The sequence below is a fragment of the Nansenia antarctica genome (assembly GCF_963989245.1).
Source record: "Nansenia antarctica genome assembly, chromosome: 5".
In the NCBI taxonomy this organism is placed as follows: Eukaryota; Metazoa; Chordata; class Actinopteri; order Argentiniformes; family Microstomatidae; genus Nansenia; species Nansenia antarctica.
Genome location: NC_137690.1, coordinates 36,565,070 through 36,709,248, shown reverse-complemented (window position 1 = coordinate 36,709,248; position 144,179 = coordinate 36,565,070). Strand labels below are relative to the sequence as shown.

The window sequence follows — 144,179 nt, the reverse complement described above, 5'->3', positions numbered from 1 at the left end:
GCTCTGTATGCCATGTTTCTATTCCTCATCATCTTCCCCAGATGCCTTAGCCCTCTGGTTTACGGCCTGAGAGACCAGGCAGTGAAACGTGTCTTCATTCACCACATTACTTTTGGTATCAGCTGGTCAGTTAAGCCAATTATAATTGAGAAATAACATTAAGTATGGGAATGCTTTCTAATGAGTCACTCTGAAACAAAACAAAAAATCCATGATATGTTGTGTGTTCCTGAAATGTTGTACACCAGTAGGCCCTTAAGAGGCATGTTTCACATGTTTAACATTTGTATCTGAAAAAAACGTTTTGAGAATGATCCATCAAAGATTATATATTCACAGAATTAAAGGCATAGTGCATTGGAAATACAACTGTATATGACGTAGCGTGTGCCTTTTGCTGTGGTCAATTTACCAAGACATTTGATATTTAGTTCCCTTACTGAGATTCTTGATAGCCATGTTTTGTTGAGATAACATTGCTACAGTATTATGGTCTCAGTCATTCTGAAAATGTTACACTGATCCAACTCCTGTCACACGAATATGCCTCTCTGAATTGTGTCTGCTCTAGATGTGTGAAATGTCACTTTATTATGCTAAGGTAAATGAACATTCTTGCCTGTTAAATGTGATAAAATGTACATTTACATTTGGCACACTGGCACAAGATGGGTAAAAAATGATAAAAACATACATATAAAACACAAGACATGTAGAACACACAAGATGCATAAGATGTATGTGAAAAAAAGATGCAAGTTACTTTTTTCCCTCCCATCATAACACAATGATGATTTCTTTTTCAATGGCATGGTACTCATTCTGTAAATATAACTTTGTAAATATAAAATGTAAAATAATATATGATCAATAAATACAACTGCAATGTCCCATTGACGTCCCACGTTCTGTGATGAGATAGTTAGATGTCTTAGACTGTAAAAGGTGATAGTCAGACAAAATATTTTTCCATCAAATTTTATTCTAATATTTCATCGGAAATTCAGACTAGCTTGACAATTGTGTATTTGTGGCAACATAAATATACAGCTATAGATAGAGAGGAAGAAAGAGGGAGAGAGAAAAACAGAATCTTTAGCCCTATATTTTGCACTTGTACTGTAGGAATTTGGATTATATCAAAGACAAACCTAGGGGAGATTAAGGGGAGATTATTAGTGAGAGAGCTGCCACAGTATGAACCCGTTTCCCCATAACCTCAACAAAATCATAAATATTCCTGCAATCACTGACGCCAGCAGCTTTCAATGTTTAGTTACTGAGGCAAAGAGTCACCTATTCTTTCAGCATGTTTATAGTGTAGTACATAGATCTCAATGTTAAAAACACTATGGTAAAATGTCCTTTAAATTATAATTTAATAATCATTTTGGGCACGGGTCATTGATTAATTGATATTAATGTATATATGTTGGCTTCAGATGTTGAGGTGTTTCGAAACATTTACTTTACTCTCGACTCAAGCTTTTCCAAAAGTTATCAGTTTAGTATTTGACCATTCACTTGTCCAATGTATGATTGTATAGACAAACTAACTTTTTGTATAACAAACAAAACTATTTACATGTTTTACTTTAGGGCTCTGAAGCGTGCTGTCAAAATAAAGTTGCTCAATAAATTCCAAACAGTGATTGATTGACTGATTGATTGACTGATTGATTGGCAAGTAAAAACCTAGTTTGTTTGTTTAGATTCTGGCTGTGGAGAAGATCACTATGGGTAGGGTTGTCTCATACACAGTCCTCTGAGGTACGTAAAGGGGCCTTGCCTCAAATATAATTACTGGTCAACCAGAACACAGTCACCAGAAATCCAATGCAGATTTAGGGGATTCAGGCCCCTGGTTTGTTGTTTTTTTCCTTTGTGGTCAAAAGGGTTCTCAATAAGAATTTAAATACTATGTACTTAATTTGTCCACCTGGAATTATTAGGTGTACATCCTATAGCAATATTAATATATTTGCTTACACAGAGAATGTCATGTCATGAAAAGAGCCAGTGTAATGAAATCTTACCTTCCTGGAGTAGCCATCCACTGCACCAAAAAGTACAATGTTGGTGGGCACATAATAAAGGCTGAGCTGCCAAGTCTCACGCAATCGCCGTGAGACTCACGCATTTCAACCAGTTCTCACGCTCTCACGCCTGTTGTGTCCTGTTTATACCGCCAGTGGGCGCTAGTATGCTAGTGATGTATGCAGTTACGGAAGTGATGTATGCAGTTACGGAAGTGATGTATGCACTTCCGGATGTTAAGAAGAAGTTGAATAAACGTGCGAAGTGAACAGCAGCTGCGTGTCTCCCGGTCTCATTCTTTCCTAACTACTTTCTTACTACAGAATACCACATTTTTGGCGACGAGGATGGCTATTTCCGTACCCTTACCTACACCGTTCATGCCTGTGCCAGGCGAACCTGCTATTTCTTTTCCTACTTGGTTGAGAATGTTTGAAAATTACATGCTCGTAATTGATGCTACCGGAGAAAAATGGCCGGAGGAAAGAAAGCGCGCGGTTCTTCTCCATGCACTTGGGACCGAAGGACAAAGACTGTTCTACACTCTAAAGGATACGGGTGTTACCTACACTTCTGCCGTGGATGGACTGAATAAGTACTTTGTTCCTAAGGTGAATGTGATTGCAGAACGTCACACATTTCGACAGAGAGCTCAGGGTCCTGACGAGACGGTTAATCAGTTCCTTGCTTCATTACGCGAGCTAGCTGCAGCTTGTGAATTTGGTGCCATGGAGGAACAAATGATTCGTGATCAACTGATTGAGCGTGTTGCTAATACACGCATACGAGACAGACTTTTGCTTGAATCGGACTTGTCTCTGGACAAAGCTACTTCAATGGCCTTACAAATCGAGGCTGGACTACGGAACTCCAACGTTCTCTCTGGAGCTACAGCTTCGGTGAGAGCCATCGAGAAACAGCCGACGAGGAGGAGGTTCGACAAGGGCAAGAAGAAAGCTCAGACGACGACTGCACCTGCCACGGTCTACAGCCAGCCAGCTACAACTGGGAATCAGCGCGCCTGCTTCCGATGCGGATCCACAGGACACTTAGCTAACAAGCCTACATGCCCGGCGGTTAAGGTGACTTGCAATACATGCGGAAAAGTTGGACATTTTTCCAAGGTGTGTAGATCGGCTCAAAAAGAGGTGCGTGAGGTAGTGGTGAATGACGTTACTGTGCTTTACATGCAGGGGGCCGTCGTGAATGATAAAATTATGTGTACTGTACGAGTTGATGCAAATGATCATTCCCATGATGTTGAGCTGATAGTGGATACAGGCTCATCTGTTTCTATTATTCCAGAGAGTACTTACCAGACACTTTTCCATACATGTGTCCTTGCTGAGCCTACAGTGAATCTGCTTACTTACTCCAGAGAGAAAATTCCTGTTAAAGGTTGCATGCATGCTACAGTTGTTCATAATGGACATTCAGTTACAGGTTCATTGATAGTGGTTGAATCAGGAAATGCATTGCTGGGACTAGATTTATTTGTAGCATTGCAGATGTGCATTGAGGGTAACAAAATTATTACTGTTAGCTCTGCTAGCTCTCCTACTGTGCTCCGAGCACCTACTGTACAGAGTACCACTCCACAGACCGAACCAGAGGTTCTAGTACAGGAGTTAGGGTGTGCAAAAGGTTTTATGCACAAAATACAGGTTAAACCAGATGCTGTGCCAGTACAGCAGAAACTGAGGAGGCTTCCGTTCTCAGTGAGGCAGGCTGTGACCGACGAGCTCGCAGATCTACAGGAAAAAGGCGTTATAGAACGTATAGATGCATCTCCATGGGTTTCCCCTATAGTTGTGACCCAGAGAAAGGAGGGAGGAAAGCCTCGCCTGTGTGTTGACCTCAGAGAACCTAATAAGGCAATCATCAGTGACTGTCATCCCTTACCGCACATGGATGAACTGTTCGCTGAGCTCCGTGGAGCCACAGTCTTTTCTACTATAGACTTAGCCTCTGCTTATCACCAGTTGCCATTGCATCCAGATAGCCGTGATTTAACTGCGTTTATCACGCATGAGGGTCTCTTTCGTTTCTGCCGAGTGCCATTTGGCCTCGCTTCTGCTCCTTCAGCTTTTCAGAAAATGATGTCGACTGTACTGACAGGCCTGCCAGGCGTACAGGCCTACCTGGATGATGTGATTTGCTACGGCATCACACAGCAGGATCACGATGTCAGCCTACGGAGAGTGCTACATGCTCTAAATGAAGTGGGACTTAAACTGAACATGCACAAGTGTAAGTTCAACCAGAAAGCTCTGCGCTTCCTGGGCCACACTGTGTCCAAAGATGGTCTTCATCCTGACCAAGACGGGGTCAGTGCTGTGGCGAACGCGCCTGCCCCGCACGACACATCCTCCCTGCGGTCCTTCCTAGGACTTGCATCGTGGTATAGTAAATTCATACCTGACTTCTCTACTGTGGTGGAACCGCTACGTGCTACACTCAGGGAATCTACTGACACTAATTTTGAATGGACAGCGGATGCAGAGTCCAGTTTTACTGAGGTTAAGAGACTGATTACTGAGAGTCCTACCTTAGCATTATATGATCCTGAGTTACCTACTTATGTCACTACCGATGCTTCTAACTATGGATTGGGGGCTGTAATGAGCCAGATTCACCCAGACAGTACAGAGAGAACCATAGCTTTTGCGTCCAGGACACTTTCTCCTGCAGAGAGAAAGTACTCTACCGTCGAGCGTGAGGCGCTGGCATGCGTTTGGGCGGTGGAAAGGTGGAGAACCTACCTGTGGGGACATCGTTTTGTCCTACGCACAGACCACCAAGCGTTGACAACCCTACTCACTTCCAGGGGTACGGGTCGCGCAGGTCTGAGAATAGCGAGATGGTCTGCACGTCTACTATGCTTTACTTATGATGTCACTTACCATCCAGGGAAACGTAATGTGACTGCTGACTGCTTGTCCAGACTCCCTCTGCCTTCGACAGGAGAGGTGGAGGAGGAGCCAGACATGGTGGCTACTGTGTTCACAGGTTCCTCACATGCCATATCTGTGACCGAGTTCACTGCTGCCTGTGAGGCCTGTCCTGAACTGACTCAACTGAGACAGCAGATACAGAAAGGTGGGCCGAAATGCAGTAAGAATGTGACAAAGGAACTTGCTCCATATTTTAGAGTGAGAGATGAACTGGCTGTGGATGAACTACTTGTCATGAGAGGCCCCGACCGTGTGGTGGTTCCTACTACACTACGGTCTAAAGTTGTAAATTTAGCTCATGAAGCGCATCAGGGAATAGTGCGTACTAAACAGAGACTACGAGAGCTATATTGGTGGCCGCAAATGGACAGATGTGTCCAGACATTAGTAGGCTCATGTGTACCCTGTCAATACAATGACAAAACAGCCAAAACTGCGCCTGCACCACTTACCCCAGTGGAACTGCCAGGTGGACCATGGGAGAAGGTGGCCATTGACATTGTTGGTCCCTTTGACTGTGCGACATGGGACTGCCGTTATGCTATTACACTCACAGACTGTTATGAAGGCCCACAATTTAGAGCCAGTTGGTTTCCCCAGATCAGCCCTATTTTTGCCCCTGTTATTTCTTTAATTGTTTCCATGCTATTCATGTACGTTTCATGAAGGTGTATGTATTGTTATTGTAATGTTTATGTATATGTTAATGACGTGGTATATCCGGGGTGTGTCCGTGACCCGGATGCTGTGTCCGTGACCCGGATGTATGTTCGGTTGGTGTATATATAGCGACGGAAGTGGTCTGTGCGTCAGAGTGACGAGAGTTAGAGTGATGAGAGTAACGAGAGTGAGAAGGAGAAGCAGAAGGAACCGAATGTGGATCTAAGATGGCGGAGTCAGTAAAACGCACACCGTGCTGAAGCTGAAGACCTGAAGAGTGATTATTGAGTTTACCACTGTGACAGAGGGCAAACCTTACAGCAGCAATTCAACATCTCTCAACAGTCCACAAGGAGAACGGGAGACTCTGAGTGTCGGAGGAGACCTGCCTTTGGCATTGACTGTTAGTAGTGAATCACGGGCTACCCGCAGCACCGCGGGAGTTCGGAGTTCGTTGAGTTGGCAGCGCTAGCCCAGTTTAGCTGTGTCCCCGTTAGCCAGCCTTGCCAGCCGCCGGCTGCTAACGTTGGACCAAGCGAGACCCAAGCTGGACAGAACCGTCGCCTTCACGAGGTGGATTGCGACCGACCGTGGACCACCGGACCTGAGCCATTCACCCCTCGTCGTGGACTACGAAGAAGCCCCTTTCCCTTCGAGTTGCTACGTCACCCCCCCCCTTTGTCTGCTGCCTTCCTCGAAGCACATGCGAGCTCCAACCAGGCCTCAACGCGCTCCTTTCAGTCCGGGACTCTAAGCCTTTTCCAGGCCAGGCCCTGCGTGTGAGTGAGTGATTGAGTGTGTGTGTGGCCGGCTGGGAGGGAGTATATACGGGGATGTATATATCATCTGTCTAAATAAATGTGTTTGTTCATCTTTGCTACATTACTGTGTGTTTAGTTGTCTGTTAGCTAATGCTAATGCTAATGCTAATTCTAATGCTAATGCTAATGCTAGTACTGCTAGTCTAAAGGGTTGCTGGCGCCCCCTTGCCTCTATCCTCCTACACTGCCTATTTAGCTCAGAGTTAGTTAGATAACCAGCCCTTCCTAAATTCTACAGTCCTTTAGCTACTCCCTGGTTACACAGACTATTACAGTAAGTGGCCAGAGGTGGCGTTTGTCTCTACTGTAACTACAGAGGCGGTTATTAGCTTCTTGACTACAGTGTTTAGTCGTGAAGGTAACCCTTCCTTCCTGGTCTCTGACAACGGATGTCAGTTTACCTCCCATGCTTTTGCAAGCTTTCTGGGAGAGAGAGAGATAAAGCACCTGCGTTCCAGTGTTTATTATCCAAGAGCCAACGGGGCTATTGAGAGATTTAATCGAGTTCTCAAAGAGTGTATTCAGACGGCTGAGAGAAGGCACAAGCCATGGAAACATGCAGTAACAGAGTTCTTACTGAACTATCGCGCTACGCCGCATGCTACTACAGGAGCTACTCCCTTTGAGTTGCTGAGGAACAGAAAGATGCGTACAAAACTAAATGTCCTCCCTGTCTCACAACAAATTAAGTCACATGAGAAAGTGCAGGAGACAGTGAGACGCAAGCAACAGGAGAGTAAGGAGTACACAGACAGAATGAGGGGAGCGAAAGTGCCCATGTTCCAAGTGAATGACACCGTACGTGTCCGCAGACCGGAGCATGTAAAAAAAGGGATCATCAAGATTCACAGAACCGCTGACAGTAGTTAGTAAAGCAGGACAGAATACATACCTGCTCAGTGATGGTCGAAAATGGAATGCATCCAAGCTTACACGCTTCCCCAAGGATGCTCTGTCTGGCACCAGTGGTGAAAAGGAGATTGAGCTAGAGGAGTTCATGGTGCCCGAGTCAGAGAATGTGTTTAATGAACCAGGTCCAAGAAGGAACCTTAGAGTCAGAAACCCACCTAGGTGGCTGGTAGACTTTGTGCCGTAGAGAACGTACTAAAAGGGTAGGATAGAACACGGTTCTAACTTAGTAAAAAAAGGTCCTACAATGCAATGACAAAAGTGAATGTTCATTTCATGTTTCACTGTCATAAACTGTTTATTGTTGTTATTCATTCTGCTGATTCATTCATTTTCATTTCCTTAGTTTTCATTTTATTTCAATTGTACTGACACCAGTCTACAGAATATGGCATTCTTTGAGTACTGTAATTCCTTTAAGAAAGGGGGAAATGTTGTGTCCTGTTTATACCGCCAGTGGGCGCTAGTATGCTAGTGATGTATGCAGTTACGGAAGTGATGTATGCAGTTACGGAAGTGATGTATGCACTTCCGGATGTTAAGAAGAAGTTGAATAAACGTGCGAAGTGAACAGCAGCTGCGTGTCTCCCGGTCTCATTCTTTCCTAACTACTTTCTTACTACAGAATACCACAACGCCGCATCTCTATTTCTCACGGCGAGAAATAACAATTGTTTTACGGGACTTTTATTTTTGAAATTCCTTGAAAGAAAGCTACCGGACATGAGTTTCGTGGCATCTTTCTGCACGCACGTTAACTTGAGTCTGCAATCGAAGCGGCAGGCGAGCGCTGATGGAAGAACCTGTGTTCACGCGAGCTGCAAGAACGTAGCAAGCAGTGTTGCCAGATTGGGCTACTTTTGGTCACACTGGACGGGTGGATTCGGCAGCTTTTAGACTGGTTGGGCTGGACATTGTCAATTTCGTCTGGCAACCGTGGTAGCAAAATATGTGCATACATTACAACATCGTATCTGGTAGCCTACTGGACTGGGTTGCACCAATATGGCGTAAGTCATTACTAAATGCAGGCATGCAGTAGTTACTAAACCCCTAGTTGTTACTAGCTAGTTTCAAACTAGTTGTTTACTAATTTCGGTTGCACCACGCCAATCTTTTGCCAATCTTAGCTAGTAAATACTCAGTTTTGGTAACTGTTTTTTGTTTCTCTCCATGTACATTAATAATAATAATAATTATTAATAATTACAATTTACAATACAAATACAACAATTGGGGGTCCCTCAAAAAAAATTGATTTTGGCGCGCACAAAATCACCCACCAAGCCCTCATTCTGACCCAGGAAAAACCCTGGTATGTACTGTATAACATGATAGCCATCTATGAGCAATGCACTGTATATAAGATGATGACCACGGGTCTTTCTTCTGCTGACCAAGGGGCTGAGTCTTGATGATGGGGCCCAATGTTTCTTTTAGAGTCTGTAGGCTACTGTATTTGGTTATTAAGATTTCATAAATATGATATATTGTCTGAATTTTTTTCTTGTTTTATAAAATGTTAATTATTTTCATTTCTTGTGCTGGTTTATTATGAACAACATGTAAAATTGCAGGAAACTAGCACAAATAATTGGGTGGGAGAGAGGGGCCGCCGCTGCCAAAACGTGCACAGTTTTGGGTCGCTCCACCGCCAAAAAATCTGACTCCAAACTTTTGGTGAAACTTGGCAGCCCTGATAAAGGTCTACATTACTACTTGCAACCTGGATTTTGTATTCTAGAAATGTCATGGTAACGTCCTTATGCTTTAACTGTTATCAGTGTCTGCATCATAATATTTAACAAAAAGGTTTGAACAATCTGTCCAACAGTGGTTAGTGTCCACATGCCACAGTGAAAGGAGCCCACTGACAGAGTAAATTCTTCTCACAATGCAGCCCAATCCAGTCAGTCTGGAAAGAATCCCAAGCGAGTCAACTCGATGCATTGATGCAGTCACTCTCCTCCACTGGACGTGGATTCCCATGGACTTCAAACTCTCCTCGACCATCCAATAGCCTGCTTTTTTTTATGCGTTGGACTGCTTCCTCCTCGTCAGTAGCTTGGCTGTAGCTCTGTCTGGCGGAGAGACCAAACTCCCTCATCCGTCTATTGACAGTACTGGCTGAAACGCACAATAATGTTTGATGCAGTCCACAAACAGATTAATCTCCAAGCTCATTCATCTTTCAAGCTCTCTTCCACTATATCGTATCTGCGACTCCCCATCTCTCCAGCTACAGTTTCCACAGCAATACTGGTTTTCAGCAACTTCTGCCTTTTCAATGCGGTCCATCACCATTCTGAGGAACTCTTGTAAGGCCAGTACAACTTCTGGAGGGACATTTACATGCCTTGACAGTGCTTCCCAGAGGTACAGCTTTTGTCGACATGTGAATTCCAGGAAGTCCAAGTCAAGAGGCGCTCTTGAAAAGAGCTCTAATTTTGTGATCAGCCTGGATATAGTCTCACGTCTGTTGAACACCCTGTTGATATGGAAAACAACATTCAATAAAAACTTCTTTAAAATAAAGTTTTTAAAATAAAGTTTATATTGAAGACATACAGTATGTGTGGTGGCCTGGGAAAACCTGTCGGATGTCGCTGGCGTTCGTTTGTGGCAAAGAGCAAAAATAGATGGAAATGTCCTATTTCGGCGATTTTGATATTATGTGGTATTCTAGTACTTTGAACTCCATACTACCTTATGGTGAATAAACATTTTAAGAAAACAAAAGAGAAAGTACTTATTTTTATGTTTTTGTGGTGGGTAGTTTGCTAGCGAAACAACGTTACGTTGAACGTGTCTCATTCTCAGTTAAGCAACGCACGCACACATGAGCGAAAGGAGAGACGATACTTCCACCTGTGTTATTGCCAGTTTACTGATGCTCACAATAAGCATAAAGTAATACAATCTTAACTAGAAGACACACAAATGGATCTGTCCCTCGCATACCGACGAGGCGAGCAGACTAAAGGCCAATGCACACAGCGTGCGATTTCTGTTGCGCGACAACATTCCATTGCAACGCACACGGCGTGCGATGTGATTTTTGTTGCGCCGCAAAATTCCATTTTCAACTCACACCATTGAAGTCTATGAGAAAATCATAAAAAATCGCATCCCAATGCACACGGCGTGCGATGCAATTTCTGTTGCACCTCAACATTCCATTCTCAATTGTTACGTAGTCGGACCAGGCAGGCTGATTACAATAGGCTCTACCAATATTGCTTGCCTTGCTTCCACAATTTCTACAAGATACAACTGGACATATTGTGATAAAATATGTGGGTCCCCTGATTTAGGGGTATTGGTAAAATGTCAGGAGAGGGAGCGCACAAAACACACAGCCAAATCGTTAGACATAGGCGGTGGGCCGAAGCTGTCTATCTGCTTTCGTTTGTGAAATGATCGATCTACAACTACAGACTAGTTGATTTTTTCATATAAGCTAAATCGTTTTTTTGGGAACATGTTTCCGTCGGTTGGCAGCCGATTTTCGATCGACGTTTTATGAAAAGTAAACTTACGATCCATAAGTTAATAAGGAGAATGCTTGGGGCTACTATGCCGCTAACCAATCAAAACCTGTTAAAGCGTCACCTGACTTGACGTCTGCCAATGATTCCTTCAAAATACGGAACTAGGAAGTAAACAACTATTATCTGGAAAGACCAGAAGACTGAGTTGTTTCGCATAACTTTACTGTCAAGTAATGTTTCAGGTAAGATTTGCACGTCATACTAATTCATATCACATATTAATGAACAAGTCCATGTCATGTTGTGTCAATACAAACATGTTCTATATGCTATTTTAGTGAAAAATCATTAATTAATTAACAAGCTAGTTATCTAACTTTAAAGGGTACAATAGCTAAGTTACCAATGTCAACCATGTCTATTCTCAATTATTTCAGTAATAATTGTGCCAAATTGGGACCAGTAACATTAACTTGTGTGCAAGCATGTTTTTGATATTGTCAATCCTCTCACTTTTACGAGGTGAGCTGGTAAGACAAAACCCAGACTAAGTGTATCTTCACTTGCCTTGCCTATAATTGACGAGACTAGACAAAGATTCAAGTGTTAGAGAACATTTATAACACTAGTGTGTTTTCGCAGTGCAAACACAGACACATGTCTGTACATGGTAGGTTGTTAGATTTGCATGTGCATCTCCCTTTCACACATTTTGTTTTTTTGCAGGAGCAGTATACAAGCTCTAAAACTGCCACTGGGGCTGGGGGAAGTGACATCCAGTCAATCTCAAAGAAATCTCCCTCTATCTTCCAGCCATGGCTCATTGGCGGAGGGATGTCTGGCTGGCTCTTAAGGGACCTCCTGTATATGGCTGCCTGGTAGTTTGCCCGCTGAGTATGTTTGTGCAAGGCATCCTTATTTGGTGGTAGACTTCGGTCATTGCACTTCCCACTCTTAAACATTTGACACCTAGCTAAATGTACATCCCTACAGCCTTTGTGGTCGTAGAGGTCGCATGTAAATGCCTCAATTTCCTCATAAAGCTCTGTTGGCAGTTGAAAAGCTGTTCCCAACTTTTGGAAAGTAGCACAATGCTCTTTGTTGGACAGGAGTGTTTTTACGGCCTTCACTTTTCCATTGCCGTGCAGTGCACACACTGTATCACAGCCGGTGAAACAGTGAAATCCAATTAGCGCATCAGAGACTTCATCTCCAAGATGGCTGTGTATTCTCTGTACGTGTATGGTGCGTTTGTTTGTCCCTTTCCCTGTGTGGAAGTACAGGTTTGCTCCTATTTCCTTACAGAAAGCGATAGCCAGTACAAACACATCTGTGTCAGGACTGCTGATCACAACATGTGAGCTATACTGCGAGGCATGTGCACAGTGAAGCAACAGCCGGGTGTCTGCCTCCTCCTGTATTGAGAACAGTGTGAGCAGTGGTAAAACCTCAAGTTCTGTGCCACTGCTGTTGACTCTGATCACATGACACTCAGACCCATGTCCAACAATCAAAGTGATGTCTTGAATTTGGTCTTTCCTGGACTTGGACCATGTCTCAAAAAGAAACTGTTGTAGGTTTTCTTTGTTTTGGCCACAAGCCAAGAACTTGGACCAAAGTCTTCTGGTCAGCTGAATATATTGTTGTCAACTGACATCCTTTTGTTGCTCGTCGACCTCGTTCTGCATTCTTTATACTCAGTGTTTTGTAGGTGTCAGGGACAAAATGCACCACTTTAGATTTACTCACTTTGGCTGCATTGATCAGGTACATTAGTGCACTGTTGGCAAATCTTCCAAATGTATCTTGGGGTTTCATAGCCTGTACTAGTGCTATTGCATCCCACACCCAGGTTGAGCCATCAGGGATTTCAACTGTGGCTGGTGGATTTACTGATCCTTCTAGAAAGTGCATTAATTTGGCTTTGTCAGTTTTCACAAGAGAGCCATCTATGTTCGCAATTGCTGCAGGAAAGGGTCCCAGACTATACGTAGACCAGCATTTCCCCAATGTCTATCTTCCTCACTGTTCCCACAACAATAGTAAAAGTAGTAATGCTTCCAAAGTTATAGCCTAGTTTATTTAAAACTCTCCTAATCTGTTTACCAAGGTAACCCCAGATGCTCAGCCCTGGACTGCACTGCACATCTTCTGGACCTGACCTGGCAGGGCTGACCCTGACCCATTGATGCCTTGTTCATATCTTGTTCATGTCATATTTTAGCTTGTTTATATCATATTGTTAATAATGTTCATGTCATATCTTAGCTTGTTTATATCATCTTGTTCTTATAAATAACTTTTATACTTTTATACATTAGGGATGCAACCTCAGCAAATATGTTCAAGTCAAGACTAAAAACGCATCTTTTTAATATTGCCTTTAAATGACTAAATAATTAAATTAAGATTATAAAAACCCATGCTTTTAATATTGCATTTAAGTTACAAAATAATTAAATTAAGATGATATAATGATTAAAGCACTTTGAGCGGCAACGTTTGCAGGAAAAGCGCAATACAAATAAAGTTATTATTATTATTATTATATAGCATTGTCTTACAGCCCTTTCTGCAATTTGGCTTTCTGCAGTGTGAAGATTCACCCACTGTAGAGAACAATGTACAAATTTGGTCCATTTTGCATCTGAAAATGCTATAATATTGTCCGTTCGGTTTGTTAAATGCATACAACACTCCATAATTCATCACATCTCTTTATTTCCCCGCGGTTGCTAGGGTTAACATCCAGTCAGTTGCTAGGGTTAACAGCCAGTGTTTACATTTCGGGGTCCTAATGAAGCCGTACTCGAATTCTGATTGGTTTATCAACTAGAGCGACCAGCGATGTCCCTGAGCAGACAGACGATTAAAAAATAAGTTTGTGAAAATCTCAGACATAAATACAGCTGCCAACAAATTGTTATAGACTTAAGAGAATTACTTAATATCGTATGTAAGAGATCGTTTACTCTGTAGATGGAAAAAGATAAACTTCGCGATAAACGCGTTCGGCCCACCACCTAACAGGAACGGAAGACTTTAGTGGACGGAACGGAAGTAGTGTCGGTACGTCGTTGTTATCATTCCCCTTCTTTGGGTGATTCTTCCAGCAGACTTGTCTTATGTTGACATTTTTTAGTTAGTAATTCATCAAATACAAAGGTTCCATCTCACAAAACATAATGGAATGTAACAACTTTGACGCTCGATATCTCTGAACTGCCCTAAACGGAGATAGAACCATATCATTCTAAACGGAGATAGAACCATATCATTCTAAACGGAGATAGAAACCTTATCATTCTAAACTCACGACTTCGAGCTGTAACCGTTGACATCAGTGACACTTTTAACGTAACAGTTTTAGTTTGCAATAGACTAGACCACTGTCATACAACACAATTTCCGGTTCATCTTTGTTTTTTAATAAAACTAATACATTCACGAACTTTTACTAAACCCTTCATGTACCGTAGGTGTATGTACTATATCAGACCTTTTGGGTCAGACCTTCAGCCTTTAACTTCTTTCAAAAAAGGAGACAGTCAAAAATGTATGCTCCAGTCTCCCTCCCCGTTATGAGTGACTCAATTAATTTAGATAGACCAGTTGAAGTTTTCCCAATTGTCCCATTGTGATGCAATAATCCGTCGCAACACAAACTTTTACAACATGTGCAAAATTTGACAGTGCGACAAAACTCGCACGCCGTGTGCTTTGTCCCATTCAAAATGAATGGAATCGAATTTTCGCTGTGCGATTAAAATCGGGGCCGTGTGCGTTGGGATGCGATGTTCTCATAGACTTCCATTCAAACTTCAAAATGGAATGTTGACTCGCAACAGAAATCGCACGCTGTGTGCAGAGCCCTTAACACCGCATCACAAGCAGACAAACGAGACCGGCCGATCTGCATAGGCTCCTCCCCCGACCCGGAGGAGAAAGGGGTCGGGGGCAGCATGGGGGCAGCATTTCTCACCTTTCACTTTTTTTTACATGATACATTAAAATGCTCATAACTTTTTAAAATAAAGGGCTATCTCAGTCATTCAACCAGTTATGAATAGCTGAGAACTTCTAATTTATGGAAATATAAAAAAATGAAAATGTCAAAATGCCACCATGTGAAGGGTTTTCCCAGGCCACCACACATATAGTGCTGCTATGCTAACAGGACGGAGCCTTTCAGAGCAGTCAGGACAATGGAGCTGTGGACCGTAACTGTACATAGCTTACTACTATCCTGTCCTGTATATAGTGCTAACTACCATGCACTGTACTATCACATTTTATATCACTATTTGCACTTCTGGATACACAGTCTGATCATTTGAGATCTGTGACACAGTCTGATAATTTGGTCCAAATGTCGGCAACCAATCAAAATGTTTGGACTTTTCTTTTTAAACACGGAACTACGTTTCAACGTTGTTGAGAATCACAACACAAACTCAATAGTCAAGCCAAAATACTGCAAGGCAATGGATTTTGTGAGTAATCCCCACTGCTACCTAGTTAACTATAACACTACTTTACATTGTTAGCAGGCTCACAAAATAAGCTGTGTTAGTTGACTAGCGATGTGTCATTGATTTTCAACAATTGATGGCAGCTGCTGGACTGAAAAAATCAGGTGTAGTGCTGAGGCACAAACATGTACATTTCAAGCCTGCAAACTGTGACACTTTAAATAAATGTGAAATAATACTATTGTGCAATATGACAACCCTAGTCGTCTATCTGTACAGTATAGTACAGTGGATAGTGTACATAGCCTTTATTTATGTAAACCAGCTCCTTCCCTTCTTGTGATTTTTTTTTTTTTAAGTTTTTTTTTTTCCCCTTTCCTAACACCAGGGGAGCCACCCCTCCTAAATTTCGTTGTTTGGTACCTGTACTGTAGCAATGACAATAAAGTCCATTCATTCATTCATTCATTCATTCATTCATTCATTCAACAACACGGAAATGTATTCAAATTTTTCTAAAGAAAAGTCTGATCATTACATCAGATCCCGATATGAGGACCAAAGCATCAGTTGGCTAGCAAGATATTTCTTAACATTTAGTAAAATATAGTATGTTACCATACCATAGTTCTGAATTGAGCAGAGACATTTTGATACTTACCCAGATAAATGTCTTCTCTTCTTCTTCTCCTCTTCACTACTACTCCATGTGGCGGGCTAGGTAATAATAATAATAATAATAATATATTAGACTTATATAGCGCTTTTCTAGACACTCAAAGACGAGTAGTAATAATAAAAAGAAACAAAAGGTAAATGGAAGAAAGTATAGGGGCCTATTTACGGTAGTGCTGGGGACACATGGGAAGAGAGGGGGAGAGGGGGAGAGGGGGGAGAGGGTTAACTGAAAAGGCCCTATCACCTCAGGTCTGGAGCTTGGTCCTGGTGGTCTTAAGGGTGGTTTGGTCATCAGACCTGAGGCAACGGGAGGGAGTGTGGAGGGGGACGCGGTCGGCAAGGGAGGAGGGGGCCAGATTGTTGATGGCTTTGTAAGTGATGAGTAGGATTTTGATAATAAAAAGAAACAAAAGGTAAATGGAAGAAAGTATAGGGGCCTATTTAAGGTAGTGCTGGGGACACATGGGAAGAGAGGGGGAGAGGGGGGAGAGGGTTAACTGGTGAAGAGCTTGAAGAGGTGGGTTTTGAGGGCCTGTTTAAATGTTGGGAGGGTGTTGGCCTGTCTGATGTGGTTAGGGAGGGCATTCCAGAGGGACGGGGCTGCGGCTGAAAAGGCCCTATCACCTCAGGTCTGGAGCTTGGTCCTGGTGGTCTTAAGGGTGGTTTGGTCATCAGACCTGAGGCAACGGGAGGGGGTGTGGAGGGGGACGCGGTCGGCAAGGTAGGAGGGGGCCAGATTGTTGATGGCTTTGTAAGTGATGAGTAGGATTTTGAATTGGATCCTGTATTTGACCGGGAGCCAGTGTAGGTTTTGGAGGACAGGGGTGATGTGGTCACGGCGGCGAGTGGAGGTGAGCAGACGGGCAGCAGAGTTCTGGACACATTGGAATTTGTTTAGGATGCTATTAGGCAAACCGTAGAGCAGGGGTCGGCAACAGGCGGCCCGTGGGCCATTGCTGGCCCATCACCAATAATATTTGGCCCGGCAGATTATTGAATGAATGAATGAATGAATTAATTAATGGTCTTTATTGTCATTGCTATAGTACAGGTACCAAACAACGAAATTTGGGAGGGGTGGCTCCCCTGGTGCTAGGAAAGAAAAAAAGAACTAAAAAAAACAAGAAGGGAAAGGAGCTGGTTTACATAAATAAAGGCTATGTACACTATCCACTATACTATACTGTACAGATAAGACGACTAGGGTTGTCATATTGCACATAGTGTTATTGCACATTCATTTAAAGTGTCGCAGTTTGCAGGCTTGAAATGTACACATTTGTGCCTCAGCACTACACCTGATTTTTTCAATCCAGCAGCTGCCATCAATCCGTCCAGACTGTCCAGGGCCCAGAACCTATGTCTTTGCTGTGTTCAGGGCCTGGATGGCCCTGGGGTAGAAGCTGAGCTTAGATTATTTTGAGAATCCACTTTTTTTTTCTACAATATCAGACCGACAGTCCCACATATAGCGCCTATAATGTCCGAATAGAGAATCGACCTCCACCTTAATAATGCTTATTGTACTTTTATCCATGTTGAGAGTGAATGACACAGGGACAGACAATCAGGCAGCGAAGCGCACTAAGTAGGTGGACAACGCGTGGTGCTGAAATAGCCGACATGCGGTGTGTGGTTTGAAAGAAATAACACAAGCTCAGTAAACCATTCAAACGTAGTGTTTACGTATATGTGACTGCAACACACATATGAACAGTAACAAAGCAAATTCTGTTTAATTTTCTGAACATTGACAACAAAATCGGCGCAATCAAAAAGCAGAATCCGCTTGATCTTCGATCTACGCTCCTGAAACGACAGAGCAAACACGCTATTAGGGATAATAATTACAATGAGCTATTCATTCAAAATATACAAAATACAATTAGGTTATTAAATACAATAACGACAGGCTTGGTACTCACTTAATGTGAAAAGTGGCATCTCCCATCGGTCACTATTTGCTTGATATCTGGTGATATGGACGTCACTTTAATCCGCAGGCAGTTCTCAAGGTTTTTATGCATCAATCGATTCCTCTCGTGCGTCTTTATCGCATTCATTGACGAAAAGGACGACTTGCATGTATAGAAAGGGAACATTGTGAGCACGTAAAATGTGAGTCTCACAACGGCTTTGCATTGATGAAACCAGGTAGGATGAACGTATAGCTCGCTGTCCATTCCTCTTTAAATGCCTTGTTTTCACCGTCAACTTTCCTCTTTAGACCTTTGGAGAGTGACATTATGTTTCTCTTGCTAGCTAGCAGGTTAAATGTTTAGCTAACTTCACCCGACACGCAAACAACCAATCCAATAATAATGTGACCTTGTCTGGGAGGAGGGGGGAATAATTATCAGAACAAAAGTATGTTAAATAATTATTAGAATAAGTTAGGCTGCGCTACATTGTCAGTCCACACATTTATTGTTCTAAAATATGGAAAAGGGTGAAACTACGTTTCAACGTTGTTGAGAATCACAACACAAACTCGCTAGTCAAGCCAAAATACTGCAACGTAATGGATTGGACTGCTACCTAGTTTAACTAGAACACTACTTTACATTGTTAGCAGGCTCACAAAACAAGCTGTGTTAGTTGACTAGCGATGTGTACATTTTTCGAAAGAAAACTCAAAGCATTAGAACGTGTCACATTTTTAAACAATCAATTACTTATATTAGCCTTTGATTATGTTCGGGCCCGCCATCTAGTGGCTAAATTTTTTGGGGGCCCGAGGCCAAACTTAGTTGCCGACCCCTGCCGTAGAGGATGCTGTTGCAGTAGTTGAGTTGGGAAGTTATGAAGGCGTGGATGAGTGTTTCAGCAGCGGAAAAGGTCAGGGTGGGTCGGATGCGGGCAATGTTCCTGAGGTGGAAAAAAGCTGATTTAGTGACGTGATTGGCATGGGGAAGGAATGAGAGGGTGGGGTCAAAGATGATGCCGAGTTTGCGGACGTGGTTGGAGGGGGTTACGGTGAAGCCATCGATGTTGAGTGAGAATGTCTGGGTGGAACGAGTGAGGGACTTTGCGCCGATGATGAGGATTTCCGATTTATTGCAGTTGAGCTTCAGAAAATTCAGTTGCATCCATGATTGTATGTCGTTGAGGCAGGTAGTGAGAGTGGAGTGGGTGTTAGGGGAGATGGTTTTGGAGGAGAGGTAGAGTTGGGTGTCATCGGCATAGCAGTGGAAGTGGAGTCCGTGGCGGTGGAGGACCTGTCCAAGGGGAAGGATGTACAGGATGAAGAGGAGGGGGCACTGAACCCTGGGGGACACCGTGGGTGACTGGAGCAGTGGAGGATTTACAGTTATTTATTGAGATGTATTGATGTCTGTCTGAGAGATAGGACTTGAACCAGGAGAGGTCGGTGCCGGTTATGCCAATGTGTTGGAGACGGGTGAGGTTGATGGTGTCAAAGGCGGCTCTGTGGTCGAGGAGGATGAGGATGGTGAGGTGGCCAGAGTTAGCAGAGAGGAGTATGTCATTGGTGATTTTTAGTAGTGCTGTTTCAGTGCTGTGTTTGGAACAGAAGCCATATTGGAATGGTTCATACAGGTTATTGGAGTCGAGGTGGGATTTGAGTTGGGCAGCAATATCTTTCCCAAGGATTTTGGACAGGAAGGTAAGATTGGCAATGGGCCGGTAGTTGTTGGGGATGTCAGGGTCGAGACTGGGTTTTTTAAGTATGGGGGTAATAGCAGCAAGCTTTGTGATGAGTGGGGTGAGTGTGGGGAGACTAGGGAGGAGGGAATGGGGTCCAAGGCGAAGGTTGAGGACTTTGAATGCTGGTGACTGTGGAGGATAGGAGGGAAACAGTGATTGGACTGAAAGATGTAAGAGGATGACTTGGGGGTCGTGAGGGGTTGAAATGGGACCCACCCTGGGTACGAACACTTTACCAGGCTGCCCTCGAAAAGGCGGTTCAGGACCCTGGGCGCAAGGACAAACAGACTGAAGAACAGCTTCTACCACAGGGCCGTCCAGGCCCTGAACACAGCAAAGACCTAGGTTCTGGGCCCTGGACAGTCTGGACGGATTGATGGCAGCTGCTGGACTGAAAAAATCAGGTGTAGTGCTGAGGCACAAACATGTACATTTCAAGCCTGCAAACTGCGACACTTTAAATAAATGTGAAATAACACTACTGTGCAATATGATAACCCTAGTCGTCTATCTGTACAGTATAGTATAGTGGATAGTGTACATAGCCTTTATTTATGTAAACCAGCTCCTTCCCTTCTTGTGATTTTTTTAAAAGTTTTTTTTTTTTTCCCTTTCCTAACACCAGGGGAGCCACCCCTCCTAAATTTCGTTGTTTGGTACCTGTACTGTAGCAATGACAATAAAGACCATTCATTCATTCATTCATTCATTCATTCATTCATTCATTCATTCAAATGGGGGTCAGGGAGGGTGGTGGGAGAGGCAGCAGTCAACTGGTTGTGTATTGTGTAAATGTTGGTTTGAAAGAATGTTAGAAATAGGTTGCATTTGCTGGTGGTGAATGAGTTAGAGATAGTGTAACCTCCAGTAATTCCAGGTTCCCCTCAACAAAGAGGCGTCTTATAAAAAAGTTCAGGTTTATTACACAGTTGTAATAAAAGGTTGTTCTCAGTTAGCAGATCAGGTGCTGTGTGCTACGTGCTAGGTTATTAGCTCCAAGGAAACAGTGACATGGCTAATGAGATCTATTAGATCACAACAAACAACATTAGACATACTATTACGGCCACATTCCACAATACAAGACACTGACATTTCCCCATACGTACATCAATCCCGAATGTCTACGTTCCACAGATCAGCACATCACATCAGCACCTCTTATAACCCTCCAACCATACATAAACAATACAATACATCGAAATACATCAACATGTTCTACTCACAGATAGCCCCTGAACACACTGAACAAACAATGCGCTGTGACTGCTTCTCGGCGTGCACACCGAACTTCAGACTTCTCAAACTGGCGCTCCACTTCCTCCTTTTCACCCCCGGCCTCCTGTTAACCGTAATCCCTTGACTAGGAGCGCACGGGTCACATTCACCCCCCCCCCCCCATTACTGATCATCGTCCCGATGATCAACCCACTGATGTCCCCCCCCTCCCACTAGGGTCTACCCTGCAACTCCTACCTCTGCAATCAAACTTGACACTATGTCTTTTAATGCCATTAGGCAGAGACGGTTAGTGTGTGCGACAACACTAGATACTGCACCCTCCTCTACCCCTCACACTGCAGACCTCGGGAGATTGAAGGGATTTGTGTGCCTCCCTGCATTCTGCCTACAAGACCGCCGTGGTGAAGGCAGCGGTGCCGGCCATTCCTCCCCCGGTGGCTCGGACTCCGACCCCCTCTCCAGCTGTTCAGAGTCTGATTCCGTTTCCTGCTGTTCCACTTCGGACACTACACCATCCGCCGCATCCCCGCCTTCATGCAGCAGCTGGCTCACAGCTGGAGACGCCGTTCCAGGGCGCCTCACCCTGAACCAAGCTTCACTCTCTGAGTCCACGGCCTCCTGAGCCTCCTCGGGACCTGGGCTCTCGAGACCCGGGCACTCGGGACCCGCCCCCTCCGGTTCCTCTGGACCACATGGTCGAAGCTCCATCCGGTGGGTAGTCTTTGGGTCCTGGGACCCGTCCAGCAGGACCACGGTATAAACTGGTTTCTTGGCATCGGGTTGAGCCAACACCCGGAAAGACCCCGGCATCCACAGATCCTGAATCTTGAATGAATGAATGAATGGTCTTTATTGTCATTGCTACAGTACAGGTACCAAACAACGAAATTTAGGAGGGGTGGCTCCCCTGGTGTTAGGAAAGAAAGAAAAAAAAAGAAAAAAAAAAAAACACAAGAAGGGAAGGAGCTGGTTTACATAAATAAATGTTATGTACACTATCCACTATACTATACTGTACAGATAGACGACTAGGGTTGTCATATTGCACATAGTGTTATTGCACATTTATTTAAAGTGTCGCAGTTTGCAGGCTTGAAATGTACATATTTGTGCCTCAGCACTACACCTGATTTTTTTTCAGTCCAGCAGCTGCCATCAATCCGTCCAGACTGTCCAGGGCCCAGAACCTAGGTCTTTGCTGTGTTCAGGGCCTGGACGGCCCTGTGGTAGAAGCTGTTCTTCAGTCTGTTAGTCTTAGCGGCCAGGGTCCTGAACCGCCTTTTCGAGGGCAGCCTGGTAAAGTGTACGTACCCAGGGTGGGTCGGGTCCCTGGAGATCTTGGAGGCCTTCCTGAGACAGCGTGTGTTGTACAGCTCTTCCAGAGAGGGGAGGGGGGCGCCGGTGATCTTCTGTGCTGTTCTCACGACTCTCTGTAGCGCATTTCCCTCCGCTGTTGTGCAGCTGGAGAACCAGTTGCAGATGCCGTAGGTGAGGATGCTCTCCACTGCGCCGCGGTAAAAGGTCACCAGTATCTCCTGCTTGCTGTGTTCCTTCCTGAGGCATCTCAGGGTGTATAGCCACTGTTGTGCCCTCTTGATGGTGCCTTTTGTGTTGTCCTTCCAGGTCAGGTCATCCCGCATGTGCGTCCCCAGGAATCGGATGGTTGAGACTCTCTCCACGCTCTCTCCGTCGATGAGCAGGGGCTGGATCTCGGACTTTTTTCTCCTGAAGTCTACGATGATTTCCTGGGTCTTTGACTTGTTCAGCAGCAGGTTGTTAACCTTGCACAGCTTGCTCAGTTGCTCTACCTCATCCCTGTACGCCGCCTCGTCCCCCTCCGAGATACATCCCACCACGGTGGTGTCGGAATGTTATTGACTTGGCATGTAGCACAGATGATATTCATGATGAATTAGTGAGACCGGTTCACTCTGGTAGAATCAGGATTGAGGAAACTAATATATAGCTACTGTGAAATCTGGCAGGATCCAGGCTGCCCATTAGACAGCTCCAGACAGCTCCATAACATGAATGCACACAGTAGGACATAAGCTGCTTAGCAGGTTGTGAGGTAGGCTATCCTACATAAGGTTATTACGGTTTCTAGCTATCATTGTTAATCATTGCGTCCAAGCCATGGTGCTTGTTAAAGCTAAATTAATCCACACCAAAACACCCAAAGTAACGTTAACACCTCTATTATGAATACATATAACACTATAGCGTATAGGTGTGACGTAATCTGCTATAGCTAACGTGCTGTAATCTAACGTATTTATTCATAAGGAAGTAGTTTAAATAGCAGAAATATGCAACGCTAACGCTAATGTTAGCTTGTCAGCTACCAGTAACGGCACAAATGTTTTCGGTACAACCCCTGTATTTTAACTTGGAAAAGTCCGAACGAACCCCCTCCTTGTCAACGCCCACCTGGCTGGAGTGTGCCGATTCAAAGAGGAACAGAAAATAGAATTCTCTCGTATGACGTCACTGACAAGTCAATCCGTTTTCGTTTTCAAAAGGAATATCGAACTGACAAAACATACACGGACCCCCCCCCGCTCCACCACGTCCCAACGGTGTGTTTCTGTAACCATTTTCTCCTCCTTGTTGCATTAAAAAAAATCAACGATATATGCCAGATATATGTATGGTATATTATGGCAGTTTCTGGCGCCTGTCCCGTTCTGTTGTTCAAAGAATATTATATAAAACGCATCACATGTTTGTCATTGTGTGAAAACCTTGGTTCAATCTGGAGCTGATCAACTCCGGACTGCAATAGCACGTTGTGGGTGCAATTGTGCAAGAATAACACTATTTACAGCGCTGTCATTTATTGCTATATTTATTACTGTTATATATAAATGTGAACATTACAGATACCTGGTCAACACAGCTTGGGATTCCAAGGAAATTACATGGAACAATGTGTGAAAGGGACAACATTGCAATATATATTACAGTTCTTTTTTAATAATGATAATCAACTTTCATTCGTTAGTAATGAAAACTCCCGCAGTCTCGATCAATCTCCTAGATCAATCTCCTCTCCACTTACGATACATCTACAATGGCATGCATACGTTATTATATATATACATATATATACATATATACTGTATATATATGTTCCTTTTCAGCTGACTCTCTGCTCTGTCCCCACTTCTCTGGAACTTTATGCATTTTTAGAGGTAGTGTCTTGTCATTTTCTCTTCTTGTGTGACATCGCCATCCAGCGATTTTTGTGCGTCAGTACACACTCCCCCATTGTGAAGGGTGGTCATGTGATTCGACACCTCTTCGCGCTAAAAGTAGGTAAAAAATACTTCGCTGTTCTAGTGTCAATGATATAAAAAAGTCTTCAATCAGAATCAGAATTTATTTTACAGTACACAAGAATAAAAAACTTTGGCTTTGGTTTTTCTACATTAGCATTGCAGCAAGGTACATAATCACAATAATAAGTAAAGTAAGTAATGATAAGTAATACAGTTTTCTGAGGTGCTGTGGAGTCTGGTGGGCATGTGGTGTCTTTTGCCTCATCTGAACAGAATTCTCTGATCAAAAAGATACTTCAGTCTGGCCATGTCAAGTCCGAGTGGGCCTTGAACATGAAGATCACCTCCGGGGGGTTTGACATCAGTGATTTTCAGCCATAACCACGACAGGTTCCTTAGCATCAAAGCTGGAACAGATGGAAGACAATACATCGAATTATTGCCCACAGTAAATTAAATAATAATACCGCCATACCATGTTCATAAAATGAAAGAGGTAATACATGATAATGAATTACCTGAAGTGCTGGTAACTCAGACAATCAGGAGGTGGAGGGCTAGTGTCAAGGCAAGGCCATGCATGGTCCTCCAGACACCACAGCATGAAGTTGTTCTGACAGTAAAAACAAATCAAACACAGTTAGCTAGCTGTACATAGCATCAACAACACAACTTGTAAGAACAGCATAATGCTATGCGATTGTTTTAGAAAGTCTTAGGCACATAACTTGTAGCTAACGCGGCTAGCCCAACACAAGTAACAAAAGAAAAACAGTTAGCTAACTGTACACAGTACACAGTATCAACAACACAACTTATAAGAACAGCATAATGCTATGCGATTGTTTTAGAAAGTCTTAGGCAATACGACGATAGAACATACTAGCTAGCTAATGTTAGCTAGCTAACGCGGCTAACCCAAAACAAACAAACAAAGGCTACTCACCCAAAAGCAGAAAGCATTGCGGTATGGTGATCCCGTGAAATCCGTATGTTGTTCTAGTAAACATTAGTTTCTTGGGGACTTTCATTGTGCCTTCAGTCATTACTGAACAATTCATTGAGCTAAGCAGTTGAGCTAAGCATCACCACTAAGACTGTCAGAACCTGGCCAGCAGGATCCGCTCCACTGCAGATCTGCCTGAATGACACCTCATGGCAGGAATATGAGCATGAGGACCTGGAACAGTTCACGTCGTCGGTTCTGAACCACATAGTGAACTGCACCAACTCAGCCACCGTGGACAAACGTGTCCGGGTCTACCCCAACACGAAGCCATGGATGACTGTGAAGGTCCAAAAACTGCTCAAGGAGAGGGACAACGCCTTCTCAGCGAAGGACACACTGCTGTACAGCACCACCAGGGCTAACCTAAAGCGTGGCATCCGGGAGGCCAAGGCAGACCACAGAGAGAAGATTGAGGAATGCTTCCTGAGCAACGACTCCAGGTGGGTGTGGCAGGGGGTTCAGCACATGACAAACTTCAGAGCCAACAGGCTCACAGCCGCGGAGGACGACCCCCTGCTGGCGGAAAAGCTGAACTCCTTCTACGCCCGGTTCGACGAGGGGCGAACGGAGGTAACCACAACACAAACACCACTCTCTCCAGCTCTCAGCAGCCTCACCCTCACAGAGCATGAAGTGAGACGCGTGCTGAAGGCGGTGGACCCCAGGAAAGCCTCAGGGCCGGATGGCGTCCTGGGACGGGTGCTGAGGGACTGCGCCGACCAGCTGGCCGGGGTTTTCACCAACATCTTCAACCAGTCCCTGTCCCAGGCCACCATCCCACCCTGCCTGAAAACCTCAACTATCATCCCAGTCCCGAAGAAAAGCACGGTGAGCTGCCTAAACGACTACCGCCCGGTGGCACTCACACCAATCATCATGAAGTGCTTCGAGAAACTAGTCCGGGCCCACATAGTCACACGCCTCCCGCCCAACCTGGATCCATACCAGTTCGCAGTTCGCCTACAGAGCCCACAGGTCCACAGAGGACGCCATCGCGACGACTCTCCACTCCACTCTATCCCACCTGGAGAGGGGAAACAGCTACGCGAGACTGCTCTTGGACTTCAGCTCTGCCTTCAACACCATCCTTCCAGACAGGCTAGTGACCAAACTACTAGACCTGGGACTATCACACTCTATATGTGCATGGATCAAGGACTTCCTGTCTGACCGCCCCCAGAGGGGGCGGGTGGGCTCCCACACCTCCACAGCCCTCAGACTCAGCACTGGGTCCCCCCAGGGCTGCGTGCTAAGCCCCATCCTCTACAACCTCTACACCTACGACTTCACCCCCGTCCACCCCAGCAACTCCATCGTAAAGTTTGCAGACGACACCACCGTGGTGGGCTGCATCTCGGGGGGGGACGAGGCGGCGTACAGGGATGAGGTGGAGCAGCTGGGCAAGCTGTGCAAGGTTAACAACCTGCTGCTGAACCAGTCAAAGACCCAGGAAATCATCGTGGACTTCAGGAGGAAAAAATCTGAGGTCCAGCCCCTGCTCGTCGATGGAGGGAGCGTGGAGAGAGTCTCAACCCTCCGATTCCTGGGGGTGCACATACAGGATGACCTGTCCTGGAAGATCAACACAGCAGCCATCATCAAGAAGGCACAACAGCGGCTCTACTTCCTGAGAGTCCTCAGGAAAAACCACATCGGACAGGAGATGCTTGTGACCTTCTACCGCTGCGCAGTGGAGAGCATCCTCACCTACTGCATCTGCGTGTGGTTCTCCAGCTGCACAGCCGCAGAGAGGAATGCGCTACAGAGAGTCGTGAGATCGGCCCAGAAGATCACCGGCGCCCCCCTCCCCTCTCTGGAAGAGCTGTACAACACACGCTGCCTCAGGAAGGCCTCCAAGATCTCCAGAGACCCATCCCACCCTGGGAACGAACACTTTGCTCGGCTGCCCTCGGACAGGCGGTTCAGGACCATGTTCGCAAGGACAAACAGACTGAAGCTCAGCTTCTACCCCAGGGCCATTCAGGCCCTGAACACAGCAAAGACCTAGGTTCTAGGCCCTGGACAATCTAGACAATTTGATGGCAGCTACTAGATTGAAATCAAGTGCAATACTGAAACACAACTGTGAACATTTCAAACCTGCAAACTGCGACACTTTGAATGAATGTGCAATAACACTATGTGCAATATGACAACCCTCGGGTACATAAGGTTCAGAGATAGGAAATGTTAGAATAGGTATAGCATAGCATAGAGTACAGCACAGTGTTTTATTTGTATAGTATAGTATAGTGGATAGTGTACATAGCCTTTATTTATGTAAACCAGCTCTTTTCCCTTCTTGTTTTTAGTTTTTTTCCTAGCACCAGGGGAGCCCCCCCTCCCAAATGTCGTTGTTTGGTACCTGTACTATATCAATGACAATAAAGACCATTCATTCATTCATTCATTCATTCATTCATTCATTCATTCAGTGTTCGTCGATCTACAAACTCAAAATACATTCTCACTCACAGATTGAAAACATTGAATCACGCGCCCTTTGTCTCCCTCCCCCTTGAGCGACCTCAACAGCCAATCACACCCAAATGAAAGCATACATGTTATTTCAGCCCACCCCCTCAAGCGCATCGGAAAAAGCATGACAAACAAGCTCATTTTGTTGATAGATTATACTTATTTAAGGAACGTAAAACTGTTAGCGAGTGGGTACTTCAAAGCTTCAAGTTGAATGTTAGCAAAAAAAAAGAAAATCGGACTTTTAGGTCAGAAATAGTTTGAAGACTGATTTGATGTATTTCTGTTTTGCGCCTGGTAACTCCAAATACCATCGACCGTCACATATGGCTGGGGAACTTCAGCTGATGTTCGAGGTCCACCAACAGCTGACAGTCTCTTGCAGAGGTCAAGACGCCTGCAGATGTTTTCCTGGCAGGGGTTGGCTGCTCCCCAGCTCTGACAAAGGCGATGGTTTTCTTGGAGGGTCGGAACTGCTTTGCCCACTTGTCCTGCGCTGATGGCTTCAGCGATGGTCTTCAGGGCTTGGTCATGCAGTACAGCAGCTGAGGATGTGTTCCAGGGTTCCTCGCTTCGAACACAGTTGGCATGCTGGTGACTCTGCTATGCCCCATGTGTGCAGATTTGACGGGCTTGGAAGCACATCATAGACTGCCTGGATGAGGAATTTGACGCAGTGAGGCTCGGCTTTCCAAAGCTCAGCCCAGGTCACCTTCCTCTCAACGGCATTCTCCCATCTCGTCCAAGCTCCCTGATGCTTCATTCCCACTGCCTTGCAGGTTCTCGTCTCCTCCACTGCTGCTCTCACCTCCTCCTGAACAAGGCGGCGTCCTTCCTTCCCCCTGGTGTTCATTTAGGGAGTTGGAAAGGATCCAAGCCCAGCTCGACCTTGTGTGACCACTCCACCAAGCTCCTGTGACGCAGCCTCGCCTTTGCCTCTTGAACAGCTTCCTCTGCCCTCCACTTCCTGCTAGTCCTCACTTGGATCCCTGCATTAGCCACCTTCGGATCACTTGAGTCCCTGTACTGAACCACTTCTCTGGCTCTTGTCACCTTAAATTCCTCCTCCAAGGATTTGAAGGGCAGTTGCAGTTTGTTGGTGTTCCCGTAGAGTGCGGTGCTGCTCAAACTCCTTGGTAATCCAAGCCATCTCCGGAGGTGGTTGCTGACCCTCCTCTCTAAGGTCTCCACTGTTGAGATAGGGACTGCATAGACAAGGAGGGGCCACAGGATCCTGGGAAGAATGCCATGTTGGTAAACCCAGGCTTTAAACTTCCCGGGTAGGTCTGACTTTTCCACGGATTTCAGCCAGCCATCCAACTCATTGCAGGTCGACTGGATGGATATTGTCTCTCTCAGAGAGCAGTCAAAAACCTTGCCCAAGCTCTTGACTGGCTTCTCTGTGATAGTTGGGATGGCTGTGCCTGTGATGGTAAACCGGAACTTGTCCTCCACTTTCCCTTTCCTCAGCACCATTGATCTTGATCGATCGGTTTGAAACGCATCCGGGCCCACTCCACTAGCTTTTCAAGTCCCTTCAGAATCCACCGGCAGCCTGGGACTGATTCTGTCGTGACTGTGAGGTCATCCATGAATGCCCTGATGGGTGGTTGCCGTTGTCCGGAATTCGTTCGGGGCTCTCTGCACTCTGGCTCAGCAGACTTGGTGAGCATGTTCATGGCTAGGGAGAACAGTGTCACAGAGATAGTGCACCCTGTGATGATACCGATCTCCACCTTGTGCCAACTGGAGGTTTTTGCTCCTGAAGAGACCCTCATCCTGAAATTGCTGTAGTAATCAGCGATGAGGTCTCTACACCTGCTGGGGACATGATGTTTCGTCAAAGTGAGCTGAACCAGCTTGTGTGGAATGGAGCCGAATGCATTTGCCAGGTCAAGCCACAACACTGACAGGTTGCCTTTGTTCTCTCTGGCCTCCCGAATGAGCTGTGTCCCCACGCCGGTATGCTCCAGACATCCTGGCATTCCTGACACACCGCCCTTCTGGACGGATGTATCGATGTAGGTGTTCTTTGCCAGGTTGGTACACAGCCGTCTGGAAACAGTGCTGAAGAAAACCTTTGCCTCAACACACAACAGGGAGATGATGCGGAACTGGTCTAGCTGAGTGGAGTTTACCTCCTTCGGGATCCAAACCCCTTCAGCCACTCTCCATTGTTCAGGTATCCTCCCCCTTCTCCAGAAGACTCGCAGGATTTTCCCCAGACGCAGCAGGAGTGCCACTCGGTCCTGGAGCAGAGCTTGGAGCAGAGCTTGCCCTTGCTTTGCGGACAACCTCCCTGACTTCCTTCAGCTGCAACTCCGACATGTCGAACTGCTCTTCCGGTTCAGGGGGGTCTATGAGGATGTTACACTCTCCCAACTCCTGCTCTCTTGCGGGATCGCTGTACATCTGCTTCAGATGATGGTCTATCTCTTCCTGCGAGGAGGCCAGTTTGCCACTGCGCTTCTGCCCGAGCAAATCCTTCATGAACTTGAAGGGGTTGGCTATGAAAGCAGCACGTTTACGTGCCCTCTCACGCCGCCGCCTCCGATGCCACTCAGCCTGGTGGAGAATCCTGATGTTTTTCCGTGGGATGCAAATTAGCTGGGCCAGGCCAGTGCGTTCCTCCTCTCCTGCCACCTTGTACTGGGATTTCAGCGCTTTCATCTCCTGCCTGATGTTGTGGATCTTTGCAGCTCTTTGATTCTTTGCGTAAGATGTTCCAGAGCTTTTCTTCTCCTCCACGCCGAACCTTTCAGCTGCAATGCTGACAATGATTGTTGTCATCGCTTGTAGCTTCCTGTCAGCCTCGCCCTTCACCGTTGCCTCCAGAATTTGGTCGACATCGTCGTCGAACTGCTTCCACAGTGAAGTCATGCTAGCTGCTGGCCATTTGATCCGCCTCCGGTCGGACTTGATGCTCGAGGGGTTAGACTGCAACACTTGGAGGTTCTGGGGTGACTCCGGGCCTGGCACCTCCTGCGTCTCACCAGGTTGAACACCTGTGCGTTGTGTTGCTTCTTCTCCCAACAGGCATTTCATCCTCGCTCTGTGGATCTTCAAGCCATGGATGTTCTTGCAGACTTTACCGCATGTATACTGCTTGCTCATAGTCGTTTGTCCATTGCCTAAGTCTGTTGCCGTTGTGTCTGTCCAACTGGGGTGCTCATCCTCCCCCCCTCTCGGTTGTTTCATTTCAAATCCACTGTGACAAAATTATAGAAATTGTGTCATTGTCCAAATATTTACGGACCTAACTGTATCTCCTCCCCCTTGACCGATTTATGTGTCATCACCACATACATTTTCACTGTTACACTGACAACACCCAGTTATATATCTCATCCAAGCCCCCTTCCCCGACTGCCCCCCTGCCCCCAACATTCATCAACTGCCACCATCATATAAAGACCTGGATGGCCTCCAACTTTCTGAAATTCAACGGCAATAAAACAGAAGTCATGGTCATCGGCTCAAAAACCAAAAGCACCCAGTACCCCTGTCATACACATAGGTGGTGGGCCGAACGCGTTTATCGCGAAGTTTATCTTTTTCCATCTACAGAGTAAACGATCTCTTACATACGATATTAAGTCATTCTCTTAAGTCTATAACAATTTGTTGGCAGCTGTATTTATGTCGGAGATTTTCACAAACTTATTTTTTAATCGTCTGTCTGCTCAGGGACATCGCTGGTCGTTCTAGTTGATAAACCAATCAGAATTCGAGTACGGCTTCATTAGGACCCCGAAATGTAAACACTGGCTGTTAACCCTAGCAACTGACTGGATGTTAACCCTAGCAACCACGGGAAAATAACGAGATGTGATGAATTATGGAGTGTTGTATGCATTTAACAAACCGAACGGACAATATTATAGCATTTTCAGATGCAAGTTGGACCAAATTTGTACATTGTTCTCTACAGTGGGTAAATCTTCACACTGCAGAAAGCCAAATTGCAGAAAGGGCTGTAAAAAAATATAACCTAGTAGTAGACAGTTACATTCCAGATAAGGCAGCTAATATTGGCTACCATAGACAATGCTATATGCAGTATGCCAACATACGAAACATTGAAAGAGCCCGCAAGAGAAGGGAAAAATCAGTACAGGAGGCTGCAGGTGTGTTTTATAGCAATATAAGTTATTTATAAGAACAATATGATATAAACAAGCTAAGATTAATATGACATGATATGACATGAACATTATTAACAATATGATATAAACAAGCTAAGATATGACATGAACATTATTAACAATATGATATAAACAAGCTAAGATATGACATGAACAAGATATGAACAAGGCATCAATGGGTCAGGGTCAGCCCTGTCAGGTCAGGTCCAGAAGATATGCAGTGCAGTCCAGGGCTGAGCATCTGGGGTTACCTGGGGAAACAGATTAGGAGAGTTGTAAATGTGGCATACAGAAATTTTAGATACCTAGTCGTAACACAGTAATAACTGTTTGACAACGCCACCCTCACACTGTAGGGGTGAGGGACCCTCAAGTTCGTTAAGGCTAAGTTCCCCACTAGGACGGGTCCGGAATTAACTGAACCAGAGGCTGGTGTACCCAAAATACAATTAGTTTATTACAAGATTATAACAATAAACCAAGGCACAATAATCACTCTCAAATGGTGAAGGCCTATAAAAACAGGGCTACTAAAAAGGGGAAGGGGGACCTGTGGGTGGACTCTATCCTTAAAGGCAGACAAACGTGAACCGTTGCTTAAAAGGTGCATGCAAACACAGCAAATAGTGTAGGCTAGGAATTCTTAGTGGGCAATACACGGCACACAGTGAGTTCAAAAGACAACCATAAAATGAGGGCTCTAAGTATCACGGCACACAAGCAACCTTTAGTATAAAAGCACAGCAAACTGGGAAAAGTAGATAAGGGAACACGTCCGCTCTACACTCCAACAGGTCAGGGATAGTTCAATATCAAACTGCTCTAAAACCACTGCAAGACTAAAAACATAATGGCACAAGGGTAGGAAAAAAACAATGGATAGGACAAGGTAGCGTGGACCTCCTATAGAAAGCATAATATTACATTAGTCACATTAGTTAAACCCACAGCATATTACAATAACAATGGACTATAAATATACCTTTGAATTTAAACATACCTTGATACTCTGAGGCTCTATGCCTGAAGCATCAATAAAAGTTTGGCTGAGTGACCATGTGGCTTCCAAACAAATGGGTGCAGAGAATCCTTCCTCACCAACCACGACTAGGTCTGTGGGAAATACATTAGCACTTTAGACAGGATTCCTCCTCTAGTCATCAAACATTGTGTGAAAGGTTTGGATTAAAACATACCGCAATAATCTGGAAACAATGCTTGAAGCAGTGACCATGTGGCTTCCAAACAACAGGTGCAGCGAATGAGTCTGAGGTACCCACCGCCCTATATCTCCTTCCAGTCACCACTGGTGCTGGGTCCTAGTGCTATACTTGTCACACTCGCCCCCACTTTCTAAAGGTTACCGTCCCGGTAACCTGTAAATCTCCCTCCTCCAATCAGCTCCAGGGCCTGAACACTGCCTGCACTGACTGGGTTGACACCGTTTCCCTACCAGAAACTTGAGTTATGGTTCTAGGCAAGTTAAAGGGGTTGGGATGGTGGCCTGCTGTACTCCTAATGGTGCGTCGCACACCCAAGTGTGCATTTGAAGGCAAGGTACAAGTTTGTCTGGGGAGATGGTCTGTGTTGGTTCCCTGCGCTGATCGCATGAGACTGGATGCAGGGGGAGCACCAGGCACCTGGGGGTCATTTGCTGGAGTGTTAGCATTTGAGTGGTGGGTTAACGACTCCAACATGTACACGCTCTCAGAGTCACTGTCGTCATCTTCATTGACATTAAGCTTGTTAGCTGGTGGGCTTTGAGGTTCGTGGCCAGCCAAGGGCTGCTTGGCCAATGACGGGAGATCGGTTGCAGCACTGTCTAGGATTACTCTTAATTCTGACCTATGAATGTTCTTCTCTGGCCCCATTCCATCCCTAAGACGGGGTGTGTAAACTCGGCCATGGTCATCCAGTGTCTTCACCACCTCATAAACTGTTGAGTTCCAGACATCATGGATCTTATGACGTCCTAAGGGGTGACTTCTTCTGTAAACAAGGGTTCCGGGTGCCAGTATATCCGTTACTGTGGGATGGTGTTGATTGTTCCGCCGGTCTGCTGCTGCTTTCAGCTGCTCCCTTGCATGAAGGTACACAGAGTTCAGATGGTCCTGATGTTCGTTGACCCAGTCCTGCATTGGTCGGGAGCTAGGGTCCTCATCAGCAGTGCCTAGAAGAAGATCCACTGGTAGCTGGGCCTTTTGCCCAAACATCAACTCATATGGTGAATGGCCGGTTGACTGGTGTTCTGTGGTGTTGTAGGCAAATAACACCTGGGGTAGATGCTGTGGCCATTTCTTCTTCCTCTCTGGTGGGAGGGTACGCAGCAGGTCATGTAGGGTTCTGTTGAATCTTTCACATTGCCCGTTGCCCTCCGGGTGATATGGTGTTGTTCGACTCTTCTCGATACCATACAACTGGCACAGCCGCTTCAACAGATCTCCCTCAAAATTCCTTCCCTGGTCACTATGAATGCGCTTTGGGACACCATAGGTGTAGAACCACCTCTCTGTAAGTACCCGTGCAACAGTGCTGGCCTTTTGGTCTGGGGTAGGGTAGGCCTGGGTAAATTTGGAGAACACGTCTGTGACCACAAGCACGTTTTCTCTCCCATCACTGGCCTTGTCAAGTACTGTGAAATCTATGGCCACCACTTCCAGTGGTCTGGAGGCCATGAGGTTTCCCAGGAAGGTTCTGACCTTTGGCTGGACAGCTTTTGCGACGACACAGCGGTCACACTTTTGACAGTACTGTTCTATGTCACGTCTCATGTGTGGCCAAAAACATCTTTCTTTGACCAGGTTCGTTGTTCGTTCAATGCCTTGATGGACATGGTCATCATGAAGGCTCTTTAGCACTTCAGCTTGCAGGGACTGTGGTAGTAAAAGTTGTAAGATCTCCCTGCCCTCACCAGGAGGATGTATGCGGCGATACAAAACACCCTCTTTCGACTGGATCTTGGCCCATTGTTGGACCAGCTTGCGAACGTCTAGACGCTCCATGGCCTGTTCTTGTTTTGAAGGGGGCCTCCCTCTCCTCCAATAGTGCAGGAAGGAATGGATGATGGGGTCTGCATTCTGCAGAGCTTTCAGATCAGCCTTTTCTCGTGCTGGAAGGGCATCAATGGCATGGCTAGTGACTGGGGGCTGATTGAGTCTTGCAGTCTCTCTCTCCCCTCGTAAGACTATGTCACCTGGGATAGTGATACCAGATGACACTGCAGAGATGGAGAGTGGGGTTGGCAACCGGGAGAGTGCATCGGCATTGCGGTTAGCCGTGCCTGGGCGGTACTTGATTTCAAAATCAAAGAGGGACAATTCTGAGGCCCAGCGTTGCTCCACAGCCCCAAGTTTTGCCGTCTGTAGGTAACTGAGCGGGTTATTATCTGTGTACACAGCAAACTTGGGTCCAAGCAAGTACTCTCTGAACTTTTCTGTTATTGACCATTTCAGTGCTAGTAATTCAAGCTTCCTTGAGCTGTAGTTAGACATGTTCTTCTCTGTGGGCCGAAGACCTCTGCTGGCAAAAGCAATGGGTTTGCGCTGTCCCTCCTGGTCTTGTGATAAGACTGCCCCCAGACCTGCATTGCTTGCATCTATCTCTAAGATGAATGGCTTCAAAAAATGTGCATATCCCAGAACTGGGGAGCTGACCAGTAGACTTCTAAGGGTTTGAAACCCTTGTTCGCACTGTTCACTCCAACGGTCACCCAGCACTCCCTTCCCAAAGATCTTGGGCTTCTTCCGGCTGCCCTCAACTTCTGCGACTAGGTGATGCAATGGGGCTGCATGTTTTGCAAAGCCTTTGACAAAGCGGCGATAGTATGAAGCAAACTCAAGAAAGGACCGAAGCTCCTTGGTGGTGGTAGGTCGTTTCCATTCAGCCACTGCGCTGATCTTGTCTGGGTCAGTGGCTACCCCTGCTGCAGAGATGACATGGCCCAGGTACTTCACCTCTTGCTGAAAGAAATGACATTTCTTGAACTTCAACTTTAAGTTCTGCTGTTGGAGGCGTGTAAAGACTAATTCAAGGCGCTGCAGGTGTTCTTCGAAGGAGGATGAAAAGATGACTATGTCGTCCAGGTACAGAAGCAGGGACTGGAAGCTTTGATCTCCAAAGATGCGCTCCATCAGCCTCTGGAAGGTGCCAGGCGCATTACAAAGGCCAAACGGCATGCGATTGAACTCAAATAGTCCAAAAGGAGTACAGAAAGCCGTCTTTGCCTTGTCCTTTTCAGCCATAGGTACTTGATTGTACCCACTGGCAAGGTCAAGGGTTGTGAACCATTGTGCGCCACTAAGAGCATCCAGTGACTCTTCAATCCGTGGAAGGGGATATGCATCTTTCCTCGTCTTAGCATTCAGCAGGCGGTAATCAATGCACAGTCGCATCTCCCCATCCTTCTTCTGTACCACAACGATCGGAGAAGAATAAGGGCTACAACTCTGCCAAACAATACCCCTATCCGATAGTTCCTGAATATGTGCCTTGACTTGTTCATACTGGGAGGGGGGAAGGTGCCGGTATCGTTGCCTGACAGGGATATCATCCAGTAAAGGAATCTCATGTTGCACTAATGTGGCACAGCCCAAGTCTCCCTCGTCTTGACTAAACACTGTCCTGTACTTTTCAAGGAGATCTTTACTTTGCTGCTCCTGGCCTGGAAGGAGGTCAGGCCAAGAAAGAGAGGAAAGGTCTATTGAGGCCGCCTTGCTTGCTTTTATAGCTTGCACCAGGGCTACTTTACTCCTACCCTCTACTTCTTCAACGACGACTGCACAGGCATTGGGTCTTAGCTCTACTACATGTAGCTCCCCCAATGCCGTGTGAGGTGTGAGCCATGCGTCCTGGCAACCAACATTAACAACTGGTATTTCAACTATTCCATCTTTAACGGCGAGTAGGGCCTTTGAGACCAGCAACCCTGCTGCAAGGTGATTGCCATCGGTTAGGGGTTCCAGTAGTACTGCGGGCAAGGACATCTTGGATGAATTGGGGCAAAGAGTGCGAATTAGTTTCAGAGAACCAGCAGGGACCCTGACTGTTGGGCCTAAAACTTTGGCTTTGCCCAAGTAACCTTGATCAAGGAGGTTATCGATGGTTTGACATTCCGATAAGGCCTGCTTCCAACTCTTACTTATAGTCTTCGTCGGGGGCTGAAAGGGCGTAGGACCAAGTTGGCCAAAGAGTTCATTGTAGCAGCTGCGGATGATGTTCATCCCTACTAAACCAGGTACAGCGCTTTTTGTTTGTTTGGTGGATGGATCGAGAGCATTTTTTACAACTAAGACGCCCATCTTTGGGAGGCTCTTGCCCAAAACCTTCACATCAAGCTCTAGGTATACAGCATAGGGAATTGCCAATCCATTAGCGGCTTTTAGCTGTAACCAGCTGCACTGCTGAAGCTGTTCTGCACCCTGAGACTGAAAATGTTCAATAAAGAAATCTTCTGTGATTGTGGTCACCATTGACCCGGTGTCTAATAAACAGGGGACGGTGATGCCCCCCATACACACCTCCACTACAGGACAATTCCCTATAAGCTGGGATGGGTATTCTGGTTTGCTGTCACTTGAGCTCGAGAGATCCCCGCCTGGTGTCTGGCTCCCTACACCAGAGGGTGCTAGTTTCCCGCCGGCTCACTGAAATTTGCTGCAGCTCCTATTGTCTGGCTATGAGCAAGGACCCTGAATCCTGACCCCCTAGATTGATTCTGCGTTGTTCCTGTGTCCCCCCGACAAAACCTAGCAATATGACCAGCCTTATTGCACCGTAAACAGATTGGTGTACCATCGGGGAGGCAACGATAGGGTCTTGAGGAGTTTGTTTGCTCCCTAGGTAGGGTAGCAGGCTGGTGTGATGTGCCCAAATGCTTCAAAATGGCATCCAGTTGTGCCTGTTGTTTACGGAAACACTCTTTCAACTCTGACATTTCGTCTGTGGTTTTAACACTGACTGCATTTACATCCACATCACACCGGCCTAGTGCTTGAATGTAGGTATCACAGGAATAAGCTCTGGCCCTAGCCTTCCCCCCATGCTTTCCCTCCTCCCCCAATTTGATGGCAATACTACGAAGGGACACAAAGGACATGTTGGGGTCAGAGCACACCCGCTGCTTTAGTTCTCTACGTAATGTATCATCAAGAGCATGTTCAATGAACTGATCACGAAGTACCCTGTCTGAATTTGGAACACCACCCAGTGTTTTACGTATGACTACATCCATTAATAACTTTAGCGCATAGGAGTAATCTCGCAAGGATTCTCCCTCTTTCTGGCTACGCTGATAAAGTCGTAACTGGGCAGCGACATAGGTCAAGGTAGCAAAGATCTTCTCAGGGGTATTTCTAGTTTCAAAGGAATGAAAGTCAAGTTCTGATTTAGCTCCTCCCTCCACATGGTCCATCAAAAACAACAGCTGTTCGGCTAGCGGCATACGTCTAACCTCCAGGCACCTACGAGCCTCTTCTACCCATTGTTCTACTGTCAATAAGTCAACAGATAGTTTACCAGTGAACTTTGGGCATTTACGTTCCCTCGGGACATGAACGTAGCGTGTGATAACTGACTCGCTCTCTGCTGTGGTGACTGCAGTGCCAGCCCGATGGGCGTCAGCGGATGGGCCCGCTATGGGTACAGCAGCTAAAGTGTTAATCTGTCCTTGCAATTGTTCATTGTCAGACTTAAGCTGACGTATCTGCTCCATCAGAGCTTGTAGTTCCTCCATGCCTTCAGGAGAGCCTTGGCTGTGGGTTGTGTAGACCAGGTAGGTGCTGGTGTCCCATCCGTCGCAGCTCCCTTGCTTCAGATGCCCACCACTGTTTTTTTCCTACCCTACCCGTGTGCCTCCTTTAACTCAACAAACCAAACCCAAAAAAACTGAAACATACACCAGCCTCAAATCCTGCCGACAACGCCAGATGTGGCATACAGAAATGTTAGATACCTAGTCGTAACACAGTAATAACTGTTTGACAACGCCACCCTCACACTGTAGGGGTGAGGGACCCTCAAGTTCGTTAAGGCTAAGTTCCCCACTAGGACGGGTCCGGAATTAACTGAACCAGAGGCTGGTGTACCCAAAATACAATTAGTTTATTACAAGATTATAACAATAAACCAAGGCACAATAATCACTCTCAAATGGTGAAGGCCTATAAAAACAGGGCTACTAAAAAGGGGAAGGGGGGGGGGGGGGGAGGACCTGTGGGTGGACTCTATCCTTAAAGGCAGACAAACGTGAACCGTTGCTTAAAGGGTGCATGCAAACACAGCAAATAGTGTAGGCTAGGAATTCTTAGTGGGCAATACACGGCACACAGTGAGTTCAAAAGACAACCATAAAATGAGGGCTCTAAGTATCACGGCACACAAGCAACCTTTAGTATAAAAGCACAGCAAACTGGGAAAAGTAGATAAGGGAACACGTCCGCTCTACACTCCAACAGGTCAGGGATAGTTCAATATCAAACTGCTCTAAAACCACTGCAAGACTAAAAACATAATGGCACAAGGGTAGGAAAAAAACAATGGATAGGACAAGGTAGCGTGGACCTCCTATAGAAAGCATAATATTACATTAGTCACATTAGTTAAACCCACAGCATATTACAATAACAATGGACTATAAATATACCTTTGAATTTAAACATAACTTGATACTCTGAGGCTCTATGCCTGAAGCATCAATAAAAGTTTGGCTGAGTGACCATGTGGCTTCCAAACAAATGGGTGCAGAGAATCCTTCCTCACCAACCACGACTAGGTCTGTGGGAAATACATTAGCACTTTAGACAGGATTCCTCCTCTAGTCATCAAACATTGTGTAAAAGGTTTGGATTAAAACATACCGCAATAATCTGGAAACAATGCTTGAAGCAGTGACCATGTGGCTTCCAAACAACAGGTGCAGAGAATGAGTCTGAGGTACCCACCCCCCTATATCTCCTTCCAGTCACCACTGGTGCTGGGTCCTAGTGCTATACTTGTCACATAAATAAACTAGGCTATAACTTTGCAAGCATTATTATTACAATGCCTAGAGTATCATATGTCTCTCTCTCTCTCTCTCTCTCTCTCCCTTCCCCCCCCCCCCCCCCTTACAATGTAGTAGAAGCAGAAGGTCAAACTGAAAATGATACACCACCAAAGCCTAGACTTCTCCGCTCAAAGACTACCACTACGTTCAGCCTAAATAAAAAAACACATCTTCTTCCCGCCCAGTGCATAATATGCAGACGGGACAAATATTTCACACTTCACCACAGCCGGAAGAGAGTCAAGGAGAATCTTCAACTGTGTGAAACTCTGACAGCTGGTAAGCTGCTTGCTGCTGCAAAGGCACGTGAAGATGAAAATCTGCTCATCCAAATAGGCGGGATGGATCTTGTTGCCTCAGAGGCAATGTACCATTTCCGATGTTACCGCAACTACACACAATTTATGTACCTAAAGAAAAATGTGACACCACATGTAGTCCAAGATGAAGTTGCCACAGCTGGATCATCATCATCATCAGATGAAGACAACACAAACAACGACACAAAAACATAGACAAAAAACAATGTAAAAACACTCCTGTCCAACAAAGAGCATTGTGCTACTTTCCAAAAGTTGGGAACAGCTTTTCAACTGCCAACAGAGCTTTATGAGGAAATTGAGGCATTTACATGCGACCTCTACGACCACAAAGGCTGTAGGGATGTACATTTAGCTAGGTGTCAAATGTTTAAGAGTGGGAAGTGCAATGACCAAAGTCTACCACTAAATAAGGATGCCTTGCACAAACATACTCAGCGGGCAAACTACCAGGCAGCCATATACAGGAGGTCCCTTGAGAGCCAGCCAGACATCCCTCCGCCAATGAGCCATGGCTGGAAGATAGAGGGAGATTTCTTTGAGATTGACTGGATGTCACTTCCCCCAGCCCCAGTCACAGTTTTAGAGCTTGTATACTGCTCCTGCAAAAAAACAAAATGTGTGAAAGGGAGATGCACATGCAAATCTAACAACCTACCACGTACAGACATGTGTCTGTGTTTGCACTGCGAAAACACACTAGTGTTATAAATGTTCTCTAAACACTTGAATCTTTGTCTAGTCTCGTCAATTATAGGCAAGGCAAGTGAAGATACACTTAGTCTTGGGTTTTGTCTTACCAGCTCACCTCGTAAAAATGAGACGATTGACAATATCAAAAACATGCTTGCACACACATATAACATACTCACACACAAGTTAATGTTACTGGTCCCAATTTGGCACAATTATTACTTAAGTAATTGAGAATAGACATAGTTGACATTGGTAACTTAGCTATTGTACCCTTTAACGTTAGATAACTAGCTTGTTAATTAATTAGCTTCACAATCGCGGGTGACGTTAGGTCAGATTTTTCACTAAAATAGCATATTAGAACATGTTTGTATTGACACAACATGACATGGACTTGTTCATTAATATGTGATATGAATTAGCATGACATGCAAATCTTACCTGAAACATTACTTGACAGTAAAGTTATCTGAAACAACTCAGCCTTCTCGTCTTTCCGTTGTTTACTTCATAGATCCGTATTTTGAAGGAATATCATTGGCAGACGTCAAGTCAGGTGACGCTTTAACGGGTTTTGATTGGTTAGCGGCATAGTAGCCCCAAGCATTCTCCTTATTAACTTATGAATCGTAAGTTTAGTTTTTATAAAACGTCGTTCGAAAATCGGCTGCCAACAGACGGAAACATGTTCCAAAAAAAACTATTTAGCTTATATGAAATAATCAACTAGTCTGCAGTTGTAGATCGATCATTTCACAAACGAAAGCAGATAGACAGCTTCGGCCCACCGCCTAACATTGTTGGATACCCAGTACCCCTGTGTTACACCCCCTGGTTTCTAGGGGTAGCAGGGCGCAACATAAAGCCACAACAATGGAATAGTGAGCTCGATCAACTCTGATCCAGGTTTAAATCAGATCCGGGCGCAAATTTCAGCTTGCGTTCGGTTCCATCAATGTGGCTCAAATAATTCGCTGCTTGGTTGCTATGCAACCAATCCTTCTGAGTAATTCTGGTCGCGAGCAGGTTTAGAGGCTGGTTTAGGTAATACGTGCGTCAAAAATGTCTCACAGGCGGAAACTATATCCCGAACGACAGTTCCGTCAAGTGTCTTTTAGTAAATATTAGTTCCCACATTTTACGAGATAGATAGAAAGATAGTTTGACTGTGTGATAGATAGATCATTTGATATTTTGAAAGTGTGATCGATAGATAGATAGATAGATAGATAGATAGATAGATAGATAGTTTGATTGTGTGATAGATAACTTGATATTTTTAAAGTGTGATAGATAGATAGATAGATAGATAAAAAAGTATATAAAAAATAGGTATGTGTATGAACTTGCATTGCTATCATCACAGCGGTGTGGTTGGCGCAGGGGTTAAGGCAGCCAGCTAGAGGTCCAAAAGTTGCCGGTTTGAAACTTGATTTAATTTAATGTTGTTGTTTTTTTTACATTTAACCGAAGCCTTCATGCAAATGTAACGATAGTCAAACAGCCAAACTTCTTTCAATCAATCCTTTTATTTGACCTGCAGAGAAGACATATAGAACACAATTCTTCTCTGGTCTGCTTGTGAATCCATTGAGATGGCGGCCATGTTCTCGTTCCACCGTCTATGTACATTTCACATCAGGACAATTTGTTCACAGAAAGAACACAAACTTCCCTCAAACATTACAAATAACAATTACAAACAACATGTGGAGCGACATACCTGCAGAGAAGACATATAGAACACAATTCTTCTCTGGTCTGCTTGTGAATCTGCACGTTCAAAACAACATACAATAAATGTTCTGTTTCACATCATCACAATACATCACATCATCACAATACATGTAAAAACAAACAGCACAGTACTACACCAACACCTTCACCCTACATTACAAGATTCTCCATACAAACAACAAAACACGAGGAGCATTTTACATAGCGCACATACCCATTGAGATGGCGGCCATGTTCTAGTTCCACCGTAAGTACGGCAACAAGAGAAGGACAAAAGAACACGCAGACCTGCAGTACACCCAAACTCCAATGGGGGGCTCCAACAACAACCAGGGCTGCTCAAGCACGGCGAAACTCATCTATATTCACCACAACTAAACATACATTCCCAACTCTGTTACACCCACCTCCCCTGAATTTCGCCAACCTTGAGCAGCAACTATACATTTAAACACTACTTTTTACTTTTTACACTATTACATAGGGCCGCCAAAGGACAGGACAGCCAACTTGAAAAGTATCCTATAAGGATGAAGTGGAAAGAGAGGTAACCTATCTCTCCAACCAACTACTGGCGGTAGGATGCGTTCTACACCCCACAAGACCCCTTTTTTTTTTTTTTTCTCTGTGTATTACTAGCCTTCAAGAGGCCACAACCTCTTATGAAACAATCAGAATAACGAACAAACCTATATGTCATAGGATGTCAGTGTGCACAGTGTATACATGCACTGAACTGAGCTTCGGCTTATCTAACTGTGGGAAGCCTGAAACACTGACCTACAAACAGCTCGAATGTTTGACTTAGTGTCTTGGATAATGTCTTGTCCTGACATAGTATAAATCAATCTGTCAACTGGTTTGATAAGGCGACCAAACTTGGACTTGACCTGTGTGACTGTACTAGGATGTTCGCACTGTGTAACAGAAGCTAGAGTGTCAGTACGCTGTGTGTCACTAGCATCATCTATCTGATTCGTGTTACCAGAAACATCAGTACAATCATCAGCGCTAACCACAAATCTAGAATCAGAGTTAATGGACTGATCTACCATTTGCTCCTCAGCCATCTGCTCGGGAACCCTCTGAGGGGCAAACGAGACTGAAGACACTACAGTGTTAGTAGCCTCTGTCCGTGAGTGGTCAGGGAATGGTAACTGGGTGACCCACTCCAGGGTTCTTCCCTTGGGATCCTTGGGCTCTGGAACAGTCAAGGGAACATCCCTCTCCCGAACAGCTCTACCCCCATACTCCATGTCTTCAACCTCCCCTCCCTCACTCCCAGGACAGGAATCCACTCTCTCCGACTCGAACGCGGTTCCTCTACTCACTTCCCCAGGCAAGGAATCCTGTTCCACTTCCGACACGGACATGTCACTTGGCTCATTTGATGTATGAACAGCAGACAGGGATGAAACTGGGTCAGAGATCACACTCGTATCATACACCGGCAGAAAGTTCACCAACAACAATAGATTACGGTGGACTACCTTCTCTCGTCCAGTGACAGTGTCTTGTATCCTATATGTGTGAGTCTCAGAGTTCCTATCCACCACAGTATATACAGTAGACTCCCAACGGTCAGCCACCTTTCTCTTTCCTCTCTCTCTCTTGTTCGCCAACAGCACACGGTCTCCGACGTCAATGGTGGGCCCTTTCACTCGTCTGTTGTAGAGCTCTGTGTGACGGTGCTGTTCTTTTATGACATGTTCCTGGGCTATGACCATAGCTTCTCTCAGATCCTTCGTGAGAGACATCACATACTTGTCGTAGCTGACCACAGCTGGATCATTCAGGACTGTCCGGAAGAGTATATCGACAGGGAGACGAGGAGTACGCCCAAACATCAGATAGAAAGGTGCATAGCCAGTTGACTCATGCGCTGTGCTATTGTACATGAACGTCAGAGTTTGCAAACGCCTCGGCCAGTTGATTTTTGCCTCTGGTTCAAGCGCTCGGATCATGTTACCGAGAGTTCTATTGAAACGTTCCACACTACCGTTACCCATCGGGTGATACGGGGTTGTGTGCGACTTTCTGACACCGGAGACTCTGAGCAGCTCACTCACTAGTTGACTCTCGAAGCTAGCTCCCTGGTCGCTGTGGATACGTTCTGGGAACCCAAAGACGCAGAAGAACTTGTCCCATAGAACTCTCGCCACCTGTTTGGCTGACTGATCTTTGCAGGGGAATGCCTGGGCCATTCTTGTAAAATGGTCAGTAACAACTAACACATCAACTGACTTGTTCCTTGAGTCCTCCGCTGACCAGAAATCAATGCAAACCAGCTGAAGTGGCCTGGTTGATGTGATACTCTGCAAAGGCGCCCTCGCAGCAGGTTCAACAGTCTTACTGACAATACACCGCTGGCAGTTACGGACGTAGTCTCTTACGTCTCTGTCGAGGTTGAGCCAGAAGAACCTCTGTCTGGCCAAGCCAAGACTCCTGAACTGACCTTGATGGCCGGCATGGTCATGAACACCTCTCAGAACTTCAACTTTCTTAGACTCAGGAACCACATACTGGCGGCGTTTTGACTTCACGACTTGATCCCTCGAGACTCTGTAGAGTATCCCATTGCTCACAACAAGTTTCTCCCAGTGCTTCAGGTACCTCATGACTGTGACTGATTCCTTATCTCTCTCTCTCCTGGAGGGTCTCCGATGTCTCTCCACATAGTACAAGACTCGAGAGAGAGTTCTGTCTCTGAGCTGTTCATCCCGGAGTTCCTTCTCACTGTAAGCAGGAAGTGAGTCCTGACCACCTGGGACTAACTGAGGCAAATGGTGCAAGACTGCTACAGCACGCGTTCTTGCTCCGACCTCCCACAGATCGTCATATGACTGTAGAACAACAGACACTTCATCCATCTCCATAGACTGAGCGTGGACATGCAGAGGTGATGGGACACTTTGAGCGTAACTCTCTGCCTGGCGTGGAGTGTCACCACTATCATTGGACGACCGGAAGGCGTCCTGTACAGAAGCACTCGACACATCCTGGACTTCGGAGAGGAGATTCTTGTAGGGCTCTTCAAGTAATCTGTGACTGACTCTCTGCTTGACGAAAGGCACACGACTCAAGGCATCAGCGACAACATTCTGTGGGCCTGGCACGTACTTGATGTCGAAGTTATAGCTCGCTAACTTAGCCACCCATCGTTGCTCGCAGCAGTCCAGCTTGGGCTTCGTCATGATATGAGTCAATGGATTATTGTCCGTCCAAACAGTGAAATCATGCCCCTTCAACCAATGGCTAAACTTGTCACAGACACTCCACTTCAAGGCTAGGAATTCCAACCGATGGGCTGGGTAGTTTCTCTGAGACTGAGAGAGGGACTTGCTGGCGAATGCGATTGGCCTCGCTCGGTCTTCACCCTCTTGGATCTGCGACAGGACAGCACCGATGCCATCAAGGGACGCGTCCGTCGACAGCATGAAGGGACGGCTGAAATCAGGGTGAGCCAGGACAGCCGTCTCAACCAGCGCCGTTTTCAGCTTCTGGAAAGCCTGCTCCGTTTCGGGGGTCCAGTCAGTAACCTTCAACTTCCTGCTTTGTGACCTTTGTTTGGACTGTTTCACCTTCCCTTTTCTCTTCTGGCCCGTCAACAGAGAGAAGAGAGGCTTTGCAATAGCGGAGAAGCTAGGCACAAAGTGCTGGTAATAATTGATCATCCCCAAGAAAGATCTGATTCGTTTCTGTGAGGGGGTTACACCGTCCGCTTCCATCAGGTCAGCACTTGTCATCTTTGCGATGCTCTCAACTTTGCTGGGATCAGTCAACACACCGTTGTCATTAATTATGTGGCCGAGGAATTTGACGGATTTCCGGAGAAAAAAACACTTCTTGGGGGCCAATTTCAGGTTATGACCACGCAGTCTACTGAACACCATCTCCAAGCGTTCCAGAGCTGTCCTCTCATCAGGGGCGTACACCAATAAATCATCCAAATAAACCAGTAAGCTCAGATAGTTCTGGTCTCCGAAAATGCTAGTCATCATACGCATGAAGCTCCCAGGACTATTACAGAGGCCCTGCGGGAGGCGATTATACTCATACAAGCCCATAGGTGTTGTAAAGGCAGAGTACTTTCTGTCATCCTCGTGTAGTGGCATGTTATAAAACCCTGAGGTTAGATCCATAGTACTAAACAAGGAGTTACCTCCAAGTGCAGCTAAGCAGTCGGCCTGGTGAGGGAGAGGGTGAGCATCCTTCAGGGTCCTCTTGTTCAGCCAGCGAAAGTCTGTACAGATACGGAGATCTCCGTTCTTTTTCCATACAAGAACCAACGGAGATGCATATTCACTGGTTGACTTCCTGATTATATCTTTCTCCTCCATCTCACTCAGTACTTGGCGCAACTTCTGATACTGACTGGGGGGCACTCGTCTGAATGGGAGCCGGAATGGCCTGTGATCTGAGAGGTGAATGCGATGTATGAAGCCCTTTGCCTCTCCACAATCCAGGTGATGGCGTGAGAAGATGTCCTTGTAGCGCACAACCAGGTCAGCCATCTTGCTTCTACACTGTTCAGACACGTCACAGGAGTGTATGTCGAGCCCACTCAATCCCATGTACTTCAGTTCCTCATCAACAGTGCGGGCCGCATTTTCACTGGACGGGGTTACTTGACAGCAACTGAGTAGTGGGACCTCAGCAGGTCCGGTCTCATCCATGTCCTCGAGCGCAATGCAGGAGAAGACGTCGGCCAATTTAGCATTGCGTCTTACCAAGACGGGCCTGTCGGACGAGTTGATCAGCTTCAATGGAACCCATCCGTCTCCCCACAAAGGAGTAACAACTCTGGCCACCAGAACCCCTCTTGGAGCTGAGCGACACGATGTGGGCTCTGTCATCACAGCGCTACCAGGAGACACAATAGTGGACTTGGGTAGCTTGCCCCACATCAGGTACTCCCGACCAGGCTCAAGACACACGGCTGAGTTGCACCTGACTGTGCCTATCTTGTCAGGTATGACGTCACCTCGCCAACGGTTCAGACCAGCGAGCATCGAGAGAAACTGTTCAGATTCTGGATCGCCAGCAGGACAGGGCGTAGACACAGCCTTCCAGTAGCCATCACATTGCTTATACTGCCGGAGGATATATTTAATAACATTGGTGCCTAGTATCAACTCATCATGCTGGCCTTCAACTACCAGAGTGGGAACCATAATCCTACAGCCATACACCTCCATTTCCACGTTGAAAGCTGACTCAGGCTTGACACGGCGACCACCACAGCCAACAAGCACCACATTTGAACTGAACTGGTTATGCTCTGTAGCAACTCCAACCTCTCTAAGCTTTCCCTCTGCCGTCTTACTCATTGTACAAGCCATAGACCCACTGTCTAGCATAGCATTTAGAGTCACTGTATTACCAACTGTCACAGGTGTGTAGAAAAGGCTGTCACTACCACTAATTGTATGCGTATTCTGATAAACAATATCTTCAGAGTTATCACTTGAGCTTTTGAGAGCTATATACACTGTCTCAGCACTAGATTCGTCCTCACAATGGGAGTTTACTTGGCGACCTATACTTTCTCCCTCTGAATACAGGCCACCTAGTTTCCCTGAGGCTGAGGTGCTCGGGACGACCTGGTGGGACACTCAACTTTTGTGTGACCTGGGGCTAAACAGACAAAGCACAGCCTCTCTGACATGCAGTGTGAGATGGTAGTGTGTCTACTGTCATCACAGACTCGGCAGGCCTTCTCACGGGCGCCACCCTGGTATCTTCCGCCACGAGGAGCACTGTCACGCTGCTGCACTTTCCCCATCATCTGCTCCAGCCTCTCCATAATGCGAGCAAGAATCCTGTCTTCAGATTGCTGAGTGTTCTGGGCCACAGCAGTCGCGGAGGAGGGGCACGGAAGCTGGCCTAAAGCATGGTCCTGGGAAGGAATGAGGGTAGAAGGCAGACACTGTGTGTGGTACACTGGACTATGGGCAGGAGCAGGGGGGTACTGGGTGGAACACTGCTCAGACACAGACTGAATCGAAGGCTCTGGATGAGACTGCACAGTGTGGAGGGCGGTGGCATGGCTCTTCAATGGCACAGAACTACCGGTCCTGCCAGAGGCTCTCAGCTCTCTCTGATAATTATCAATCTTCAACTGTATGTCTCGTGAGCTCCACTCCTCAATAGCCTTGCATTCCAGAATACGGGATAGTCCAGAGTCCGGGCAATGCCTGACAAACATCCGTGCTACCTCTTCACCCACGTTCTCCATCCTCCTACCTTGTCTGCGAAGGCCCTCACCAGCTACATCAGCTGCTTTGTTGATCCTCAACCAGTAGTCTACAGGGTTCTCATTGGGTCTGGGTAGAGTGGCATAGAAATCTGACAACGGGAGGCATGATGACACATCACTGAAGTACTTGAGAAGGATATCATAGATGAGATCAGGGTTCTGCTTCACATCAAGTGTCTGATCGCTTCGCAAACCAACCCTCACAACATCCTTTGCCTTACCCATCAGCCTTGCCAGTATCTCCTCAGCCTGTTCATGCATTGGACATTTCTGCTTTCTCAGATAAGCTTTAGACATGTCAATCCAGTCCTGGATTGAACACTTATCAGAACTATCACCTCGGAACATTGGTGGTTCCCTGTCTGATGTTACATTCACAGTAACGCACGGAACCTCCTGTCTAACAACATTAGGATCAGTTACAGGATCTGGAGGCGATGTGCAGTTGAGGTGTGCACTGCTCATACTACTTGAGTGAACTACACCAGCTGAAATTAACTTGGTTACAATGGACTCGCCAATCTGAGCACCTAGCTGACCCATCATGTCTGAAAGGTGATGAAGAGCTTCAGTGTCATTAACACTGGGTGTGGATGTGGGAGGAGCCTCCCCTGTAAACTGTCCGACAGCAGCACAACCTGGGTCCTGACCTGACCCTGTGCCTCTACCACTGTCAGTAAACAACTGGGAACACCCCACCTCCCTACTATTGACAGCACTGTCAATGTCAATGTCTATGACAGCACTGTCTGCTCTGCTCTGACATGCCCCCCATGCACCCCTCCCCATAGGCAACACTGGACTGGCAAAAATCTCATCATTAAAACCTGGCCTCTGAGCCATAGTGGTACAGACTTGCGTTGTGTAATATTACTGAATGAAAATAATAATAATAATAATAATGTTTAAAAAAAAATATAAAGTTACAGCAGGACATAAAAACCAAAACAATCAAAGCACTTTTTAAACTGATATAATCACAGACCTCAGACTGAATGACCATTTACTATAATACTCTGACCACACTTGATCTATCACGCTAAGACCTGGCATCCACGCAGCATCCACGGAGATCGGCGTTCAGCTGATCTTGAGATCGACGTGTCACGGCACCAGTGTAACGATAGTCAAACAGCCAAACTTCTTTCAATCAATCCTTTTATTTGACCTGCAGAGAAGACATATAGAACACAATTCTTCTCTGGTCTGCTTGTGAATCCATTGAGATGGCGGCCATGTTCTCGTTCCACCGTCTATGTACATTTCACATCAGGACAATTTGTTCACAGAAAGAACACAAACTTCCCTCAAACATTACAAATAACAATTACAAACAACATGTGGAGCGACATACCTGCAGAGAAGACATATAGAACACAATTCTTCTCTGGTCTGCTTGTGAATCTGCACGTTCAAAACAACATACAATAAATGTTCTGTTTCACATCATCACAATACATCACATCATCACAATACATGTAAAAACAAACAGCACAGTACTACACCAACACCTTCACCCTACATTACAAGATTCTCCATACAAACAACAAAACACGAGGAGCATTTTACATAGCGCACATACCCATTGAGATGGCGGCCATGTTCTAGTTCCACCGTAAGTACGGCAACAAGAGAAGGACAAAAGAACACGCAGACCTGCAGTACACCCAAACTCCAATGGGGGGCTCCAACAACAACCAGGGCTGCTCAAGCACGGCGAAACTCATCTATATTCACCACAACTAAACATACATTCCCAACTCTGTTACACCAATCGATTTACTATATATATATATATATATATATATATATATATATATATATATATATATATATATCTGTCTAAGTGAATCACCTATCCATCAGTAATCATAAGAAAAAATTATCTATGCCAAATCCAGGGTCCAGTTAGAAGAACATAATTGACTACTCAGAAAGGCTTCAAACACCATTGTAATCGTGTCAGTTCTTGTAAATTAGCCTGCACCATCATTTTATAGCCTACATACCTTTTTAGATGAGATTTTAGATTAGATTCAGACAACGAAATGCAGTAAAAAGTGTGTCAGAAGAGGGATTTGAACCACAAATACTATGGCAGCGGTCAATACCACTGTGCCATCGTGAAGATATGACTGTATGTAGCCTGCTGCTGATATCACCACAGTAGTAAATATTCATTTATTAAAATATGAACATATAACAATAACTGGGGCTAGTATGATCTACGCATTTAATCAGTCAAAATTTCTTGCCAAACCATTTCCCTCGCCTTGTTAATTGCGGCAGTATTGCACTATTTTACATCTTATTTTTCGTCTTCATAAAGATCAATAAGTAGGACTGCTGCGCAAAAAGTAGGACCCCTGCAGAGTGTAGTATCTTCATTTCGACAGTTCGACTCTTCAGGGCTCTTTATGTCTGCGTGCACGCGCCCATATCGAGGATTTCTAAACCGGTGTTCTGTGAACACTGATGACACAAGGCTGATCCTCGTTCGAGGAATCACCTGAGGCTTGAATCCCAATCACAAGTTCCCTGAATGCGGCTTTTATTTTAATCGCCGATATATTCATCAAGATATGTGGAATACCCCCCTGTATACTGTCCTATACATATACACCTCTTGTTGCTGCTGTTTTGTCATGTGTTATTATGTTTGATCAAGTTCCATGTGTTTTTATCCTATCTTGTACTTTATCTCCTTGATTTTAATTGTACTTTTATTAATGTAAGGTGACCTTCGGTATCCAGAAAGGTACCAATGAAATAAAATGTGTTGTTGTTGTTATTATTAACACATTAATTCAAGAAATTACCAAAACACAAATATGTCAGTAATGTTTTATTGATAAAGTTAAGATTAAGTTAAGCTATAGGTTAGATCAACCTAATTAGCCTACCAAGGCTATGATGTCCATCGATTACAGGGAATATAGGTTGAACCATCACATCACATTAAATATGGATGTGTAGATAATGAGGAGGCAGGGGAGTGGGTCAGAGGGGATGTTTCTGATCAGCACCCAGGAGCTCTTCCACAGTAGCAGCTCCCTGCTCTCAGGACGCAGGCAGACACAGAGCACACACCAAATACACTGCAATACAGCCTCTCATGTGTCATCACTCCTGTCATCTATGGTTCGTCTATGTTAGTTCATATTGTTTGTGTTGTTATAGTTGTAAAGCATACATACATTTGATTGACTGATTGATTGATTGATGATGAGGGTCACAACTTTTTGACCTTTTCACCTGCTCAGGTGTACCTACCCCAAGGTATGTAATCTTTTGGGTGTCCTACTCAAGTTTCAAGTTTATTGTTAATTTATTGTTTATTGTCATTAAATTTATTTATTTACAGTCATTAATCGTTTCAGAATACATATATCCTTCCACCACAGAATATAGTCCCATAAACAAGATCAACGATTGCATTGTAGGTCAGCACAGGTGTTCTTAATCAGATTGATTGGGAGGCGCATTGATACTGGAAATGTGGTCTGAACTGAAGATTGTTGGGATATTTACCACTGTTGCTAACCAATCAGAATCCAGTATCCAAACATGCTGTTGTAGAAACTAATATATAGCAGTATCCGGACAATTTGCAGACAATTAGGCAATAGGCATAATAAAGATAATTATTTTATACAAGATAAAGGTGACAATAGTACAGGTAAGACAGGATACACTAGTGGAGCAACTAGTAATAATAGATAGTTCAGATAGAATACATAGGGTGTGCTTGGGGATGATAGTCAATTGTCTACAGTGAGCTTGTTCATGAGCCTGATCATGAGCCGGTAAGTAGCTGTTGGTTACCTTCTGAGTTTTGGCCCTGAGGCTCCAGAAGAGGTCTCGTCTTTTGGACGGCATCGGTTCGAACAGACTGTGGTTGGGGTGGCTGTGATCTTTGATGATCCTCCGGGCTTTGCTGACACACCGTTTGTAATATATATCCTGGATGGAGGGAAGCTCACAGTGATGTGCTCGGCTGTCCGTATCACCCTCAGTAGTGCTCTGCAGTTGAGGGCAGTGTAGTTGCCATGCTAGGCAGTGGTGCACCCAGTCAGTATACTCTCGGTCTTCAACCCCATGCCAAACTTCTTCAACCACCTGAGGTGAAAGAGGCGCTGCTGTGCAGGACTCAGGACACAGCCTTGGGGGGCTCCTGTGTTGAGGGCTGGAGGGGCGGAAGTCTTTGAGCCCATTCTCACCACCTGGTGTCAGTCTGACAGGAAGTCCAAGATCCAGTCGCATCGGCCGGGGTTGAGGCCTAGGTCTCTGAGCTTGTTGTCAAGCCTGGAAGGGACAATGGTGTTGAATGCTGAACTGTAGTCTACGAACAGCGTCCTCTTGTCCAGGTGGGTGAGGGCGGTGTGGAGAGCAGTGGCAATGGCATCATCGGTGGATCTGTTTTGCCGATAGGCAAATTGGTGTGGGTCCAGATCGGGTGATAGCGAGACACAGACCAGCCCCTTGACCAGCTTCTCACAGCATTTGCTCACTTTTGATTGTCACATAGAGTTACAGTATAGTCACTTCCATCCCCAATACACAACGTTCTCCAGAAAGTCAGAAAACAACACTTTGATGTAACTTTCGAACAAACGGCACACACACTTAAAACAGTCAACTCTCACAAAAGGTTTCTGACAGACTCTGAAAACAACTCTCTGAAAATAGCTCTCTGAGAGATTGTCAAAAGAGAGTCTGAAAACAAACTGTTGATAACTTTTGAACAAAACACTGCACACACGTAATCCACTTTACTCTGATTGTCACATAAAGTTACGGTATAAGCACTTCCATTTACAATACACAATGTTCTCCAGAAAGTCAGAAAACAACACTTTGTTATAACTTTCGAACAAACGCCACACACACTTAAAACAGTCAACTCTCACAATAGGTTTCTGACAGACTTTAAAAAACAACTCTCTGAAAACTCTGAAAACAGTATAAGTGTGTGTATAGCATCTGTTCTCAAGTTATATCAAAGTGTTGTTTTCTGACTTTCTTGAGCACATTGTGTATTGTGGTTGGAAGAAGTGCCTATACCGTAACTCTATGTGACAATGGAAGTTCATTGAATTACGTGTGCGCAGCGTTTTGTTCAAAAGTTATCAATGTTTTGTTTTCAGACTCTCTTTTGACAATCTCTCAGAGAGCTGTTTTCAGTCTCTAACAGAGCTGTTCTGAGAGTGGTCTGTGTAAGTGTGTGTGTTCATAGTTTGCAGTCACGTGACTGGCGCAGAGCCCTGGCGGGCAGAACTGCAGCACTGACCTGTCATTTTCCCACCTGTTTCAAGCAACGATTATTTAGACCACCTCTCAAAAGAAGAAAAACATTACAATTTGAATATTGACTCAAATAACGCAGGCAAAAGTGGCAAATGAATATGCTATTTTGGGATTGCATAGTAACTTTCACATTTGAATGAACATTTGAATTTTGTCAGCTACAAAGCGGATGTGTTTACTAGAACATGTAAATGCAATTGCGAATCACATTATTGCATTACAATTTGAATATTGACTCAAATAACGCAGGCAAAAGTGGCAAATGAATATGCTATTTTGGGATTGCATAGTAATTTTCACATTAGAATGAACTTTTGAATTTTGTCAGCTACAAAGCAGCGCATGACTTTGAAAATTAAATGTCAAATGGCTTTGCATTATCATTTTAATATTGACAGTGAATGTGCACATCAGGTACATGAAAATGCAAATCATTAGAATTGCATTTGAATTTGAATATTGTCTGAAAGAATACATGCAAAAGTGGAACATGCAAATGCAATCTCAAATTGCATTAACATTTGAAATAGGTCCACTATATGCTTCCATAAAAAAATACGTTGCAGGTTGCAATGAGATGTAATACACTCTGCAACAATATGATACAGATAGGGAGCAGTCGGTCCTACAGAGTTCAAGTAGAAGCAGTTTGTGGTTATTGTGTCATGAAATTGCGCATCATTTGTATTATAACTTCTGGAGGTATCACGTGTTTTTCATGAGGTACAACATGTTCCCTTTAAGACAAGATAAACGAATTAGGAGAAATAGATTGCTTTCTCATTCAAAAGTCTGAAATGGCCCCTATTCGTGGAACGACCCAACTACACCCTCCAGCGGTGCGATGAGCTCGTCTTCCCCGGTGACACGGCAGGCAGGCAGGCAGGCAGGCAGGCAGGAGGCCCTGGGTAGGCAGGCAGGCAGGCAGGCAGGCGTGCCAGAGCGGATCCTTCATGAGGGAAGAGACCAGCGACAGCCAGCCCCCCCCCAGCTACTCCTTTACAAGCGATATTAATTGCGTGGTTTAACCCGGAGAGCCCGTGTAGGGGGCTGTGTTGGTGTCCATAGGATGTCCCGACATGAAGGTAAGATGGACACCTATGACTATGTCGTAGGCTACACTGCTGCTAGTGAATGACGCCAGGCTCGCGCAACGACAGGGCAAAGTTCCGTATTTTTAACTGGGGGGTGCATGATGGCGGCCACCATGCATCTTACCACTTCATGCACCCCGTTGTGCGCTAAAGTGAGCTTTGTTGAGAAAGGCAGAGGAAGGCTGGACATGGGCGTAAAGGCAGTGTCGACTCTGCTGAGAAAGTGTTCGCCAGCCAGTGACTGAGCTGTAATGTTGAGCTAACGTCAGCGCAATTCTCTAAATACTAGCTACCAACCATCTCATTGACCTAGTTTGTTTGCATGTTCTTGAGTAGTTAGCTAGTTCAGCTTCTTAGCCAACTAATCATATCCCCGAGTCTTGGATCTTTTCCAGCCTAGCCCTTGCTAGCTTAGGTATCTAACTTGGCGGTGAATGCACTGTCATCAACTTAGCCAGTTAGCTAAGCTATGGAAGGGGTGGAGGCCCCGGTAGCACTGGCCTTCAACAGAGACTAGACTACCCTATATGCCTTCAACAGAGACTAGACTACCCTATATGCCTTCAACAGAGACTAGACTACCCTATATGCCTTCAACAGAGACTAGACTACCCTATATGCCTTCAACAGAGACTAGACTACCCTATATGCCTTCAACAGAGACTAGACTACCCTGTATGCAGGCTGTTAGACAGAGACTAGACTATCCTATATGCAGGCTGTTAGCCAGTTAGACAGAGACTATACTACCCTATATGCAGGCTGTTAGCCAGTTAGACAGAGACTAGATGCCTTCACCAGAGACTAGACTACCCTATATGCATTCAACAGAGACTAGACTACCCTGTATGCCTTCAACAGAGACTAGACTACCCTGTATGCAGGCTGTTAGCCAGTTAGACAGAGACTACACTACCCTATATGCAGGTTGTTAGCCTCGACTACCCTATATGCAGGCTGTTTGACAGCCAGTTAGACAGAGACTAGACGACCCTATATGCAGGCTGTTAGCCAGTTAGCCAGAGACTCGACTACCCTATATGCAGGCTCTTAGCCAGTTAGACAGAGACTCGACTACCCTATATGCAGGCTGTTTGATAACCAGTTAGACAGAGACTGGACTACCCTATATGCAGGCTGTTAGCCAGTTAGACAGAGACTATACTCAGGGGTGCACATAACTGGTGCGCCAGTGCGCATGCGTCGCCAAAATGCATGCTGCGCGGCAGATCAGCCGCATGAAGGCGCTCTTGCGCACCAACAGCTTTTTTTTTGTTTTTTTTTGTTGAAAAGTTGATTTCAGTGTTTACAGAACAGAGCAGTGCTTAAAGAGATGTCAGTTTATATCAGTGTGTTTAAAGAACAGACATTCAGTTAGTGCTTAAAGAGATGTCAGTTTATTTCAGTGTGTTTAAAGAACAGACATTCAGTTAGTGCTTAAAGAGATGTCAGTTGATTTCATTGTGTTTAAAGGAGTCGGACAGACTTTCATTCTTAAAGAGCAGTCATTTGATTTTGCATTTGTTTCTTTTGTTTTGCACACAATAATTTGGTCGTTCATCTTTATTTATGAATAAATGTCGTTTTGCTAATAATATATCCATGTATCCCTTTTTTATCCATCCTGTGGGACGGGTCGTGACTCGCGAGCTCGGGGAGCACCAAGCAGCATCCCTAGGTGCTCCTCTGAGCACTGGCCCCCAAAAGTTATGTGCACCCCTGACTATACTACCCTATATGCAGGCTGTTAGCCAGTTAGACAGAGACTATACTACCCTATATACAGGCTCTTTGACAGCCAGTTAGACAGAGACTAGACTACCCTATATGCAGGCTGTTAGCCAGTTAGACAGAGATTATACTACCCTATATGCAGGTTGTTTGACAGCCAGTTAGACAGAGACTAGACTACCCTATATGCAGGCTGTTTGACAGCCAGTTAGACAGAGACTAGACTACCCTATATGCCTTCAACAGAGACTATACTACCCTATATGCCTTCAACAGAGACTAGACTACCTACAGCCAGTTAGACAGAGACTAGACTACCCTATATGCAGGCTGTTTGACAGCCAGTTAGACAGAGACTAGACTACCCTATATGCAGGCTGTTTGACAGCCAGTTAGACATCCACTATACTACCATATGCAGGTTGTTAGCCAGTTAGACAGAGACTAGACTACCCTATATGCAGGTTGTTAGCCAGTTAGACAGAGACTATACTACCCTATATGCAGGCTGTTAGCCAGTTAGACAGAGACTAGATGCCTTCACCAGAGACTAGACTACCCTATATGCATTCAACAGAGACTAGACTACCCTGTATGCCTTCAACAGAGACTAGACTACCCTGTATGCAGGCTGTTAGCCAGTTAGACAGAGACTACACTACCCTATATGCAGGTTGTTAGCCTCGACTACCCTATATGCAGGCTGTTTGACAGCCAGTTAGACAGAGACTATACTACCCTATATGCAGGCTGTTAGCCAGTTAGACAGAGACTAGACGACCCTATATGCAGGCTGTTAGCCAGTTAGCCAGAGACTCGACTACCCTATATGCAGGCTCTTAGCCAGTTAGACAGAGACTCGACTACCCTATATGCAGGCTGTTTGATAACCAGTTAGACAGAGACTGGACTACCCTATATGCAGGCTGTTAGCCAGTTAGACAGAGACTATACTCAGGGGTGCACATAACTGGTGCGCCAGTGCGCATGCGTCGCCAAAATGCATGCTGCGCGGCAGATCAGCCGCATGAAGGCGCTCTTGCGCACCAACAGCTTTTTTTTTGTTTTTTTTTGTTGAAAAGTTGATTTCAGTGTTTACAGAACAGAGCAGTGCTTAAAGAGATGTCCGTTTATATCAGTGTGTTTAAAGAACAGACATTCAGTTAGTGCTTAAAGAGATGTCAGTTTATTTCAGTGTGTTTAAAGAACAGACATTCAGTTAGTGCTTAAAGAGATGTCAGTTGATTTCATTGTGTTTAAAGGAGTCGGACAGACTTTCATTCTTAAAGAGCAGTCATTTGATTTTGCATTTGTTTCTTTTGTTTTGCACACAATAATTTGGTCGTTCATCTTTATTTATGAATAAATGTCGTTTTGCTAATAATATATCCATGTATCCCTTTTTTATCCATCCTGTGGGACGGGTCGTGACTCGCGAGCTCGGGGAGCACCAAGCAGCATCCCTAGGTGCTCCTCTGAGCACTGGCCCCCAAAAGTTATGTGCACCCCTGACTATACTACCCTATATGCAGGCTGTTAGCCAGTTAGACAGAGACTATACTACCCTATATACAGGCTCTTTGACAGCCAGTTAGACAGAGACTAGACTACCCTATATGCAGGCTGTTAGCCAGTTAGACAGAGATTATACTACCCTATATGCAGGTTGTTTGACAGCCAGTTAGACAGAGACTAGACTACCCTATATGCAGGCTGTTTGACAGCCAGTTAGACAGAGACTAGACTACCCTATATGCAGGCTGTTTGACAGCCAGTTAGACAGAGACTAGACTACCCTATATGCCTTCAACAGAGACTAGACTACCCTATATGCAGGCTGTTTGACAGCCAGTTAGACAGAGACTAGACAGAGACTAGACTACCCTATATGCAGGCTGTTTGACAGCCAGTTAGACATCCACTATACTACCATATGCAGGTTGTTAGCCAGTTAGACAGAGACTAGACTACCCTATATGCAGGTTGTTAGCCAGTTAGACAGAGACTATACTACCCTATATGCAGGTTGTTAGACAGAGACTATACTACCCTATATGCAGGCTGTTTGACAGCCAGTTAGACAGAGACTCGACTACCCTATATGCAGGCTGTTTGACAGCCAGTTAGACATCCACTATACTACCATATGCAGGCTGTTTGACAGCCAGTTAGACAGAGACTAGACTACCCTATATGCAGGCTGTTTGACAGCCAGTTAGACATCCACTATACTACCATATGCCGGTTGTTAGCCAGTTAGACAGAGACTAGGGCTGCAACGATTAGTCGACATAATCGACGACGTCGATCATAAAAACTCGTCGACGTGGAATTTTAGTGTCGACTAATCGTATTAAAAAAAACGTTTATTTTTTTTATTTTTTTATTTTTAAAACGGGAGCCATGCAAGAATCAGCTGGGTAAGTTTTAGCTAACGTTGTTAGCCAACTGGCTAACGTTATATTGTTAGGGTCGTAATGTTTATGTTAGCTTTACTGTTACATGTTGGAAAACAACGTCTCATGGACAGGGCTGTACATGCTATGAGCGTTTGTGCTATTAATTTATTTGCCCTGTGGCACGTGTGTGACAGACAGAGGCGCTTGTATGTAACGTTACGTAGCAGGGGTTTTCCATGTTGAAGCCAGGAGAACGCGAGATGAAATGAAGTGAGGGGTGGTCGCTATTAAAATACCAGGTAGTCATGGTGGATGATCATGAATGATGCTTGATAAGTGAATGCTATTTCAATTATGTTGAGTCCACCAGCGAGCTGTCTGTAAGATAAACAGCGCCAAGCGTAGCCTACTAACGTGAGCTGTCTGTAGTCTAGCCAGCAATGCTAGCTAGCCAATCAACTAGCTCTGTGAGCAGCTGTAGCTTGGCGTAACGTTAGGTTAGATAGCTAGTTAAGCCGGATTTATGCTTCTGCGTCGCCATTTACGCACAGCGAAAAGCCACACGACTAATCGGAAAAATAATCGACAGATTAGTCGACTACCAAAATAATCGTTAGTTGCAGCCCTAACAGAGACTAGACTACCCTATATGCAGGTTGTTAGCCAGTTAGACAGAGACTATACTACCCTATATGCAGGCTGTTTGACAGCCAGTTAGACAGAGACTCGACTACCCTATATGCAGGCTGTTTGACTGCCAGTTAGACAGGGACTTGACTACCCTATATGCAGGATGTTTGACAGCCAGTTAGACAGAGACTAGACTACCCTATATGCAGGCTGTTTGACAGCCAGTTAGACAGAGACTAGACTACCCTATATGCAGGCTGTTTGACAGCCAGTTATGGCGCTTTATTTTCCTTTCTCCATTGCCAAGCGAGCCGGGCCGAAGCGAGCCGATCCGGGCCGTTTTAGCAACCCTTCTCGACCAGGAACTATTGGAGCGAAAGGTACTTTTTTGCCAGGCTGCGTGTGACGTGTGACGCTGCACACCGTTGATTGGTCAATGGAAATCGTCATCCCATGTGCATAGATTTAATCTCTAACCGCCTTTTTTTATATTTCGCTCTCTGAAAATGTCACCTACTGTTTTTGTAATAACTTATTAATAAAGATTTGAAAAAATATGATAACCATCGTATTATCTTAGTTTAATGTCATTTCAATGCATCAAAGAACTTTTATTTACAACAAGCATAACAAAAAAAATCGCTGTTATGGCGATGTGCTGTGCCTATTCTGTTCCTCAGTCCAGCGCACTTCATCATCCCCGTTCTAAAACTGCCATCTCCCCTTTTCATCCCTTATGTCATTTGATCAATGAACATGGTATTACTGTTATTTCAACATTTAAACCTCTTTCACACATAGTTCCTTGTAACTTCAATGGAATCCCAAGCTGTGCCGTCCAGGCATTTTCGCCGTTCACTCGGTGCCGGTAGATTCGCGTCTTGCTCCCTTTAACATGTCGGCGATTCCCTGGTTGCGAGATCGAAACTACAAATCTACTAGAACTGAAAGCGGCAAGTAACAGGCACGTAACATCCATATGCATCCATAAGCTATAAATAAATAAATATATTTTACTACCAGCAAGACACGCTGAGATTGTATAAGCCCTGCGTCAGTCCGATGAGAGCGTCAAGCACAGCCTTTCTGTAGAAATGCATCGCTCCCTGTGCATTATCCCGCTAATAGAATACAGTTCCAGTAATAACACTTTTATCTCTATATTGTAATCATTCTCTTCATCTGTTTTTTAATGTTGATGTATTTATATCGATCTATTATTGCCAATTCCTTATTACCAGTGGAAAGGGGGAAGGCTAAAACACTTTGAATAGAATAGATAGGACTTTCCGTTCTACGGAGGAATTTATGGAACGCATGACACTCGTGCATGAGAGTTCATCTCGCATTTGCCCCGTTGATGTGACGCTATCTAATCCGAGCAGTTGTTATTATGTAATATTATCGATGGGTGTGCCATTTTTGATGGAGAGCAGTGAGTGGATAACTGGATGTGAGCATTTGGTTGACTAATGCTGTGAACGCCATAAAAATACATCTGCGCTAGAACTAGAACTACTAGTTTAGTTTAGTTTATTTATTTAGCACACAAGAAATTGTGCAAGGAGGGAACGAAGCCCAGAAAGCTTGTACATAGTTCCACTCCCGTCAATATCAATGGTTCAAACATCAAGGGACACTTACTTCATGTCAATAGGAGAAAAGAAACCACAAACAAAATCATATCCATTGGGCAGGAAGGTAGGATAGCACATACAAACACACAAGACAAAAAAAAAAAACTGAAAATAGATACAAGGATAGTAAGATTCGTAAAAAAATAAACATAGATTTCCATCTTGCCCACCTTTCAACTACTAGCTCTACTAGAACTGAAAGCGGCAAGTAACAGGCACTTAACGTTACATGTTTTTAAGTGTTGTTCCGATACCATTTTTTGATACCGATACCTGACCGTGCAGTACTTGCCGATACCGAGTACCGATCCGATACCACAGCGTTTGAAAAAACAAAACAAAAAAACATGTTTTTTGAGCCGCATACTCACCTCGATGTAAAATTATTGCTAACACTTAGAATTTCCGTGATCCGTTACACCCCTACTACTAACAGAAACACGTTACCCGTGTTGCTAATCCTATCATGCTTGGTGGATTGGGACAAAAAGTGAACAGGACTTACAGTGCTGTCTGGCTGCTGTCTTAACAAAGCACTCCGGGATGCTTTCGCTTCAAGTGTTGGTGCATAGCAGTTGTACTGCTGTGATAAGAGCAGAGCTTACAGAGCAGCATGTTGTTGGGTCTATGTCTAAAATAGGGCTGCAACGATTAGTCGACATAATCGACGACGTCGATCATAAAAACTCGTCGACGTGGAATTTTAGTGTCGACGCATCGTATAAAAAAAAAAAAACGAAAAAAAAAAAAAACGGGAGCCATGCAAGAATCAGCTGGGTAACTTTTAGCTAACGTTGTTAGCCAACTGGCTAACGTTATATTGTTAGGGTCGTAATGTTTATGTTAGCTTTACTGTTACATGTTGGAAAACAACGTCTCATGGACAGGGCTGTACATGCTATGAGCGTTTGTGCTATTAATTTATTTGCCCTGTGGCACGCGTGTGACAGACAGAGGCGCTTGTATGTAACGTTACGTAGCAGGGGTTTTCCATGTTGAAGCCAGGAGAACGCGAGATGAAATGAAGTGAGGGGTGGTCGCTATTAAAATACCAGGTAGTCATGGTGGATGATCATGAATGATGCTTGATAAGTGAATGCTATTTCAATTATGTTGAGTCCACCAGCGAGCTGTCTGTAAGATAAACAGCGCCAAGCGTAGCCTACTAACGTGAGCTGTCTGTAGTCTAGCCAGCAATGCTAGCTAGCCAATCAACTAGCTCTGTGAGCAGCTGTAGCTTGGCGTAACGTTAGGTTAGATAGCTAGTTAAGCCGGATTTATGCTTCTGCGTCGCCATTTACGCGCAGCGAAAAGCCACACGACTAATCGCGACTAATCGAAAAAATAATCGACAGATTAGTCGACTACCAAAATAATCGTTAGTTGCAGCCCTAGTCTAAAATACACCCACATCTATGGCAGGGCTGTTGCTGCAGAAGTTGGTTGGAGTTGCATCCAAGATTTGACCTTTTCCAGACAGTTGGATAGTAGGTTGATAGAACAGATGTTGTGTAAGACTTGGTTTTTATGTACACCTATGTGTCATCTGCGTAGAAGTGGAAACTGTGCTGTCTAAAGATCTGGCCAAGTGGGAGTATGTAGATGCTACATGGACAGAATTGCTTCAACAAGAATTAGGCCTATAATACTGATGCAAATGTGCAGGAGGAGCAAGTTCAGCCACAGATTTGTTCTCCCCCGTCAAAGTACAAAAATATTTGGACAGTCCTTTGTTCCAGCTGCACTCCGACTCTACAACCAGGCCCTGCAGGGTGGGGGAGACCTGGAGCTGGAACTTTGGAACTTGGAACTTTTTACTTATTGAGCCTGCACTGTTTTATGTATTTTATTGAATGTTTTCTGTTTTCTGTATTGAATGTTTTCTGCCCTAACTGAGCTGTTTGACAACAAAATTTCCCCATTGGGGACAATAAAGGTTTTCAATCAATCAATCTAATGTGTAGGCACTGCTTTGGTGATAAATCCAGCAAGAACATAAGTTCAGTCAAAAAGAAAAACAGACATAACATTTATTTGACCTTTATTTATACATATTTTGTAATGCAAAAATATAGGCCTAGATATTTAAATGCCATAGAGAACATTTTGACCTAATGCATTATGTGAATGCGTACTTCTCGATTACAACAGTTAAATATAAATTTGATGTACAATTAAGTGCTTGAAAACGTCCTTGAAGTTGACTTTCCAATATGTGTATGAACTCTGTATCAAGTGTATTTACCTTACTAGGTAGGGGTAGAGGCGAGGGGAGCAGCAGGACCAGGAGTGAAGCGAAAGAGTGAGATGAAAGAGGAGGGAGCAGAAGAAGAGAGGAGAGGAGAGAGATTGCCTTTGTCAGGGAAGCCCAGAATGTCAGAATGGGACCCCAAAATTTCCCCAAACTTAAGTCATGGCTCTACCACACTCTGTTCATGGTGAGTCTATAATAAATATAGGTTCTAGGGATGTCCCCATCCGATCCACGGCATCATTATCTGTGCGATATTGGTCCAGAATGCTGGATCGCAGATCGGACAGAAAAAAAATAGGCTCCGATCTGCGCTCCCGATCTGGCATGTCACTCAAGTGATGACAACAGTAGTAGTCAGTGGTCACGTGCATGAGAGTTGGCTAGTAGCTACCTGTGTGTAATGAGTCTGACTGTGAGTAGGGGTGGGACGATTAGAAAATGTCATGTCACGATTATCGTGGGCAAAATAATCGCGATCCACGATATTATCGCGAGAATTAAAAAAATAAAAAATAAAACATTTTAATTATTTTTTTGAATGCCAATAAAACACACTGTAATTACTTTAACTTAGATTTTGTTGTATTTTTAGGACATTTTAAGTCAGTAATTCAAATTCAGATTCTAGTGGCACATATCTCTGGCCATAATCCGGGTCCTTAAGAAAGAGCAATTCCTTTTCGGCCAATCAGCACCTTTCATTAACGTACCCAAGGAAGTTTAAAGAACGCACTCCCAGTGTTGCGAACTTCCAGAGCCCCTTGGCGACTTAATTAGTCAAAAGCGACCAGCGACAAATCTAACTTCCTTTTCTGGTCATTTGGGGAATTACTGTAAAGCATCTAACATATCCTGTATTCCACGGTTCATGTTACAACCGAGCTCAAGAGAGACGTGTAGGGATACAGTCTATGGCGAGCGAGGGTTGCCGTCTCCTCTCTCCCTCAACACTCACTCCCGCGGCCAGTCTGATAGCAGCCGCGGGGAGCGTGCCGTTGTTCCCCGGGTCCTCGCAGGGGGTTCGGGCAAAGTTCGGGAAATAACGGACGGTTGTCATGTGTTTATACAGCATGGATGTTACGTGCCTAATGCCTTTGATGCGCACACTTGCTACTTGCCGCTTTAATCATTGTATTTAGCCTATAGCACAAGTCATGCATTGCATGTAACCTCAAGTGCTGAACAGTATTAAGTAAACCACAATATATTTGCTAAAGCTTAGGGGCGACCGTGCCTTTTGCAGCCATAGACTGTCACTGCCTGGTAATAACAAGGAAGGCCAATGACAGTATCCCGTCTAAAGTTTTTCACCAGCCATGGTGAGAAGGCTAGCATACGTTACCTAGTGACTGACTGACAAGGCTGACTTGACAGTAACGTTACCCATGCAGGCTGAACAATAGCGCGAGACAAGTTCTGTGAGGATATTCGCGCGCGGCTCATGTGAGGAATTGCAATTATATTACAGTAACAGTCACTAACTTGACTGCAAAAGTAATGTAGACTAGGCTGAAAAATAGCGCCAGACATTTGTTAAACACAGTTTATTCATAACATACGATTATGACGATTATTCAAATAATAAAAATTCTCCACGATTAAGTTATCGCGGGTGTTTTTATCGCAATTAACGATGAAAACGATAATCGTCCCATCCCTAACTGTGAGGCTAGCTGGTGAAATCATAAACCATTACGTAATTTTTCGTTTTTTTACATAGTCTGAAACTACAGATTGTCAGCTTTCAAATGATGTGTGATGCATTGAAATCGGAAAAATATTCAAGACGACACAAGTATTTGAATGTGGGTGCACCTCAAGAATGAGATGCGACAGGAGAAAAGTGACTGATCAAACCACAACAACAAACACTGCTAACAGCTAGCGGCTAACATGGGTACATCACTACAAACGTCTAACTGCGTTTTTAACATCACAACAAATCACTTAACTACACATAATTAGATGAACACAGTCTTTGCTTTTGAACACGTCCTAAAACAAAATTATGTTTACTAGTCATTATCACTTACCAGTAGCCTATGGCAAACGAAACAGTGAATCAAATCCACAAATTATAAGTATTTAGTGATTGTTAAACTGTTGTTTATTATATCGAGTGGGTACTTTAAAACTTCAAGTTGCTTCTGTCTGTCATTGTTGGAATCGGGACAAATAGCCAAAATGTAAGGTTGATCAGATCATATTAGATCTTGTGATCAGTCACAGTAGGCCTTAATTTTATAATTTTGCCATTTAGCAGACGCTTTTATCCAAAGCGACTTACAATTACGAATTACAGGGACATTCCCCCTGGAGAAACTGAGGGCTAAGTGCCTTCCCCAAGGGCACACTAGTAGTGGTGTGGCTTCAGGCAGGTATCCCTACTCAGGCCTTGTGTCTTTTACCTGAGACCTAATCATTTCATGCTTTTTCACTAACCACCATATTTTTGTCCCCTCAGAATTCACCAGTTCTGTTGGATATGGGTAGTAAAACTGTAAAAATATAATCAGTTTTATTCTCGTCATTGAACTGTGCCCTTTGCTTTGTATATGCTATTGCTGAAAGGGCAGGGCTCGACATTAAGGCTTGTCCGGGACAAGTACATTTTATGTTTGGACAAGTGGACTTCCTCCTGCAGTTGTCCGATGGACAAGTCAAAACAAAAAAACAAATCAATATGTATTAATATCTGCAAACATTAAATCCTCCTTCCGATCTGAATAGTAAAAAAAAATAGCAAGCAAAGCGATGCCGCGCCTCATTCTCGCTGTTTCAGTCTCTCGTAGTTTGTTATCGTCATAGTTTGTAAATTCGCTCAGAGCGCCAGAGCGCACACTGCGTTCAACGTCATAAAGAGACCAAGTAATTTGATTGGACAAAAGGCATTCCATGAGTGCTGATCATATTCCAGGGCGAGTTTACGAACGCAGCCATAGTGTTGTAGGTCTCCTGTCACTAGTGCCATTCACGTGAACATGCGCATATTCGCTTCTTCTCAATGCCGCTTATTTTCATGTAGTTCGATGCGATCGTATATTTTAGGTTTGAAGTTTTAAGACCAGCACATCGCAATACGAACTTCAGAATGACACTAATGATAGATTTCTCAATTTGAATATAGGATACTATCCAAAGGCTAGCAAATAAGATTGCTTCCATTGGGGAGGGACTGTAGTTACAAACATTTTTTGTAAATATTCCTAGATATTCATCCCTTTTGTGGCCAATCTTAATCTAAAAGGGTTAGGGTTAGGGTAATCACTGATTACCCCTATGTTTTTAAATAATTACAAAATATTGTTTAATGAATACATTTGAAAATTAAGGATACATCATTATCAAATCAATAGTAGTCAAATGTGTTATTTGCATACACACACTCACTGGCCACTTCATTAGGCACACCTTGGGGTTGGACCCCCTCTTTTGCTTTCAGAACTGCCTTAATTCTTCATGGCATAGATTCAACAAGGTGCTGGAAACATTCCTCAGAGATTTTGGTCCATATTGACACTATAATATCACGCAACAGCCCGTCTGGCACCAACAACCATGCCAGGTTCAAAGTCACTTAAATCACCTTTATTTCCCATTCTGATGCTGGTTTGAACTTCAGCAGATCGTCTTCACCATGTCTACATGCCTAAATGCATTGAGTTGCTGCCACATGATTGGCTGATTAGGTATTTGCGTTAACAAGCAGTTGAAAAGGTGTACCTAATGAAGTGGCCGGTGAGAGTATAATATATTATTATTCATATTATTGCTTTTTCAATAACTTGAGCTCTAGGACAAGTAAAAGATAAGTTCACTTGTCCAAAGGACAAGTACCTGAAAAAGCTTAATATCAAGCCCTGCAAAGGCATGGAATCAACTGAGAAACATGATATCCAAATTTAAATAACAACTCATAAGCTACTCTTCACATAATTAATCACGTGGCAATGTTTGTAACACTATAAAACACAGTAAACATGTCCATCATGCTCAACAATAGTTTTTTTTTTTATTCGGGCATTTCTGCTTTAATGGGATAGAGACTGTAGAGATTGACAGGAAGGATGAGAGAGATATGTTAGCTTTTTTCTCTGATACTGAGAAATACAGTAATACAACATAATAATGCAGGAATAGGCTACTTATTGTACCGTATCTGTTTTTAACTACAATAACAATTTCAGAACATTCTTGTTGATTTGTCAACCTGGTCAATGGTCACAGCCTTTATGGAGGCTTACCACTGACATAATGAGGAGAACCTGGTCAATTGTCACAGCCGTCCTCAACAGCACCCTTTCATTCCACTCCCACATCAACAACACCATCCGGTCCGCTTACTTCCACCTTCGTAACATCAACCGCCTCCGCCCTTCACTCACTCCCAACAGCGCCGCAATTCTGGTCCACTCCCTCGTCACTTCCCGCCTAGATTACTGCAACTCCCTTCTCTTTGGTCTCCCCCACAAACTGCTCCAACTGGTCCAGAACGCTGCTGCCCGTATAATCACCAGAACCCCTGTCATCAGTCACATCACCCCCATTCTACACCAACTCCACTGGCTACAAAATCCTCCTCCATACTTTCAAGGCCATCCATAACCTCGCCCCTCCATACCTGTCCGACCTCCTCCACATCAACATTCCCACCCGGTCCATCAGGTCTGCCTCCTCCATCAACCTGACCGTCCCCCCAGCCCGTCTGTCCACCATGGGGTTAAGAGCCTTCAGCCGCTCCGCCCTTCGCCTCTGGAACTCCCTCCCCCCCGACATCAGGAACATTGATTCAATCTCCACATTCAAAACTCACCTCAAAAGTCACTTGTTTACGCTAGGGATGCACGATATATCGGTGAACACATCGGTATCGGCCGATGTTAGTCATTTTTTAATACATCGGTATCGGTCCGATGTCAAAACAGGGCCGGTGTGAACGACCGATGTTTATTTCTGTCTAATATACGGGTGCGCAAAGCCATTTGCCAAGTGTAAAGTTTTGAAATAAATCATCCAACACATTGATCTCAGTTTGACTCTTTAGTGAACGTTTCCAGGCTTACATGTCAATTCCTGCTATCATGGCTAAATTAGCACAACAACTAAACCACTCGCGCTGCTTCTCTATCTATCATAACAAGTGTGTCTTGCTCTAGAGGAGTAAAACATATGACATCTCTGTAGGTCGGAACTAAACATTACCAACTCACTGAATAGAATGAACATAATGTCGACTGTGAACCATAGACATTACACCAAGAACAGTCAATTCAAGCAAGATAATGGAGATGATCGCTCTTGATGACACTGACAATAAATTGCAGTAAACACTGTATTATAGGGATTTTCCAAATATGTTGTAATAAAGAAATTAGGCTACTTTAAAATTACTTGTGCAGAGTTTGCATGTATTTTTCAGTATGTACAAATTAATATTATCATAGAATTATCGGTAAATATCGGTCATCGGCCATAACAGCAATATTAATATCGGATATCGATATCGGCCACAATTTTCACATCGGTGCATCCCTAGTTTACACAGGCGTATGTCCGTTGACTTACTGTTCCCGTGTTGCTCTGCTGCTAGCTATGTATATATACTGTATATTTCTCCTCTGATTTTTTATTGTATTTGAATTTTGTAACAGTTTTTTTAATTTGTTGTACGGGGACCTTGAGTGCCTTGAAAGGCGCCTTATAAAATAAATGTATTATTATTATTATTAATAATAATAATAATAATAATAATAATAACCCAATGAAAGGCTCTTGGTTTTAGATGTAGGCCTATTTAAGAAGAGGTTCCATTGAACAGGTTGATGAAACAAAACCCCTTGAGTAACATTAGAATGTAAACGTTCATGGTCAAACCATATTGATACAGTTGTTGTGAATATGGAGGTCTGTCTGGGTTAAAGAGTTTAACCACGCCCGACTGTGCAAGTTATTCAGACTCGTATCTAGACTACTGTCCAGTGGTATGTTCAGGTGCAGCAAAGCTATAGCTGGCACAAAACAGAGTAGAATTTTCTTGCCTTATATGTGTTTTTTATATTGGTTTCACCTATCAGAAATTACAACCATTTCTATGCATAGTCCCCCTATTTAGTGTACCCAAAAGTGATGGGACAGATTGATCAAGCATTCATGTGTAGTATTTGGTTGACAATCATTTGGATGCAATAACTGCCTGTCTGCAACCCATCACCCCACCAGACGCTGTGTATCTTCTCTGGTGAAGCTCTGCCAGGCCTGAACTGCAGCCATCTTAAGTTGTTTGTTTTGAGGACGTTTTGCCTTCATGTTCAATATGATTGAAATCTGGAGATTGACAGTCAACATCTACTCCAAATGTTGGCACTGAAAAACTCCTTAGTTGCTATGGCAGTACATCTTGGGTCATTGTCCTGCTGGTAGATGAAGTGCTGTCCAATGAGTTTGGAGGCATTTGCTAACACTTGGGCTGAAAAATATCTTTCTGTACACTTCCGAATTCATCCTGCTTCTGCCATCAGCAGTTAAATCATCAAATATAGCCGCAAGCGGCAATTATGGGCGCATGGGTTGACCTCAAATTTGTTACACATCTGTTATGGCACTAGGGCTGCAACTAACGATTATTTTGGTAGTCGACTAATCTGTCGATTATTTTTCCGATTAGTCGTGTGGCTTTTCGCTGCGCGTAAATGGCGACGCAGAAGCATAAATCCGGCTTAACTAGCTATCTAACCTAACGTTACGCCAAGCTACAGCTGCTCACAGAGCTAGTTGATTGGCTAGCTAGCATTGCTGGCTAGACTACAGACAGCTCACGTTAGTAGGCTACGCTTGGCGCTGTTTATCTTACAGACCGCTCGCTGGTGGACTCAACATAATTGAAATAGCATTCACTTATCAAGCATCATTCATGATCATCCACCATGACTACCTGGTATTTTAATAGCGACCACCCCTCACTTCATTTCATCTTGCGTTCTCCTGGCTTCAACATGGAAAACCCCTGCTACGTAACGTTACATACAAGCGCCTCTGTCTGTCACACGCGTGCCACAGGGCAAATAAATTAATAGCACAAACGCTCATAGCATGTACAGCCCTGTCCATGAGACGTTGTTTTCCAACATGTAACAGTAAAGCTAACATAAACATTACGACCCTAACAATATAACATTAGCCAGTTGGCTAACAACGTTAGCTAAAACTTACCCAGCTGATTCTTGCATGGCTCCCGTTTAAAAAATAAAAAATAAAAAAAACTTTTTATTTTTATTTTAATACGATTAGTCGACACTAAAATTCCACGTCGACGAGTTTTTATGATCGACGTCGTCGATTATGTCGACTAATCGTTGCAGCCCTATATGGCACTGTCTCAAAGCACACTAACTTTGAGATTGATTAAACTAACAATAACTGCCTATTTGCTATGTCATCATTTATGGTATTAATTTACATGTAGCTATGTATTTTTAGAAGTATGAACTTGTCCTTCGCAAACCTTGCAGGGACTGGTACAAGCAATAATCGGACTTGCGGTTCATGAAAAGAAGATCTTTGTTATTTTTGTTATATTTAAAAATGGCTCACCAAGTTTCACATTCATTTGCATGAATATGACTGACATTGCTTCATTTGCATATTGGATTAATTATGGTGCTGATTAATTTGCGTGGTCAGTTTTTGACGTGGAGACTTTTCCTTCTCAAACTTGTTAGGGACTGGTACACATTTTTTTGTTTGTTTTTCACAAAATTCTAAATAGAGGAAAAATATTTTCAGTCCTACTGGCTTTTTGTTCGTCTTGAGGAGGTGTATCTGCTGATTTGGTGTCTCTAGGACAAATGTGACAGCCCAATGAAAAGGGCTACCTGTAGGCGAAATCATTTTTCAGTCTTTTACATGTGCTTAAACTACAGATTGTAAGCTTTCAAATGATGCATCATACATTGAAATCGGAAACAAATTGAAGACGACATGAGTATTTGAAAGTTGCTACACCGGAAATCACTAAGCACAGAAAATCCCCATCAAAGATAATGAATCCCCATCAAACAACAAGAAACGAAGTCATTGTGTTATAGATTACACTTATTTAATGAACGTAAAACTGTTCGGAAAAATAACGAGTGGGTACTTCACATCTTCGAGTTGAATGTTAGCTAAAAAAACGAAAATCTGAAAAAAAAAAAAAAAAAAACTTTAAAGACGAATTTGACGTCTTTCTCATTTCCGAGAGGTGTCCAGAAACACCAGGAGCAGTCACAAATGGTTCAAAAGTTACGGCCTCTCAAAGAAAAGATCTATGTGTTGCTATAGTGCCACCTTCTGGAATTTTGGGGTCAGCCCTACATGCCAAAGCCATAGGCCCCTCCACCATGTTTCACAGATGAGGTGGTATGCTGAGGTGGGCTGTAGGGCTGGGACGACGCGTCGACATAGTCGACGTAATCGACTACGTCAATACGTCGACATGCGTAATGTGCGTCGGTGCGTCGCAAATAAACAACATGGCTGCGACCAGTGGAAACATGGAGGAGGCAAGCTCAAAAACAAGCAAAAGCAATGGGGCACAGCTGAACACAAGTTGATCCAAGATGTGTCTGTAAGATGGAACAGTTCTTACTAGGGCTGGGTTAAAAAAATCGATTTCCCGATTCTGAATCTATCTTTATTAAATGAGCGATTATCGATTCATAAATCCCGAGATCGATCTTTCATTTTTTTTTTTTTTTTGCTTGCAGCTTCAACCCGCAACGAGATCTCGTGGCCAGATCTCGCGCTACAAGAATTTATCATATCTCACGCAACGTGAGGTCTCAACACTAAAATCTAAAAACATGGCGATGGCAGGGACACTCAAGTCACCACCAGGCTTAAAGTCAGATGTCTGGGTGCATTTTGGATTTAAAAAATGTGACGATAGAGATGAGCTGGACAAAAGCAAAGTCATATGTAAATAAAAAGTACATTCATGTAACTGCTTTGGAGTCAATTCATTGATATGTTTAACAATGCTACATGTTATAGGGTTCCTTGAACCATTTATAGCATTAGTTCGGAGAATCTCTTTCATATTCAAGCAAAAAATGTATATTGTAACTAGATCGAATCGGAATCGAATCTAATCGGAATCGAATCGAATCGTGAATCGAATCGAATCGAATCGGGAGCTGTGAATCGGAATCGAATCGTTTTGGGAAATCAGTGGCGATACCCAGCCTTAGTTCTTACTACTATGTATTCTTTTTTAGCTACGGTAGCCTATTGTCATTGTGGTGCTCGCACCTACTGTACGTTATCTAGCTCGTAGCTCGCATGCTACGTTTGCATCAATTTAGCTAATCATAACATAGCAGCGAGAGTAACGTTAGCTAGCCATGTAGCTACTAGCTAGCTAGGAGGAGACGAGGGAGAGAGGAGCGTGGGAGAGAGAGGAGTGTGGGAGAGAGGTGCGTGGGGGAGGGGGAGAGAGAAGAGGAGGCAGGAGGAGAGAGAGAAGGGGAGAGAGGAGTGAGGGGGAGAGAGGAGCGCAGGAGAGAGAAGAGGAGGCAGGCGGGGGGAGAGAGGAGGGGGGGAGAGGGAGGGGCGTGGGAAGGGGAGAGCAGAGAGAGGGGGAGAATGTTATATTGTTACTGAGATCGTTATTGTTATTGAGAGGTATAGTTACGGTATTCCGGTTAGAATTTCACTCGAATTGCACTAATTAGAGGATTTTATGTTGGTATTTATTTTGGTATTCCTCCTGAAAATGACTTGAACTTGCCTACTGCATTACTTGCACTTTTCCTTTTATTTGAAGTTAACTTTTATATTTTATAATATTATATTTTATGTTGGACTGTAAGAAAGAGAGGATATTTTTTGTGGAATATTGCCCTGCAGTGCAGAAGCCTAATTTATATATTTGTACAAGAATAATTGAATAAAATACTGAAATGTTAATAAGAGAAGTTTTTGACATTTATTTGGGGAAAATTAAGTGCTACATTAATCGAACAGCAAAAAAAAGAATCGTTAGACTAATCGTTAAATTAGTCGTTAGAGTAATCGACTAACCGAAAAAATAATCGCTAGATTAATCGTTAGAAAAATAGTCGTTAGGGACAGCCCTATTGGGCAGTTCCTTTTTTTCTCCACACTTCACTTAACACTACTCTTGACTAGGGGTGTAACGGATCACCTAACTCACAGGTCGGATCGGATCACGGTTTTTGAGTCACGGATCGGATCATTTTTCGGATCAACACAATTTATTTTTATTTTTATAAAAACTTTCCTTGAATTCTGTAAAAACTCCACTTTTATTATGTGAAAAAACCCAACAACATTCAAGATGTCAAAACTGGTCATATATATATATATATATATATATATATATATTCTACACTCAAACATTACATATACTGAAATACACATTCAACTTAAATTATAGTGCAATATGAGAGAGGGCGCCTGGTTGCAGCAGTGAATCACTGGGCTCTTTAAAGCAGACGAATAAACATGTTTTATGCCACAACCATATGGGTTCCAAACTGTAGATTTTTTTAGGTGTTTCTGATATATTTTTCTGATATTTCAGCCTTATAATGGCTTCCCTGACTGTCATTCACGTCTCTCTGGTCCTCATCCCTCCCTCTAGTCCAGGGGTGTCAAACTCATTTTTAGTTCAGGGGCCACATACTGCCCAATTTGATCTCAAGTGGGCCAGACCAGTAAAATCATAAGCATAATAACCTATAAATAACAACTAAAAATGTTCCCCTTTGTTTTAGTGCAAAAAAGAACAAGTACATTCTGAAAATGTTCACATTTAATGAACTATCTTTTTATAGATCACTGGGGTTCAACCTGCCAACCCTCTGGATATTAGCCTGCTTCTAACCTGGGGCTACTACCACTGAATGCGCTGTCAGCCCTAGTTCAAGGTTGTGTGTTGGGAACGATCCATGTCAAGTGCTTATGAAGTCACTCCCACTGGCATTTACTAATGCCCTGCCCTCTCTTCTGTGTGTCCTTCCCCAGGTGTAAGCTGCGATGCTTGTTTGAAAGGCAACTTCAGAGGACGTCGATACAAGTGTTTAATCTGCTACGACTACGACCTCTGCGCGTCGTGCTACGAGAGTGGAGCCACCACAACCAGACACACCACAGAGCATCCCATGCAGTGTATATTAACACGGGTCGACTTTGGTAAGTAGCCCTCCCAGATCAGGCTATGTTTAGAATAGAGGCATGGTCCGGCTAAATACTGGTGTGTATATTCTTTCTTTTCATGTAAGGGCTGGATTCAGAATCGTTTTCTTTTAATTTCATAAAATGATACTGGTGACGACGGCATGTGAATAAGAACGTCATATAACTGTAGTGATTCTTTACTGTGAAACCTACCTTAAATTATTTAGCTTCACTTGTGCGGTTCATTGTTGCTTCACAAATGTGGATGTCTGCACCCCTGGCTGGTTTTTGCCTTAGGCGCCCTTCTTTCACACCTAAGATGGGTATTATGTACACTTTGCTGTGTAATTACTGGCCTTAACAAGTCATCAATTGTATGAACTTCTCATAATCCAACAGGATATAAAGATTGTACTCTTTAATGACAGGAACTGATGGAATGTTTATATGGATATCAGTTGAATTTATTCAGTACAATATCTACTACATTGGTTGTAAAAGCTTTAATGAAGGAGAGCTATAAACTACCATGTCCGGAGTAACTTACAGTGATCGGTGCAGTTTGAAGATATTCTTTTTGAGCTACACTTTTTTGGTGATTCATAGGAGTCGATTCATCTTCACAATTGATTAGTTCAGAATCTGTATTTTATTTGTTTTACTTTCAAAACAATAATAAATGTGCCATTTGGACATGCTCCTGATCCCCATAGAAGACTAGAGTTTGGTTTTTACAATCAATGCAAGCATGAAAGTATAGGCCACAGATGAGCCAGTGCAGTTTGGTCAAAATTAATGAGTTGTCTCCGATGCTGCCTGCATCAAGGCTTGCTTTTACTGTATCCATGATACTAGGATGATGTGCAGCTTAGTAGTGACTGAACTGAGCTTCCAATCACTGTAACTTAATACACGTGGACAAACATAATTATTCTTCCATTTCCTAAGTCTCCTCCTAATGTAATGGGTTTTTAATCAAACCATGCCTGTTGCTTATTTAATTATTACTTTTGGTCTAAAATAAACAAATAACACTTAATACTTATAGATAAATTGATGATTCACATTCATGTTGAAAAGCCCCCTCTTATGACTTACTGAATAAGCAGTCCCTCCAGATTTTTTTTTTTCCTTGATTATGCGGGCAAAAATCCTTGATTATTCAATGGAATATGCAGGGAGTTTTGGTGATTTTATGCTTTGAAAATGCGGGAATTTGCAAATATTGTGAAAAGCTGCAAAAAATGTGAAAAGTTGCAACACTCTATTCTAACTAGGCTAATACCTTAGGAAAAGACTGAAAGCTCGCAATAAACATTGTTTTTGCACTGATTTGAGTGTGCAGATGCTTTTTTGCACTCTATTTGATACTCGTCAGCTTCAGCACCCCAGCTAAGTCTGATCACGGATCAGCGGTGGTATTTTCACTATATTGGGAATTTACATGGTGAAATGCGTTCTTAGACTTAACTACGTCGTCATGATTACAAAGATGCCACTTGAAATGCATGAAACACAAGTTTATTTGTGTCTTACACACACGTTCTAGTGTGTGTAAGACACACGCCTAGTATTTGACTGCCTGACGCCTAGTCACCAATGGTCCCAGTATTGTTGCTTCAGACGGAACAAGTTGGGTTGTATTGTGCGTGCTATAGCAAGCCCACGATATGTTATTGCTCATATATATTTATTTTAATCCTGGTCTTTTACCAACTGCTTAGACAACAATAAATTAAGCTAGTTACTTTAGCTATCTAAAGATATCGGCCCCCATATCATTTTACAACTTGTTTAGCTATTATGTTACGATATTTCTGTCAAACCCCGCAGTGAAGGTATCTACGCAACGTGAAGTAGCTAGCGTACAGAAGTGGGAAAAGAACGTCAGATCAGATATATAAACTGGTTATTTTGATAAACTGGACACATTTTGGGAAAATATATGGTTACTTTCTCGCCTGAAAACATATTAAAACTTCATAAAATGACACGTTAACACTTCCCCGCTGCCGGCCGGTGCGAAATGCATTCTGGGATGCAGAAGTTTATTTTATTTCGGTGACCTTGCATAATTATGCGCCATTTAGCTGATTATGCATTGAATTATGCAATCACAGAATTGCATTTTTCTGGAGGGACTGAATAAGAGTCGTTTTCTGTTCACTGTTAGTCAGAATGAGGGCTTTTTAGCATTACTACATCAAATTAATAGAACATTTAAAATCGGATTATTTTAACTGAACTAGTTTGAAAGAACAGATTCAGTTAAAAGAGCTGAACCTCCCATCACTAGTTGCTTATAGCGAGAGCCACACTTCAGTTGCTGCTGTTGTCCTATACTGAAAAAAGCTAGGGGGTATTCCATCAACATCACTAAAGGAAAATCCAGGCTTATTTGGATATGTCTCACGAGGGATCTTGTGGGATTTATCAAAATAAGCCTGGATTGTCCTTTAGAGACGTTGATGGAATACACCCCTGATTTCAAGCAGGACCTCACGCAGAGTTGAGACACATTTTGGCTTGCTAGAAAGCTGCAACCCGACTGATCCATATGGGTTCCCATCTTTACTTGTTAAGGACAGTGAAGATGGTACTTACATTCTGACAAAAGACCACACATACGTTAATGGTAAGGGAAAAACACTGTGGGGTAAAAACTATGCTAAGTAATTAGTCACTAACTGATGGCTGTGTCCTATAGACCTATACTACGGCGGGGAGGCCTTCTCAGTGGAGCAGCCCCAGGCCTTCACGTGTCCCTACTGCGGCAGGATGGGCTACACAGACACGTCCCTGCAGGAGCATGTGTCCACCGACCACACAGAAACCTCTACAGAGGTGGTGAGTGGACCACAGTGGCGGAGCCGCACGGGGAGGGGGCGTGGATGTCTACTGTATACTGTATACTGCATACAGCAGGTCAGAGAAGGTTCATGATTGAACGGTACCATGGCGGTATCACAGCGGCAGGAGCGAAACTTAGGGTTGATTCACACCTAAATTACAGAGTAATTTGCTCTGATTCAGAATGATTCATAATGTTACAATGTTGCATTTGGACCTGGTTTGATTCATGTTCACACGGCAATCTTTAAAAAATATATGTATCCTGGTTTGATTCATGTTCACACGGCAATCTTTAAAAAATATATGTATATTTTATTTTCAGTTTTATACACAAGACAAACTAACTAACTAACTAACTAACAACAAACAAGCTGCCAGGCGTATATGTCTAGTAGGATTTGGTTCAAAGCAATTCCCAAAATGCAACATCATCAAAGGTACAAGTAAAAAGTAAAAAATAAATAAATAATGAGTACAGGCTTGCATCACTACAGGATATAATCTAAAAAAAAAAAACTTTGAGAGAGTCAATAATTCGACCCCATATGTTCTAATATCTAGGGATGTCCCGATCCGATATTGATATCGCATATCGCCGCGATATTGGTCCTGAATGCTGGATCGCAGATCGCACCAGAAAAAACATAGGCAGCGATCTGGGGCTCGCGATCCGGCGTGTCACTCACGTGATGACAACAGTAGTAGTCAGTGGTCACATGCAGGATGCAGATGCTAGCTGGTGAAATCATAAACCATTTGTTTACGTAATTTTTCGGTTGTTTACATAGTCTGAAACTACAGATGGTAAGCTTTCAAATGATGCGTCATACATTGAAATCGGAAAAAAATTCAAGACAACACGAGTATTTGAATGTTTGTTTGTATCAATGTTGAATGGTGACTGCTAAAAACGCTGCTAACAGCTAGTGGCTAACGTTTCGTTCTAAAACGAAAGTATGTTTACAAGCCAGGTATCACTTACCGGTAGCCTCTGGCAACAGTGAATCCAACCTACAGATTATAAGTATTTAGTGATCGTTAAACTGTTGTATATTATATCGAGTGGTACTTAAAACAAGTTGCCTGTTATGAAAAAAACGAAAAGCAGATATTGTTGATAGTGTTGTTCCGATACCGATACTAGTATCGGCATGGCCACCGATACGCACAAAAATGCTGGTATCGGTATCGGCGAGTACTAACAAATAACACCCGATACCAAACTTGTGATGCGCGTTTTGCACAGGCTGCATTCGTAATTCGCTCTTAGAACGCTGGAGCGCACAGTGGTATCAACGTCATAAAGGGACCAAGCAATTTGATTGGACAAGAGGCATTCCTTGAGTGGTGATCAGATTTCCAGAGCGAATTTACGAACGCACCCACAGCGTCCCGCAACTCGGTGAATGAATTGTCTCCGGTGACGGTGACGGTGTGAAGACACGAGAAACATTCAATTTTTAAAGTTGAGCAAAGTAAATAGGATTTTACAAGTCCCGTTAACAAGTATATCATCACCTGTGATCGGCAAGCATGGCCCCTAAGGATTATGTGGCAGAGAAAGGTACGTTTTGTTTTACCGGCGTTACTCATACAGACAGTGTGTGGTTGAGTTGCTGCTACTGTTCAATGAACAGAACATGCAAAGCGACAGGCACTGCTGGGGATGAAGAGCTATGTAATGTTATACGCGTAACTAATAACTAGCTATCGTTCTTGACTTTTGATTTCAACAATGGTGCCACGTTTGCCCACTTTTCACCAGGGTAACTAATTCTGTTGGCCAATGCATGGTAGCTAAAAAACCAACCCCGTTTCATGAAGCACACACCGGACTGTCAAAGTTATAAAAACCAGTGTCTAGAACTTTTAAGTCTACTTGCGTTTAGCTAGAAACTTTGCTAGGAGTCTCCGACTAGAAGGTTTAAACCCTAGCAGCATTCTTTGCTTGTCAGGCTTCAAAACTACCCGGATGGAATAACTCGGAAGAAGTCCGGGCCAGTCTCCGTGTCAAACCTAGTCGAATATGGAAGTGATTTCACAAATTCATTGAACTGCACTTTGACAAATCGTGTGCCTTCACATATATTAGTACCTGGCCACATTCTTCTTTTGATGGGCGACACCGCCTTCACTCCCCAGTCCCACAGGCCGGCCCTGCTGTTATGATTAGTTACAGAACCAAATGGTACCTTGATTGAGTTGGTTAATAGATTTTTGTTGATACTTTTCACGATACCAAACACCCGATGCCAGACTAAGTGTTAGCAATAATTTTACATCGAGGTGAGTATGCGGCTCAAAAAACATGTTTTTTTGTTTTGTTTTTTCAAACGCCGTGGTATCGGATCGGTACTCGGTATCGGCAAGTACTGCACGGTCAGGTATCGGTATCGGTATCGGGATCAAAAAATGGTATCGGAACAACACTAATTGTTGACACCCCTTTGATTCTGGGACTGGTTTCTGGTCTCACCAGCAGCGTCACTAGGCTACACTTTTAAAAAGGGTGCTATAATTGATTTGCCATTTGTAAGAGAAGATAAATAGAATAAAAACATGAAGGCACTAAAACTAGAAATCAGACAGTAACTCTTTTTTTTTTACAATGCTGAATGCTGCAGTTTAAATTGTTTTTACTTTAAACCAGTTGGTCACTGAGTACTGCAGAGTACTGTTTTGTTGCTTGAATAAAGGCTGGCAGTCTTTAATAGCCAACTGTTGTTGTGGACTATATACTGGGGAAGTATTTGTTATTATTCAGGAGTAAAACAATAAATACAAATATTGGATTGATATCGGTATCGCAGATACCTGAAGCCCAGGTATCGGTATCGGTAGTGAAAAAATGGGATCGGGACATCTCTACTAATATCTATTGGGAACTTTAGAGTTGTTGAAGCGTATTCTCTCCATATGCATGATACTGATGAATTCGTTGAGCCATTTCTGGAAGCAGGGAGGTGGAGGTGATTTCCAATCCAATAGAATCATTTTCTTAGCAGCTACCATACCAGTCATTAATGCAGACCGTTCCTCAGGCGTATAGTTGAAGCAATCTCTGAGCATCCTGGAAAACCACTGAAATATTTCACACGTTGCAAATGAGGACAGTGCCAGAAAAGATGCACTAGAGAGCCCAGTGTTTCCTCTATATGCATTGATTTGTGGCGGGCCGGCACAAATACATTTTCTCCGCCACTAATTGATTCAGTCCACTTTGATTGCGCAACGAGAAAGGCAGCGAGGTATTATGACCGGAGAACAGACAAAGAGCAGATTGAAGCTAGATATAGGCCGCTTTCAGACCTACATTTCGTTACGATTTAGGGTGTAGTAAGTTACAATATGTTATGTTACAATGTTGCAATTAACCTCGTCTCGGTTTATGTTCGCACTGCAATGGAGACTGAATCGCTCTCAACACTCGTGAGGCGACGCGCTTCAAAACAGTTTTGTGATTGGTCCGAATTTAGCGGGACATTTGGATTTCAGGAAATCCCTCTCCTTTCCCTCTCTCTTCGCCTGTCGCCAGTCCCTTTAATCCCGTATCCTAATCGAAAATTGGAACATCATCTGCGAAGACTGTGGGTTATTGCATTTACTGCTGTTCTCTGGTTCATGTTCTTATACCAGTGCTCAATATAGGAGTATTTTAAATGAACATTCGTAATGTCGTCTCTGATGTTCATGGTCAACTAAATCAGGCTATTTTGTGAAACAAATAAAGTTCCCGCTAATGGGCTAGGGTTAGGGTAGCACCTAATGCTAGCTTCGAACTATTCATAGCATAAACGTTGGTAAACGTTATAAACAACACAGTATTGGCAGGGGAAAAGAAGGGGAGTCGAATTTTTATTGACAACGGATTTACATGCTGAAAAAACATGCAGCTAAAATTCAGGGAACATTTGGACAATAAGAGACACAAGGAAGCTGTGGTCGCATGGTCTAATTACAGGGCAATATGCGCGGGGCAAAAAGTATCTATTGCCTCTAAAATCATTACAAACAGAAAGGCGGAGATACGGGAAAACAGGGCTCATGTCGGTGTCGGTGTCATCAAAGGTAAGAGTTGGTTTTCTTTAACTCAGCTGATAGCATTACCTTGCTGTTGGTTGTTTACCGAATGCTCCATCTGACTGTCACACTGTGATTTTACTTGTGTAAACAGTTAATGAGTAACGTTAGCCGGTTTTGTGCGTGTACTCTCATGTAGGCCTACTTCGTATTGATGAGCTGATGATCTTTGTGTGTGTGTGTGTGTGTGTGTGTGTGTGTGTGTGTGTGTGTGTGTGTGTGTGTGTGTGTGTGTGTGTGTGTTAGGGCTGCACGATTTGGGGAAAACATATTATATGAAAATAAAAATGGACCTTTTTACAAACAAAGGTTATTTAATTATGGCTCAGGAGCAGCATCTAAATATTGCACATACTGCAATCAAGTTAAATAAAGGGATAATCTATAATTGCACAAGTGGTTCACATACTTTCAAGCAGCACTGTATATACATACACACACACGCACACACACACACAGTGCCCTCCATAAGTATTGGAAGGAGGAAGCATTTTGTCTTTTTGGAGCTATACTCAGTTTGGATTTGAAATCAAACAATTAAAGATTCTTACTTTAATTCAATCTTTTATCTTTTCAGATTTAGAAATTACAACTCTTTTTATCAGGGCACCAAAAGTATTGGAGAATTGGCTTGACAGGTGTTTCTGGTTAGTTCTGGGTGTCTTCCGTCACATCATTTGTAGCTCTGTCAGAGAGCTGTCAGTCCATAGAGATCAAAGAGAAAAGTCCATGAAGCCATTATGAGACTGAAAGCCCAACTAGAGGTTTCACAAGGTGCAAACCACTAGTTATCTCAAAAAGGATGGTCATGTTACAGTTTTTTTTTCTTCAACCTGTCCATCACGTTCACAGCCACAGTCAGTGATGATGAACAGTGGTCTGTGGAGCACAGCTACCTTATTTTATAGTCTTGATTTAAATTAACTTTGTTAACAGCTCAAACACTTATTGTTCACTGCATGTGTCATGGACAATGTTCAGAACTGGACCCCTATGGACGGGTTTTCCATTCAGTACTCAGTCTGCTCTCCCTCTCTTTTACAGATCTGTCCCATCTGTGCTGCACTGCCTGGCGGTGACCCCAATCATGTGACAGACGACTTTGCTGCTCATCTCACACTTGAACACAGAGCACCCAGAGACTTAATATCCTTCACGCAGCCTTCTTTTCTGTCAGCACTGCACCCATGTGTAGGATTGCATTTACAGGATCATAAATATGTGACAGGTTCTAGTGTTTTGGTCCGCATGTCGGCAACCAATCAAAATGTTCCGACTTTTTCTTTTGAAACACGGAACTACCTTTCAACGTGGTTGAGAATCACGACACAAACTCGCTAGTCAAGCCACAATACTGCAATACAATGGATTGGGTGAGTAATCCCCACTGCTGCCTAGTTAACTATAACACTACTTTACATTGTTAGCAGGCTCACAAAACAAGCTGTGTTAGTTGACTAGCGAGTGTGTCATTGATTTTCAACAACGCGGAAATGTATTCAAATGTTTCTAAAGAAAAGTCTGAATATTACACCGGATGCCGACATGCGGACCAAAACACTAGAACGTGTCACATATGCTTCTGACCAGCTAACATGTAGCCTTGTAGACAAGCCTGTGAGTTGAACACTACACACCTTCACAGGCTGTGGTAACACCTAAAGGCCAGTGAGTTTGATCTGAAGGATGTTTCGTGGTGATAATGATCAGGGCCCAGTTGTTAAAAACGTTTAATCCTGATTCTTTTTTGCTATTCAAGATCAGATCTATCTGGCTGATTTTGAGTCATATAGGGGAAATCAGCCAGCTTGATCTGAACCGGGATCAAAGAAAATAATCGGGATCATTCTGATCCAGACTAAACATTTTGAACAACTGGGCCCAGGTCACTATCTGATTACTATGCAGTAAGCACGGTCAAATAAATACTAACATGCATCTCTTGTGTCCGGTGCCCACATTGTGTCCAAATCACTTGTGAATACAAGGTGTAACTAGGGCCTAAGATACTACACCAATGGTGGTAACCTAAGGTTGGGTGTTTTAGGACGTGTGCTCTTGTTGTGCACTATCATAGACTCTAGGAAAGTCTGTTGAAAGCTCATCCACTGGTCATGCATGGCCTCTGCTGGTCAGAGGTAGGTATTGAAGTGTGTTTTAGTGGTGGTGTTTATAATATGTGTGCCTAACAGAAGCATTGTGGTGTGTGTGATACATACAACAGCTTTTTATTTTTGTACAAAGTTGAGGGTTCTTTAACTGGGTGATTCACGATGAGTCGAGTGGCGTACGGCACGTGAGGAGGATGTTCCATCCAGGGAGAGGTCTGGGGGGGCCCCGAGCACGCAGGTCCAACATGCACTTCACCAGCACCACCACAGGGGGGCTCTCTACCACCCAGAGCTCCTCACAGAGCTCTAACTACAACAGAGAGGCCATGGACCCCATAGCAGGTCAGAGACACACACACACACACACACACAGCTCCAGTTACAATCGAGAACTCAGACCCCCCCTTAGATCAGAAACAGTAGTGTACACACAGTATGCACCAGACTTTCATAAAGCAAGCATGCAACCCAACAGAACAGTTAGGCAGTTCAGACATTAAAGTAATGTTTGTGTGCTGATGTTGCTATGCCAAATTCCTTGAAGTTAATCCTGTTCTGCCCAGCACTCAGTGTACTACTCATGCTGTGCCATAATGAATGGCATTGTTCCAGACTGCCATATCGACTGGGTCTCAACAGACCTGCTACGTTCTGTGCTGGGATCTAGAGTATCAAACGGGTGCTAAACCGCTGTATCAGGTAGTTTTAATAGAGCCCGGGTTAATTCTGACGTAAGCGGAAGTAGGCTGATACATTTGCTCTAAGCTGCCACACTGATTGGATTCTAGACTGCTTCTCTGACTAAAGGCCCCTGCCCACTGTGCGATGTTATGTCGGTGAACCCCTCACACTGCACGACTGAAAGTTTCAGTCCTACCGTCTCCGACTTGATCAGACCTTACGACGTGCGTGCTCACACTGTACGATTGTGCTCACACTGTACCATTGCTCTCAGCCACGATTGTCATCCACGATTGCTTGTGACGCGACTTGTGCAGTTGTTGAAATTGTTCGATTGTGAACTGTAAACAATACAACCGTGGTGTTCACGATGGTCTTTAATCCGAAGATAATGCTCTGTAAGCGGCCGTCATGAGAGAGCGTGACCGGCATATACAGGAGAACCAGGCTGTTCACATTGGATTTTAGTCCGGAAAAAGAACCAGTGTCCCTTTTAGACTGCTGGAAATCTCGATCAAATTCAACACCTATGATCGGATTCATATTATAGCTCACGTCGGTAAAGAGAGGAGAACCAGGACTTTTCTCGAAATTCTTCTAAGTCCACTTTTTTGTGTGAAATTAACACCCCGACCTGACCATTTTGGAAAACCGTAAGTTTGTCCCATAGACGCCCATTCATAATTTTTGCGATTTAGTTAAGCATTTCCCACTTTTGATTAACGGATTACTGTAATAAAACGGAATGTCGTAGAAACTCACAAATGAGGGCAAAAGGTCGGCCCTACGATTCTCTTTAATTGTGTAATTAAATATTTACTGTAAATCGTTATTATAAAAAGTTATTAAACATCAAAACCCGGGTCCCCCCCCCCGTTAGTGATTTCTCGGAAAATCAACGAAAACCGTTAACGATTTCCCAAAATCATATTCATAAGCATTATGAATTCATAACTCGGTAACGGTATAACCTACAGACTCCATTCAAAGATTAGTATGTTGTCCTTATGATTTTGATCACTTCACTCGTGGACTATTATTATCGAAATCGAAATCAAAAATAGTTATTGATTTAAGAAAGGCGGGTCTCCCCCCCCCCCTGCTGTGCGGTTTTGAGCGACATTGAAAAATATGCTTTTCTAATTATATCTCGTTAACGGTACATGCCTATGACTCCATTCGAAGTTCAGTTTGTTTATCATGCTATTGTGATCATGGGAAAATTTAGTTTGGAATTATAACCCATTGTGACGCTGAGATATTCGTTCATAAGTGACGGGTCCCCCCCCCCGATGAGCGTTTGACGAGGTACAATAAATCTGCTTTTCGTATTATATCTCGTTAACGGTACATGACTGAGACTCCATTCAATTTTTAGAATGTTCAGCATGCGATTGTGATCATGGAGAAATTTAGTTTGGAATTCTAACCCATTGTGACGCGGAGATATTCGGCCGTAAGCGACGGGTCCCCCCCCCCAGCTGCTGCTCAGAGAACCGCTTCCTGGATTAAACTACCGTTGACAGCGGAGGAGACGTCAAACAGACACCCGTGTTCCCTCCAAAGCTCTACCAATCTTTCTTCCAGTGGCTGGGACCACTGAACACGAGCATTAGGGTTTCTTTTTGCAGCCATTATTGGGCTTGTGATGATTTTGAGCGGATGTATGTGCAGAATCGTGTCGTAGGACCAGCCACACTTCACGAGCCACGACGAACATTTCTGACCTGCCAGAAATTTGTCGGCAGGTCGTAGCCTCGTCTTTAGAACGTAGGAGCAATTAGTCGTTGATCGCTGACTCTCTCACACTGTGCGACTTACGACGTCCCGATTTGGCCTTACGACGCTAGGATGTCTCTACGACTACGCAACGTAGTCTGCAACAACAAATTCGTGGCGAAATCGTGGACAAATCGCACAGTGGGCAGGGGCCTTAAGCTAGACTGCAATATTTGGTTTAAAAATGTCATGCTGAGTGGACAATAGGTTCCTAACTTGTTGGTTTATAGACTTTTGTATTGAGTTCCAATAATACTTTTTAAAATGTTAAATATGTAAAGTACGTACAAGAGACACTTCTACCCTGCAATACCGGCTGGGTTATACAGAGCCCTGTGTAAGTAATGTGACAGTGAAGCATGATTTCGTCTTTTGGCTCTACACTCCAAAAGTTTGGATTTGAACAATTACTATGAGGTTAAAGTAGAGATTGTCACTGGTTTCACCGTTCAGAAATTAGAACACTTTTTTATGGATCGTATCCCTATTTCAGCGTACCCAAAAGTGATGGGACAATTGGCTTGACAGGTGTTTCTGATATTCTGATGTTCTGTGTTCCATCACATTATTTGTGCAGTCATAAGGCTTTGTGCTTTGAGGCTTTGTGTTTTCCTTTGGAGTCTGCTATTGGTGTCTGTTAACTTGAGGACCAAAGAGGTAGAGAGTGAAAGTGAAACCAATGTGAGGCTGAAATATTAGAAAAAACGATCAGAAACCATGAACTTACCAAAATCTACAGTTTGGAACATTTTGAAAGAAAAGAAGATCAGGAACACATTCCAGGAGGTAGGCATGAATGTGTCAAGACTACCATCCGCAGAAGACTGACCTAAATCATACTGCCATAGCAACTAGGGAGTTTTTCAGGGCCAAAAAGCGGAATGTTGTTGACTGGCAAAATCAATCTCCAGATCGTATTGGACATGCTTTTAATTTGCTGAAGAGGAAACTTGAGTCAAATCATCCTCAAAACATTCAACAACTGAAGATGTCTGCAGTACAGGCCTGACTGCATTACCAGAAAAGACACCTAGTTTGGGGTGGGGTCAATCGATCGCAGAATTCCGGCAGTTATTGCATCCAAAGGATTGTCAACCAAATACTGAACATGAGTTCTTTAATTTGGACATTTGATAAACCCATTACTTTTGGATACCCTGAAACAGGGCGACTATGGATAAGAAGTGTTGTAATTTCGTAATGGTGAAATCAATATGTACACAAATACATTATTATTATTATTATTATTACCGGTATTATTATTATTATTGTTTATTTGGCTGGGACAGTGTACATCAAAGAATGCACCAGAATCAGCCAAGAAGGCTAGTTTTCAACCGTAGAATAAAAGCTGAGAATCTCTAACCACACAGAAATTGCTTGATTCAAATCCAAAGCCAACTTTTTTTTACTTGCACGGGGCAAGCAGGCGACCGTTAATGTCGAACCCTAGCTGTCAGCTTCATGTCTGATGGCTGCCCACTCCTCCTCCTTGTCAGAGCTTCATGTCTGACGGCTGCCCTCATCCTCCTCCTCAGAGCTTCTGTCCCAGCTGTCGGGCGTGCGGCGCAGCGCGGGCGGCCAGCTGAGCTCCGGGCCGTCGGCCTCCCAGCTCCAGCAGCTCCAGATGCAGCTCCAGCTGGAGCGTCAGCAGGCCCAGGCGGCGCGCCAGCAGCTGGAGACGGTCCGCAACGCCACGCAACGCAGCCGCCACGGCAACCCCGGCCTGAACACCAACGCCAACCCCAGCCCCAACACCAACCCCGGCCTGCCTGAGCCCAACACATACGCCCCCCAGCACAACTCCCAGTTCCTCCTCAACAGGTTGGTCCACTACACATGGGGGGACTCTTCCTTTTGTCTGTCTGTCTGTTTGTTCCAGGTTTATGTCTCGTCACTTAGGCTGTGTGAACCCTACCTTCATTAAAGCGGCATCTCCCACAGAAACATTCAATGTGTATTCTCGTCAACCCACCATTGACATTGTCCCGAAATAATACTATAATAATTTGCACAACATAGTTTATTATAAGAGCTAGTCCAGGGTCAGTCTGCTGTATTAACCTCTACTTAGGTTAGAATTTGATTGAATTTATTTGATTGGCTACAGATTATTTGTTGATCAATAAATCTGTGTTCCTCTCCACTTCAAGATCAACTTCACCAATGTTACTAGTTTAGATTAGGAGATCTATGAGGCTCTATTCCTTTGTAGGCCACTGCTGTCAGGACTGCAGTCACTCCCTATGTTCCGCCGTAGACTGAAGACCTCCATCTCTTCAGGCTACACCTTAACACCTTAACTGTCTCTCCTGAAACCTCTCCATCCCCTCTAACCTTCTATACAGTTTCTCCACTGTAAATGTTTAATATATATATATATTGTAAAGGTCTCTAGGCACAGAGGGAGGTCGACACAGAGGAACGGTGTATGCAATACAGTTTTATTTAGTTGCACAGACAAACGGAGAGAGAGAGAGTTTCACAATAATAATAATAATAGTGTCCGCTAGAACTCTGCTGGCGCGCGACCGCCTCTGCGCGTCCCGCCCAGATGTTCCCCTTCCGGGATAGTTCTCCGCTGCGTCTCTGGTTCACACCCCCTTTCGGGATCTGCTGCTGCTGCTGTGGCCGTCGCTCTCTCTCTCACCCTGTGTCTCTGCGCGGCAGGTACTTCCTGCCTCCTTCCTTCTCCTGGGGGAACAAACACACACAGGTTAAATAGACCAGTTGGATAACGAGTCTGATTACTGACACCTGTCCGTAATCAGACCGTCATCCATCCCCCACCAACAGTCTGGCTCCCTCTGCAGGCCAGAACGCGCCATGCTCCTCACATATATATATATAAAATATCTTAATTCTTCCTTCTAGCATTTTGACTGCCATTACATAGATTACTCTTGCGATGGCTGATGAATACTTGATTCACTTAGTCAAATGTATTTGTTGTAAGTCGCTTCAATAAGACGTTTGTGAAATGCCAAAATGTTATGGTGATAGATTAGATTCAACAGTAAGGTTGCATCTGATCATAGATCTCCTAATAGAATAGAGCAGGGGTATTCAATTAAAATTCAACAAGTTCCAGTTAGAGAACATTTCCTCAAGCAAAGGTCCGGAACATCATAATGTCTATCTTGCGTTATGATCCAGTGTCATATATATATACATATTGAAGTAGCCTAGTAGTTGTATCAACGTCTGTATGTAGTCAACATATCAAATAAATAACGTACAATTCAATAATATTTAGACAATATTTATTGTAAATTTTCACATATGGGAGGGATTATAAATAATAAGTACTCTAATAATAAATACATGTTATTTTTCTCATTTCAAGTAAAATAAGGGCTGCATTTAAATGTAAAAATACATAATAGAGAAAATATGCATGTTAAAATAGTGGTTTTTATAAAACTTTAATAAAAAGTGTAGCATTTTACCCTTTCACTTCTTTTTTGTTAACTCCTTTTCACATCTTAAGAGTCTCAACCAATTGTATTATAAATTATCTAAACAATTGAACAGTTTTAACACCTATCTTCCTTCCGTTCCCTCTTATATCCCACTCCCCCACTTTCTCTTGTTCAGTGAGAGAAATGAGCTCTAGCTTGTCCTGCCAGGATTTTTTCTGGGCTGGAATGGTGTCAGGGTTCATACACATGTGTAGGTGTCAGGGTTCATACACATGTGTAGGTGTCAGGGTTCATACACATGTGTAGGTGTCAGGGTTCATACACATGTGTAGGTGTCAGGGTTCATCCACATGTGTAGGTGTCAGGGTTCATCCACATGTGTAGGTGTCAGGGTTCATACACATGTGTAGGTGTCAGGGTTCATACACATGTGTAGGTGTCAGGGTTCATCCACATGTGTAGGTGTCAGGGTTCATCCACATGTGTAGGTGTCAGGGTTCATACACATGTGTAGGTGTCAGGGTTCATACACATGTGTAGGTGTCAGGGTTCATACACATGTGTAGGTGTCAGGGTTCATACACATGTGTAGGTGTCAGGGTTCATACACATGTGTAGGTGTCAGGGTTCATACACATGTGTAGGTTCTTATTGCTGAGCCTGGAATGATATTTGGTTTTAATAATGTTCATAGTGGAGAAAGCTTCACATTGCCGCTTTTAATAATCGCCACGGTCTCAGAACATAGGAGACAAACTGGTTTTGAACTGCCTGTGGAAATAATGAACATGTAAGAGTCTGTCCATTCTTGATTAAGAGCTCTATTTTCGCTGTCTACTTTTCTCTCTTTAAAGCACGCCATGTGAAATTACTTTTCTGTGACTCACTTATTTCTTTGACCATTGTCTCTCGTCGCGTCTTTCCCCTGTGTGTATATCTTCACTCACTGACTCCAGCCACAATGATTATCGGAATGCACAGATTCCATTGGCTGAGTAGCATCACATGAGATGATTTACAACTCATGAAATTGGTCTGAGTTTCCTGGACTGCTAAACAAGGGCCATAAAGGCTAGAGAAGCTGAGCAGATTAAGATAGAAATGCTCCGTCAAAATGTAATAGTTCTCAAGGATTTATCCGTTATAGGTCCGGATTCGGATAGGACGGCATCTGGGTCCGGACCCGTACCGAGGTCCGCCTATTAGTGACCCGTGGAATAGAGCCTCATAGATCCCTTAATATGACACAGCCTCATAGATCTCCTAATGTAAACTAGTAACCCAAACGTTGGTGAATTGATCTTAACACATATGTATTGATCAATGAATAATCCATAGCTCTCCAATCACTTTCTGATGTAAGTAGAGGTTAATAGAGACAACTGACCCTGGACCAATGTTGACATTGAGATGTGCACTTTTACAGCCTTGTGGCAACAATCTCGAAGTGATTTCAACACTTGTTAGGCTTGCCGAGACCAAGACCAAGATTTCTGGGCATCAGAGAGATTTAAATGTTTGTTTTTTGTTAATTATCAGTGTGTAAAGCAAAGCACAGACGCTCTTTGGCTGCTCCACTAGTGGCTCTCTTGAAATCACAAAAGAGTTGAGGTAGGCCTACTAGGTGAGCTACAATGGGTTTGGGAAACCTGCTGACCTGCCAAAGGCTTGCACGAATGACTTCACAAAGTTCACTGACGCTACAGATATTTCAGGAAAATCACCTCCCAGATAGGAGTAAGAGATGTGGTAACTTTTTGCCCTTCCTTTCTAATAGACACGGTGGCATTTTATTGCTTTACCGTGTCCAATCATGTGATGCATACAGGAGTACCTGGGAGAGGGTTCTGATTTGTCTGTCACTCACTTCCTCCTTTTGTGGCCCTCAGGCTGAGCGAGCCGCGGCTGTCGGAGATGGAGCGGCAGGTGTGTGAGGCCCAGTGGGCGGACCGGAGCCTGTTTGTGACGGAGCTGCTGCTCTCCACACTGCTGCCCGACCAGAACGCTTCCTCTGAGGACGAGGATGACTACGACGGACAGCCACGGGACTTCGCCGACTTTGGGGCCATGGGCTGTGTGGAGGTCATGACCCTGGACGTGGCACTTGAGAACCTCAACCTGAAGGAGAAGAAGGAGCCCCCAGCCCCTCCCCTTTGATGACACGGTCACCACCACCCTGATGACACGGCCACCGACACCCTGATGACACGGCCACCACCACCCGGCTTATTGCGGTTGCTCTCCTCTGTGTCTGTCAACTGGCAACGGATAAAAAAAGAAAAAGACTGCAGCTTTTTGGCTTTGTTTTTATTTCTTCTTTTTTGAGGGGGTGATTTAGAGCTCTGTCTCCCACCCCCTGGCCCCACAGATTGACTACATTGAACAAAGGAGCAAGACGTGAGAATGTGAGAGAAAACGACATGCACATAAACATGCATATACAGTGCCCTCTTGCAATTATTGGCACCCCCCAAAAAAGGGTTATACACATTTGACCTTTTGGTGAATTAGCTTAGTCACACTGACATTTTTTTTAAAACATCCAACCTTAAATGTATTCAGAGAAAAACAAACCTGTCATCAAGAAATCATTATTTTTAACAAAATAACGTGTGCCACAATTATTGGAAAATATTATGAGCAAAATGTAACTGAAGCATTTTTTCCATTTATATTTTACTTTTTTAAGTTGATCAGTGTGTTTAGGAACTTTCAAGCAGTAATCCATGAATTCCTGTTTCACTGGGGTATGTGACATTAAGCTAATTCACCAAAAGGTAAATATTTTATAACCCTTTTTACTCAACTTTAACATGCTAATAATAATTGTGGAAGGCACTGTACAGATACTGTGTGTGTGTATATATATGTACGTGTGTGTGTATGTGTGTATATACAGTGCCTTCGGTAAGTATTCAGACCCCTTCACTTTTTCCACATTTTGTTGTGTTACAGACTCAATTTAAAATGGATTAAATTAAAAACAAATGCCATCAATCCACACACAATACACCATAAAGTCTAGGGCTGGGTATTGCCACTGATTTCCCAAAATGAATCACTTACCGGTTGTTTGTTGTTTATTATATAGAGTGGGTACTTGGTTGGTGTTATGAAAAGAAACGAAAACTAGATATTGTTGACACAATAAGTTTCATTTTCGAAGCCCTTCGAGTCTGCAAGTGGTTTATGGTTTCACCAGCTGGCGTCACATGTCATCAACAAATCACTCAATATGTTGAACAGAGTCCATCTTAATGCAAGGATAATAGTTCATGTCATTTTGGAATCAATATCTTTGTTTTTATAGTGTCTCTGATTTGCATAGGAGTCAATTACACACTGTGTAGATCAGATATTTGCACATACAGGAAATTGACCTGGTGAGGTTGGTGCATAGGACATAAAAAAACAAAACAATATATAAGCAAAAATAGATTAAAAACACAATGGCAAAAGGCAATAGAACAATAATTATGTAGGCTGTAAATTAGGGTAATGTAAAACTAATATAAATTACATTTTGTGTATGTGTGTGTGGGGGGGGGGGGTTGTGGAAGTCCCAGAGTCAATGAGAGGCAGAGGGCTTGTTTGTGAGGCCCACTGCCATGTGGAAGAAACTGTTCAGGTCTTGAAAGACCTTGAAAAGAGGTGTTGACTGGGGTGGATCAGCGATGATCTTTCCTGCTCTCTTACTGGTCCTGTAGTGGAACAGGTCCAGGACAGATGGCAGGTTGCAGCCAAATAATAATGACCAAATAATCCGCTGTAGTCTGCCTCTGTCCTTGGCAGTGGAGACAGTGAACCAGATGGTGATTGAAGATCTGAGGATGGACACGATGATGGACATGTAGAACTCGACCATCACTTTCTGTAGCGTATTGAATTTCTTCAGCTGCCGCAAGTAGAACATCCTCTGTTGGGCTTTCTTGATGGTGGAGGTGATGTTCTTAGTTTAACTCCAGGTTGTTCTGGCTGCACCAGGAAGCCAGGCTGTCAACTTCCCTTCTGTAGGCGGATTCATCCCCGTTGGAGATTAATTCAATGAGGGTTTGACAGAAGGGTGGCTAGAGGTGCAACTGTTAATGTAGAGGGAGAAGAGTAGAGGAGAGAGGACACAGCCTTGTGGGGCTCCAGTGCTTATGGTCAAGCATGCCCAGCCGCACGTGCTGCTTCCTGTCTGTCGAGCTGGGATGATGGTGTTGAATGCGGAGCTGAGCACACAGAACAAACAGGATCCTGACATAGGTGCCGGGGGAGTCTAGGTGCTGGAGGCCTGAAGTGGAGTCCCATATTAACTGTGTCGTCTACAAACTGGTTGTCTCTGTAGATAAACTGCAGTGGGTCGAGGAAGGGTTTGATGATGGCCTTGAGGCGCTCAAAAGTCTTCATGATCAGAGGTCAGGGCGACTGATCTGTAGTCATTCAGGCCTGTGATCCTCGGCTTTTTGTAAACAGGGATGATGGTGGATGTTTTGAAGCAGACAGCTAACTTGCGTTCAGCAGTGAGCTGTTGAATTATGTCTGTGAGCACTGGACATCTGCACAGTGCTTCAATTAGAGGGGGAGAACATTCTTTTAATTTAATCCCTTTAAATTGAGTCTATAACACAACAAAATGTGGAAAAAGTGAAGGGGTATGAATACTCTCTGAAGGCACTGTATGTGTGTATATATACACATATACATATGTATACACACACACACACTCACTGAACACTTTATTAGGAACACCTTCTCATTCATTCAGGTGGTGTAATGGTGTAGGGGATTTTTTTTCTTGGCACACTTTGGGCCCGTTATACCAATCAGTCGTTGCTTTAATGACTCAGCGTATTTGAGTATTGTTGCTGACCATCATGGCCACAATACCCATCTTCTAATGGTCGTCTCAAACATTTCATGAACTTGACAATGAGTTCAATGTCCTTCAGTGGCTTTCCCAGACACCAGATCTGAATCCAATAGAACACCTTAGGGATGTGGTGGAACGGGAGATTCTTGAAAGTGCACCTGAACAATTGGCAGGAATTGCGAGATACAATCATGTCATCATGGACCAGAATCTCAAAGGAATGTTTCCAACATCTTATGGAATCTTATGGACTGTTTTGAGGGAAAGCCCTACCCTGTATTAGTATAGTGTTCCTAATAAAGTGTTCGGTAAGTGTATATATGTGTGTACACTACCGGTCAAACTTTTTAAAACACCTACATTTTTACAGTTTTTATTGGAATTTAGCTAAAATGCAAAAATGTCTTCAACAAATCACTCAAGTTGAATTGAGTGCAAGGATAATAGATCTCTGATTTGCATAGGAATCAATTACACACTGTGGATCAGGTTGTCATTACAAACTGAGCAAATGGAGAGGAACAAAACTGCTCAGGAATGCGACCCTGAAGCCTGTGGAGATAATGGCTGAGAGGAAAAAGCACAGACGATGGGACATCATCTCAGTCACTCTACAAAAGTGGTCTATAACCAACTGGCCAAAAAGAAGCCCTTAATGGAAAATAATCTCTGGTATCCATAATTGTGTTTGCAACAATGAATTCAAGTGATACAGTAAAGGAAGTGCCTGGAAATGGGTTTATTTGGTTTGACTACAAAGCATTAAGTTTAGTGCAAATCCATCACATGCTATGCAGTTTCTGCACCATCTCTTGTGTGAAGAATAGTGGTAGCTACATCATGTTATGGGTATGTTTGTCACTGACAGGGACTGGGGAGTTTGTCAGGATCAAGATAAAACTATGACATTTGCTGAGTTAGTGGTGACATCCTAATCTACACAGTGTGTAATTGATTCCTTTGCAAATCAGAGACCCTATAAAAACTAAGATATTAATTCCATACATAAACTATTATCCTTGCTTTAATTGGACTCAATTCAACTTATTGAGGGATTTGTTGATGCTATTTTTGCAGTTTAGCTAAATTTCAATCCAAAATGGAAAAATGTGGTGTTGTAAAACAACACACACATAGATAATCACTATAAAGGAAATGAAAGCTGATAATCAATTCCACATTTTAGCAGGTGAGCGTAGGTAGCCTTTTGAAGAAGTCCATCCTCACACAAGGAGAGAAGGCAGGTGGACTCTTCTCTAACAAAAAGCTGCTTGTGTATTTACGGTTATTAATAAAAAACTGCTTGGATGGATTACCACAACTTTGGCATGAGCTTATTCACCGTGTGCCCATTTTTAACTGCACTCTAAAAGGGTCTCTTCTGTTCCAGAGTTGTCTACTCTGTTAACCTGCTATGGATATGGGGCATCAAATGCTACACAAATTACAGTTATTGCAATAGACTGTTAATCAAATTGGGTTTCAGTTATATTAAGCTCCTCCCCCAGTGTGACAGCATTTATCAGGGTCATTATGTCCTTGCTGTGGACACTTTGAATTAGCATATTCAGATAAGCTTCATACAGTATACACTACATATGTATTATGTAAAGAGGAGGTAGATAAGAGGATATGGAGGCCAAAAGAAAAGTGTATTACCTTTATCTGATATCACAAGGCCTGTAGAGGGAGTGTTATAGATGCAGTACTGGTTCAGGCCTGTAGAGGGAGTGTTATAGATGCAGTACTGGTTCAGGGGTGGGTGTCAGAGGACGAGATGCTATTCTCTCCATTGCTCTCAAATGCAAAGATCATTCAACACTTGACTTGTGGAGGAAAGACTCCTGTACATTTCTACACATTTCTGTGTGAGAAGACCTCTGTATGCCTCCACTGCTACATTAGGATGTTTTTGGCTTTTGGAACAGCCAAAAGACAGGGTAAACCTTTAACTTGGAGGACAATGAAATAGTTTTGGATGGAAATTAATTTATTCCTGTGGTTTAGTTGTGTTTAAGTTACTACGCACTGGCATGTACATCATAGTATGACTACTCTACACTGCGTGCACAATTATTGTAAAAAATGTATTCCTCAGGATTCATTTTATTGTTGAACAAATACAAAGCTCTAAGTCAATCCAAAATGTTATTGAACCTCAAACGTGAATGTTTAACATAAGGAAAAGTGAGTTTGGTCTTTCAGCTGTAGCTCAGCCAGGCAAGGTCGGCAGCTCGGTCGGTTGAGGCACTGAACCCCTAATTGCTCCAGGGTCCTATCCTACCCCTGGCCTAGAGCATAAAATACATTTTGTTGTACTCTGTGCAATGACAAAGGTTGAATCTTCTTAAAGTGCAGAATTATTAGGCAACTAACCTATTCAAGTGAAATTTGCACCAGATGTTGGTATTAACTCAAACAATCCAGACAAAAAATCTAAACAATAAAGTTATGTGTAATAAAGTGGAATGAAACAGGAAAAAAGTATTGAACACACTAACTGAAATTAATTCAATACTTAGTGGAGAAACCTTTTTGTTTATAATGACAGCTTCAAGGCGCTTTCTGTATGAAGTAACTAATCGCCTGCAGTATTCAGGTGTGATTTTGGCCCAGTCCTCTACACAGATTGTCTTTAAATCTTGAAGATTGCGGGGGCCCTCTTGTGAATCTGGATCTTCAGATGCTTCCACAAATGTTCAATTGGGTTGTTCAAACAAATTGATTGTTCCTTCAATGATATGATACGGATAATGCTCCCAATGGTGCTTACTGGAAGTTGTGAAATACGTCTGTAGACAATTCCATTTTACTTGTTTTGTAACAATCTGGTTGCGAAGGTCTTGAGACAGCTCTTTGCTTCTACCCATCATTAGACGTTTGTTGTGTGGCACCTTGGTAACAAAAAAACCTTTTATAGACCATCAATATATTCTAACCCAGCTGACATTAATTAGCACAGATTGGAGGTAGAGTTGCCTCCTAATTAGTTATGGCTTTCAGCTGGTTCCTTGCCTTTTCTTGCTGTGGTGTAGTGCTTTTTCTTTCTTTTTTCCCTGTTTCATTCCACTTTATTACACAACTTTATTTACATATGGACTTTAATGTTTAGATTTTTTGAGTTAATACCAAAGTCTGGTGCAAATTTCACTTGAATAGCCTCATTGCAAATACATTTGCGGAATAAAATGTTGATGTGTTCAATACTTATTTCCCCCACTGTATATATATATTTTTCTAACTCTGGTCCGATCGTTTCGATTAAAAAGGTTTTTGATTTCTGGTTTTGTGGGGAACACTGGGATATTTGGTTTTTAATTCTATTCCCTCGTGAATCATGTATTTTATCGACCCTTGAAACAGCCCGTTGAGAAAAGAACCAACACAGAGGCATGCTAGAATGCCTTTAGATTCAAATCTGTGTTGTATTTTTAGCAAATAAAACTTCCATGACATGTTTCGGAGACCCCAGATACCTACATTAACTTGTGGACAAAGAGCATAAAAGGTTTCCTTTAAAAAAAAAAACGTTTAAGTCCAATGTGGTTCCCTTACCAAATTTAGGAGCCTAAGACAAAACACTAATTTGATACGACAGTGACTGCCCTCTACCCTCCATTAGTTTCCGATCTGTGACACTAGCTCTTGTTCTTCTCCATCCATGGTGTTACCCTGGAGACCTTTAATGCCAGCCCAGTGCAAACTCAGCAGGAAATGTGAAATGCCACTCTTGAATGAATAACCCTTAACAAAGAGCTCCAAATGCCAAAACACTTAATTGTTCTGTATATAACACACACATACATACATCTAAAGCCATGGTTACTTAGATACTGAGATGTGGAACAACTCATTACAGATTTTCTCAATCGCTTTCACACTAACATAAGAACTTGAGACACAATGACCAACACCTGAAACTGGTGTATCTTATCTCACACCAATTCTGCACAAATACAAACGCATTTCCTGCTTTTCACTCATTTTCAGTTCTAAACCACACAGTTAACAACACACTACACACAATCCTTGGCACAATCTTCATTGATAAAATGTGAACACAGAAAACACTGCCATTCAGAATGCTTAACTCAAACCACCAATCACACAATCACACTCCTCATATGGGCAAACACCTATTGCTTTTCAATTAGCAATCATAGCTTTAGCAATAAAAGGGCCAACGGTGAGATCTCCTGTGTTGGAGAACAATAGATGCCAACTTTTCAGAGTGAGGTAGAGCGAGGTGTGAGGGTCAGAGGAGGAGGAGGACGAGCATGACATTGTTGAGGTTCCTGACCAATGAGGGGGTAACATCAACATGTGCGCAGCTATAAATCACCAAGGCGTCCTGCATCACAATTCAACCCTTGGCCCCTACAATAATGCCAATCTCATCACTTTGCTGGACACACGACACAATATTCTCAACCCAGCTGAGCAGATCGATAGCCCAGGGGCCTCATTCATAGAACGTGCTTAGATCAAATTTTGATCTTACCCGTGTCGTACGTAGAAAACCACGTCAACGTAGTGATTTATACAATTTCAACGTGAGTCAATTTGATCGTGGAAACGATCGTAGCTCGACGTTGAGTATTCAACTTGCTTACGCACATTACCTACTGGTTATGCGGAGTTATTACAGGCATGTGAGCCGCACTGGAAAAACGTTGCCTACTGTAATTCATGCGAAGTTTAAGTGGCTCGTAATAAAATTAACGATGTTGTTACATCGTAACAATATAATATAATACAATAGAAAAAATGGGTTAAATTCAAGATTTAAAGGGAACTAATGTTTATGATTGTATTTCAGTCTTTCTTTATATCCCTCCGGAGCTGTATGTCTCTCTTCAACATGCCTATGCCTTGCCCGGCCACGCGCTAAATGATACTGGATTTCGAGTTGAGTCGGGATGAGGGGGAATGGCACCCCCCCTGAAATAAAAACAGTCCAAATCATCCCCCTTCTAAAACTGCCATCCCCCCTTTCCATCCCTTATGTCATTTTATCAATGAACGTGGTATTACTGCCCTCTCCCGCTTCCAGACGCACGCCTACCCTATAATATAGTATTAACGCCCTGTGATAGCGGCTCAAATAGCGGCTGAATGAAGCCAAGTGCTATAATATAATATAATACAGACAGTATACAATATTGTCAGTATTGTCTGTCTGTATTATATTATATTATAGCACTTGGCTTCATTCAGCCGCTATAATTGAGCCTCTATCACAGGGCGTTAATACAAACCTCATTCACCTGCGTTCAATTCCAAGTATGTTTGGTATTTATAGAAGGAAGCACGTACGCAACTTTAAACCATCTCAGCCCGTTTTATAAATAATGCTTACGTCCGTTTAGAAAAATGTGCTTACGTGAAAGTCAAAGATGACGTTCAAGTACTTTTTTATGAATGAGGCCCCAGAGCAGCCCATGCAGGTACGTTGTCGTCTGGGACAACATACGTTTCCACCGGGCTGCTCTGGTCGCAACTGGTTCATCGAACACCCACGTTTTTCTGTTCTTCATCTGCCGCCTGTTCTCCATTTCTCAACCCTATTGAGGAGTTTTTTTTTCAGCTTGGCGTTGGAAGGTATATGAAGCAATGGAGGTGGCATGGTGATTTACAGCTGCTTGAGAGTATCTGAACCTTTTTACCATGAAGTCTTTATTTAATCAGAACATCAGGGGCCTCATCTTTCACTTTTTACACATGTTTCTAAACGGACGTAAGCATTATTTATAAAACGGGCTGCGCTTGTTTACAATTGCGTATGTCTGTCGTTCTATAAATACCAAATATACTTGAAATTGAACGCAGGTGAATGAGCTTTGTATTTACGCCCTGTCATAGCGGGTGCCGACACCAGTGACCACTCGGTGAGCTTCCCGTCTTTGAAAACGAGTCTATAGATCTACTTGAATCATTGCATGCATTCAATTGGATGCAGAACTGGAGAGGGACAGGCGCATGGGACTGCCATGTACCATATATATATATATATATATATATATATATATATATATATATATATATATATATATATGCCATAGCCTATCATACCTCCGTTTTATATTGAAAAATATGATGATAAATACATGTGGGACGGAGGTATGATATGGCAGGTGTGTGGTGCGTGGTCTCGCACACCTGTCTCAACTCGTATTATGAGTGCTTACCATCACCAAATGCGCTCGCCAACTAAAGCACTTGATTACCGTTGATGTACTATACTAGTCCATAAACACAGTATGGGAGAACTTGGTGATAAGCATAATACCAGTTGACTCAATTAGACATAATAGGGGAGGACGGGGTTGGTCGTCACACTTTTTACTGTTATTTGAATCCCTCACAAACTGTATCCTTTATAGATTCCATTTCCCGTGTAAAGGAAGTCTGAAGTGTCAGGTAGTAACAGTGGCGGATACAGAAAGTGGCTGATGGGTAGGCCTGGAAAAATCTGGGTGGGCCTGAGTGAAACTCATCACCGCACGTTTTAGACCTATGTATGAGCAGCCAGATGGATGGAACACAACCGGGCTCGCGATCATAGGCGCCGATTTATGTTTCTGCCCGTGGGTGCTCGAAACATTTGGGTACGACCAACACGCATGCACACAAAATATTCGCAGGGACTGGAGGAGATCACTATGCAGACCATGAAACGAACGGAAAATAAATAAAGTACCTGTCTACCCAATGCAACGGACAGCCAAACAAGTTATTATAATACACACGCAAGGCATTCAAGCGCACGCAATTCAATGAATTAACCAATAACCATCAACTATGGAGGACCAAGTCTGACAGAATTAACAATAAATATATATTATAGGTACATAAATGAATGTATGAACAAATAAATGAACGAATACACACTAGGATCCTCTGTGATATTCCTTGAGCAGACAATTCCGCAGTTTCCACAAAGCCTACTGCTCGTTCTTTAATTACCCCTCCATGAATGAATCGAATACAGACAGCAACTAGCTCGCGCTTGGATAGATCTTTATACTCATCCGCAAGTATGGCATAATATGTGGATTGCTCATGCAGTTCAGACTTTATCTTTCGAATTAGCAGTGAGGCTGCAGCCTCAAGCAGCTCATCCTGAATGTGATGGCTTAGGAGCGTGGCATTTCGAGGCAGTTCCTTCAGTCTATTTTCAATTTCTGGATCATATTTTGACATGAACTTGAATAGCTCCAAGAAATTACCTTTATTGAGCGCCTCTTCCGTTTCTCTGTGACCTCTAAGTGGAATTTCCAACTTGGCACACAACATAGCAATGTCTAACACAACTTTAACGTGTTGCCGGTTTCGCTCTATGAATGAAACGGCATCACCGTGCATTTGATTTAACACTGTCCCACGGCTTTGGGGTCCATGGCTTTGCCCATCCAACTTGGTGAGGGCAACAGCATGCGGCTTGCTAGACTCGTGTTTGTCACAGGCCTGCCGGAGACGTTTCCAATTTTTGTATCCATCTCTTATAAAAGTGAACTCCGTGTGCGCCTCTGGGAAATGTCGACACACTTTACAAAAAATAGCGTCTCTTTCTTTACTATATTCCATCCACTTGAACTTCTCGTACCAATTTCTACTGAAGGAGCGCGATTTCCCATCTATTACAGTGGTAGTAGGGAATGTTACCAGCTTTGGTTGAGTGGCTGGTTCCTCCATGGCTGACAGATCCGACGGTGTAGTCCTACCAGTTCTTCACAAGCCGGTGGCAATGACGGTCGCAAGACAAAACTATTCACATTACAGTTAGTTAGTGAAAATTAAACTTTAAAAATATTTTATTATTTAAAAATATGTATTTTTATGAATCTGACTGGGTGGGCCAGCTGTCAATCCCATCCATAGATCCCACCCATAGATCCGCGCCTGGGTAGTAATGGAGTGCCCTTACTCTCCTTAAGATTATTCTGTTCAGAAGATGTGGACCGTCAAATACGTGTTGTGCACTTGTGACAACCATCCCCATTGTGGGGTTGGTTGTCACACACTATGGGGTTGGTTGTCCCTATGTTATTTTAATGTTTTTTTTTATTTTTAAAAGATGAACATTTTCAGAACTGAATTTAAAAGTTTAATTTCAGTGAAATACATCACTTAACATCAACTTAACACATATTAACACATCTTAACATAACACCAACAATGAAACATTTTTTTTTTTAAATCTTTAGGCCTATAACACATGTGACAAGTAACCCCAAATAGAATGTGATGACCAACCCCAACTGGAATTTCTTGCTAGCAACAGGGCTAACAACCATTGAACAACTAGCTAGCTAGCTAGAAACAATCTAATCTATAGCTTTCCCTTTATACTTTTTAATGGTAATAATTGTTTTGTTATAAACCCATTATGTAAAAGCATAGAAGAAAAATAATGAAGTGCTGAATATTTACAATTTGACATGAAAAACACAAAACGTCCTCTCACCTCAAGTTGAAGTGTCTTATATCCAGAGAAGAAGATGTAGCTGAATCCTGATCTCAATTCATAGCTTTCAGTCACGTGGTTTCTTCCCTAGCAACCACCAACCTGACGGGCAAAAAGTATCATAGCAACATCGCTCAACATGGCTGCCTACTATTTAGACCACCTCACCCATGAAGAACTATCAAGATACACGACGGTGATAGGAGTGGAGGATTGACACCATTCAAATAGTGTTGGATTCCCTGTCTTCTACTCTATCCGGACACGTTGGAATTATTATCATAACCCCCGGAGAATCAAAGTTATTGACCTGCAAAGGGTGCCTCCTTGACCGGCTTTTCCCGTGAATAACACCGGTTATGGAGGTGGTACAAACATAATACTATTATTGCTAAATTCACCATCAGTATACGGTCATTTTGAGCCCTTAACCACCGCGCTGACACCCCGAGAAGATATACTTTTAATATTAAACTCGATCAACCGGGCGTTCACCGGCTGCTGGACGAAACTCCCAACTCCCGCTGTCAGCGAGGCGAGGGAATATTTATATCCGGGAATCCACTCCTTGCTGTGTCCACGGTGATAGGAGTGGAGGATCGACTCCATTCAAATAGTGTTGGATTCCCTGTCTTCTACTCTATCCGGACACGTTGGAATTATTTTCCTAACCCCCGGAGAATCAAAGTTATTGACCTGCAAAGGGTGCCTCCTTGACCGGCTTTTCACGTGAATAACACCGGTTATGGAGGTGGTACAAACATAAGACTATTATTGCTAAATTCACCATCAGTATACGGTCATTTTGAGCTCTTAACCACCGCGCTGACACCCCGAGAAGATATACTTTTAATATGAAACTCGATCAACCGGGCGTTCACTGGCTGCTGGACGAAACTCCCAACTCCCGCTGTCAGCGAGGCGAGGGAATATTTATATCCGGGAATTCGCTCCTTGCTGTGTCCACGGTGATAGGAGTGGAGGATCGACTCCATTCAAATAGTGTTGGATTCCCTGTCTTCTACTCTATCCGGACACGTTGGAATTATTTTCCTAACCCACGGGAAATCAAAGTTATTAACCCGCAAAAAGTGGGTTTTGCCCGTGGGTTTTGCCCGCAAAAAGTGCCTTTTGCCCGTCAGGTGGGCGTTCCACTATGCTGTGACGTCACATGAAAGCTATGAATAGGCTTGTTTCAGTACCAAAATGTCATTTCGCGACAGCGCCATCTAGTGGCCGAAATATGATGAGTGTGACAACCAACCCGTGTGATGACCAACCCCTTCCTCCCCTATATTATGCGCTCTGCGCTGCGGGCTATGCAGTTTTTTGAAGGATTTTCTGTACGCCCATCCAGATCCATTGTGTATGTCAAAATGTTGATATGGACCCATATGATAGAAAATAACCTTATAACAGGGGCCTCATTTATAGAAAGTACTTAGATGTCACTATCAATGTCGTAGGCCTACGTAGAAAACCACGTCAACGTAGTGATTTATACAATTTCAACTTGAGTCAATTTGACCGTGGAAACTATCGTAGCTCTACGTCGGGTATTGACCTTGCATACGCAAATTACCTACTGGTTATTACAGGCATGTGAGCTGCACTGCCTACTGTAATTCATGCAAGTGGCTCGTAATAAAATTAACAATGTTGTTATCAGCTGAGAAAATTAGTTTAATTCAAGATTTAAAGGGAACTGATGTTTATGATTGTATTTCAGTATTCCTTTATATCCCTCCGGAGCTGTCTATCTCCCCTTCAACATGCCTAGTGCGTTCCACAACGGACCTTGCCCGGCCACGCGCTAAATTATACTGGATTTTCTCCGGTATCTGGGAGATAAAAACAGTCAAAATCATCCCCCTTCTAAAACTGCCATCCCCCCTTTCCATCCATTATGTCATTTTACGTGGTATTACTGCTATTTCAAGGTGCGAGGGGGCACGCACACATGCAATGACATGTTTACCAAGTCACTGACACTGAAGTCACTGACGCTGTGGGGATGCTAAAATTGTCCTCATATGATGAAATCCACCACCTAGTATAAGCATTTGCCTGGTTAGTTGTCATGATCAAACGTTACAAATGCAACTTACCGAGAAGCCACCCTTCTCTGCCCTCTCCCGCTTCCCTAACCACGTGGCTTAATTCAACCGCTATAATTGAGTCGCTATCACAGGGCGTTAATATAAACCTCATTCACCTGCGTTCATTTGACCTGCGTTGGTATGTATAGAAGGAAGCACGTATGCAATTTGAAACAAGCGCAGCCCGTTTTATAAATAATGCTTACATCCGTTTAGAAAAATGTGCTTACGTGAAAGTCAAAGATTATAATGCTAAATACAGAGGAATCCTGGGGAATCACAATGAATCTCGCCTTTATCACGCCTCAATTTAGAATGATTACACTGTGGTGGGTTGACATAATTCACCCACGGAACTATGGGTTGGGGAGTTTGGTTCCGCACGGAGAGTTAAGTGTGTGGTACCCAAGTTTGTGTTTTCTTGAAGCATGTGGTAGAGACTTGTTCATGTCTGTAAATAAACGTTTAGCTGTGACATTCGATACACCGCCTCCGACTCCCGTCTCTCGGCACTACAACACCCTACAATAGCCTAATGGCATATAAAGGAAGACTGAAATACAATCATCAGTTCCCTTTAAATCTTGAATTTAACTCATTTTCTCGGCTGTGTTGTTTGAGTGCGGCTCACATGCCTGTAATAACTCTGCATAACCAGTAGGTAATGTGTGTACGCAAGGTAGAGCTACAATCGTTTCCACGGTCAAATTGACTCACAATGACATTTTATAAATCACTACTTTGACGTGGTTTTCTACTACGACACGGGTAAGATCAAATTTGATCCAATGTACTTTCTATAAATGAGGCCCCAGGAGTCCCACCCGAACTCTTTCCTAAAGATCTCTCCTTCAACTGGTTTATTTGGTACCCAATTATTTACCCACCGGATTCTACTTACCTACTTGAATTAACCAATGCAACTTGGGCTTCACTTATTTTTGCACCTGCACTTATTTCTTTATAATAAACCAACATATGGAATTGGTAAATATAAACCTGTTATGTCAAATAAAAAATACTGGTTCTGATTAAATAAAGATTTCATGGTAAAAACAAAAATAATCAGTAATTGCACAAGGGGTTCACATACTGGCAGCATTGTGGCTGCTGAAGGATCAGGGCTGCATTCGCCATGCCAGACGATACTTTCCTCGCTGCTTGGCCAGGGAGAACATTACCTGTTATGTCGATGAGGTCCTGTCGCCTTTGTGTAGAGTATATGCAGAAGGCTTCTTTTATTTTTCTTTATTGTTTGTTCTGTATGAACACTTTACAAATCCAACTGTCATTGCTGAGATGTGTACAGTATTTCAGAATTAAAAAGAAAAACATTATATTCTTGCATTTGTGTGTTTTATATTTGAGTATGAAAACATAACAGTTTATAACAGGCTACTGTACATATGTAGTGTAACACTGAAAATGCAAAAGGGCTCCTGATAAGCTTATCCTAGTTGTGTTTTCCGCTGATCATATAGTGTTTTCCATTGAGCACATTTCACACACACACGCACAGTTCAATTGGATCTTAGAAGTGTCTATTCATTTGATGGTGTGTGTGTCACAAAATTTCATTTTGAGAAGACGTAACATTATTTTGAATGCAGTGTTTACTTTTGCAAGAGATTTGTGGAGTTTAGAGTTTTGTGTGTGAGTTTTTGGATTTGTGTTTAGATGGGATGATATGATCCTTCCCTGAGAAGAAACACACCAACAACACAATGTATTTGGTATCCTTTGTAATTTTTATTCCCATAATTTAATTAGTTTCAATGCAGACAATTCTTCACTAACATTGGAACAAATAAAACAACATTACAGTACGTTATTATGCAAATCAGAAGAGCCTTGTTATGTGTTGAAGCCCAGGCGCTGGAGGACGTTAAACAGCCAACAGTAAGAAGACACAGCTGGAAGCCTGCAGGCCAGCCAAGGAGCACATTCTACTAACATCCTACTACTGAACTAACCAGGTGGTGTGGTTCGTCCCCCAGCAGTGACAGCCTATAGGGAGACGGCACCATTGCAGGGCCTTCACCACAAACAGCTTTTATTGCACATTCAGGAAAAACAACGAAGGGGTGGACCGTTACCATGCATCACCATGGTAACACCCCCTTTGGCAACTACACCACTCACTGGTTACTTATGAATGATTGGTCAAAATGCCGTCTCCACCTTCAGGGGTGCATCTCGTTCAGCCTTTCAGGACTGAGAATGCGTGGAGAAAAAAAAAAAGACCACAAGTTCCAAAGGTTCACAGAGGACAGAGGCTTGACTGCCACACTTCCAACGCAAACAAACCACCTCGCTGTCAAGCAACACCCTATCCAGGAGGACTTTTGCACCAAATAGAATTCTTAAATCTATTGCATGATATAGCGTATTTGTAGTCTTGCTCCAACAGTGGAGTCAAGTCAAGCCTGCCAGCACACCCAAGCCCCTGGCGTAACACTGCTGGTCAACAGAAGGATGACAGACGAGTGACAGTTACCTCCCTCCCACCTCCGCCTAACCCACGTTAGCAGATCCACTCATTCCGGGCCTATTCTAAAGAGCCCCTCTTAGGGTGGATTTTTAGCCAACGCAAGTCCAAACACAGGAATTAGCGATCTGTGTGGGCGGTATCATATGAACGTTACCAAAGTGAACAGCAGTGACATCACAGATGCTGCTGGTCTCAGGCCTGCTCCCAGGGGCTTTGTACTGGTAAAACCCTGCCGTCTCCTGGTCTCAACAAGGGACCCCAGTCTGGCAGCTCAAAAGCAGCAGGGAAACAAAATTACAAAGTGTTTTAACCTACAATTCAAAAATAAAAATGGTAATTTAAAAGTCTGATCTATCAGCAACCGACAGCGTCTACGTTAGTGAGAGAGCGCACTGGGCGGAGCCAGAACCCTGCACAACGCCACACCTGGCGGCAGAGAGGCTGTTTCATGTGATATAGGACCACTTCCTGGTATTGCGATGACATCACCGTCTCCAAAGCTGAAGTTTCTATTGGGCCCCTGTATGACCTCTCAAGTGTCTGGCACTCAGATTAAAACTCAGATATGGTAGAAAAATATAGTCTTGATGAAATTTATTTATCTATTTATTCTCTTCATTATTGAATTTCACCCATTCCTGTAATGTTAACATGTAGCAGTGTAAATTGACTCTGGGATCATGATTAGCACTACTAGATAAAAAAAGAATTACACATGAAGACAATGAGATGTTATCACACTCTCTCTCTCTAGACACTTCTGGTTATTTTTTCTTACACCTGGTATTCATGGCTAATAGTTCTTGTCTTTCATTGGCATCATTAGGCAACAGTTTTTTTTCTCTTAGTTACTCTACAATATGGTTACAATGTAAACACCACGGTAATTATAACTTACTGTATCCATCACACAGTAAAACACAACTTTACAAGGCAAATGGCCATTTAAGCATAGATTTGTTCATGAAAGATACAAACAAGAAGAAACACCACAAAAAAACAAAACAAAATAAAAGCATCACGCACATTGGGTTTGTTCAAATTGAAAAGCCACACATTTGTTCATCTACAAGTCAGGTGACTGTCAAAAAGCTGGTGATCAATACTATTCATCCTGCGTAGGCTCAACCATACTATCTAGTATATTCATCCTGCGTCGGCTCAACCATACTGCCTGCCTATCTAGCACAACACTGCCTGATTTACTCTATCCTGTCCCCAAATATGGGTCCTGATATCAGCTCCCACAATCCCCCAATATTTACTATACCCAGCACCCATATCAGCCTATCGACTATTCATAGAACTAAAACTATACTGATAATTATCGGTCCATATGCACCTCAACATCAGTATTGCTGTTCTCCATATCGCTATCACAGACTTTCCTTGGTTGAAGGATGGCTGCATTGGTGCCTGGGGTTGAATGAAATGTCATGTCAGTCACCCTGTCTGGCTGTCTGTTAGAGTGGCTAGTGGGAGTCGATACTTTGAGGTGGTATGAGGCTAGAAGGGAGCCAGGCTTCACGTGACGCTAGGAGGCTACACTCACTTGATCTGCCACCCCAGCATCTGATATCTGCTAGGTGGAACACATCTACACCAGAAGTCTGCTAGGTGGAACACATCTAGACCAGAAGTCTGCTAGGTGGAACACATCTAGACCAGAAGTCTGCTAGGTGGAACACATCTACACCAGAAGTCTGCTAGGTGGAACACATCTAGACCAGAAGTCTGCTAGGTGGAACACATCTAGACCAGAAGTCTGCTAGGTGGAACACATCTACACCAGAAGTCTGCTAGGTGGATTACATCTAGACCAGAAGTCTGCTAGGTGGATTACATCTAGACCAGAAGTCTGCTAGGTGGATTACATCTAGACCAGAAGTCTGCTAGGTGGAACACATCTACACCAGAAGTCTGCTAGGTGGATTACATCTAGACCAGAAGTCTGCTAGGTGGAACACATCTAGACCAGAAGTCTGCTAGGTGGATTACATCTAGACCAGAAGTCTGCTAGGTGGATTACATCTAGTCCAGAAGGGGATACTATCCAGTTAATCTACTAATCCTACACTGAACTAATGATGCACTTGAACAAATGACAGGAAACCTTGACAAATAAGACAGTCAACCTGACAAGCAAATATAAAGGGAAAGATATGAGAATATCGGCACCTACAGTATACTGGGTACCAGTAGTCTTGGCTTTCTGTTGTGACAAAGAGTCAAGGAGCTTCCAATATTGAGGGCTAAGAAGACATGACACAATCCCTTGGACTGGATACTGTGTGTGTGTGTGTGTGTGTGTGTGTGCGTGTGTAAGGCGCATGTGGGTGGGTGCCAGGTTAGGATATGTACACTGTGTTGCAGGGTCGAAACAAAGTGCTAATCAAACAAGTGTGTGTGTGTGTGTTCGGGTATTTTGGCTGCTGCTGATGCACTTAAACGTATACATGACATTGGCGTTTTGATATGACATTGGCGTTTTGATATGACATTGGCGTTTTGATATGACATTGGCGTTTTGATATGACATTGGCGTTTTGATATGGCAGCTTACTTTGGCATGGGTGGCTCACCACCACAAAATACCCCACGATTGATATATTCAAGATCAATAGTGAGTAGAGCCCCTCCCCACGCACACACACACACCTCCTCCATATCTTCTAACACTGAGCACAAGGGAAACTGCAGGTTCTGCAGCGGAAACGTGTAAATTCTGGGAAATATCTAACAGTCCAATTGAATAGTTTAAAATCCTCAATATTCCAAATAGTGACATCAAACTGTCCTGGGGACGCCCCTACACACTGAGGAAGGAGCAGACTTTTATGTGACTGTGTATTTCTACTGATTTAACAGGAATGCAGGAGACTGTCAAGTGTGTGTGTGTGTGTGTGTGTGTGTGTGTGTGTGTGTGTGTGTGTGTAAAGGTGTGTGTCTGTATGAGTTCATTTGACATCAAACCCAGGGTGACGTACATACGTATAGTGACATCCTGTAGAGTAGCCATGACAACAACTTCATCCAAAAAATGTAAATGACCCAAAGCCAATGAGGAGTATTTACAGTACAAATTACAGTATAATACATTGTTTAAAAATATGATATCCATTCTTTAAAACATACAGGAACTAGGTTAAAACTGGAACTTCTATGCCAAAAACCAGTCGTTATGGTAACCCACAGAAAATCAAATGAATCTGCTGTCCAGCCGCCATGGGGGAGGCTGAACAGCGCCCGGGCCCGCCCTCCTGGCCAGCATGTTAGGGTGACCACGCACCTTTTTTTCCTTCTTTTTTTTACTAATCACACTCAAATAATATAATATTTACAATTTTCGGCATTTAGAATACGACACCGTTGTATCGCAGGCGACGATTAACGTGAGGAAGGATATATTCATATAGATCTGCAGGCATGTCGCATAGGATGGTGTGCAAAATAATCTGTTATTGTCCACTGTTCTGTACGCGTCGGTGTGTGTGTGTGTGTGTGTGTGTGTGTGTAGTTGCGTGTCTGTGTTTACTAGTGAGGAAACGTGTTGACTGCATTTGCATTTCAGATGCTCCGTATTCATAATAACTATCACAACATTAGTCCTAGTGTTTGTATGTACAGCAGGTTGATCGGTTAACATATCGGATGCACAATGTTATGCAAAGGGAAAAAAATAAGAAGAAAAATAAATAAAAACAACAGAAAGGAACTCAAATGAGACAGAGATCTCTGGACTGTACCCAGGCAGCATGTGATCTAACCTTCTTCACCTACCACAGTTTAACCACTCCATCCAATACCTCTCTCTCTCTCTCTCTCCTTCTTTTCTCCTGCCACTCTTTTCACTTGCTATTTTTGCTCTCCTTCCTCCCGCCATTCTCTTCACTCAGTCTTGCCCTTTCACCCCTCCATCTTGAGGTCCACTCTCCTTCTCTCTCTCCTCTCTTTTGTCTCTCCCTCCATCTCTCTCAGACATAGGGTAGGATGCCGTAGACAAACAGGGCCATGACTGCGGCGCTGAAGAGGCCAGCCACGGGCACCGTGACGAACCACGCCAGGAAAATGTTCCTGAACAGCCTCCAGTCCACGGCCTTCTGGGAGCGGATCCAGCCCACCGCTACCACCGAGCCCACCTAGCCACCCAGGGCAGAGGAGGGGAAGACAATAACAGACACAAATCAACAGCAGCACAGAACAGTTCAACCATTTAGGTAATGACCAACCCCGGTTGTGGAGAGCTACATGATGTAGGCGTTTTTTTTTCCCAGCTTGATATTAAGAAACCTAGTTCAGCTCCCCAGGACCAGGGTTGGTGTGACCACGGCATTAAACACTCTGGTTTTAGTAGTGCAAGCTGAATGTTAACACTTGTGTTTCCATGTTTCTTCAATTCAGTCGACACAAGTCTGAAATTGACCGTTTTGACGGTGGAATTCACCAAATCAAAGAATGTCTGTGTGTGTGTGGGTGTACACAAGTGCACAAGTTACACCTGAAAAGTTCTGACTTCCTCAACCCATTTACATTACCTTCACTCACCTTCTGTTTACGACTATTATAAAACCAATAACTTACACTCTCATTTATCTAAATGAGAGTGTAAGTTATTGGTTTTATAATAGTCGTAAACAGAAGGTGAGTGAAGGTGTGTGTGTGTGTGTGTGTGTGTGTGTGTGTGTGTGTGTGACAGTGCAAGAGACGGGGGTGGGGGGACAAAGAAGGGGGCTGACTGCTCTTTTAGGGCTAGGGTAACCTGAGCAGCCTACGAGGCGCTACAGCTAATTCTGGAGCACAAGGTCAAGCAGGACTGGCTATGTTGACAGGCTGCTTTAACACTAGAACAGCCATGAGGGGTCATTTGACACATTTCAGGACCCTCCTTTCATGAGGGTCATCCTTTTCCTAGATATGAGCGTTCTTCCACCCAGTATCCTTACATTTTCAGAATCACATCAGGATAAGCTAGTATAAAGCTATTTTGCCGTTTTTCGGTGTAGGAAGCAGGCTAATTTACAAGCGGCCAACCAGTGGTCGTTGTGTGTAAATAGCAGCTTAAGCATTGTAAAGAGGGGGTCATTTGGCGGCTCTTTTAGTAGGTATAAAAGGCACGGCTGTTCTAGCGTTAACACAGAGAAGAGTTCAGCCCAGGATGGTGGGCGACGGCAACTGATGCCAGGCCCACCCTAGCCTTAACCCTCAACCTAACTCTAACTCTAACCTTAACCCTCACCCTAACTCTAACCTTAACCCTCACCCTAACTCTAACCTTAACCCTCACCCTAACTCTAACTCTAACCATAACCCTCACCCTAACTCTAACCGTAACCCTCACCCTAACTCTAACTCTAACCTTAACCCTCACCCTAACACGAACCTTAACCCTCACCTTAACCCTCACCCTAACCTTAACCCTCACCCTAACTCTAACCTTAACCCTCACCCTAACTCTAACCCTGGCCTCAACCCTCACCCTAACTCTAACCTTAACCCTCACCCTAACTCTAACCCTGGCCTTAACCCTCACCCTAACTCTAACCCTGACCGTAACCCTCACCCTAACTCTAACCCTGGCCTCAACCCTCACCCTAACTCTAACCTTAACCCTCACCCTAACTCTAACCCTGGCCTTAACCCTCACCCTAACTCTAACCCTGACCTTAACCCTCACCCTAACTCTAACCCTGACCGTAACCCTCACCCTAACTCTAACCCTGGCCTCAACCCTCACCCTAACTCTAACCTTAACCCTCACCCTAACTCTAACCCTGACCTTAACCCTCACCCTAACTCTAACCCTGACCTTAACCCTCACCCTAACTCTAACCCTGACCTTAACCCTCACCCTAACCTTAACCCTCACCCTCAAAACGTCCAACCGAGCTTCTCAGAGAGGCAGACGGAGCTGTCGCCATGTTGCTAATCAGATCTACCCCGAAGCTATGTCCAGAGATAGAGGGACTAAATAAGAGTTGGGCAAGAGTTGACGATTGAGCATAAACATAGTGAGAATTTTGGGGACTGTCACTGCACATCATCACACACGTGTGTTTGTTCACACACCTGTTGGGGTCAACTCAGTTCTCATCCAGTCAATTTCAGAAATGAATTAAAATGCAATTTAGTAAGAAATTATTTGAGTTGTGTCCATTAGGTTCAATTTGGGAGAACATTCCTGAATTGAACTGGAGTTCAAATTCAATTAACACCCATCCTGCTCACACACACACACACACACACACACACACACACACACACACACACACACACACACACACACACACTCCTGGGAGGGCTTGATATAGGTCACATACACTCACTGTTTGTGTGAATACTGTTTACTTACTTAAACTCTCTCTCTCTGTCTCGATACCACTATCAATTGTGTGTGTATACAGTCCAGCCTGGGCCACCTATGTCAAGCCCTCTGACAGGCCTGTCAACCACCCACTCTGACAGGCCTGTCACCACACAAACAATATGGACACGTCAATATGATCATTCGGAAGATTTAGCTAGAAGCATATTAAAACAGGAACTTGTACTACCAAAGAGGCAGATATTTGAAATCAAGAGAGATGGTTTTGCATGTTGAATTGATTGAGCATAGGAAATAAAAATAGAAAATCAGTTTTGTTTCTTGTGCATTTTTCCTTCCTGGTCCGGGAGGGCATCTGAGAGGCTGATGTGGTAGGATGAAAAACACACACACATACACACTTGTGTACTAATGAAACGTGTGTTTTGTCTATGCGACCTCAGGGACAGTGGTTGTTACGTATCCATGTCAAACCTCTGTGTGACTAGAGAGTGACAGGAGTTCTGTCCAGGGCTGGGCCAGCGCTCATCCCTGTGGAAGGTCTTCAGGGGCGTATGATATAGAATACTTACAATAACAACTTCCATTTATTTAATCATGAAGTAAGTGACTTATGTATGCATGTATTTACTGGATGTATGTTAAAACAACTAGGTGAAACATTGTGATATGTGTTGTAGCATACTATTTTATGTACTGTTTAATGTAAGACCTTCCATGACATTGCCCAACTATTGTTAACTCTAAACAACTAAATACTGCTTCACATCATATTGACAAGCTCTGGGGTGTTGTACTATATGACATCATTGGTGTACTATATGACATCATTGGTGTACTATAGACATCATTGGTGTACTATATGACATCATTGGTGTGCTATATGACATCATTGTACTACATGACATCATTGTTGTACTATATGACATCATTGGTGTACTATATGACATTATTGGAGCCCTTCAGAGCCTCACAGACAGAGGAGAAGTACACAAGGGGGCAAAGCTGCAACTTAGGAGTTGAGATTGGCGGTTTGTCAATGGTGACCTAGGAGAGGCTAGGAGAAGCTACACGGCTTCACTAGTACCAACACTCCAATACCTTGCAGTGGGTTGAGCTTATTGGGATGCCCACATTTGAGGCAACAAGCACTGTTAGCGCACTCATTACTTCAATGCAAAATCCACTGTGAAGGGAGATGGGACAGAGAGAGACAGACAGAGAGAGAGAGACAGACAGACAGACAGAGAGACAGACAGAGAGAGAGAAATGACAGGGGACAAAAACACAGAAGAGGAAATGAGACCGTGCGGGAGATGAGGCTATCAGCTGTGTGAGGGTGGACCCACACACCACAACATGCCCTGGGGTGAGGAGGGGAGGGGTGGGGTGAGGAGGGGTGGGGTGAGGAGGGGTGGGGTGGGGTAGGGTGAGGAGGGGAGGGGTAGGGTGAGGAGGGGAGGGGTGAGGAGGGGTGGGGTAGGGTGAGGAGGGGAGGGGAGGGGTGAGGAGGGGTGGGGTAGGGTGAGGAGGGGAGGGGTAAGGAGGGCAGGGGTGGGGTAGGGTGAGGAGGGGAGGGGTGGGGTGAGGAGGGGAGGGGTGGGGTAGGGTGAGGAGGGGAGGGGTGAGGTGTGGAGGGGAGGGGTGAAGTGAGGTGAGGTGTGGAGGGGAGGGGTGGGGTGGGGTGAGGAGGGGTGGGGTAGGGAGAGGAGGGGAGGGGAGGGGTGAGGTGTGGAGGGGATGGGAGGGGAGGGGAGGGGTGAGGAGGGGAGGGGTGAGGTGAGGTGAGGTGAGGTGTGGAGGGGATGGGAGGGGAGGGGAGGGGAGGGGTGAGGAGGGGAGGGGTGAGGTGAGGTGAGGTGAGGTGTGGAGGGGATGGGAGGGGAGGGGTGAGGTGAGGTGAGGTGTGGAGGGGAGGGGAGGGGTGAGGTGTGGAGGGGAGGGGAGGGGTGAGGTGAAGTGAGGTGTGGAGGGGAGGGGTGAGGTGAGGGGTGAGGTGAGGTGAGGTGAGGTGTGGAGGGGAGGGGAGGGGTGGTGTTGAGACATGTTGGTGGGTCCCGGGGGTTTGGGACCGGTGGTCCTCTGGCTCCCTCAGCCTGGGTCCGGTCCAGCTGCTCTGGGTCGGGGGGGAGGACACACTGGCCCGTGGGGGAGGAGGAGCTGCCGTTAGGGCTGGAGGGGGGTCATGTTGTGTGACCCCAGTATGGTCACAGAGGGTCAGATTGTGGCTTGTGTGTTGTGTTCAGGGAGGCCCAAACATGGGAGACGTGACATCAAGTCAGTGTCCTATCAATGTTGACCGTCTTCATCTAAGACCAGGATCGTTAACCATCACAGCCACAGACCACACACACAAAAACATGTACAAAACAGACACACGGATTGTTTGCGATCCTGGCCTTTTGTCTGGAAAACTGAATTCTCCTTTTATTGGGGGGGGGGTTCAATAAAGTAGAAGCACTACCTCCCCTGTTCCCTAGGTGGCAGTGTGGCCTCCCCTTCCCGCTGAGACGCCGCTGTGGGGCGGAGAGGCCAGAGCGAGGGCCGCTCGAATCAGTCCTACCTTGCAGTGTGTCGTACTGACAGGGAGTCCGATATTGGAAGCGATTACAACAGTGAGGGCTGAAGCCAGTTCAATAGTGAATCCACTGTAGGGAGGGGGGGGGCAGAGAAACATCCTTCACTGTCATATCACACCGTCACAGTACACATGTCACACCAGGCTGATACACGCATGCACACACACACCAGTGGCACCACACACTGCTCTTACTGAATCTCTAAGTTGAATAAAAAATAATTATATATATATATATAATATACTGTATATACACACACACACACACACACACACACACACACACGCCACCTATGGGTAATGTGACAGCAGCTGGTGAAACCAGGAACAAGTCGCCAACCAATCAAAATGTTCTGACTTTTATTCTGAACATTTCAAATACATTTCAATTTTCAACATCAATGACACACTCTCTAGTCAAGCCAAAACATTGCAATGCAATGGATTCAGTGAGTAATCCCCACTACTCTACACTAACCAGGTAGTAGTGGGGATTACTCACAGAATCCATTGCATTGCAATATTTTGGCTTGACTAGCGAGTGTGTCATTGGTTTTCAATAACGATGAAATGTATTTAGACTTTTCCGAAAAAAAATCTGAACGGCCCGGCGGTTGCCGACTTGTTCCCGGTTTCACCAGCTGCTGTCATATTATCTGCGTACTAGGGTTGGACGGTTTTACGGTTAAACCGAAAACTGCGGTTTCTAAAAATAGCTACGTTTTTTGCCGAGACCATCATAAAACCGAACTTTTTATTTATTTTAAATGTTTTTATTACTTGTAACATTTAATTACAACGTCATAAATTGCTATATATAATAAACACCTTGTGGTTGAAGATGCTATGAAAGTGATTTTTGTAAACAATGTAATTTGTCAATAAATTACCTGTCTAAAAAGACGTGTCACGTGACAGCTTCTCCTCAGAATGGAGAATTGGGGAACAGTGTTGCCTGATTGGGCGTATTCCTTCCGAATTGGGCTACTTATGATCACACTGGGCGGTTTTTAGACTGTGGTTGGGCTGGAAATCAATCCCATCTGGCAACACTTATGGAAGAGAGTTGCAAAAAAAAAAAAAAAACATGTTACGAGCCCTTCTGAAGGCTGAAAAGGTGAACAAGCTTGTTTTTCTGGCAAAAAAAACCGAGAATTAAATAGCCTTACGGACTAAATAGACTAGTCTTGATGCAACTTTCAGGCCCACTGTGCATTGCAGACTGCTTGGATACAATACAAATTGTTTTTGGTAGCACGTGCCTGAAGAAGGTCTATGAAAGACTGAAAGCTTGCGCAATAACATCAGATGGCGCATTGGATGAAGGATCATATGGAAGATTATTAACTAAGTGATAAATAAAAAATGTTAAGATAAATCACAGAACCTGTCAACTATTACTACTTCGGGACTCACAGCCAAAGCTAATCACAGAAGCCAGGTAGGCTCTCGGTACTGTGTTGTCTCCATGCTGTCAAATAAGGAATCTCCATTTCTCCATGTCTCTTTGAAGTTGCCGCTGCGCTGCTGATGTGAATATGATGTTTGCTGGTTGAATTTCCTGCACTAATAATGTATTGTAGGGAACGGGATCGGGAGTGTAACTCACCCCGTGCGGGAGTCGAACCCCAATCTCCCATATAACCGCCAGCCGCGCTAACCACAACACCGAGAGAATTGACTCCCTTGGTGGAGCTGCTAATGGACCATATACAGGTTCGTTACACTATTGAAAATAAATCGCATTCCAGCAACCACTTATATTTGTGAAACTATGAAGTAGCCTAATTGTGTTGCGAGTGCGACAGAGCTTCCAGTGTTTTCATAGTGTTTTGACATGAATGTATTGTAGTAGTATATTATAGGGGTCCATTATTTGAAATTGGTGGCAATTTGTCATTTTGAATCCCGGTTAACCGAAAAACTGTAGTTATTTTCATTAAGTTTCTCGGTTTCAAAAATTGGAAACCGTCCATCCCTACTACGTACGTATATAATTGATTATAAAAACGATTTCCCATTGTGGGACTATACATGGCTATCTTTATAGAATCGTCTGGCAAACACATGGTTCCAGTGGCTCCCAGTGACTGCCCAACAATCACTGAAGTAATTTCATAATTCAACTTTGTTATGTATTTAATAGGGATGTCCCGATCCCATTTTTTCACTACCGATACCGATACCTGGGCTTCAGGTATCTGCGATACCGATACCGATCCGATATTTGTATTTATTGTTTTACTCCTGAATAATAACAAATACTTCCCCAGTATAGTCCACAACAACAGTTGGCTATTAAAGACTGACAGCCTTTATTCAAGCAACAAAAACAGTACTCTGCAGTACTCAGTGACCAACTGGTTTACAGTTAAAACAATTTAAACAGCAGCATTCAGCATTGTAGAAAACATAGAGTTACTGTCTGATTTCTAGTTTTAGTGCCTTCAGGTTTTTATTCTATTTATCTTCTCTTACAAATGGCAAATCAATTATAGGACCCTTTTTAAAAGTGTAGCCTAGAGACGCCCGCTGGTGAGACCAGAAACCAGTCGCAGAATCGAAGGGGTGTCAACAATATCTGGTTTTAGTTTTTTTTCATAACAGGCAACTTGAAGTTTTAAAGTACTGAGTCGATATAATAAAAAACTAACTAACGATCACTAAATACTTATAATCTGTGGATTGGATTAACTGTTCTCGTTTGCTGCAGGCTACCGGTAAGTGATAATGACTTGTAAACATACCTTAATTTTAGGACGTGTTCAAAAGCAAGGACTGTGTGTTCATCTAATTATGTGTAGTTATGTGTTTTTAGCATGTCCATGTTCTCTCAGCATGCTGTGATGTTATACAAATTACAGACGATGACAGAAGATGACATCCCTAGTCTTTAACAAATACAATAAATACAATGCCCTTTAATCTGTCCGCCAGGAGGCTTAGCAGTCATTGAGCTAGCATGTTACGGAACTGTACAACCAAGTCACTTCATATTATTATAATTATGGCTTCGGAAGTAGTCAGACGCCAACTCTTTTTCCAAATGTTGTACAGACTCAGAGAAACATGTGTAGTATGTGTGTAAAATGTTTTGCCATCAATGCACACAAAATACCCCATAATGACAAACTGACTACGATTGATATACAGAAATACCTCATTTACATAGTACAATAGTATTCAGACCCTTTGCTATGATACTCTTAAAAATAGCTCAAATACAAAAATGTCATCAACAAGTTGAATTGAGTCCAACTGCAAAGATAATAGCTCATGTGACTTTTGAATATCTTAGTTTTTATAGTCTGTGATTTGCATAGGAATCAATTCCACACTGTGTACAGTAGATCAGGTTGTCATCATCATCTCAGTCACAAAATTGCTCCATAATTGGCCAAAAAGAATACCGTGGAATGGAAAATAATCTCTCACATCCATAATTGTGTTTGCAACAATGAATTCGAGTGATACAGCAAAGGGCAGGACATTTGTTTATTTGGTTTTACTACAACCATTTACACAAACTATTAAGTTGAGTGCAAATCCATCACATTACACAATACAGTGTCTGCACCATCCCTCATGTGAAGAATAGTGGAGCTGCATCAAGTTATGGGTATGTTTGTCACTGGCAGGGGCTGAGGACTTTGTCAGGATCAAGAGAAAAATATTGAACATTTTTTTCACATTTGAAGAGTACGGTATCATATCAAAGGGTCTGAAAACTATTTCTGTATTTCAATTTTAATACATTTGCAACCATGTATAAAAATGAGTTTTTGCTTTCATTACGGGGTGTTCTGTGTGGATTGATAGCAAACTTATTAAATTATAATTTTTGAATCATTTTAACCTCAGTCTAAACACTTTCCGAAGCCACAATGTAAGACAGATCCTTAAACCTATCTACAATTCTCTCTCACACTTGCGTGCACACACACAACAACTTGCGCACGAACAAACGCGCGCACACACACACACACGCACACACACACACACACACACACACACACACGCTACAGGATGACACATTGAAATGGACACTGGAGGAGAGAGAAGCTTTTGAATGCTGAACCAAAGCAAATTCCTCTTTGTGTCACAGCAAAAAGGAGGGCTGGTGATGGAGAGAGGGAGTGTGAGAAAGGGAAGTGGAAGAGACATGGAGCGATGGAGGAAAACAAGGGAGTGCAGGAAAAGGGCATAAGGAGTGAGCTTGAAAGAGAGAGAGAGAGAATGAACACAGTGTCGTGTGAGCAAGCATGTAGGAGAAAGAGAGAGATCAATAATAAAGAAAAGAGAGTGACCAAGAGACAAAGAGGACAGAGAGAGGGTAAGAAGTAAGAAAGTAAGGGAGAGAGCAGGAGAGAAAGAGAGAGAAAGGGAGACAGATCTCCTTTGGGAGAATGAGAGATGAGGCCCGGCCTCCCCCTGCGCTCCACTTTCTGCTGCTCTGTGTGATCTTCCTGCCAGGCCGCCCAGGCCTCTGCCACACACACACACACACACTCACACTCACACTCACACTCACACTCACACTCACACTCACACTCACACTCACACTCACACTCACACTCACACTCACACTCTCACACACACACACACACACACACACACACACACACACACACACACACTCTACTGGGCACAGAGCCTAGCCTTCGTGCACTGGTTGATCTCAGAGGACACACACACACGCAGGGCACATTCTCTACGGCTAACGAGTGGGAAGATGAGAGGAAAAGAAAAAACAAAAGAGCAAGAAAGCAAGAAAGAGAGAGAGAGAGAGAGACAGTGGAAGCAGAGGAGGACTCTATTCCTTTAGGGAACGACACAAAGGGTGAAATCAACACTGTTCCTCTGGGTAGTGCTGTGGGTGGCTGAAGTCCTCAGTGTGTCTCCTGCTAAGGGACACGTGTGGCCGAGGACATGGTGTCCCCTCGTTGAAGAGGAATGGATACCCCCTCGTTTAGCCACGCTAACTTGATAAAAAAAAAATATTTCACTTAAAAAAAAAGTGAGGCAAGTCGGCAAAATCGTCACAAAAAAAAGTAGCAAGGTGTACGAATCAGAGTGTACGAATATCCAGCCAAAGATTGATAAACATGATAAGCATGAGAAATACTATGCTACGATTCAGTCTGATTATTAAATACATGAACATTAATGAACTTAAGGGTCCCTCTGCAAGGTCTTAGCTGAAGCCGTTGGTGTTTCGGCTCTGGAAAGGTGAGACGGTTGTAATGACCTTGTTGTGCTAATTATCAGTCGCATCAGTGTTTCCTCTATATGCATTAATTTGTGGTGGGCCGCCACAAATTAATGCATATAGAGGAAACACTGATGCGACTGATAATTAGCACAACAAGGTCAAAACACTGATGCGAATTTTCTCCGCCACTAATTCATTCAGTTATTATGACCGGAGAACAGAAAAAAAGCAGATTGAAGCTAGATTTAGGCCGCTTCCAGAACTACATTTCGTTACGATTTAGGGTGTAGTAAGTTATAATATGTTACAATGTTGCAATTAACCTCGTTGTTTGTGTTCGCACCGCAATCGAGACTGAATCGCTCTCAACAGGCGCGCGTCGCGAGGTCCGAATTTCACGGGACATTTGGATTTCAGGAAATCACTCTCCTCTCTCTCTCTCTTCGCCCATCGCCGGTGCCTTTAATCCCGTATCCTAATCGAAAATGCAACATCATCAGCGACGACTGTGGGTTATTGCATTTACTGCTGTTTTCTGGTTCATGTTCTTATACCAGTGCTCAGTATACAAGTATTTTAATGAACATTCGTAATGTAGTCTCTGATGTTCATGGTCAACTAAATCAGCCTATTTTGTGAAACGAATAATGTTCCCGCTAATGGGTTAACTGAGCAGCCTCGCACCTAACGCTAGCTTCGAACTATTCATAGCATAAACGTTGGTAAATGTCATAAACGACACAGTATTGGCAGGGGAAGAGAAGGGGAGTCGAATTTTTATTAACGGATTTACATGCTGGAAAAACATGCAGCTAAAATTCAGGGAACATTTGGACAATAAGAGACACAAGGTGTGGTCGCATGGTCTAATTACAGGGCAAAATGCGCGGGGCAAAAATAATCTATTGCCTCTAAAATCATCACGAACAGAACGGCGGAGGTACGGGTAAACAGGGATCATGTCGGTGTCATCAAAGGTAAGAATTGGTTTTCTTTAACTCAGCTGATGCATTACCTTGCTGTTGGTTGCTTACCGAATCTGTCACACGGTGATTTTACTTGTGTAAACAGTTAGTGAGTAACGTTAGCCGGTTTTGTGCGTGTACTCTCATGTAGGCCTACTTCGTATTGATGAGCTGATGATCTTTCATTGTGTGTGTGTGTATGTATGTATGTATGTGACTGTCAGTCACAAGTTTATATTCTACGGATGTTGTTCAGTGCTGTATGCGCGTTCCCGGTTCCATGTGTACTCTACTCTTGTGTACTTCATATTCGATGAGCTGATTATCTCGCGTGTACTTCATATTCGATGAGCTGATGATCTTTCTGTGTGTGTCAGTGTCTTGGGCGTATCTGTCAGTCACATGTATATTATACGGTAACCGATGTTCAGTGCTGTATGCGCGTTCCGCATGTTCTGTTGCAGCTGTAGGATATCTTGGTATTTTATCACCTTCTATATAAAATCACCTGCTCGGCTTTAATGACTTAACCTCTAATTTAAAAAAAAATAAAATGTTGCCAACCTCTAGTTTTTGGTGAAATGACGTCTTACGTTTTGAGCGCCAGTGCGTGCACACGGTGGGGTGGTCAAAAACTCGACCACCCCACCACTATTGTAAAAATTCCTGGAGGAAACACAGCGCATTTTATTTAAAAAATCCAGGATAAGGCCTATACACTATACATGACTTTAACCTGCCTATACACTACTGTATACATGACTTTAACCTGCCTATACACTATACATGACTTTAACACTCCTGGGAAAATGACAGTCTGTGACTTTAAATGAAAATGCTGCTAGTGAAACATTGGACATGGTTGACGTGAATAAAGCATGTTTCATTGTAGTCTAGAGTTTCTCGAGTTTCCATGATAGACTTGGAGCTCTTTATACACTCCTACCAATCAGAAAAAGATGCATTACTCATATTAATAACAATTGATCATTATCACTTTTTAATCTTCATGACGGCATCCATTAAACGGGAATCTCCTCAGGGTTGAAAGAAGCAGTGCAAGACACATGGGTTAGCTAACAACATGGGCATAGCTAAGCTTCCCCGAAAGTCAACTGATTATAAATCGCAGGAATAATTTGATATTTTTGGTACATTTATTTCAAAGTTTGTAATTTTTTCCTCACACGAAGCAGAGGCGATATTCGCACAACAATTGTAGTCCAAAAATATTACAAGTTATCGCCTCCCACCACCTCTAGACCCCCACCACCTCTAGGAGCCTGGCTTCACATCCAAACCCAGAGCTGACCCAGCCAGGATCACCTCAGCCTCCTCATCACAAACCAACGCCTGTGGAGACAGTCAAGTGGCCAAAATGCACACAGAACAAATAATCATGTCACCCCCAGATCCCCGTAAATTCCCCCCCCTCCCCCCCATTTAGTGGCGGTCTCACCTGGAGGGAGTGATGGGGGTGAGGTCCTTGCCCATGGTCTGGATCACCCTGCGGCCCCACACCCAGAGGCCGGCGCAGATGCCCAGCCCCCCATACAGCAGTAGCCAGATGGGCGTGTCTGCGTCCTGCATCACCCCGCCCTGGTCGTAGATCATCCACAGCGCCACCAAGGGGCCGATGGCGTTACTGCAGGGGATTCAAAGTCCAGCAGTTTGAATCTCGCGTCAACTCTAAATGGAGAGCATTCTCAGATCGATAAGTCGCACCGTGGCCATAGGTGTTTTTGTGTGTTTAAGGTAAAAGTTAAGCTCCAAAAACATTGTCATGCTGAACATTCAATCAATGTGCTGTGATGGTTTATGTGTATTGTAGAAGGTGGAGTATGGAATCATGCTAGTTTATCTGGTCTACAAAACCACGTAAGGCTATATGACAGGGTATGACAGGGTATGACAGGGTATGACAGGGTAGTGACGTGCTGCAGGGCGGCGGGGGGGGTCGCTCACCTGACGTCGTTCCCTCCATGGGCGAACGAGCCGAAGCAGGCGGTGAGGATCTGCAGGAAGTGGAAGAGCAGGAACACCTCGGGCTTGTCCTTCTCCTCCTCCGCGTCCTCCTGCCCCGGGTCGTCCAGCGCCCCCCCTGCCCCCCCCCCTCCTCCTGGCGCCCCGCCCCCCTCCTCCCCTCCCAGCTCCGACGCCAGCTTCATCTCCACGCCGCCTTCCTCCGCCTCGATCTCCGCCTCCGCCACTGCGTTGCAGTAGGACGAGTAGCTGTCGTAGCGCACGCGCTTCTTGGTGTAGGACACCACCCCTCCCCCCTCCCCGCCCCCCACCAGCTTCTCGCTGTCCTCCCGTGCCTCCCGCGACTCCGAGCGCAGCAGCGGCGGGGGGGGCTGGACGGGCATGCCGCAGATGGCGGCCGTGTAGCAGGTGTAGCTGTTGTTGCGCCGCAGCGGGCGGTAGGCGGCGTTGTCGGGGCTGGAGCGGTCGTCCTCCAGCCGGCCCAGGTGGATCTTGTGCAGCAGGTCCTTGTAGAGGCCCGAGTCCTTGTGCACTGTGTGGTACACCTGGCCGTCACTGCGCACGTGCTGCCCGTCGCCCCCCAGGCTGAAGCCGCCGTTGGAGAGAGGAGACTTCAGGCAGCCATTGGTCATGGAGTGCGTGCGGCCTGGAGACGGGGACAGGGGACAGGGGGGACAGGGGACAGGGGGGGGGGGGAACAGGGGACAGGGGACGGGAAACAGGGGACAGAGGACAGGGGACAGGGGACAGGGACAGGGGGACAGGGACAGGGGACAGGAGACAGGGGGGGGGGGGTCAGGGGGGGGTCGTCGCGTAGAAGGGAAAAAGTAAAAGAAAAAGAAAGGAAGAACGTTACTCGGGCGTCTGTGGTCCTTAACGGACTCTCCCTCCCTCGTTCTCTTTCGTATCCTCCCATCCATCTCTTCATCTGGTCATGATGCTCACTCACTGCCTCCTGCTCCTCCCTTCGTCATTCTGTGGCTCAGTTGGTAGAGCACGGCGCTAACAACGCTTAGCTCGTGTGTTCACTTCCCGCTGGGGCCATATATACTGACATGTATGCACTCACTGCAATGTAAGTGGCTTTGGATAAAAGCGTCAGCTAAATGGTGTATATTATGTGTATATTATTCACCGTAGAACCTGCCGTTGGGCAGGACGTTCCCCCCGTTGGCCAAGCTGTTGAGGTCAGTGGTGGAGTCCCCCCCCCCCGCCCGGCCGGTGAGGGGCAGCACGGCCTCGTCCGTGCCCTTGGCCCCCGGGAGCTCCTTGAAGACGGGAGACTCCTCCTCCTCCTCCTCGGGGATCTTGTCCAGGCTCTCGTCAGAGATGCGGGACAGGGCGTGCTCCTTCTTCAGACGACCTGAGGAGGGGGGGGGGGGGGGGGGTGACGTCACAAGCAGGACACACCAGCACACATCTCATTTAGACACGCCCGTTTAGTATATTTAGTATATATGTTTCTAAAAAGTGCATAGTTATATGCTAACTCCCCTCTGTCTATATACCCTCCTGTGAATAGGCCATAGAGTGGAAATAAGTAAGTTTACATAACAGATACATTCTCAGATTCCTACCGATCACTTATCCCCCTCTTTATATCCCCCCTATTTATGTCTATTTATGTCTCATTCTTGTGTTTTATTATCTTAGGACTGTGTTGTATTAATTTAGGACTGTTTTATTATCTTAGGACTGTGTTTTATTATCTTAGGACTGTTTTATTATCTTAGGACTGTGTTTTATTATCTTAGTACTGTGTTTTATTATCTTAGGACAGTGTTTTGATTGTTAGCACCTAGGGTTTGCATTTCAATTTCGTTGCACCTGTACAGTGTTCATTACTGAGTCAGGTTAGTATAGAGGACATATCTTTACTGGGTCAGGTTAGTATAGAGGACATATCTTTACTGGGTCAGGTTAGTATAGAGGACATATCTTTACTGGGTCAGGTTAGTATAGAGGACTACTGGGTTTGGCTCTGAATGTGCCACTGGAAGTAGAACGGGTTAGGACCGTAAGCTTGGCTCTGAGTTGTGTGGCAGAACTGGACACAGAAGTCCGCAACATTCCACAAACAGGAACATAAGAGTCAGCTGACCCTGAAGGAAACCTTAATCCAAAACACTAAACACACTAGCCATTTGACTTTGAGAGTAGTGCATTGAGATTATGACCAATATCGGTAGCGTTCAGAAAACAATCCTGTTCCATTTGAGTCATTTAGTACACCCACTATTCCAGAGCAAACTGCATACATGTGTCTAAAGTAAATGGTAAATGGACTGCACGTATATAGCGCCTTTATCCAAAGTGCTTTACAGCGGCCTCTCATTTACCCATTCACACACACATTCACACACCAATGGTGGCAAGCTACCATGCAAGGCGCCGGCCCGCTCACTGGGAGCAATTTGGGGTTCATTGTCTTGCCCAAGGACACTTCGACATCTGCCAACCTTGCGATCATTAGACGGCGGCTCTACGGCGGCTCTACCTCCTGAGCCACAGCCCCCCTATAATGAATCAACTATACATCACGGTAACCGCAAATAAGAATTTCCATAACAATAAGTGCCACAAGCAGACATAGCGCTAGAGAAATAAAAGAGAAGATTATAATGGTTTGCTTATTCATTTATTAAGAGATGTCAGGGATGCCACACAAAAGAACAATTGAAGAGTACACACTTTGTTACACACAAAACTGGTTCAAAATGTCAAATTGTGAAGACACTGAGGTTGTTCAGGATGGTTTACGGACCATACGTTCCAGTAGGAAACTACTACTTTTCCCAAAGATTCCATATTGGCTTCCACTAACTGACAGCCTAATGACATCCACTGACAGGTTCACAGTTCATGTAGCTTAGTTTAGGAGCGCTTTAACACTGCAGGCTTATCTTAACCCTATGATACAAGCCACACAACAACTTAAGACTAGGACAGCTGTGCCTTTTTACCTACTAAAAGAGCCGCCTCGGGGGCCAAATGACCTCCTCTTTACAATGCTCAAGCTGCTATTTACACACAACAACCACTAGTTGGCCGCTTGTAAATTAGCCTGCTTCCTACACAGAAAAACGGCAAAATAGCTTTATACTAGCTTATCCTGATGTGATTTTGAAAATGTAAGGATACTGGGTGGTAGAACGCACATATCTAGGAAAAGTCATGAAAGGAGGGTCCTGAAATTTGAAATTTTGCAAAGAATTTTCTTTACTCACAGGGTTAGGGTTAGGGTTAACTCACGGCTGTTCTAGTGTTAAGCATGAACCAACTTTAATCAGAAACCCTCTTTCACCTCCTTAATCCTCAAATGACAAATACATATTCAGGCATTTTATTCTCAAAATCAGGAGCCTAAATCCAGCATTTTTCAAGTTTAATTTGGGCATCTGATGATTATAGTACACAGAGACTGAGCAGTGACTCACACCCTGGTTAGAGCCCAGGGCTTTCAGGCCGCGTGACAAAGAGACATATAGGGAGCTCTCAGAGGGCGCCTGGGGCGCGCACACACACACACTCACACACTCACACACTCACATTTGGCACAAACACTTTGTCATCCATCACATCACAAACACGTTCACTCACCCAGAGCAGTGATACCTACTTGCTATTTTCCTTCTCATCCAGGGGCAGACCAGGAACCAGACCCCACAGGCACACACCACCGCCCCAGCCAGGGTGATGAGGAAGATGGCCCAGACTGGCAGCAGCTCCAGACCCAGCACTGCAACAAACCAACACACCTGCAGTTAAACCACCCTAACCCACCTCTACATACAACATGTCAAATATGACAGCCACAACTGTCCGGCAAGCAAATGTATTGCTACTTGCCGTATACATGAGAAACCTGTCTAAATGATCATCTGATTCTAAGAAACATTGTTTGAACGTAAAGCCAGAGGTGCGTAACGGCTGCCGTGGCAACACCCAGGTGGGCTCTACACACGGGTGGTGATGAGGAGAGTTCCCCAAACCTCTGTCAGGTGATCTGAGCACCTGTGGAAGGTGGATAGGCATTATACTGGAGGTCCATGCATTAATGAATACAGTTGAAGCATGCGCCTCGTGCTCACATGGTGCTCCTGTGTACATGATGGAGAAGGTGTTGATCCCGATAGTCGTAGCGTAGAATAGTGGAAGGGCTCGCAGGCCGTTGGGAACAGAGTCAGCCTAGACACAAACGTAGAGGTCAGAGGTCACGCAGAGACAACCATGCATCACCATGAAGGACCTACAGCTCCCTCCCTCCGTCGGGATTGGAAAGAGGAAGCAGGGTATATACAGGAATCTTGGGGTTAATTTCAATACCTTTCTAAGACCATGTCAATATTTTTCCAGACCTCACCGCCACTTCGAGCTGTAACCGTTTACATCAGTGACACCTTTAACTTAACAGTTTTAGTTTGCAATAGACTAGACCACTATCATACAACAGAATTTCCGGTTCCTCTTTGTTTTTTAACAAAACTAATAAATTCACAAACTTTTACTAAAAGTTTTTAGGACTCAAACTCTTTGGACAGAGTCTAATTCAGAAAAATACCTACAAAATTCAAGACCTCATAAAATCGTGATAAGACTTTTTAATACTTATTAAGGGTCTTGATTTTCCCAAAATTGATTTATCAACTTTTAATACTTTTCAAGACACCGCGGATACCCTGGGAAGGATGTGGTCTTCTTTTAGCTCTATACGGATTTGGAAATCAAACAATTATTATGAGGTTTAAGTAGAGATTCTTAGCTTTAATTCACGGTTTTATTTTTTCAGATTGGTGTGTCACCATTTAGTATTTTCTTTTACTTTATTTTTATTTGTTTAAACATGCTCCTATTTCAAGGCTTCAAAAGTATTAAAAACATTCATATAATGTCCAAATAATGTACTCATTGAGTATTGGGTTGACAATCCTTTGCATGCAATAACTGTCTGAAGTCTGTGACCCATTAACCCCACCAGACACTGGGTGTCTTCTCTGGTGATGCTCTGCCAGGCCTGGACTGTAACCATGGTGATGCTCTGCAGGCCTGGACTGCACATTATATCCTATGAGTTAACTAATATGCAATTTGGTGGACACACTGCCACACATATTCCATGTCTGACATCATGTTATGAGGCGTCCACGAAGACATGAAGACATTTCTAAATGAAGGGTCATCTAAAGACACCACCCCCTCTTGACATATGTATTTTCCGGACTATAAGTCACACTTTTTTTCATAGTTTGGCTGGTCCTGCGAGTTATTGTCAGGTGCAACTTGTATATCAAAATATATATAATTTCATACTGACTGACATGAACCAAGGAGTAAACATTACCGTCTACAGCCGACAGAGGGCGCTCTGGGCTTGTGACACCTATATGCTGCTCCTCTACCACTGAAGAAGTGAACTGAAACATTAATGGGAGCTTGGTGAACTTGCTTACCGGTAACTTGCTTGTTGGACTCGTTGGCTTGTTATGTTAATTTAGCCTAGCCTCCCAGGTATGTTCTTTATGCTATTGTGTAGCTGAATAACTGTTCATGTGTTACGTTAACATACCGGACACCTATTCAGCCTGTTGTTCTGTGTGCTATTGTGTAGTTGAATAACTTGCCTTTCCAGATTAAATGTCAGTTCTTGGTCTTGGATTTTGTGAAATACTCCGGAGGGACTTATAGTCCGGAAAATACGGATGCTAAAATGTTTCCTCCTCTTCACTGTGCTGGCAGAGAATGCAGGATGACGGTATGAGAGTCCATCTTCATTAAAATAACCTGATATTTAAACCAGTTCCACTCTTCATCTCTGTAATTCATGAGCTGCTAAATTAAACTTCAAATTTTCTCAACTGCAAGTCAATAAGCTGATCAGTTTTTTTTGTGGCACTAAAGAAACAAAGAAATCAATCGCATAAATAAATAATTAACTGTCTTTCGTTAACAACCTACGTTAATAATTAGTCAATTCATAAGTTAAAAGTTAATCATTAATTAGACTATTTTCTTAGCAATCTTACTGTAATTATTCACAGTATTTCCTAGTCAGTTATTGGAACTAGTCACACAAACAACTAGCAAACTCACAAATGTTTTAATGGCCACAAATATTTTACCTAGGTTTGCCAAACGCTTTCTAATTGTTATTTTTTTCTAATTCGTGACGGAACAATGCATTGACTAGTTTGTCATTGACCATTTAAGGTGAGGAAACAAATACATTACAGAGAACTATCACTTTAATAAGCAAGTCTATCAACTATCTACATTCAAAAGTAAGAGGCATTACCTCCATTGGACAAACATGCAAATTAATCCTAACAATTAAATACAAATTCCCTGTGCATCTTTGTTGCATTAAATACCAATTCCCTGTGCATCCACCAAATAACTCCTCCTCTTCTATTCAGTCTGAATGACAGTGTCTCATGGGTCATTCCCTAATCATCTGGGGCTGTAACAACAACACTTTTCAACCAACTGCACATTACATAAGACTCTTTGTGGCTGTCCTGTGCGCGTGTGTGTGTGTTAGAGAGAGAGAGAGTGTGCTTACTGTACTATTCGTTAAATAAACATATGTGTGATAGTACGTGCTAATCAGGGTTCGACAGTAACGCTTGCCCGCAGCAAGTAGAAAATTCGCCGGGTTTGTTTGCGCGAGCCCGACGACGCTGCTAGATCCTGGATATGTTTACCTGTGTGCAGGAAGAACAACAGACGGCACAGGCGCCAGACCAGACTAGATGATCGTGGAGTGAAGATATTATCAAAGTGTACAAGCGTAAGCGTCGTCGGGCTCGCGCAAACAAACCCAGCGTTTTTTTTTTTTACTTGTTCCGGGCAAGCAGGCAAGCGTTACTGTGGAACCCTGCTAATGTATGGATACAACACCTCAGTGTGTGTGACTGTCTCTGACCACATGCTGGGACCCACCTTGTTGAGAATGAAGTGTCTGATGAGGTAGAAGAGGAATCCAGACATGAGTCCAGACAGCAGGGGAGAGATGAACCATGAGGCCACTGGAGGGAGGAGGAAGAGCAAGCAGGAGTGTGTGACGGCTGGCTGGCACACTTCTAGAGGGAGCCACTCACACTCACACTCACACTCACACAGAACTCACACCTCAAATACTTAAGACATTACCAATCTTAACCAACTGCATCCACTGTACACCCTTGGTGCCTATAGCCACCATGGAAAAGCCAATGGTCGATCCCACAATGCAATGCGTCCCTGAGATGGGCAATTTGAGGAAGGAGGCGATGAGCTGCCAAACCGCTGACCCTGTAACGAAGAAAAAGCCTGATCATTTCCATTCTTGCATTTGTTCATCTGGGATGCACATTATGAGGCAGCCTTTTGGTGCTGGTTGACAATGACAGTCATAAAAACTAGGAAATACGGAAGACGGGTGCACTCTGCAGACGCCAGGTTCCTTTTCACATTAATTTGAGTATCGTCAACGATCTAGAATTACGCTTGCCCACTGCCAACCAAGACACTATTTTGTTTCAGGGCAGGCACTGTGCCTTAACCTAGAATGAAGTGAAACATGTTCAGTGGTTCAGTACAGTAGTGCACAGAAAAGAAGTTGAACTTACCGACCATGGCGCTGACCTCCCCTGCCATGAGCACAGGCACCGTCTCGTTGTACAGGTTGACGTCTATAATGCCCTTCCGGATGGTCTCGCCCACCTTGGCCCCTAGTAGCATGGAGCCCAGTGTCTCAAAGATGGAAGCCAGGATGCAGGCCTGACGCAGGGTGACCACCCCGGAGCCCACCGCCGTGCCAAAGGAGTTGGCTACGTCGTTGGCTCCTACTGAAAACGCCAGGATGAAGGCTATGATGAAGCCTAGGATCACCATCCACAGGTACGGCTCCAGATCCATCTTGGCTCTCTCGGGTAGACAAAATCTTCACAAAGAAAAAAAGAAAAAAAAAAGAAAAGAAAAGCAGAACTAAACTAGACCGTTTTTTTTCAGGGAACGTCCCTTCCTCCTTTCGGTAGCTCTTTTTTTCCCCTGGTTGTTAAGAGTTCGAGGGGAGAAGCACGCTGCTAACTAAGCGTCTGGAGCTTAGTCCGAGGACTGGAGACTAGTGGCGGGTGGAGGGGGCATTCCATAGCTTGGCACTCAGAGAGTCGGTCCACGCCGTTCCCTCACCTGCAACCAAACAGAAAAAGGAGAGAGATCAGAGTCAAGTCGCCGTTTGCATTGCCACCGACCGATAACAAGTCTTTGTGACTCGAACCGATCAAATGAGGAGGAGGACCGGTGAAGGTGAAGGTGAAGGTGAACGGGAGGACTGGAGAGGATGGAGGAATGAACAGAGAGAGTGTGATTTAGGTTGGGAAGGAGATATGGGGTAAAAAAGCAGAAGGGAGACAAAGGATGGGGGGGGGGGGGGGGGGGGGGGGATTCAGGGGACGGCTAAGACAGCCATAGTTAGGAAATCACAGTCCACACTTCAAACAATCACATCAGCCTGTGTGCCGGAAAATTGTCAGCACAAGGTTATGAGGCTATAAAAAGAATAAATATGTGTGCGATGCGGCCAACATGTAGAGCAGCATATTAACACCTTGACACACTCCCCACAACCAGGGGACCGCCGATGCCTGCCCAGCCTGATCCTGTTGCATCAATGTCCCTTTGCTGGCCCTCTAGATAGAACCTGACCCCCACTACATGAAGCTAGCACCGACACACACTGACCCCCTCGCCAGTACGGCACATTGTGACTTAGCCCAACGAACAAACAAGCACCTCATTACAAAAGAACATTCACACTAACCACGTGACTTGTTTTTCATTCTCCATTATTTATTTCTACTGATAATCCCCTTGTGATTAAATACCTGTTCTAAAGCAGCAGCAGCAGCCTCTTCTAAGTATTTCCAGTCCAGAACCGACTTTTGTACTTACCAGCATCTAACATCAAGGTTACTGGCCATTTGGATTTGACTGAAACATTGCTCTTACTTCCCCACCTCCTGTAGCATGACGTCTAAAGGTTCTTAGTCGGTGGGAGTCACTGCAACACGAGTTTTGAAATGAGCCTAAGTATATCTGGACTGTAGGCAGTTAATAGCATGTTTATGGGTTCAACTTTGGTAAAGACGACCGCATCAGCATGTTTACATCCAGTGTGCGCAGAACAGTATATGTACGAGGATCGTAGCAGACGCTTGTTTATCAACTGAAGAAAGACCTGTACTTTGGGAAGGGGACAGCAGGCGACTGGATAATTTGAGCTGTCTATCTGGTACAGAGCTAATCACAAAGCAACAGGCAAAGGATTATGTGACAACACAATTATTGTTTTCTGGGCACCAGAGAGTTCCAGACAGCCTGTTTACTCCAGTGGGGTCAGCCACCGTAACAGGGTTTGGATTGGATAGAAGCATGACGCCTGTGACATACCTCAAAACTTTCCATCTTTCACCCTATGATCAAAAACCTAACTTGATCAACAAGTTTCTCTTTCCATTCATTTACTGGGCCAAATTATCGGCATCATTTCATAGTGGTCAATGCTGCACATTTTTCTCTGATGCTAAGCCTATTGTTACAGGAACATTAAAGGTAAACAGCTTGAAAAGCCAGACCAACTCATTCTCGAGGTATTAGCCTAACTGATTGTGTTCTCCAGTCACGGGGCCAGTGCAGCTCCTTTCTAAACATTGTACTCCAGCACGACCCCTCTAAAGCTCCCTCCAACAACACAACCCCTCTAAAGCTCCCTGCAACAGAACAGATTTCTCTAGAACACTTAATAGGTCATACCCCATACCCCGTGCTGCTAGCCTAATGCCAACCACAACACTGACAAGAGCTTCAAACTATTTTGAACAGGTCTGTTGTTGAATAACCCACAATCCTTTGAATTTCCAGTCCAAGTTTAAACAAATTACCGCTTTTATGGCTATATGAGGCTACACAGATGCTTGACAATTAATTTCTAAGCAAATCTCTTGTCATATAAGTATTGAAAAAAATAGTTCTCATTCTAACCTGGCAAATAAATATGACGCATACATGAGGTGCAGCATTCTAAACTTGAGTACTCCCATAGAGCTGGACCAAGGAGGTTGTCCAAAATGTTAAAATGTCCCTTATATAGAGGGATGGAGTCACGGCGTGCCAAATGTACAGTATCCTAATTCTATGGAATTGGTAAGATCTGAGCCAAAAGAGCAGAAAGTATCAATCCACAAGGGCTGAATAATTGACGGTGCATGGTGGTATCAAAACCATTCAGTGTATGAAATGAGTGCACTCATTTCTAGTTGTAGTCTTTCAAATCAAGGCTGGAAATACTTCTAAATTGTAAAAGGCAGAACGTTCGCAGGCTAGTTTTCTTTAACAATAAGTAAGGGAAGACCTATTATGACCCTACTATGCACTTCTTAACTTGCCGTCTTAAGTCTTAATTAAAACGCACTGCCAGGTTAAGACCTACCGCCACCCTTATTATGCGCTTCATACGCGCTACTGCTATTATGCAGGTGTCCCTAGGCGCCCACACATAAGACGTAAGACTCCCGTGCATATATTACTCATTGTGGGAGTGTTCATATGTTAATAAAGTGCGTTAGGCGCCCCTGCTATTATGCGATCTGACTTTGCGCCTAGCACTAAGAAGTGGTTTGAAAAGTTCTTAGGCGCTAGACTTTTCATGCACGTTTTCAAACACGGCCGCTGCTACTTCTTCCCACGCCTGTTTCATCACCTCGGCTCGGGGAGGATTTCGCGCCGTTCCAAAGATTGCGAACTGACGAGCCTTGACCTCATGCACGAGCTTGTTACTTTCTTCTGCAGAGAAGCGCGCTGACCTCCTTCTTAGGACTTCCATAATAGCATAGCGCTAAAGACTCAACGCAGCCGGTTCTTAAAGGGAATGGCACCTGGCACGCTGATTGGGTTGATTGAGAAGACGCCCAAAACACACCCATGACTAATTTCTGGGCTTAGCGCCGGGTTTTAGGCGCCCACTACCGCACGCATAATAACAAAGTGGCCTTGACCACGCCTCCACGTCTTAAGTTTAGATCTACCGCCTCGTCTTATTGCTTAAGACTTATGAAGTGCATAATAGGGCCCTACATCTCCTCAGATTATCAGGGTCAAGGTTAGGCTGGTTTCTCTACTATTTCTATACTCATTAAAATACACTGGTATTTACTGGCCTATAATCGTTTTTATACATTTCCCATGGGTATTTTAGTATGACTTTTCTTTCTTGAATTATACAATTATTTTAACTTCACCAGTTAAAAACCTAACTTTTATATCTGAATGAAGCTTAAGCTTACCTGTTTAAAACCTGTTCTTCCGAACGGGGACACCGGTGGGCGTTTCTAACACATATATAACAATATAACAGATATAAAGAGCATACCTTTATCAATAATGTTCATCGATGTCGCAAACGATTCATTAGATCCTCTGCTACGCGACCGCATTGATTTTTTTCTCGGCCGGTAAATACACTGCGAGTCACACGCTCTTGTTTACAGATACGTCACATAGCAAAATCAAGCATGCTTGGTTTCAACCCCCGAATTTCCATATCATTGGTCCTCGAAAGTCATTTTTCCCGCCTCTGCTCGATTCTATTGGCTCTAACGCTTCAAATGAGGTGTCAATCATGAACAATGGTTACGGGAGAAATCTGACTGCGTAGTCTGACCTGGTGTGAAAAAGAGGCAGGTGCGCCATACGCGCGCAGCCAAGGACGCAGGAAGGCCCTGCTGCTGGGAAATGGAGTCTAATTAGCCGGATTTGGATTCAATTCATCCCTGTAGTGATATGTAAATTAAATATAATCAATTTTACAGTCTTGATACATGAGAAAGTCTGATACACTGATGGTGACAAAATGTCTCCAAATGGCACAATTTGGTTTTCCGCCTAAACATACCTGTACTAAAACAGGTACAAAGTTTCACTGGTTTACATTACTAGCATCTACTTTGGCACAAGTACTCATCAGACCCTGGAGTACTGATTCCTAGATGATTTGGGCTTATTCAGTCAGGTTTCCAAGCTGATATTCACTGTAAAAGCTGTTTTTTCTTTAGGCGGAGAGTGAATTTGAGATTTTTCACAATGTTCTAGCTCTATTTACTCTGACACAGTAACATATATTTTGATTCTGATACTTCTACAGTCACCCCACAGGTTTTAGCTATCATTTGATACCAAGATCATTATGAAGGCCCTTGTGATTGTGGAGATATTCTATATTCACTGTGGTCATGTCATTTCGGGCAGAAAACCTGAAAAATACAATGGATACGATTTTTTATAAGATTTTGCTTTTAAGGCTTGACACAGACTACTCGTGTTTCAGTGTGGATGAATGGACACGATGATGGAACAGACAGCACCGGTCCCAGCTGAGAAGTAGCAGTGCCTGACATCCCTATTTGGGCCCAATAGGTCAGACCCTTATCCATCCCCCATTATTCTAATCTTATTTACTCTAAGAATTACTATTTACCGAAACAATGTGGGACACTAGCTCATGAGAAAACCTGTCAAATGAATTTTGACATGTTAGCAAAACGTCCTACGTCTGATTTGTACAGAATGTATAGATATACCAAGTCCTATAGCTAGATAGATATACCTAATCAGATAGATACAGTGGGGGAAACAAGTATTCAATACGTCAACAATTGTTCAACATATTTCCATTGCAGCTATTCACATGAAAGTTAGACCAGACATTGGTATTAACTCAATAAAACTACAAGAAATTCACTACTAAGAAATTGAAACCATAAATCCATAAAAAAGCTAGGCCTATTTGCAATAAAGTGGAAAGACACAGGAAAAAAAAGTATTTAACACAATAGGAAAAAGCACTAAACAAGTTTATGCCACTAATGAGGTCATACCTAGGCTCATACCTGTCCTAATTAGAATCGGCTTGGTTAGTGCATGTTGGGGGGTAAGTACTTCCAAAAAGGGTTTCCCACCACTGAATGCAAGTAAACAAATAATTATCACCAAGCTTTCCTGCAAGAAACATCTCATGATGGGTAGAGGCAAAGAGACCTTCACAACAAGATTGTTGAGCAGCATAGTAATGGTACTGGTTGGGGCGGCTGTGGCGCAGGAGGTAGTGCCACTGCCTAATGATGGTAAGGTCGTCCGATCGGTGGTTCGAACCCCGGCTGGCCACATGTTGAGCTGTCCTTGGGCAAGACACTGAACCTCTAATTACTCCCGATGAGCGGACCGGCGCCTTGCATGGTAGCTTGCCGCCATTGGTGTGTGAATGTGTGAATGAGAGGCCATTGTAAAGCGTTTTGGAATAAGGCAGTCCATTTAACAGTTATTTTACCATTTACTGGTTGCCGACAGATTTCTCAACTTCTAAATGTTCCCGTAGGGCATTGGGGCCATTATCCGTAAGTGGAAGGAACATCACTCGACCATCAACTGGCCACGCACAGGAGTGTGTACACATTTTTGTGTGCCTGCAAACCCGGTGCTTGTTCTTATAAATGCGTGACAAATATAAAATTGGAACATTTTAAATATTTATAAAAAATTACAAAAAAGCCTTTCAGATTTGCCTGTTTTCTAGGTTGCAAACAGGTCTCATTAGAATTATACCACCGGAAAGGAGACTCTCAACTGGTTCAAGAGGAAGAAAGTAAAGGTATTGGACTAGCCTATTAAATCGCCAGAATTAAATCCAATAGAACATTTGTGGAAGGAATTGAAGATTAAGGCCCAATCCCGATTCCCTTTTCTACCCCTATGGCTAGTTTCCGAGTGTGACTCGATTTCGAGCCAAGGCCTTCGAACAGAGCCACAGGCCGTCGGGGTTGAAATCTATCCCTATGAAATGGGACAACCCTTCAAGACTGATACGTCATCAGTCTGGCTGCACGATTTGGGCAAAAAAAATCTAATTGCGATTATTCTGACAGATATTGCGATTGCGATTTAATTTGCGTTTATTTATTTTTTAAAGAAGTTTTTGTAAAGTGCGGCCATATCTCCGGCTAGGAAGGTTGTATCAACGTGCAGTTTGTTTGTACGTCTTCAGGGGACTTAGGAGCACAAATTGGCTCCCGTCTCTAGCAGCCCCACAGCCCGAGTTACGAGTGAAAGAACTAAACTTACATGAAACTTACGTTGGGTTGCTTTAAGTCAAGCTTCAGTTTAAGATTCAATAGTGTAATAGATGTGATGGAGCATTACTAACCTGACTCAGATGGTTTGTTTCACACAACCATCTAGGAAAGCTTCATTGGAAGCTGTTTGGAAAAGGGCGGGCACTCAAAAATACTTTGCATTGGATGAATCTGTCTATCACCTTCTATCATGGACTAATTTCAGAGAGCATTACCACATGATACCATCAAACTGTTAACTGCTCTAATTCTAATGCAAGGATGAGAACTTAAAATATATGAATTGGAACAACATATTTATTTTATGGTTTTTTTAAACAGCTGTGATTTTGTTTCTCTCAACAAGTGTCCAAATGTTTTAACAATTCCAATATGAAAATAAAATAGGACCTTTCTACAAACAAGGTTACTCAATTATGGCTCAGGAGCAGCATCTAAATATTGCACATACTGCAATCAAGTTAAATAAAGTGATAATAAAAATGTCCAGTAAAGAATAATAGGTCCTTTCTGTAAACATTGAAATAGATAAAGCAGGACAGTATACCGTTTGCAGGCAACTCTTCAACTCAAAGTCGTAATGTATAAAGTGCACGGTGAGACTGAGATACGGCTTGGTCGTCCTGCCCGACAGATCGGTTGTTGTTGTTGCATAGTACTCGACATTTTTCAGCTCCATCTCAAGTATCTTCCTACATTCCGCATACGTTTCTGGGATGGCCACATGACTAAAGTACGTGCGGGGGGGAACCGCATATCTTTTATCCAGCGTTTGGATGAGTTTTTTAAACCCTTCGTTGCTCACAGTGTTAATAGACACCGTGTCTTTAGCGAGGTAGTGCGTGATGGAATTGGTTATTTCACGGTGCCTTCGTGAGCCCTTTTCATACGGAGTAACAGCCGCAAATGACTCTAAAACACTAGTTTGCTTAACGTTAGACTGGGCTACGGGACTTTCACTTAACTCTCCTTGCCTCTGGATGTAGCGACTGTTCCACGACAGGTTGTGCGCAACACCTGCTGTTGTTGCACATCTGTCGTCCTAAACCCGACAGAGGCAGATGTTGTTTTTGAAGCGATTTATCCACACCATTAATGTTGCTAGCTACTGAAATGTCTTCACAGATTCACACGTGGGCGTTTCACGTGCAGTGTTGTTGTTGTTGTTGGGCGTGTGCGTTCATTGTCGTTGAATCCGACGCGCTGTATAACGTATCCCAAATCGCAGGCTTTGCGATTTGCTAATCGCATCATCTCAAATCGCGATTTCGATTTAAAATCGATTAATCGTGCAGCCCTAATCAGTAGTATCGTAGAAAAGCATTGACGCTCGCGACTCATTCACAACTTCACTTTTACGCTATCAATCGATCAAACAAGTCATCAAATAAAAAAGAACAATGCTTCATTATCAGACCATGACAGAATAACGGCGCTCTAACCTGTATGAAACCTGTGCTCCTACCCTGCCAGTCTGCACTGATTTAGGACAACAGTGCAACAACTTCGCGGCTGAAATTTAGTTAGATTTACGGCGTCATATACCATCAATGGGAAACATGGAAAAATGCATGACTTACAGATTTAATTTTATGACGTTCCGAAATCCGAAGTGACAGGCGCTGTCCACTGCATTAATTAACTACATGTCCTTGATGAGTCTCCCGCTCACTGCCCTCCATCAACAATGGCACATCCATCGATAATATTACATAATAACAACTGCTCGGATTAGATTGCGAGTTGTTTTACAACTATAGCGTCATATACCACCAAGGGGGGGGGGGAATTCGCGCCTATCATGCACATATCAGCCTGTGGATAGATAACTTTACATTAAATATGTCTACCATCATCCGCTGTCAAACACCACAATTTATTTCTAAATAAACATGATTGTACATCTCTGAAATGTTAATCGCGCACCGATGTATTTCTATGGGGAAGGCTGTGCTTGACGATTCCATTGGACTGACGCCGGGGCAGAGGAACAGGGTGACTGTCTGTCACCCTGTGAAAAACGCGCAGATATGAGTGCTCCGGTGTCCTGCTTTGGTAGTCTAATGGAAGTGATCAGGTAGGCTACCAGTCCTCTACTGCTAAACCCGAGCGCGCTGGACTGTGGAACTTTCTATGTTAAGCATAGGCACACGCATAGGCACCTCGGCATAACAGCGATTTTTTTTTGTTATGATTGTTGTAAAGAAAAGGTCTATAATGCATTGAAATGACATTAGTACATCAGACATGGAAATATGTTATATGCGCGACTGTCCACAAATCAGCCTGTAACGTTAGACACAGCACCTCGACATAAAAGCGTTTTTTTTGTTATGCTTGTTATAATAATAACACTATAATGCATTGTAATGACATTAAACTAAGATAATAAGATGGTTATCATAATTTTTCAAATCTTTAGGGGTGTAACGGATCACCTAACTCACGGATCGGATCGTGTCACGGTTTTTGAGTCACGGATCGGATCATTTTTCGGATCAACACAAAACATTTTTGTTTTTATAAAAACTGCTTTTTCCTTGAATTCTGTAAAAACACCACTTTTACTATGTGACAAAAACCAACAACATTCAAGATGTCAAAACTGGTAATATATATATATACATACATATATATACATATATATAATATATATATATAACATATTCTACACTCAAACATTACATAATTATACTGAAATACACTCAATTTAAATGATAGGAGAGAGGGAGGAGGCGCCTGGTTGCAGCAGTGAGTCACTGGGCTCTTTAAAGCAGATGAATAAACATGTTTTATGCCACTTTTAACTAAATAATAAAGTGAACCCTTATTTTGAACATGGCATGAAAAAAATGCCTACATTATCAGAAGTTGTCGAGCTACCTTTTTCGTGCCTCCCGTCATAGTTGACAGAGAAGCCAAAGTGCTCCCATACATGGGATTTAAATGACGAGGGAGGCATTTCGAGTTCTTCTCCGCCGAACAACGTAACTAGCACTCGCCATGATACACTTGGGCCGCGTTCGTAAATTCGCTTTGAGAGCGCCGGAGCGCACACTGGGTCCGACGTCATAAAGGGACCAAGTAATTTGATTGGACAAGAGGCGTTCCTTGAACGCTGATCAGATTCCAGAGCGGATTTACGAACGCAGCCTTGTTGTTGTGGATTCCCAGCTTCACGTGTAGTGAGCAAACAACGGATTATTTTTCTTTATCATTGCGCTTTAGAGTAAAACAAAGCCCGCAACTGTCGCGTCTATCTTTTCATGGCAACTCTACATTGTGATTTACAAGAGATATTAACTAATATTAAGTAATATTATTACTTGTTAACATTTTGCAATTGATCCGCGGTACACATGTGTGCCGAACCGTGGAGGGCGATCCGTACGGATCACGGATTATTACAGCCCTATTAATAAGTAATTACAGAGAAAGTAAAATGACATTTCCGTGAGCATAGAGCAACATAACATTTCTGTAGATGATTCGCAATGCATGCTGAAATCAAGGGGTACGGCTTCTAAGCTAATCTGGTCCTGAAATCGCTCGAAACGAAGTCATGGCTAGCTCTCCGACTTACCCCTTCCCCTCTGTGAAATATGAATTGGGACACCCCTACCCTAAACGTGAATGCGCAAAACGAAGCCATAGGGGTGAAAACAAAGCCGTTGGGGTGAATTTGGATTGGCCCTAAGGCTGCGTTTACACCGCCAGGTAGAAGTGACACAATTCTGAATTTTTGCTCACATGTGGCAGAGATCTGATATGTAACATTTATGTGTAACCAGTAAAAAAGCACACTGAATCTGACACTCAGGCCAATTCAGGCCACAATCTCATACCGGCCTCAATCAGATATGAATCGGATATGTGTAATTTCGACTGCGATCTAACCAGGCAGGTCGCATTATAACTCTCAATTCCGATTTGCACCTGACGTCTTCATATTTTGATGATGTTTGACGTCAGGTTCACTCACTTCAACAGTGAAGTCCTCTTTCTTCTCCACCTTAAAATTGGCGCAATATTTTGCGGATCTCTAAGCAATGGCCTTATATTATAATAGGCTATATAAAAAGGATTATAATTTCTGTCTCATTTGCGTCCCAGCTGTCTGTTTACTTTCATTTTCGGTAACTGAAGCATGTACGCATGCGGGACGATTCAAGTGTTACGAGTGTAAGCACAGGTGTGTGTCGGATGTGTGTCATTTCAAAAAGTAGATGTAAGCAGGTGTTAAAAAAATATATATAGGCACTAAATCGGAACTAGGCATTACGACCTGTGGTGGCCCCCCATAATCTTCAAGATTTAAAGACGTGTTGAAGAATGGGCCAAAATCCCACCTGATCACCACCTGTTCAGAAAACATGCGATTCAACAAGCCATTCAGATTTGCCTGTTTTCCAAGTCACAAACAGGTCTCATTAGAATTTTCATCGGACCTGCTAGGATTATAATATATGCCATTTAGCTGACGCTTTTATCCAAAGCGACTTTGCAATGAGTGCATACATTTCAGTATATATGGTCCCAGCGGGAATCGAACCCACAACCTAAGCGTTGTTAGCGCCGTGCTCTACCAACTGAGCCATGTTGAAGCTAAGAGCTAAGCATGGCAACTGCTCAGTTGGTGGCTGCACAGACTAGCACACATCGCTACACCAGCCTCCAGCCTCATGGAGAAGCAGCTAATTTGCATTTAGAGAATGCAAAGTTTAGAATGCCTTTAGATTCAAATATGAGTGGTATTTTCAGCAGAAAACTTCAATGACATGTTTTGGGGAATGCAGAGACCTATATTAACTTGAAAGATGAAAAACAGCATAATATGACTCCTTTAAACAAACTCACTCATTAGTTATCTACTATCACTGTTATCTATGAGCTACAAGACCAGTTATCTACCATCACGTTTATCTATGAGCTAGAAGACCAGTTATCTAAAAAAAACAAAAAAAGCAGAGCGGCGTGTTTGGCACAGGGGTTA

At 43.7% G+C, this 144,179-nt stretch overlaps 2 protein-coding genes across 2 annotated transcripts; one reads left to right on the top strand and one right to left on the bottom strand.

Annotated features, from left to right (window-relative positions):
- Nucleotides 1–52,694: 52,694 nt before the first annotated feature.
- On the top strand, nt 52,695–96,204 carry LOC308158006 (E3 ubiquitin-protein ligase KCMF1-like; the record flags this gene model as incomplete). Its single annotated transcript, XM_080531599.1, has 8 exons — nt 52,695–52,702; nt 55,239–55,288; nt 74,974–75,141; nt 77,834–77,973; nt 83,104–83,205; nt 84,332–84,512; nt 88,169–88,454; nt 91,942–96,204. The coding sequence occupies 8 exons, from the start codon at nt 52,695–52,697 to the stop codon at nt 92,207–92,209; spliced, it is 1,203 nt and encodes a 400-aa protein (XP_080387725.1). The 3' UTR covers nt 92,210–96,204.
- An 11,003-nt stretch (nt 96,205–107,207) lies between these two features.
- slc20a2 (solute carrier family 20 member 2) lies at nt 107,208–132,920 on the bottom strand (the record flags this gene model as incomplete). Its single annotated transcript, XM_080531292.1, has 10 exons — nt 107,208–112,103; nt 116,850–116,934; nt 124,501–124,686; nt 125,007–125,670; nt 126,160–126,387; nt 128,644–128,763; nt 129,116–129,212; nt 131,964–132,049; nt 132,174–132,314; nt 132,632–132,920. The coding sequence occupies 10 exons, from the start codon at nt 132,918–132,920 to the stop codon at nt 111,939–111,941; spliced, it is 2,061 nt and encodes a 686-aa protein (XP_080387418.1). The 3' UTR covers nt 107,208–111,938.
- Nucleotides 132,921–144,179: the final 11,259 nt, after the last annotated feature.